At 45.3% G+C, this 144,179-nt stretch overlaps 4 protein-coding genes, 1 long non-coding RNA gene and 1 pseudogene across 9 annotated transcripts; 3 read left to right on the forward strand and 3 right to left on the reverse strand.

The window, feature by feature from the left end:
- Positions 1–4,300: 4,300 nt before the first annotated feature.
- Positions 4,301–45,111, reverse strand: slc36a1 (solute carrier family 36 member 1). 2 transcript variants are annotated; one of them, XM_085471788.1, is made up of 12 exons: positions 44,878–45,111; positions 43,111–43,247; positions 40,889–40,943; positions 40,098–40,188; positions 39,924–40,012; positions 34,669–34,758; positions 34,330–34,414; positions 32,785–33,012; positions 31,799–31,897; positions 30,076–30,242; positions 25,273–25,442; positions 4,301–5,865 (listed from the first exon to the last, which is right to left on the reverse strand). In XM_085471788.1, the coding sequence occupies exons 2-12, from the start codon at positions 43,145–43,147 to the stop codon at positions 5,591–5,593; spliced, it is 1,386 nt and encodes a 461-aa protein (XP_085327914.1). In that variant the 5' UTR covers positions 43,148–43,247; positions 44,878–45,111; the 3' UTR covers positions 4,301–5,590. The 2 variants fall into 2 exon arrangements, with proteins under 2 accessions (XP_085327914.1, XP_085327906.1); XM_085471780.1 differs by having other exon boundaries at positions 40,889–41,000; positions 44,878–45,110.
- A 772-nt stretch (positions 45,112–45,883) lies between these two features.
- atox1 (antioxidant 1 copper chaperone) lies at positions 45,884–52,977 on the forward strand. 2 transcript variants are annotated; one of them, XM_085471832.1, is made up of 4 exons: positions 45,884–45,901; positions 46,585–46,660; positions 51,825–51,963; positions 52,297–52,977. In XM_085471832.1, exons 1-3 carry the CDS (start codon positions 45,899–45,901, stop codon positions 51,947–51,949), a joined length of 204 nt encoding a protein of 67 aa, XP_085327958.1. In that variant the 5' UTR covers positions 45,884–45,898; the 3' UTR covers positions 51,950–51,963; positions 52,297–52,977. The 2 variants fall into 2 exon arrangements, with proteins under 2 accessions (XP_085327958.1, XP_085327950.1); XM_085471824.1 differs by lacking the exon at positions 45,884–45,901 and adding an exon at positions 46,186–46,343.
- Positions 52,978–53,040: 63 nt separating this feature from the next.
- On the forward strand, positions 53,041–59,210 carry LOC146717094 (E3 SUMO-protein ligase ZBED1-like; annotated as a pseudogene). Its single transcript, XR_014922733.1, has 2 exons — positions 53,041–58,023; positions 58,210–59,210. The product of XR_014922733.1 is annotated as an E3 SUMO-protein ligase ZBED1-like (transcript).
- A 7,467-nt stretch (positions 59,211–66,677) lies between these two features.
- sparc (secreted protein, acidic, cysteine-rich (osteonectin)) lies at positions 66,678–81,050 on the forward strand. The gene is made up of 10 exons (XM_085471845.1): positions 66,678–66,768; positions 74,946–75,011; positions 75,305–75,358; positions 76,505–76,592; positions 77,283–77,404; positions 77,819–77,939; positions 79,395–79,528; positions 79,836–79,984; positions 80,077–80,225; positions 80,363–81,050. The coding sequence occupies exons 2-10, from the start codon at positions 74,955–74,957 to the stop codon at positions 80,389–80,391; spliced, it is 903 nt and encodes a 300-aa protein (XP_085327971.1). The 5' UTR covers positions 66,678–66,768; positions 74,946–74,954; the 3' UTR covers positions 80,392–81,050.
- Positions 81,051–84,724: 3,674 nt separating this feature from the next.
- Positions 84,725–91,467, reverse strand: lman2 (lectin, mannose-binding 2). 2 transcript variants are annotated; one of them, XM_085471863.1, is made up of 8 exons: positions 91,084–91,467; positions 89,099–89,217; positions 88,843–88,960; positions 88,159–88,238; positions 86,998–87,159; positions 86,782–86,896; positions 86,575–86,694; positions 84,725–86,408 (listed from the first exon to the last, which is right to left on the reverse strand). In XM_085471863.1, the coding sequence occupies exons 1-8, from the start codon at positions 91,217–91,219 to the stop codon at positions 86,248–86,250; spliced, it is 1,011 nt and encodes a 336-aa protein (XP_085327989.1). In that variant the 5' UTR covers positions 91,220–91,467; the 3' UTR covers positions 84,725–86,247. The 2 variants fall into 2 exon arrangements, with proteins under 2 accessions (XP_085327989.1, XP_085327983.1); XM_085471857.1 differs by lacking the exon at positions 88,159–88,238 and adding an exon at positions 88,304–88,386 and having other exon boundaries at positions 91,084–91,464.
- A 39,747-nt stretch (positions 91,468–131,214) lies between these two features.
- On the reverse strand, positions 131,215–131,763 carry LOC146717097 (uncharacterized). Its single transcript, XR_014921828.1, has 2 exons — positions 131,538–131,763; positions 131,215–131,455 (listed from the first exon to the last, which is right to left on the reverse strand). It is a non-coding gene; the product is annotated as an uncharacterized LOC146717097 (long non-coding RNA).
- Positions 131,764–144,179: the final 12,416 nt, after the last annotated feature.

Below are 144,179 nucleotides of genomic sequence, written 5' to 3' on the forward strand. Positions count from 1 at the left end.
ACAGCAAACTGAGAACCTGAAAACACCTGGAGCACAGCTGGAGCTGATGCAATGTGAGCGAAACTCGAGTTTCCAACAACAGAGATGACGTGTTTCATCAGACCCCTCTCCCCATCCCTGCTTCAGCCGGCTAACGAAGCTCTCATGTTACCTCATAGAGCATTCAAGTTCTCACGATGCCGTCGGCTGTGATCTAAATTTTAATGCACTGACCCCCCGATGCAGAAAGTGCTCCTCAGCTTCACAAGGTTAGATCATTATTGGACTCAGGAGAGGCGCCTGCTGATGAACAGCGAGCAGCTGAAGGATCCTTGCATGCCAGCACACACCCTGAATCAAAACTGACCTCGCTGACAGCCATGTTGCCCAAGTTCAGTTTTACTGGGTTTGAATAAATCAGAAACAGAATGACGGCTGGGTAACGAGGACCTGATTCTCATCAAGGTCTCATGTATGACCGGCGGCTTGAGCTCACACAGAGAACACGTGACCCTGTAAACAACGCATCCTGTACAGGAAATATTTCTTAGATCTATTTATTACAAACACGGCAGTGATTCCTCCATAATTTATCCATCCAGGCATCTCCTTACACTTACACACTTCAGGGTCAAGGTTAGGCTGGAGCCCATGTTAGCTGTCACAGGGCAAGAGGCAGCTATACCTGGACAGGTACCAACCTGTCACAGAGACAGACAGCTATCACACTCACGCCTACAGACAATGAGCATGTTTGTGGACTGTGGGAGGAAGAACTCAGCCAGAGGTGGACGTCAACATGGCACCATTGGGACAGTCACTCAATGTCATCAGACCAGAGTGCTTAATCTGGCTGTCAGTCAGCTGTTCACCTCAGCTGTGGAGCCACTGCCTGTATTTACTCTGTAAAACTCTGTGAAAGGAGTCAAGCACACCAGTGTATGAGTCAGAGCTCTGACCGATCACAGTCATACTCAGGTGAGCTGTTGAGGACATGAAGAACAGTCTAAACACAGTCGTTATCAGGGTGTTTTTGTTCAGCTCCAGCCTTGAGCCCATAGCTGGCGCCGAAGGGATAGCCGCATTATGATGGTGGTTTTCTTTAGTGCGAACAACTCATGAGAATTTCAAACCTGTTCTTAACAGTCCAACACTGGACTCTCAATCTCCCGTTGGAGAGCCGCGAGCTTCTCCATGATGTTATCAAACTTACGCTCCGTGGTCTTGTCATTCTTGTGCTCAAAGAGCAGATTCGGAGAACTCACGACCGCAGTGAACTTCTCCAAGATGTGATCCAATTTGCGCTCAGAGGTCTTATTCTGAGTATTCACAGCAGCCGTAAGCTTCTCCAAGATCTTATCCATGCTGCACTCAATGAACCCATTCTGAGAAGTCACGCCTCGTGCCATTGTTTCAATCCCAGCGGGCAGCCTTGTGGGGGTTTGAACAGCAGGCACACGATTCTCCATTTCTGCCACCCGTCCATCGTGTATCCGGCAGGGAAAGTGCCACCCAGACACTCAGGCTCACCCGAGCCAAGACTTCTTGTTAAGAAAAGGGTGTCAATAGCATTCAGGTACCAGTTGATCAAATCCATAATTCTCTTTTAGGTTTTAGAGAACAGACTGTGAGAGAGTGTTCCAGGGAAAAGTAATACAAAAAACACGAGACTAGACAAGGAAATAAGAGGCTAAGCAGGGAAGATAAGGGAGAGGAGGAGAGGAGAAAAGTGCAACCGCCTTCGCCAAGAGCCAAACGAGAAAAAAAACAACAACCCCCCCCCCCCCCCCCCCCCCCCCAAGCATTCACACCAGGAGAGTTCGGTCAGGTTTAGGAAACCAGTTATGCCCCAGGATGAAGGAAAGATGTGATCTCTCATTTGAGAGATCACATAATATCTGAAAAGGGGGATGAGCCCTTGTCAGATATTAAAACACAAAGATGATCGTTCACATCTTGAGTCTGAAGCTGCAGACATGACTTTAAATGTCCCTCCAGGGCAAATGGCCGCTTGCAGTTATTCTCCTCCACCTTTGGTGTTTCAAGTATGTGGCTGATCTGTGAAAGACCATTAGTGCAAAGGCAGAAGTCCTCACTGACCATCATATTTAAATATGGTGGGGAAACATAGCAGCTTTATGAGTATGCATTAATAAAGATATAATTACACAGTAATAAATGTATATGTACAATATCTTGTTTTTATTTTGAATAATAAACTGTACTTTAAATTGTTTGTCCCCGGTTCTCTAGATGAATCTATGAAAAATACCAAAGCCAACATAATTTGACATGAATAGTATTTTTGCCCAACAAGGTGATTACCAAATGGCTGTTGGCTGAAACTTTGGCACATCTCAGCATGGTGCAATGTGTCCTTAAAAATCTTACAAAACTGGACCAAAGTGTGAGGTCTAAAAACTATCTACACAGAACAGTATCTGAAAGTGAGGGGAAAGAAGACAGACATCTCTACCTCGTGTTAATAACACATGTTGACACAGAGTGGTGGCTCAGACTGCCATCTTACCTGTGATCATTCAAACACTCTGGTTAAACAAGCATATCTTTAGTCTCCAGAGTGTTGAAGAAAAGCTGTGAGTTTTACCAACACTGCATGTTAGTGTCTGCATGCCACTTAGGTGAGGTTCAGCTTTAAGCTTTACTGCTGCACACAAACACAAGACAAGTTCTGCAAATCGAAGTGAAGCAGTGGGAGGTGAAAGTTGCTGTGTCAGCAGTTGTGGCTTTTAATTACCAGCTGTTTGCAAAAGGAAATAAGGAACGTGGTCCCTTTGGGCTGAACTGGTGGCAGAAAGTCACCTAATTGTGTTTTTTCATTCAGTCCGGCTGCTAATTGGCTCCATTGTGGCTCCTTTTCAGGATCAATACAAATCTGCTGACCAGTAAGAACCTTAAAGCCAGACATGTCCAGTTTCTGCTCCATAGAGTGAAGTCTGGTGACAGTGGTTAGCATGGAAATGTTAGTATTTCTATTACATAGTATTTTTATGGATGGTTGCAGTCATTCAGGCACTAATTACTAGAGAAAGTCCTGAAACTTATAAAGTGAGTATTACATTTCCTATATGGGGTTCATGCCTTTAACCAGAGCGCTGATGAAGTGAAATGTCGTCCACCGAAGCTGTGGCGCAGCCCTCGGACGGCCCCAAGAGGAAAACGTGTTTCCAATGATGACATGGTGCATATGAAAAAGGCATTTTCTTCAGGGATTTTAGTAATTAGAGACTTTTCTGTTTGGCCTTTTGTCCAGGTGTAAACCATGTTTTAGGTCACTGAAAATGAAGTTTTTATCTTTTTATCTTGCAGCGTCAAATTGATGTCATGAATATCTGAGCTGAGGTTTGTTGTCGCCATGTTGGTGTGACGAGCAGAGGGTAATTCAAACTGAGATTACACCAGTTCACATGTGATTAACAACTTATTGGCCAATGAAGATACTCCGATAATTCCTAAAATAAAAATGCCTTTTTTCATTTTTATACAACAAGTAGCACAAAAACAAGAACATCGACAGATAGTCTGATTAGCCTTACTTAAAATAATGGATCAGGACCCCCTTTAAGCACAGTCATGTCCATCCATGGTAGCTTTGATGGCAGGAAACATGCCCAACAGAAACCTGTGCCGTGGACTCATTGGAGGAACGTGAGCGCGTTCATGACCACGAACAGTCTACACGCCAAGCTAAATGCAGGGTGAAGCAGCTCATGCTAAATATCCCAGTCCAGTTAATTTAATTCCATCTCTGGCCAAGCTTCACAGGGAAAACGAGCACCAGCGGACCCTCCCCTCTCCCTCTCATTTGTGTCAATTAGGCGGTGGAAGGATTACTCGGACTGCTTCTGTGGCGCATGTTGAAAAGCATTTGCACCTCGGGGAGCGGAGCACATGAACCAGGCAGAAACGCTCACACAGGCAGCTCCAAGGTTGCCATCTGGCCTCAACTTCAATTCTGCTGAGTGGATAGGCAGCAGAGGCTGATAATAATCTGCCCTTTTTGGACAACTACAGTTACAGCTAACTCCAAACACACTCATGCATTGGTAATATTTAGGGGCTGATGTTCAGTCATACCGACTCTGATGCTCTTACTATGGGGTCATCAACAGAGTTTTAATCATGTGTGCTACGAACAACTTCGTTTTCTACCTCATTTGTCAGGATGTGATGCCAAACGTCCAGTAACAAATCCCTCTAAAAATTTCCGAACCCAGTTCTGGATCGGCTCCAAGAGTTGGCGAGTTTTCAGATCCTTATGAGTCGTCCTGCTAATACGAAGAGACTGAAACGCACAAACTTGGACTTTCAACATCTTTATTCTGAGAAAGTAAAGAGTAAAGAAATGAGTGATTTAGCAAATGAAGGTCTCACACATATGAAGGATGCAGGCCGTCAAGCTGGATGAAGTTTGGAATATTTTACATTTCTTGATGTTTTCATGCTGAAATGCACTCATTTGATCAGCTGCAACCTGACACTTACAACAGAAAAGGAAAATTATAGTTTAGATGAGTATTTACATGTGCAAACATTTACGATGGATGGATATATACACACACAGAACGACTTCCAGCCCTGCATGAGGTGACTTCACAGGTGAAGGGAAACCAGAAGTCTGTTATCTAATGCCACACGGACAAAGACACACGGCAGCACAGACGCTTCACTGTGAGGCGTCGACAACACCTACAAGCCCGCAGTTAAAACTTGCTATATTAGATACATGCAGCTCAAACCTGATGGCGTTTTTTTGTAGCAACCTATCATTGGGCACTAATGCAGCTGTAATATTCACAAGAACATCTGGCACATTTTTAGGGGGTTTTAATCCCTGCACACCTGCCACACTCCTCCCAGAGGATCCCGAGACCCTCACAGGTTCTGCCTCTTGCACCTGTGACCTTGTTGTCAAAGCTCACAGTTTGACCCAAAGCTGAGAGCAAGAAAGCAGCTGTACTGTTTAACAGCTGCTGTGTCATCCTGGTGAGTCTGCTGTGATGAGATACGAACGATCTCCTGGCACTTCGAGGCGTTCCCATCAGAACCGCTATGACCCCTCGACCCAAGCAACAGCGGATTTTTAATTTTTTAAAGCGATTTTAAAACTATATTCAAAGTGAATAAGGCAGAAATCAAAGTGCTAAACAAACATGTTTACTTCTAAACTGGGGGCTGCGTGAAGCGAAGGTGTTTTACAAGGCTCCAAATTGGATGTTAAAAACTGAGGTAGTTTGATTTTTTGACTAAAACACCACAAACAATAATCAGTCAAAAGAATAAATTACCTCTAACCCCCGTACCATCTCCTACCTTCTCCATCATCATTAATCTATTAGATTGCACTAAAAGGATGGACTTGATAAGACGTGACTGTCAGGTACAAACAGAACATGACACAGCAGTGAAACATCGAGCACCACAGGTTCTCCATGGTCCTTAATCGTAGACATGTCACAGATTTATCCTGAAACAGCTGTGATGTCCAACAGCAGCAGATAAAATGAGATAAAAGTTCAAATGTGCACTAAAATGGTTTCAAATGGCCCGAGTAGGCCTCCATCCACCCGCCGGGAGTCACGCCACTTCATCACTGAACCAAGAAGGTGGATGGCGTCTCGTCGCGCTTGTGTCCGTTGCGGGCAACGATCTCCACGATGGCAATGTAGGTCCCCGTGACGAAGCCGATCAGCCCCACCAGGCTGATGACGAGGTTCTTGACTTTCACCGGCAGCGACAGGCCCTCGCCGTAGAAAACGATGAGCTGCAGCAGGGGTGGGAAGATGAGCGCCAGGAAGCTGCTGCTGACCGAGCCCACCAACGAGATGACGAGGTCCAGCTCTGGGATCAGGATGGCGAGGGCACCTGGGATACGAGAGGAGGAAAGAAGGACACAGTGAACAATAGGGCTGCATGATTTTTTTTGCTTAGAATTGAGATCACGATTCCCTCACGATTTTCTTTTCCAATATAAATATTTCTTGCACTTATTAACCGCACATCAACTTTGTAACAGTTGAGACAGAACATAAAAACAATAAATGTCTCACATTTTGTTGTTGCCGCAAAACGTTGTACTGCTTGTAATTCCGTCTCCACCGTTGCTCGACACTGCGTGTATAGAGCAGGTAGTGCAACATTTTTAAAATAGTTGCGGAACGGCACTGTGTAGCGTTTGTCTAGGATGTTGATCATTCTCCTAAATCCCTCGTTTTGCACAGTGTTGATGGGAGCCATATCTTTGGTCAGGTGATAAGTGATAGCCTCCGTAATTTCTTTGTGCCTGCGGGAGGTCGACGGGTATGGGGAAGCGCTGTATAACATTCCCGTTATTAATGTTTGGGTGGTTGACGGGGACGGATTTTCTCCTGTCACTTTCTTGGCCTTTACAGCTTCGTTATATTGCACTTTATGGTGACGTTTGAGGTGGTTATACAGATTTGTAGTGTTACCTTGCGGTGCTGCTACTATGGCAAAACACAGCTTGCAAATGATATTTTTTTGACTCTCATCGTCTTCTTTGAAGGCAAAAAACTTCCACACGGAGGAATGAGAACCTTTTCTTGGAAATAATTTTACAGTGGGGTTGTCATTCTCACCACCATCAGGAAACGTTTCTTCTGCGCTCATTGTGTTTTCTCCCCTCGGGCAGTTTCACGTGCTCTCCGTTGTTTTTCCCCTGCCAGATGGCTTCTGTATCACGTGGTATAAGGCTCCGCCCTTGTCATTTGTTGAGCAGGAAGCGTGAGCGCTTGTTTTCATGCAGATTATGTCCCGGATCAAAATGCGGTACAATCGTCATCTTTTTTTTTTTTTTCCCTTTTAAAAATCGTTGTCATTTGGAAATGAGATCGCACATAAATATGAATCGAGATCGGGATTTTCTAACGATTAATCGTGCAGCCCTAGTGAACAACATCATCTTTAAAGTGGAACATGACCTCAAACATTTCTAATGAGCTCAGTGCTTCTACAGGAAACAATCCACGGTTCTCTAAAAGGTAATTTTCCTCTGCACACCAAACCCTCTGTGGGATTTCCAAAACACTTTTATTCATGAACGACTGTGAGGCCAAAGGTCAGACTGCGCAGTGATGATGTCACACAGGAGATGTTCCTAACACACCTGGACCAGCAAACATGTCAGACAAAGGAGGATTATTCTCAACTGTGAATCATGCAAAGCTTATCTAACAGACTGATTATTACCACAGAGCTGGAAATGAGAAGAGAAGGTGTGTTTAATGAGCAGTTTCAAACCTGCTGGGTCATGGTGTGGCTGCTCAGGTGAACATTTGTCATACCTAGTGAGCATTGGATCTCAGTGAACGCTTGACTGCCAGACCTTTTGTTTTCGATGATTAAAGAAGAGTGTCCTCATCTTTCCTGATAGTGAGTCTGTTGCCCATTAATTTTTAAATCATGGGCAACGTAAAGTTGGTGCTGAAAAAGGAGAAGTGACGGCTGAGAGATGAAGTGAGGTCGGAGAGTAGCAATAGCCAGAGGGGAAGACAGCAAACCGAGGAGGCGGCGGGAGAGCCTCCCACCATGTGGAGTTTGTTCTCACGTGTTGGTGGAAGCGCCGACCGTGACACTGAAGTCACCGGGGACCTTAAGTGCCTTCACCTGTTGCCGTGGAGATGGGCATAAAGGGCGATGGCCGACCGCACTCGTACAAAACAAGCGGCCCGCTGACAAGACGTCAAAGCATTTGCCTGAAAATGTTTGCACATGAGCAGGTTCAAGTCACGCTCCTCTCTGTGGCGAGCGCACGGGACAAATCAGCTGATAAAAGATTTTCTCAACCAGAATCGATCGTGCTCAGATCTGTCAGATTAACTTCTGGGGCAATGGCAAAGTTGAGCTTTCACACAACAAGAGCGGAAACCTGTCACCTCTGGGGAACGGCTCCTGAAGCCTGCTCTTCAAACTCCATTTAAAGCTTTGCAGTTTACCGAGTCATCAAATGAGGCAGGAGCTGTGAGGCGAGTGAGGCTTATTAGAGAACATGCTGAGCCTCTCCGGGGAGGAGACGTGGTCCCTGGAGAGGAGGCGTGGATCTTCAAAGTGCCGGAGAGAACACTCTGAGCACGCTAATTTGGTCGTAGCACTTTTAGGGCTTCAGAGACAAAACAAATTTTTTTCTGCCTGGGTTTAAAAAGAGAGAGAGCATGCTACACACTGAAAGATGAAGACTAGGAAGGCTGGGCATCACATCATTGTATACGGATTGTCCATTGTTTAAATGTCCCGGGCAGTCAAAAAGGAGGTAGAGCTGTTGAGAAATGCTAGGAGCTAACTGGGAGCTAACCGTGTCATTCAAAAACATTAACTGTTGCAGTGTTGGCAAAGAGAGGAAGTGACGTAAGATTTGCGCATGCGTGGTACCGATCTGAGTCTACGAATTTGGACAGCCTTTGGCTGTATCCCAATTCAGGGTCTGCAGCCTTAAAGGCCACATTTTAAGGCCGATTACATCACAGCGACGCGACGAAGGCTGTCCCAATTCAAAGGCTGCTCGAAATGCGGCCCTCAAATGAGTCCTTCATTTCCCTGAATTTTAAGTGCGTGGCGGTGTAGACTTCGTGGCCCAACATATCCCAGAATGCATAGCAGCGTGGTGGGTGTGGATAATTTTGCCGGGAAAAAAAAAAAAAAAAAAAAAAAAAAAAAAAAAAAAAAAACTGTGGATGAGGGGTGCCCGAAGAGTAAACCTTAAGTACTGAATATTATGTCACTTATTTATGTGCAAATGTTTAATAACGAAGAACATTACAACATTCCTGTTGGCCACATGTCGGCAAAGTTATGTGACATTGGTGACGTTTGTACTAACTTGGTTTTAAAGCCTTACTCTAAAACAGCGGTCCCTAACCTTTTTTGCGCCACGGACCGGTTTATGCCCGACAATATTTTCATAGACCGGCCTTTAAGGTGTCGCGGATAAATACAACAAAATAAAACTAGTACCGGTACCGAAAAAAAGAATATTTATTCATAACACGGGTGAAAAGACCCAGGAAAACCGAGTAAACGATAAAAACGATAACAAAATAACGCTGAAAAACAATAAAAACCCTGAAAACTATACATTTCACACTTAAGCCTCAACTCTCGCGGCCCGGTACCAAACGACTCACGGACCGGTACTGGTCTGAGGCCCGGGGGTTGGGAACCGCTGCTTTAAAATATACGCCGTTCAATAGCTGACCTTAATCTTACAGAGAATGATCAAAGCTCATGTAGAAACAAACAAATGAACAAAAGATTCTCTCCTTCATTTCTGTCAAACAAAGCTGTATAAAACGTTTCCAGCTGTTAGCATCATGGTTGCTAGGCAACCTGGGCAGCGCAACGAAGGCTAGACCGTCCCATTTCACAAGCCTCGCACTTCCGGCCTTAGCGGTCTTTAAGTATGCGGCCCTTGTGGACCGTTAAGGCTGCGTACTTTAAGGCTGCAGACCCTGAATTGGGATACAGCCTTTGTTGCGTCGCTGTGACGAAATCGGCCTACAAATGCGGCCTCAGGAGGATGCAGCCCATGAATTTGGACACCCCCTATAGCTTACATTTATTCTGTAAATAAACAGGAAGGTGACATAAGGTTTACAGAGTCAAAGTTCAAAGACGAATCAAATACTACATGATGTTTATGAACACTGTGCAGGAAGGAAGCAATCACCTGACTGATTCTTACATAGTACATCAGGAGGAGCGACAATCATGGGCTCAGTTTACAGAGTTTAAAACAAGGAAATTATTAATCATCAATCCAAAACAAACATTCAACCAGAGTGGGCAGCCTACCCGTCTGCTGAGGCTTAAAAACATGCACAGCACAGTGTCATGGCATAGACATTAAAAGAAATTCCAGAAAAAGAAAAACAATACAACTGGACCCAGCACTGAACCCTGCAGGAACCCTCCACAGGTGAGAAAAGCAGAGTCAGTCAGAGAACCGACTCACAGAGAACATCCTTCCACATAAAACCAAAAACGGAGCAGAGTCACAGATACCAACTATTTTCATTTTAAATGACTCAATAACAACAACAGCCGAGAGAGCATGACAAGTCTCTCCCTTCTGTGCTGACCTCGTCATGCCTTTAACCACACCCCCTCAGGTGTAGAGGTAGGGCTGCAGAGCGTACAGCATCAGTGCATCTCAGTGCCATTACCCTCTGTTCAGACGGCGTCAGTTTGGAGTATGTGGATAACTTTCTATTTAAACCCACCAGCATCAACAGACACTGGGAAGGCCGGGCTGGTTTCACAGCCAGAAGAAAAATGGGGGTGCGGTGGTTTTTAGCCCGTCAGCGGGAGCCTGTGAACTGAGCCAAAAGCTTTTAAATGAGAGATGGACCCCCTACCTTCAGCTGCGTCCAGCAGTGGTGATGCTCCGAGGTGGGATCAGACTTTTGGGAGGGCTTTGGTCTACTTTCTCCACAGGGAGTCAGAGGGTACCGGCGCCACTGGCAAACACTTCCCAGAGAGGAAAGCAAGCCCGTGGCGGCGGCAGGCAGGCGGGCTCTCTGATTGTCTGTCGCTCGGTGGACCGCACCTCATTAAAGATGTCGGGGGGGCTCAGTGTGCTCAGTAACTCCCGGGCTGTTTCACTGGGAATAACCGAAGTCTGCATAAGTTAAAGTTGGCTTTTTTGGCAGAAGACTAAACTCCACAGAGAAAACGGCTCAAACTGTGAAAGCAGTCATTAGCTTAAAGAAGTCTGTGCTGCGTTATCAACGAGCCAGAGCCAAAAAGGTCTCCGCCCATGAGTGCCACTCCAGAGACACACGCTCAGATTGATTTGGCCTCTGGGAGGGAAAAACACAGGTTACACTGCATTGTATACATTGCTCTGGTCAGGCATTTATCCGAGCTGTCTACTGTTTATATTTGATTCCTGCACAGTTGGTGTGGAGCACCCATAATTTCATTGTAAATGCACAATGACAATAAAGGGCTATTCTACTCTACTTTTTATGCATCAGTGGGTACTTTAGCAACACTCTTACTGGATCTCATTCTGAGAGAAAAAAAAAAGTTATATACAGGGAGTGCAGAATTATTAGGCAAATGAGTATTTTGTCCACATCATCCTCTTCATGCATGTTGTCTTACTCCAAGCTTTATAGGCTCGAAAGCCTACTACCAATTAAGCATATTAGGTGATGTGCATCTCTGTAATGAGAAGGGGTGTGGTCTAATGACATCAACACCCTATATCAGGTGTGCATAATTATTAGGCAACTTCCTTTCCTTTGGCAAAATGGGTCAAAAGAAGGACTTGACAGGCTCAGAAAAGTCAAAAATAGTGAGATATCTTGCAGAGGGATACAGCAGTCTCAAAATTGCAAAGCTTCTGAAGCGTGATCATCGAACAATCAAGGGTTTCATTCACAATAGTCAACAGGGTCGCAAGAAGCGTGTGGAAAAACCAAGGCACAAAATAACTGCCCATGAACTGAGAAAAGTCAAGCGTGCAGCTGCCAAGATGCCACTTGCCACCAGTTTGGCCATATTTCAGAGCTGCAACATCACTGGAGTGCCCAAAAGCACAAGGTGTGCAATACTCAGAGACATGGCCAAGGTAAGAAAGGCTGAAAGACGACCACCACTGAACAAGACACACAAGCTGAAACGTCAAGACTGGGCCAAGAAATATCTCAAGACTGATTTTTCTAAGGTTTTATGGACTGATGAAATGAGAGAGAGTCTTGATGGGCCAGATGGATGGGCCCGTGGCTGGATTGGTAAAGGGCAGAGAGCTCCAGTCCGACTCAGACGCCAGCAAGGTGGAGGTGGAATACTGGTTTGGGCTGGTATCATCAAAGATGAGCTTGTGGGGCCTTTTCGGGTTGAGGATGGAGTCAAGCTCAACTCCCAGTCCTACTGCCAGTTTCTGGAAGACACCTTCTTCAAGCAGTTGTACAGGAAGAAGTCTGCATCCTTCAAGAAAAACATGATTTTCATGCAGGACAATGCTCCATCACACGCGTCCAAGTACTCCACAGCGTGGCTGGCAAGAAAGGGTATAAAAGAAGAAAAACTAATGACATGGCCTCCTTGTTCACCTGATCTGAACCCCATTGAGAACCTGTGGTCCATCATCAAATGTGAGATTTACAAGGAGGGAAAACAGTACACCTCTCTGAACAGTGTCCGGGAGGCTGTGGTTGCTGCTGCACGCAATGTTGATGGTGAACAGATCAAAACACTGACAGAATCCATGGATGGCAGGCTTTTGAGTGTCCTTGCAAAGAAAGGTGGCTATATTGGTCACTGATTTGTTTTTGTTTTGTTTTTGAATGTCAGAAATGTATATTTGTGAATGTGGAGATGTTATATTGGTTTCACTGGTAAAAATAAATAATTGAAATGGGTATATATTTGTTTTTTTGTTAAGTTGCCTAATAATTATGCACAGTAATAGTCACCTGCACACAGATATCCCCCTAAAATAGCTCAAACTAAAAACAAACTAAAAATTACTTCCAAAAACATTTTTTGGGTTCATTGAGAACATGGTTGTTCAATAATAAAATTATTCCTCAAAAATACAACTTGCCTAATAATTCTGCACTCCCTGTATATTCTGCACGCTACCTTCCTGCAGCAGCTGCACAGTTTGCCTGCTTTGGGTTGAAAACCTTATTTTGGGCTTTTTCCGGAGCCGAGGCCGGCCTTAGTGTGACACCTGGCCCGTGACTGAGCCTCGCTCCTCCTCTTCCTGATTTTCCCAGATGATAACTCTGCCCTGTTTATCCATATTCCATTATCTGCCATTTGAATCCTGGAAAGTCAGGCTGTACATCCTGCTGCTGTTACTTCACCTTTGCCTGTCTCCTTGAAATGACCTTTAGTATCACACGCTGGAAGATGCTCCACAGACGACGGGTTTTCCAACTTTAATATGGGAAAGCTGGCTGCGTGCCTCGAATATGAAAAGGATTGCTTCAGTTCTGCTCGTGGACAACGTCAGAGGAGCTTCTGTACTCCAAAGGAGATGGGTGTTACCAGTGTCACTGCTGTCAGCAAGAACAGGAGGCTACGGTTCACACAGACTCTCAAACCTGGACAACAGAAGCTGGAGAATCGTTTCCTGGTCTGACGAGTTTAAAGCATGGATCCATCCTGTCTGTGTCCGTGTTCAGGCTGCTGCTGGTGTGACTCTCAGTACCAGCTGAGCATCATTTAAACTCCACAGCCTGCCTGAGTGCTGCCGCTTCTTCAGTGTTTTTAGCAGGATAACAAAGCCCCGTGTCTCAAAGCTCAGACTGGTTTCTATAACATGACCATGAGTTCACTGCACCCAGACGGCCTCACAGTCACAGATCTCAGCTGTGTAATGATGTCACAATGACGTCATAAAAACCCGGACCAAAATCCTCGAGGCTGAGCTCAGACACCCTTCAGAGGAAGCTCACTTCAGCCCTGTTATATCTTTCTGATGAGCGTGTGTTGCAAAAGTAGATGATGATTAAAACTTGAAATATTTACACCTGTTACAGTCACAAAGACACATTTGCAAACTCTTTGATGCTTTTTCACAGGAAGAGGCAGCGTACCTTAATTTTTTAGGACATGCCCGAAGCCCATCTGAGTAATTGCGACTCCAGCGAGGAATAAAAAGAGTTTTCACTTCAAGAAACATAAGTCTGCTTGAGGAGGGACTCCATCCAGAGATGAGCAAAAGTCTAAACATCTCCTTGCGATTCAATTACAAACTTTTGTCGGAGGGGGTGGATGTGTCCTCGGTAAACTGCTCTTTTAGATTGTACGGGAAATGGTTAGAATTTCCTCAGAAAATAAATGGATTACTTGAGCCTCTGGGAGTCACTGTGAGAGCAATCAAACTGGTCGGCCAGGTGGAGAAAGGATGCACAACCTCACAGTTACTGGTTCAATTTACCGTGGCTCATGGTCGTTTGAAATTACAAAGGTAGAAGGTAACAGAAGCCATCACTGCAGCTCCTCCTCCCCGTGGGCGAGTGGGGACTCATTTAATCTCGGGGGGGGGGGGGTCTCGGAGCTGCAGGGGCTGTAATCAAGTTGGACTGACATGATTATTTCTTTTTATTCAACCACGAAAGCTTCTTTGAGCCATGACTGAGTTACAGACGGAGAAAGCACGATGTGATAAATGAAGTAAAAGTTGTCCGTCTCTCTGCCGCCATGCTACGTCACTGCCACTTTGCTTCAGTTGCAGGGAAACAATTACTTCCTGTTAATGAGAAGCTTTACAGTGTCTGCATCACAGAGAACTGCAGGAGTCACAGAGAGAGCCCTCTCCGTTTAGAAATCACTGAGATTCAGACAAGCACCGGCAGCGAGACAACGTGCTCTCGAGGTAAACAACACCTTCCCCATGCTCTCCGTCCTCAGGTAGACCATCGCCACGTGAATGTCCGTGACCCTGTCGGACGTTTTAGGAGCACTTTGTCTCCCTCGTGGCTCAGACACAACATGAAGGCAGCGCGACAGCTCTTCCTGCGTCTGACACTCAGGGCTCCCTGAAGTCATCACAAACACTTGTTTACTTCTTTAAATGCTATAATCTCACTGCAAACACTCACTGCCTAATTTATCCTGCCATGATGCTCTCAATATTTTCCATTCTGCTCCTTTTTCTACTGACTTAATGCCGGCAATTGCACCCACACCCGTGGTTAAAATATCGCTGTAACTACAGGAAACGCCAGAAGAAGAAAAGCCCAAACGAGCGTGACACTGGAAGCTGCACGCACATGCTCCTCTTTGTGTTTCTCTCTCGTCTTTCTCTCAAACAGCTGCTGACTTCAGTTATCGGCGTCTGTGACAGTGAACAGGTGAAGAAGAAACGTCCAGCGGTGTGTGCGGTGCTCTGTGCAGCTTTGATGAAGAGCTTGACCCGATTAAAACAGACTTGTTGGAAACATACACCTGAGTGTTTGCTCTAAGCGCAGAGTTGGCCTCGAGCAGCCGCTGGATTTCCTGCCAGAGCAGTTTAATAAGCATCAACCCGGCTGGTTACAGCGAGTGCACGGAGGCGTTCGCCCGCAGCTGCAAACACGACAGTTGTGGGAAACCACTGCTCTGTGGCGTGCAGCTGTGAGGGAGGGGATGATGGATGCGGCTCCATGTATAAATGTGAGCTCTAAGAAGTTCAGTTCAGTTCATTTTTATTTCAAACATATACATTCACCAACATTTTATAATATCATCCCATGCAGTTGTTTGAAAAGGAAAAGTGATAAATCTCAGACAACAGCAGCGGGCAGCAGCGAGAGGAGAGGGAAACGCTCTGATGCGGTCTCACATGATTCCCTCCTGTTCTAAAAGCAGCAGCAGGTTTAACACAAACTCTGATTTTAAACTTAACAATCCAGATATGACACAAGTGCAGACCAGCAGATCAGCAACAGTGCAGTTTATACACAGTGTCCTACAATCTGATCACAGACACTGAGGACCCTCCTCTTCAGCTTCGTCCTTTTCTCCATTAACTCGTCACCTTCTCGAGGTGCTAGCCTCAGGGCGGGACTGAAACTTCAGCTTCAGACATGGAAAAGTCGTGAATTATTATTTTTTTAGCTCGTGTCTCATCCCGCAGCGCACAACTGAAAACAAGCATGACAAACAGGAAAGAAATTCACACACACACACACACACCTACCTCTGTCCTGCCCGGCAAACACAACCTCCGTTAACTGTTATGAGTGAGAGGGCGCCTGACACAGACGCAGAGAGCTGGGGAACCTGCCAAAGCTACCTGTAATCACACTGAAGTGGACTTCCTGTTCACTTGGCTAATCAAAGTGGCCTTTCATGTTCCTTTTTCGTGCAGCACCGGGGTTCTCTCCCAGGCCCACCATGAGTGGCTTTGACACACAGCAGGGGAAAAATCATGGTGTCTAACTCATTTAGATTCACCACAACAAACAGCAAAAATGCCACATTTTGCTCGTATTTCCTGACTGTAGCTCAGGTGGTAGAGCAGGTCAGCTATTAACCGGAAGGTTGGTGGTTCGATCCCAGGCTCCAAGGCCCAAATATCCTTGGGCAAGATACTAACCCCATGTTGCTGTCCGATGCACCCATTGGAGTGTGAATGTGTATAATGTTAGACAGTAAGCACTTCACAGTTTAGAAAAAGTGAATGGGTGTGATTGGGTGAATGAATTAGTTGTATAAAAGCGCTTTGAGTGCTCAGATAGAGTAGAAAAGCGCCATGTAAGTACCAGTGCATTTACTATTCAAGCAAAGACCTTTAAAAAGGCTGAAAAAAATAAAACCAAGTGAAACAGATTCATCACCCCACTCTCTGTAAAACTGACAGACGTGAAAGGAACTTTTACAACATACCTTCCACAGTCAGTAATTTATGCTTTCATCCATCAACTACCGCAGAGATTCTGAGCTGTTCCCAGACCAGCAGAGAGTCTACCACAGGCCTGTTACCAGAAACCAGATGCTGAACCATCAAACATGGCTGTGCACCGCCTGCACGTCAGAGTCCCTCCCCTGCCTCAGATGCTGTAGTGAGCCACCCTAATGAGGAAATTCATTTCAGCCAATTCTAATCCCAGTCTTACTCTTCAGCCTCTACCCAGACCCCTAACCCCAACCCCACAGGTGTGGACTCTGTTGGATCAGGCCTCTGTTCATCTCAGCAGATAGATAAAGTGTCTGCATCATTGCAGACGCCGGGGCAAACCCTCCCATCGCTCATGGATACAATAGGATCCCTCCACCTGCCTCACACACCCGGAACAGAAAAGATTTTTACTGACTAACCCAAGTACTTCATTTGTTTCACTGCAGCCTTCACACTCTGCAAAGCCATGCAATGGGCCCTTTAGCAGGCCTCCGGGCCACATGTATGACACCCCTTATACAGAGTACAACAGGCGATGGGGAGGGAAAACAACCAACACGTGTGGGGTGCCCGAGACGCTGACTGGCTGACCGTCGACGTGCTTATCTGCAGGAAAAACAAATCCACTGCATTTTAATCTAACTCCCTGGACAGAAGCATGAGAAGTGGAGGAGAGGAGGGTGGAAGTGTAGGAGGATGGAGTTGCAGGGCAAGCCTGACCTTCCCCACCCAGCAGGAGGTCTGTGCTAAAGACAGAAATCCTCAGGCTGACCTCTCTACTTGCAGCCCAGCTCTGCTTGCTGTGTCTCTTTTAGCTCAGAGAGCCGATGGTTTGGTTAAAATGTGCGACGTGCAGAATCATTTCTCATGTGTGACCTTTAGGGTCGATTATCAGGTGAAACCTATATTCTCCGATCTCACAGTGGGAGCTCGGTGATGCAGTGATGCAGCTCTATATGGTCAAAAGCATGTGGACGCCTGACCACATGCAGCTTCCATGATTTGGAAAAACAAATGCAAGGAATAGTTTGGGTTAGTGGATAAGTGCTGTGAGCAGGTAGAGTTACACCCCACACTTCCAGAAACAAGCGGAAAGACTCAACGCTTGTGCCGCTCGCTAAAACAAAGTGCTTCCCTTTGGCAGCAACCGGACGCGGTTCACCGTGATATGAAAACCGTTTTACCGTTCATGTCAGCCAACAGGAGGAGGAGAGGGAGGGGTCACCTGATAGCTGGAGTTGAGCGTGACTCAGTCATGCAGTGTGAAGTGGATTTTTCACTGATGTTTAAATATTTATCGGTTTCTCATCTTTGCATAAACTGTATGTGTATTAATGCCGCTTCCTGCATGCTGTGAATAAACAAGCGTGACCTCATTTATAGCCCGGCTTGTCTTTTTCCCTGCGGTGGTCTGAAATGTTTCGGCCCAGCAGCACCAGAGACAGGTTGGGTCCTGTCTCAGAGATCGGTGATGATGTGAGGGTGAACACTCTCTGCAAAGAGACGCTGACTGGACTGCCCAAAGCGCTGACCTCAACCCCTTCCAGCACATTTGGGATAAGCTGGAACCCTCCTGGCCTTATCGTCCCGCATCAGGATCTGAGTAATGCTCTTGAAGCCACGTGGGAACACATGCCTGCAGCCGGGTCCCCAAATCTGCTGCACAGCCCGGAGCCAGACGAGTTTAATGCCAGTGTGGCTCTCAGCCATGGACTGCACCTCATTTCCAATTTATCTGAATTTAATTGAGTTAGCAAATTCTCTTTTCACATGGAAGTAATGAAAAAGGACATTTCCATTTCATTTTAAATTCAGTTAATTAACCTCTGAAGACACTTTCACTGCTTTTCCTCTCCACGTGACTACGTTACTTCCTCTAAAAATACACGCTGCTCCATGTCAGATCTTTGACTCAGTTTGTCAGAGTCACAGGTGAGCCGAAACAGGCGCAGGAAGCAAAGGCCAGAGGAATCCGTAAAAGGTGAACGTGTGCACACATCATGTTTGTGAAAGGGTAAAAATACGACAGCCGGCAACACGCAGCACAAAGTCCCAGCGGCACACCACCTCTGTGCCACAGCGCTGTAAGAAACAACAAAGAGAAGAAGAAGAGAAAGCTCACGCGACGTCCACACGTCCTCTCTCGTTCCCATCAACAGCACATGCTAGCTGCTCAGCTGCAGCCTGTGGCAAAGTGACTCAGACAAAGGAAGCACGCTCAGCGCCACGGCGAGTCTCGGCACACACGGCCACGCGGTGAGGGTTAACGAGGAAGCTGGGACTGTTAATGAAGAGGGAAGGTCTGCTTCTGTCACAGCCACACACACACACAGCTTTTAACACTGATGCTTCAAGTTTAACCATTCATCTGGTCCAGTCTGACATGATTGAGACCCAGGAACTGCTGACTGCTGTCAAACATAAGGCCCGGAGGCCAGAACTGGCAAGGCAAAAGAGTCCAATCTGGCTCACAGCATGGCTTTGGAATACATGACAAAGGGCGTAAACTTTGGACTTTTATTTGCCTCCGAAATAAAAACTACACCGGAGTAACTGAGCACAAAAAAGTTTTTGTTTTTAAAAGGAACGGAGATGAGATGTAAACAAACAAAAATCTTGTGTTTTACTTTTTAAATAAAGTTTTCTGCATACGTATTTCTTACAGTTGTGCAGTTCCTGCAGCCGCGGTTCTTCATCATGTAGAAAGTCATGCTTTTTCTGAGACTCTGACAGAAGGGGCGGTTATAGCGCTCGCTCCTCGAGGCTACAGTCCAAATGAAGTGAGCCGGTCTGGCTTACTGAGGATCAGAGTGGACTCTAATGGCTCATTGTGGGAAACAAGTTCCTGCTCAAGGTTAATAAACTAAGCTTCGGTGCAGTCGTTTAAAGAGCCCGCGACCTCTGAAGCGTTTCTACACTATTTAGAACCTCGTATTATTAAAGAAGATGTTTTGTTGCTTTGCAGACGACACTCACAGCTTCTTCCTCAGACTTCAGACATGTTAGAAACCTGTTTTAAGAATGAAAAGTGGAAGCTGAAGCTTACAGTGGTATGTGACGCAGCAGAGTGCCGATGCACATCTTCATCTCCAGTCCCAAAGCAGAGGCTCTTCTTCTCATGTTTGTGGCTTTTTGGCATTTCTAATGTGATCAAACGGCAACAAACGAGATGTGGCCTTCAGGTAATCAATGTGAGACACAGCAACATAACAGCATCGACTGTAAGGAACACGGCCAAGTCGTGTAGCATTCCCACCGCTGCCACTCAGAGGCTCGCTGATCCCCAGCAGCAGTTGCAGCTACGCTGAGTTCCTGCGCTTTCCCGCCATCGCTCTACTAAATTAGAATAGAGTGCTCACTTCAAAAGAAATCTGCCTGCGCTGAAATGAACTGACCTTTCGTGCAGGAGTGCAAGTCAGAGTGACGCTCAGCAGAGTGAGAGGGAGAGTTTGCTCAAGGCCGTCCACTTTTAACTCTAATCTGCCCGAGAGCTCACACGGAAGCGCGCGAGACTTGGCTGGCCAGCAGCTCTTAGAGCGCCAAACACTTTTGGCACATCAGTCAAAATCACTTCCTGTGACATTTTCCATCTTTGACCGATCACACTGCAGACAGATGGCTGCAAATGTAAAAACAGCAAAGAGCGAGCGTTTTGAAGACTGAGACGCAAGTCTGAAGGGGACTCATCTCTGCTCTCCTCGAGTATCAAAATTTAAGGCCGACTTTCTTTGTTTTCAAACCGTTTAAACCACTTTAGAAGAGCAATGCAGCACCTCTGTATAATCACACACTACACACATCAGTCACTAAAATACAGAATACAGCAGGAGACAGTCTCAGAGGCATCCTCAGAGCATCTACAGACAACAGCGTGCTGCCCCAGTCTCATCTCGTATTTACATTCAAAAGCTAAAGTAATCTCCTGCTCACACATGTGCACGCAGTAGCAGCACCGTCCCTGCTGCAGTCCCTCCTCCTTTATCACAGCATCCAGCAGAGAATCTCACCGGACGCTCGAGTGTTTTGATTTCTCCTCCTGTTGCTGAGCGTGGCCACACTCATAGGACAAACGAGCTGCAGACAGCCGGTGCGCGCGCACGCCTTTATTAGCTTATCGGGATGTGTGTGCAGAAACCGACAGAGCGAGGCAAATTCCATCTGCATAATTCAATCAGAGGCAATGAAGTAAATGAAGATCAACAGTGAGGCGTCATTCATGTGGAGAGCAGCGAGGATGACCTGAGAGCAGGAAACAGTATTCATCTTAAACAATCCGATAAAGCGCCCACGTTACAAAGACCTGAGGATCCTCCCATGACCAGCGTTTCCATCAAATTAACATCTCCACATGTGACGCCTCTACAGACAGTGAAGCCTGCTGGATTTATGAGTTACCTGCTGCACTACAGCAGTGATGTTCGTGGATTCTCCATGTGCCGTTCTTCCAGATGTTTAAGTTTCTCTAACAGCAAGCAGGAAGCTCATCTCAGCTGTCACGCATTTTCATTATTTTTTAAATAATGGAGCCTTTTAATGATTCTCTCCCATCATTACAGGAGATGATCATACAACAGGTCAGAGGTCCATTTTTACCTGATACCAGGATCACCTTCTACCCCGATTCCTCCTGGGTACAGTTCTGCAGTACTTTTAGAGTCACCTTTAGAGTCCGTGTGGAGAGCACACCTGAGCATCACACTTTTTTTAACATAACAGACCCAAGAGGGCTCAGTCTTATTGTTGGATGCAGAAACTGTATTTATTGATTACTTTAATGGCCGTTATAAATATGAAAATGATCAGTCTGTACTTCAGTGAAGATTCATCATCATCCAGTGTCCTGATCCTAACCTTGAAGCCGGCAGATGTTGAGCAGCTGATGGAGGAGACCAACAATAAACAGCTGGTAGTTGACGTTAACTACCAGTTAAGCAGCAGGGAGAGAAAGTCTGTTTCTGTGCTTCCAGTCTGTAAGGTCTGTGAAAGGATAAATACACCCCCACTTTCAAGAACTACTCTGCCTTTAATGTAAATATAATGATCCCTCAATAGGTGGAAGTGTGCCCCCTGCTGACTTCAGCGTGACTCAGCAGCGGTGCACACAATCAGGCACGAGCCTGCAACACAGAGAATGAGCGGTCATGGCCAGATGAGAATCGATTGCAATTGGAGGACTACTGTAGCTATAAATAGCCTGGCGGGGCTATTACGGGGAACTGTTGGCTACTGCTGGAAACCCGGAGGAGGGAGAGGATCAGGCGAGGGAACGCATGTGAGACACGTGGCTTCGTTGTCCCTTCACTCGTCACCTCAGAGGGAGACCAGACAGGATGTGTTTATCAGCTAAAGCTGCACCCACAGTTGGTCAGTGCTAAGAATCATCCAATCATAATCCTAAAACAGGCACTCAGATGTCCTGGGCGGTACCGTAACCTTAGAGCAGCCATATTATTGGTCAGATAATGTCATTAAAAGCACAAACGCGTGTCCCAGATGTCCAGTCCAGGGACTCCAGTTAGCTGAGGTGAAGCCTAGCAGACAGCTAGCAACTACAGCCACCTGTGGTGCCATCCACCTGTCAGTCAAAGAGGCCCTGTACAGCTGTTGTGAGGGTGAAATTATCTACAGAGACCAAAACAGTCTGTACCAGCCTGTAAGCATGTTTCTTTTAACACGGGAGTCTATGGGGAGTGGCTCATTGCTGCCTCTGCTGGACACCAGAGGAACTGCAGCCAAACTTTTCCTTGTGAACATTTTTAGATTTTTATTTAGTCCAGGGGCCCGTTCTTCGTACCTCGCTAAGTAGGTTAGCCGGATTAGATTGTTGACGATTTCGTGTGATCCTGGATCAGTCGGTTCCCCGAAGCTCATCCGGGACTTGCTGTCATAGCAACAGAGCCGTAAGCGTAAACCTGCTCGGGAGCAGGTTTACTTTATGTAAACAGGATTAGATCGCGGCCACGCAGGTATGTCCGCTTCATTTATACGAAAGCAACAGCGATATTTTTCCACTGTTTCACCATAAATAAATATTATCAATGTAACTAAAGATAATGCAGCACTTGATCCTTTTATTGATGTCACACAGATACATACAGGTCATTTCCTAAAAAAGGGAAATGTACTATTAACATTCTATTACATGTATGTGATTATTACAGATGTAATTCATATTTCAGAGTAGTAATTGTAAATTACTTCGTGTAATCAAGATGAGAGACCACGGCTATAAAAGCGAAGGTGGATTTGGGAAGCCTGTCGCAGCCATGTCCTGTCCGTATACGCGACCAACCCATTGCGGAAGGTGCAAGATTGATAAGGAGAGTCCTCAGAATTCAGCGTATATTGCGGGACAGACAGGATCCTTTAGCTCAGCGCGACAGTGTGCTCATAGAGAGATATCGATATTCCCGTGAGGGTATTATTTACTTAACCAACTTGTTGACGAGGGGGTGCAGGACCACCACCTGTCTTTTTTTCCTCTGCCCTTTTCTTGGTTGCTGTTATGAACAAACTAACAGAGTATTACAGGCCAGTATTACCTTGCCAAGAGACGCAAAGCAATCTAAGAGATAAATATTACCATTCTGTAGAATACTCCTGTATTCCACTTTTACTTGTTCCCATGTTCTTGTGGGTCCTGTTGTGGCTCTAATGTGAAAGGGGATATAATATAACATATTATAATATAATATAATGCCATATGATATTGGACAATATAGTGTCATATGATAGATCTACCCTACCGCCTACTGGTGTTGGCCAGAGGGGCCGATGGCGCGATATGGCAGCCTGGCTACAACCGTAGCTGCCTCCACCAGTGTGTGAATGTGGGAGTGAATGAATAGTGGTATCGTAAAGCGCTTTGGGTGCCTTGGAAAGCGCTATATAAACCCAATCCATTATTATTATTATTATTAAATTACCTACGAGTTTGATTTGTCAGCAACTTTCTGCCAGCCCTCTCTCCTTGCTTTTGCAGCCTTTGCAGTGTTCTCTTGCGTTTTAATTAAACTCTGAAACTCCTGAAATCCCTCACTCATGAGTTCTTGCTCTGCTGCCGGAAAATACCGAGCACGCCCCTTGGACATTTTCGCCGACCAATCAGCGGGTTGCCGATCAATGTTTCTACTATCGATGCGTAGCCCCTTTTACGACACCCAGTGATGTCACATTCCTGCGTCCAGCTGTAGTAATCGTCAACAGCAGGTGTGTTCGGGGAACCGGATTAGCGAGCTCACGGTTAGCGCGATGATTTGATCTTGGATGTGTCATTTGATCTTGGATGTAGTAAGCGACGTACGAAGAACGGGCCCCAGGAGTTAAAACAACAACAACAACACAAAAGATCCAGAGCTCACAGTCTCAGTGAGCTCCTTGTGTGCAGGTTCATTCACACAACAAGTACAAATGAGTCTTTTTCATGTATGTCTGCTGTTTTTTTAAATCCTCTCTAATTCATTAGAAACACAAACAGGGATGTTCCAGGTACTGTGGACTCTCTGCATCTGTGGAAGTACCTAGAACTGATTAGCCACATAGGGGCTCGAGTCAATAGTTCCACAGGAACCAGAACCAAGTCCAGGTAATCAGCTGAAACGACTGTTACTGACGGGATTAAAGAGCAAAACTCAGCAGCAGCGACCTTCTAATGGGACGCTTCTGTTACTATGTCTAAGAGTAAATTACTCTGCTGCCCCTTTTAGCTCCGCTTTAGATAAAAGCACAAAGACAAGAGAGGAGCAGATTGTACACGTGCTGTTTGCCTCATTACGGCTTGTTAAAGAGCCTCATTTGTCAGCGGGGCCTTGGCTGTGGTGCAGACTCAGTTTTCTTTGCAGAAATAAGCCTAATAAAAATACAATAAAGGAGGCGCCTCACAGAAGTACACTCAGGAGCAGCCACACCGCTCGCTCTGCTCTCCTGCGTCAGTACACACCACTAACACGGGCCAGATTGCTGATGGCAACTCCAAAAGCAGACCTTTCATCTGCTGTTAAAGATACACGACAATTTCACATCAACCTAAAGCCATGCTGCTCTGTGAAGCTCTGCAGTCTGAAGACTACAGAGAACAGAATCAAAGAGGTTGAACACAGAAACAAGCATTCCCACACCAGACCCAGGATGCTCCTCCTGCCTGGATTGGCTCGCCCAGAGTCATCCTGGTCTGATACCTCCTGGGGGAAGAGCTCAGAGGAAGACCTCGCAACCCCAGATGGGGTTTGGTGACAGTCACGACAGTTAAACGGTGAGAAAGGGAAAGTACCAAACTGCTTATAACAGATCGGGGTCTTTGGTCTGGGTTTGTTCTCTAAAGAACAAACGCAGAAATTAGATTTCTTTAAATTGATTCCCTGCACAAGCAGTAGCTGAGATGATGCTGAAAGTGTTTAAAAACCACGACTCTGCTCAGAGCTCACATTAGAAACGCATGAAGGAAAATCTGAGCAGAGGAGTGGAAATCAGCCCATGCTGTGACTCAATGTGCAGAATAAACATACAGCGGATATAGTGGTGGGTCGTGTGATTAGGTAGAGGAAGGGTCCATAGGGGGTCCATGACCCTCTTGGGGACACCTCAAATCTGGGAGTTTCCACCAATTGTCCAGATGCTTTTCTTTCCAAGCTTCTTGGATGACTATGACCTGGATGAGTGAGAACCTTCACGAACATACAGCAGACACTTTAACCCACATGTCTGAGAATTGATGCATAAATAACAGTAAGAGGACGAGTTTCTTTGTAAATCCCGTGACAGCATAAAGTCGATCGTGCGTGCTGACACGCGTGCCATTTATATTCATACATAAGAAGGCTCGGCTCTCGGTCTGAAACACGTTGCAGTTGAGCCTGACATCGTGTGCAGATTTAACAGCCCGCCGCCCGACACACCGCAGACCCGCTCGTACTTACACGTGAAGATGACCATGACAGCACGCAGCAGTAGGTCGATGGCGGTGTCCCACTGATCTGGCACGCAAGCTACCATGGATGGTATGAGGATTTCTGCTGGGACATAGAACTGCAGGGCGAAGGTGATGAAGATCCCGAAGCAGTACAGGAGCTTCACGACCTGGTACATCCTGGAAAATGGGGAGGAAGGAGTGGAAGGAGTCAAGTAATGTGTGGAAAAATGTGACCTATCCCGCTTATTTTTACTCCTAGATTCTCCTAGAGTAGCTTTGCATGACTCATAGTTCAAAATAATGCTATGTTTTAAACAAGCCATTTCGCCTCCCCACTCTTTGAGTGAAGTTTCTTCTGATTGGCTGCCACTCACCTACAGACAGTTTAAAGAGCAGGTAGGTGGAGCTGGAGAGGATTTCCACTCTCACCAAGGCAGAGAAAAACCCTTTGAGGTTGAGTGTTTATTTCCTCAGTGTCCGGCTGGAGAGAGGGGGTAGCTTGTGTGCCCCTGAGCCAGATAAGAGCCATAAAACTGATTTAAAACCTGATGCAGCTGTCACTCTGATCTCAGCATGCTCTGCACTTTTGGAGACTCAGTCAATCCACCACCGCTAGAGCTTGTGGAGCATGTGAGCACAGAGCCAGGAAACTGAAGGAGAAACCAGTAACAGCAGCTCTCACCTGGACTTACTAAAGTAATGTAAACACATTCAGATCCATGGCTTCCTGATTCATTCATCATGCAGTGTCCGCAGGTTTCCTGATGCAAATACAACAAGCTGTGGATGTGAAGCATCAGCTCTGAGTATCTATCTATTAGGGGTGCAACAATACACAAAATTCACGGTTCAGTTCGGTTCGATACTTTGGTGTCATGGTTCGATATTTTTTCGATACAAAAAAAAAAAAAAAAAAATGTTCATGCCTTTTTAATTTGTCATTTATTAAAATTATAAATATATATTTTAACTCAAATGTACAGTTTTTAAATTTAATGCTGCTGTTACAACAAAGTAATAAAAAAAAATAAATATATCTGATTGAGGAATCACTCATCTTTGGAAAAGAGAGTTTATTACAGAGAAATGTCTCTTTCCAAAATAAAAGCTATACTATACGCTTCTTCTGGGCTATATTCTCAGCAGCATATTAAACATATCAGGCACCCATAAGGAGAATCATGTGCTAACGGCTGTCTAAATGACTCGGGTAAAGTTTGTAGCATGCGTGCCTGTTGTTTTTGTCTGCTTCCACTTGTCTTTGCACTAGGATGATGTCGGAGTAAATGTGCACGGCCAACACGTTAACGAGCTAACTGCGCTAACACACTAGTTCCCACCAATGTAATTGAGCATTGCGTGGCACATCCAACATACGGTTTTACTTTAGTCCATGATGCGCTTACCTTCAGGGTCATACGTCACATGAAAACCAAAATAGTTCCAAACGCCAGATCTGAATGAGGGTGGGGGAGGTTCAATTTGCCATGTTGCAAGGAGAGCTTAACTTCTGTCTCGCTAGCTTGCCCTGCGTTCAGTGAATCTGCGTTCGACTACTCCGCCTAGGCTGCACTGTCGAGCGCAGATCCACTGAGCACTCAACACAGACAGCATCATCAGAAGGAAAGTTGAAAGTTGAACACTCCAGCTGGCTGGAGTGTTCACACACACACACATCTTCAACCTTTCCCTCTCTCTGTCTGTAGTCCCAGCCTGCTTCAAAATGGCCACCATCGTCCCTGTACCCAAATCCTCCACCATCTCCTCATTGAACGACTGGCGACCTGTAGCCCTGACCCCCATCGTAAGCAAATGCTTCGAGAAGCTGGTCAGGGACTTCATCTGCTCTGCACTACCCGACTCACTGGACCCTCTACAGTTTGCATACCGCCACAACAGGTCCACTGATGATGCCATAGCCCTGACACTACATACTGCCCTGTCACACCTGGAGAAGAGAGACACGTATGTGAGAATGCTGTTTGTAGATTACAGCTCAGCATTCAATACCATCGTTCCCTCGAAGCTGGACAGGAAACTGCAGGATCTAGGACTGAGCAGCTCCCTCTGCAGCTGGATCCTTAGCTTCCTGTCTGACAGACGCCAGGTGGTCAGACTGGGCAGCATCACCTCATCCCCCATCACACTGAACACTGGTGCTCCACAGGGGTGTGTACTGAGCCCTCTCCTGTACTCACTCTACACCTACGACTGCACAGCCACTAACAGCTCCAACATCATTGTGAAGTTTGCGGACGACACTACAGTGGTGGGTCTAATCACCAACGGTGATGAGACGGCTTACAGGGAGGAGGTCAGCGCCCTGACCCACTGGTGTCAAGACAACCATCTCACCCTCAACGTCGCAAAGACAAAGGAGTTGATAGTGGACTTCCGGAGGTGCAGAGAAGTACACACCCCCATCACCATCAACGGCGCTGCTGTGGAGAGAGTGAGCAGCTTCCGGTTCCTTGGTGTACATCTGGCTGAAGATCTTACGTGGTCAGTACACATAAACAAAACAGTGAAGAAGGCGCAGCAGCACCTCTTCTTTCTCAGGAGACTGAAAAGATTCGGCATGAGCCCCCGCATCCTCAGGACCTTCTATCACTGTGCCATTGAGAGCATCCTCACTGGATGCATCACCACCTGGTATGGCAACAGCACCGCCTACAACTGCAAAGCTCTCCAGAGAGTAGTGCGGTGCTCTGAACGGATAATTGGAGGTGAGCTTCCCTCCCTCCAAGACATCTACAGGAAGCGGTGCCTGAGGAAAGCGGGGAGGATCATCAAGGACTCCAGTCACCCCAGCCATAAACTGTTCAGACTGCTTCCATCAGGAAGGAGGTTCTGCAGCATCCGGTCCCGTACCAGCAGACTGAGAGACAGCTTTTTCCATCAGGCCATCAGACTGCTGAACACTTCATAGACACCTCAGCTTCACTACTGGAACTTCAACATTATGCACTCCACACTGTATATAAATGCCACTTGTTTTGCACATATTCAACTCTGTATATTTTATTATTATTTTTTTTTTTTTACTATTTAATTTGTAAAAATGTGTGTATACACACACACACACACACACACACACACACACACACACACACACACGAAAATATTTAGTATACACATCCAGAAATGCATACACTATTATATATTGTACATATATTTATTAGTTTCAGGTTGGCCATTCTTGTATTTTGCTCGTTTGTGTTGTTGTGTTTGCACATCTCTGTTGCTTGTGGGGCTCGCACACAAGAATTTCACTCGCATGTGCTGTGCCAGTGTGCCTGCACATGTGATGTGACAATAAAAGTGATTTGATTTGATTTTGATTTGATAAAATAAATTTAAAAAAATTTTATTGTTCGATACATATGCGTACCGAACCGAAAGCACTGTATCGAACGGTTCAATATTGATACGAGTATCGTTGCACCCCTACTATCTATGGGTCTAGTAAAACAGGTTTTAATATTTTAATGAGACACTGGGTCCCAATCCTGCCACCTTTCTTCTAAACAATGAAGATTTAAGTCTCTTTGCTCTTCGGCACATCACATCTGCTGAGTCTGGACGTACCACACTGTGCTTCAGTTTAGTTTAGGAGGTTTGGACTTGTGTATTGAGACGCACCTGCACTACAAACACACACAATAGTTTGTGTTCCTGGAGGTTTGAGGCAGTGACACACAGTGTTGGGAGTAACGGAATACATGTACCGCCGTTACGTATTTAAAATACAAAATACGAGTAACTGTATTCCGTTACAGTTACCATTTAAAAAGGTGGTATTCAGAATACAGTTACTTTGTTGAAATAAATGGATTACACTGCGGTACTTTCCTGTTTCATTTTGTCGCGGGTCAGGACTGTTTGGGTTTTGTTTGACAGCTACGTGCTGTTGTTCCAGGCGGCAGCGTTACGGTTGCCATGGTTACAGGGCGACGCTCTCTCTCTCTCTGCGACTGTGTGTTTCCTGGGTGAGAGAGCGCCTTTTTGTTGTTGTTGTTGTGCTAAGCTAATAGGCAGAATGCTACAAGCATAGCTCTAAAGAATGTAGCATCATGGGCAGTGTCTGTGAGCGCGAGGAGGGAGAAAAAGGGGAGTGGAAAGGTACAAGTTGTCATCGAGGAAAAACGGGAGCTGGAAGCATGTAAATATAATAATAACCACTTCAGCCAAGAAGAGAGCCTGACGAGCCCAGTTGTAAGTAAGCTATTAAGACTCGACTGTACACCGTGTTCATGTTTTCCTCCGAAAACAATAAGTTCCGTTGGAGCAGCCTTTCGACACCTCTCTCTGTGTCTCGCAAGAAAAGGTGACCCACACAACAAAGTAAAGCTATTTTTCGGCTACGAGCTGACACGGACCCCGCCGTATTAGTCAGAGGTCCCTTTACTACAGTTCGGAGTCGCGGACCTTCAGTAATAGTAATAAATCACACAGCAATAGTACATTCACGTTGTTGTAAAAAGCATGATAATATATTAAGTAATCCAAAGTATTCAGAATACGTTACTGTCATTGAGTAACGTAACGGAATACGTTACAGAATACATTTTGGGGCATGTATTCTGTATTCTGTAATGGAATACATTTTAAAAGTAACCTTCCCAACACTGGTGACACAACAGGAGGAGATGTGCTTGGGTGGAGTCATCTGAGTGCACAGCTGACTCCACCCATCCTGTGGTGTCTTATGTGATTCTCTGAGTGCTGTAGGACATTAACCAGCACAAATGTTTTTAAACATGCCGACTCGACTCGATTTCTAATCCTGAGCGTTGTGGCGGTATCTCACCAGCAGTTAGGTAGGTTCAGTGTGATGCTGCCGCCGATGTGCTCTCCAAAGCACATGTATCCTATGGTTCCCAGGCTGATGTAGAGGAAGGTGACGATGCCCATGCCCAAATAGAGAACCTGGGTGAACCTCTGTGGCCTCTGCATCTTGTTCTCCAGGGGCAGAACCTGCAGAGAGAAACGCTGTTAGCGGGACATTTCAGTGACACGTGAAGGCTCAGTGGTGTCTGCTCACACTGATGCCCTGAAAGCTCGCCTTCGCCAGGAAGCTTTGCTTTTTTATAAACCAGATTTAACTGAATTAAATGGAGCTTTTGGAAAATGTAGCTTATCAGCCAGGCTTCATCATTATAAAGACAAGCTTCTCTGCATGGACAGGAAAAAGGCCAACTCTGAAACACACGTGTCTGCAGGGCAGATGTTAGCGAGAGTCATACGATGCTTTGAAAAATGTCAAAATGAGGCAAATGTTCTTAAATAAACATCAATAAAGTGAAATAATAACATATCAATAATGTATCTGTAATGAGTAATTGTGACATTAACACTGGGTTACACACCGTGTGTGCTTCAATGGTCACCGGTGAGCGGCGGTGGACTTTAAACGCTCTGAAATCGGACGACTGATTTTGACTCACGTTGTGCTTCATACTGTGAATACCTTCCAGCTCTGAGCGTACACAAGAGTGGGTGCAAATCTGGCACTTTAAAAAAAAAAAAAAAATTATATATATATATATATATATATATATATATATATATATATATATATATATATATATATATATAATTTTTTTTTTTTTGGCCTTTTTCTGTCTTCGACAGATACAGAGAAGACTGACCGGAAAGCGGAGGGAAACATGCGGCAAAGGGCCGCGGGTTGGACTCGAACCCGAGCCGGCCGCTCTCAGTCATGCGGCATATGGTCGCCTGCTCATCCAAATATGGCACTTTTTAATTCAAATATGACAGTATTAGAAAATGACTGTGAAGGAGTCACAGCATGAAGGTGAGCCTGGCCTATGTAGCTAACAGGAGACCTTTCATATGTTGACACGAGCCCTCAAAGTTTACCCAGAATGCACTTTATTACTCTGACAGGTGACTCACACTGACACTCGCAGCTGCACAGATTCCAGATCTGTGACACGTGATATCTGCTGCACTGATGAAGACACGATTTTAAAAAATGATTAAAAAGCACCGTCTCTTTGTGCTATATGGGCCTGTAAATCTGAAAATATTTATAGTGATGTCAAAGTTTGTATACCTGCATTAATTGCACAGTCAACAGTCTTATCACATCTGAGCTTTTATCTTTTATCTTTTAATGTATCGTTTTAAAAACTTGGAACTGCAGTGAACTGTGTTCGATCATCTTGAAATATTGCTTTGAATTGTTTAGGTGAACACGGGGATTTTGACAGTAAAATCATTCACAGACTTTACATTCCACACTGTGTTATTAAAAATGGTCAGTGGGACGTGCTGGTGTAATCCCCCTCTTTCTGGACCCCTGCTGCTCTCCTATCTCCAGCCCACCCCCACAGCAGCGTGATGCATGATGCCTCATTTGCATAAAGAAATCCAACGGTAATGCAGGGGGAGATAACAGTGCCGTTTATAATCCACGTAATCGAGGCACACAGGTGTTTCACATTGATACAGTCATAAAGTTTTCGGCAGCACATGCGTGCATGTGTTACCATCAGCCACTCACTCACCACTCCAATGCCTTCGAAGGCAAAGATGGCCGTTCCGAAGAAGAGAGGGTAGTCTTTAGCTCTGCCAACTTTTGGGAGGTCAGTGGGGTTTGAGATGTTCTGTAGAGAAACAAAACAAAATAGATCCACAGCCAGTTAGAGCTGTTCTTCAACTAATCGCATCCTCGCTACTCTTAACATGATTAGCCGAGAAAAAGCTGCACAATGAAAATGAACTGCTGCAGACTTAAAAATTACAGATGGAGTGAGGTGTTAAATGTTATCTGCACGACAGCCCTGTTCTTCACAACAATACAAATAAGAGAGCATCCGCTCAAAGAGCTCCACGCAAGCAGCTCGGCCAGCTGTGTCAGACACATGCCATTATCTTTTGGCTCTTATTTTGAAAATTCAAACTCTGGTCTGGGACATGAATGATTCTTTCTCTACTGCGAGATGGAGGGTCACCTAAGCACTAAATGTACTACCTGTGCATGATTTATTATAAAGCATGTGTCTGTGTGCAGGTATCTGCAGAGGAGCACCGAGTTAACCTTCTGTCTGCAAACTTTGACTGGATGATGCATTTCATTAAAAAAGGTCAGCAGGATGAGCCCGAACCCTGAAAACTATCTGAAGTGATTAAAAAAAGTACATTATTATTATTATCATCATCATCATCATCCTGGTGTTCAAATCAGAGCTCATGCCGAGAGGAAAAAGTCCCACCGAGCAGCAGAAGATCCAGATTGTTTTCAAAGCTGCTAGTGGCCTTTATGCTCTGCTTATCCCCAAATGTGCTGCTCAGATGATCCATCAGCCACAGTCATCTCACAGGCTGCACGCACAACCTTCTCCACCACGCGCTGCTGCAGGGAGCTCTTACTTATCCAGGTAACAAACAAGCTTCTGCTCAATGTCACAACTTAATGAGACCACAGAGGGTGAAAAACGAGGCTACAACCTTGACTGAAGGCAATCGAATCAGAGAGAAACCTGCGGCTCACCGTGAGTGAGTAGTAGTAGATCAGGAACAAACTAGCCGTCATGGCCACATTGGCCCCCAGAGAGAACGGGGCCAGGCACTTCAGGTTGCGGATAAAGACCAGCAGGATGATGGCAGGCAGGAAGCAGAGCATGTATAGGCGGGAGTCAAAGCTCGGGACCAGGACCTGGGTCTGGTTGGTGTAGTTCGTCTGGCAGCTGATGGTGGTGGCGTTGGCAGCTTCTACCACCTGGTGAAGGCAGGTCAGATAAAGAGAGGATGATGCTCATTCTGCTGAAAAGGTCTTAAACACCAAAGGAGTGATTACAACCCAGGACTGGATAGAGATCGTCTGCAGGCTCAAACCAATCAGAGCTAGAGCTCGGGCAGTGTGTGCAGGTTTTCTGAGACATAAAAATCATACGAAATTCTCTCTGTGGAAATAAATAACAGAGCAAATATCATGTGTCTTTCAAAGTAAGAGCATGGGGCTTGTCCACCTGGAAATGGAATGTGTTGTGTTCTCCGAAGGTTGAAAACTGTGGATATTTCAGATCTGTGTTTGTGTTTGTGTCATGTTTCTGCTCAGCTCTTCAACACACGGCTCTGTATTTACTGAGCCGAGTCAGTCTGAATCTCTGAGTAAAATCACCGCCCACCAGATGTTTGACTGCTGCTTCAGCAAAAATGAGCGGACACAAAATACATGCAGGCAGGCGGCACCCCCTAGTGGCTAAAAACTGAACTACACAAACTGAGCCTGTCTTGATCGCCATCATTTCCATCACCTCACACACTCCCTGCTGAAATAAGTGATCGTCTGATTTTCCTCCATATCAGTGTGTTTCATGGTATTCTATTCTCTCAGTAAAGACAAAACCACAGGAGTATGAACCGAACATAATTAAATATTTACTCATGCAAACATCCATAAAATTATTAGATCATGTGTTTACTCTACAGTCAGTCTGTCTGCACTTTCTTTAAACTGAGGCAGGTGGCTGAAGCTCAGCGTGCCTCCTCACGCTTGGCCTGATAGGACAGATTACTTCTGGAGAACATTTTCAGGTTTTCCATGAGTGCAAAACTTTGCAAAAATTTGTTGTAACATGGCACAGCCTTCTGGGTGGCTGACCTGCATGCAGGGGTTTGATCTGGAGTTATTACAGCTTTCCATTTTTTTATTTGAATGTATCTTTAAATCTTTCATTTTCACTTTAGTTTAGCTTCTAGGATACTTTTAAAGTTTCACTTTTAGTTTTTATAACTTTCAGAGTCAGTCTTGTTTTTTTTTTATGAAGAAATGATCCGTACTGATTTATGAAGTTCAGATCAGTTAAACAAAACGAAAACATCTGTGAGGTCACTGAGGTCACACTGGCTGCAGCTCTGTGGTTATCAGCCCAATAAACACCACAGGTGAAAATCACATGGTACAAAAACACCTCACTCTGTAACGCTGACAGGGACAATTAAACTGTGTCTGTGAGTGCATCTGTGAGTTTGTGAATGTCGGTGTGTCTGTCGGTGAGTCTGTGAGTGCATCTGATTATGTGAGTGTGTTGACCTGCTTGACGTTGTCACTGAGGAAGACGAAGTAGACACAGCAGAAGCCCAGCTGTGTGATGATGAGGAACAGGTTGACGGTCCGCCTGGGCGAGACGATGAAACAGTTAAAACACAGAACAGGACGACGTCTCTCTGATCACATCTTTAATTCTTTGAGGTTCACAGGTCTGAAAGAATTTCCTTTCCTTTAAAAAATTTACGTTTTTTGTTATTTGTTTTTTTCTTATGCCTGTGGGACTAAATCTGACATCTTTACATGTTTTACATATTAAAATTAATTTGTTTTCTTGACGTGTCTAAAGAAACACCGAGCAGAACAGGTGAGCGTGTTTCTTACTTTCCCCACTGTGAATGTCGCCTCAGCCACGGCACGTTTTCCATCCCGTACTGCACAGCCTCGCCGTAGGTCAGAGATGGTCGGTTCATCCTGCGGGGGGGGGGGGGGGGGGGGGGGGGGTGTCGTCAGTCAGTTTCAGCTGACATGAAGCCAAATAACCAAACTGAAAATAACCAGCACAGAAAAGTCGCCCTCTGCTGGACATAAAGGTATCCAGGTTTAAAGTACTGGCTTCAAGCCTGGACAAGCCATGTCCATCTTTAATATACAGTTTATAAGTTCACTGCAGTAAACACCGCCTGAACACAAGCTTAAGCTCCAAAGCTTGTGTGAACAAAGCAGTTCATCTGGTGTCCAGCAGAGGCAGCAGTGAGCCAGCTCCCACATGTTTACAGACCGACACAGACACTGGTTTAGTCTCTATAGATGATTTATAACTCAGCTGCTTAAATCGCATTGAGGCTTAAAGCTTGCACGATCAGGAGCGTGGCCTCTCTGACTGACAGGTGGATGGTGACACAGGCAGCTGTAGCTGCTAGCTGTCTGCTAGTGTCACCAGAACTGGACTTCTGGACGTGTTTGTGCTGTTGGAGGCTTTTGGAGCATTTTAATGACATCATTTGACCCATAACATGGCTTCTGCGAGGTTACTGTAGTAACAGAGCAGCTCACAGATACCCTGACTTTGGGACATTTCAGGAGCCCAGAAGCACACGAAATGAGCTAAAAAATGATAAAGCCTGCAGAAACCCTCTGAAGTAAAAACAGATAAACGTTATATATGAAGAGTTAAAAACAATAAAATCCTTAGTAAGGCTTGAACACAGGTGCACATGCCCAACGAGTTGACAAAGAAATAAGAAAATGAAGTTTAGTTTTAACCCTTATTGGGTAACTGCGGTTCTTCCATATCTATGACAGAATCAGAGAAGTGACGACTGACTCGGCAAAAATTAAACCTCTAAAAACAGGAAGGGCCGCAACCACTTCTGTGTCTCCTCAGCTGATGCGTGACGGTGCAGAGGTGTCCGTTCACACTCGCGATCTCCTTGATCCTTTTAATCCCAGCTAATGGATCGCCGTGTGAACTGGGCAAAGGGCGGGCGAGGGGTGGATGGGCAGGTTCACAGTCACAGGTAGTACACTAATTAAAGTCTAATAGTGACTGCACTAATCTGCTGAGCTGCCACGTGTCACCAGCTGTAAAACAGATAAGCCCCGGTACTCTGGGTTTTCGGCCACATGGCTTCACTTATGTAATCCCACTAAAACTGAACCGATGTGGCGATCGCCACGGAGAGGTGGGGCTGATCACAGGTCACGGTGACAGTGTTTGGTAATGTCTGTGACAGCTGATGAGCCTCAAGCAGGAACAACAGCAAACACAACGAAGCCGCTGCAGAGCAAACATGCAAGGACGAGTGTGGTTTTAGTGCAAAGGAGATTAAAATGAGCTGCTGCAAAGGCATGAAGGACTCAGTTCAAACAGAAAGACTCAAAGCAACGAGGACTCGAGCACAGCTTACAGAAACCCAGCCTGACCTCTACAGTTAGTTAAAAATAATAAAATAAAACGTGCAGCTCAGAGACATCGTAAAACAGACAGGATTCATCATCAGCACTGGATTCACTGGATCTGTGCATCAACATACAGCTGATTTCTCAGCAGAGCCACAGACTCAGACCATTTTGTTCTCATGATACAAGCGTCACATGACACCGGCCCACAAACCCAGTTTAATTTGCTCTTGTGCCTCATGCTACCTCATCTATAAATGAGGTATCTCCAAAAAAAACCTTTCAAAATAAAAGCTGAAATGTGTGTTTTACTGCATTATTGTGGAAAGTAGAAATCAGTGATTTAGTGATCATTAAAATCTGTTCAGAATCAATTAGGATTCATCTCTTAAGTCTTGACACACTGCCGGTCACACATTAGCTGCTGCAAACATCAGGTGAGTGCGTCAATCGGGCTGGTAGTTATTTTACAGTCTGCTGCTTCCAGGCGTGTGTGCAGTGAAAGAAAAACAGCATTTTCCTGACATTTTACATCTCATTTGAACAAAGAGCAAAGAGCCGCTCTGCTCCAACGTAAAGTTATACCGAAGTGACGCACTTATCCTCTCAGCCACGTCCAAACACCGGGACCTTACAGTCTTCCTGCTGAGCCTCCAGCTACTTGCGACCGTGGCTCAGGGGGTTGGGAATCGCATCTGTCACCGGTAGAGCAGGGCGATATGGCCAAAAATATTTATCACGATATATATTTGAAAATTTGCGATAACGATATAACCGACGATATAATTGATGCGAGACAAAATACAACTCCACTACATTACTAGCGCAAAAAGACAACCTTCCATTTATTTTCACTTAAACAAGAAGCTGGTTTTTATGTACATTAAAGCTTTATAAAAATGTAACAGTGCAAATGCAAATTCCTTGCTGAAAGTTTAACCAAAAGGCATTTCCAGTAGAAATGGGCTGACATATCCTGAGCATAACCATGTATAATATCCACTGAAGTTAAAAAGAGGTGCTTTGCAACATTAAACTGCAGTGTGCAGTATGTATTTTTCGGACCATAAGGTGCACAGGATTATAAGGCACATTAAGCGAAACAAAGCAGTCAGATAAATCAAACTTTATTAAACTCATTCTTCTTGCTTCCTCCACTTCTGTACCATTGATTCATTAATGTTGAATTCTCTGGCAGCTGCTCTATTCCCATGTTGTTGCAGTATATTAATGACTAACCTCGTATTGTGGATGGATTATCTCAGTTGTTCTCCTGACTGAAGTTTGGTCCGTTTACAGCATCCTGCCATGCGATTGCATTTGTCTCTAACCATCAGGAACCTTAACGTTAACTTTTATAAGTGGAAAAGTGTTAGTGTTCGTCCTCCAGCTTCACTGTTTATGTTATGCTAACATAGCTGTGTCGCTAGCGATCACGTAGCACATCATTATATAGCAGCTAGCCCAACTTCAGTAACCCTACAAACGTCACTGCTGTTTAGTTTCCTGTCTTCGTTTATGTTGGAAGTGATAGCAGAGCTGTACGTTTGATTTTTTTCAGAAATCTCTCAGTCAGAACATGCAATATCATGCTTAGGTAACTAGCGAGCTAACTTCCGCTAGCTTCCTGCTAACTTCTAACTCCGTTAAATGTAATAACTTTTGTTTTCATGGATGCCTGGAAGTTAAACTTTATAGTTACACCTGGTAAAGCTGCAATGCTGATCGTTTTATTAAAGATGAAAGAATTTAGACAGTTTTTAACTCTAAGTGATGCTGCAGTGTTGTTTGACCTGAATATACGGAGTTTAGGACCCAGATTACTCCCAGATTTAAGAGCATCTTAGTCCGACAAATACGACAATAACAACGGCCGCTTGCATGTTCTGCAAAAAAATGTGCTTTGTTGTGTATCTGATGGACAAACACCAAACCAGTTCCACATCACGGAAGTTGCACCATTTTTACAAACCAATTCTGGTTCATCAGGGCTTTGGAGCGTGATGTCACGGGGGTGGGCGTGGAAAGGATTTTGGCCCGATCCGCCATTTTGGGGGTCTAAGTAAGAAGCGAAAGCATAGCCATGGTTCGTACTTGCTGTGCGGTCGGCTGCAATGTTCGATCTTACGACCGGCACGGGAATAAGTTTGGATTGTCTTTTTATGCTTTCCCAACCTGGAAGCAACATGAAGGAGCTCATGTATCGGATATTACCAAACGAAGGCGTCTAGCCTGGATAGCAGCCGTGAGACGAGCTGATATCAAGTTCTGTTACGTCTCCAGATATCAGTTGGTGTGCTCAAGACATTTTCATTCCGGTAAGTTCTAAATATGCTCACATCACACTTTATAGCTGAATAATATCATCGTTGGTGGTCTCAGAAGTTATAGAAATTGCGATCAAACATAGAATGGAGTGACTTGATTGGTTGATGTAAAGACAATAAATGAAATGAGACAGGAAGGACACAAATTGGCGTTAATAATTTACCCGATTATCAATGTGTTAACTTGCATGTACTTTACAATTATGGGCATATAATATGATAACGATATTTTAGCAGTTAAATGATAAATGTGTAACATTAATTATGGTGGGGGGTGAAAAATGGCTATTTCACTCGGTGCACTCCAGCTGACTTACTTTGACGACGTACTCAGAGTTTGGCGGCTTGAAAATAGCCAAATCTTGCACCCAGCCATTTGTAAATTGGATGTGCGCCTCCAGTGACTTGTAATTACGAAACTGGTTCGCTGTGTAAGCGCTTACTCCACAAACAAGATACGTGAAGATATCGGGGTAGGACAGTGGCGGTAAGTCGTCTGGGTCTTTACTCCACTGCCGTATTTCAAATGGGTCCAGATTTGCGATGCACTCTATTTTTTTTCAAGTACCGCTGCTTCGCCTCTGGACGCAATCGGTCTCTATACCGTCCGTTTGCTTTTGAGCTGCTTTTAAGCATGTTTCTTGTCGTCGTTCCAACACAGTGTGTTTTGATTCGTAGACCCCGAAAATGGAGCTGCGCTCCCACAATGCATTGCGGCGTGACGTCAACTCCAAAGCCCTTCTGTTTCACTCAACAATCGGCCATGTGCGTATGAAAACAAAGGCACTGCGCGTTTTACTCCCATTCTATCGCGATATTTCATTTTCCTATCGTTGCCTAACATTATACCGGTATTACCGTGAACGGTATAATATGGCCCAGCCCTAGTCACCGGTTCGATCCCTGGGCTCTCTGTCCTGGTCGTTGTGTCCTTGGGCAAGACACTTTACCCTACTTGCCTACTGGTGTTGGCCAGAGGGGCCGATGGCGCGATATGGCAGCCTCGCTTCTGTCAGTCTGCCCCAGGGCAGCTGTGGCTACAACTGTAGCTGCCTCCACCAGTGTGTGAATGTGAGAGTGAATGAATAGTGGTATTGTAAAGCGCTTTGGGTGCCTTAAAAAGCGCTATATAAATCCAATCCATTATTATTATTATTATTATTATTATTATTATTATTACTTTGAGAAACATTTAAAAAAAAAAAAAAAAGAAGCTTTTATTCTGTGTATTATGTGTTCCCATCCGATCCCTGTATCGAGTGTTTGCGTTAGATGAAGAACAGGAGTGAGCTTTTATCTGAATGTGTGTGGGCTGAGGCTGTGTGGATTACGGAGGACGACGGGATGTGAGGAAATCAAACCAGATGATTGTGTTTTTGAGGGCTGAAGAGCGAGAATCGAGATACTCACTTTGCACTGAGGTGGTGGGAACACATCACCAGCAGCTTCATGCAGTGAACCGCGATGATGCCCATGACCAGAAGACTGATGGGTCCGAGCTGCACACAAACACAGACCGAGTTTGTGTGGCGTTTAAAGGCTCAGACTAATTCTGTGTCATGTGACCTTTGCAGGTATGCTTACCACCAGCCCTGCATTCTTGACAGCCAGAGGCAGACCCAGCAGGCCTGTACCAATATTCCCTTTGAGCAGGTGGATCAGAGTCTGGAAAAAACTGCAGCATGAAAAATGAAGTTAGAATCAGACCAGCCAGATCTGCACGTCCTGCATTGGTGTTACGTTCTAAGTCTAGGTGTGTCCTGAACGCAACAAAAATTTGCCCACCACACTCCACCCAAAACAAGAACCCAAACAATAGTATCTTTTAAAATGCTAAGCAGCCATTTATTTGCTTCAGCAGTGAGCAGTGCCAAAAATAACAAACAAAACTCCCTAATGGTCCCTACGCTTTCCTACACAAAATGAAAAACCAAACAAAAGACAATTCACTTACCTAACTCGCTACATGAAAAACAGGAGAAAACTTAATCAACAAAAATGGCGTCTCACGCCTACTAGGCTGCTGCAGTGAACAATATATACAAGGTGGAAAAAAAAAATACTCAATTGCTACTTTACAAATCTATTTACAGCTATATACAAAACTAAGATACCAACACCACAGTGATCACAACCCATGACAAACTGAAACACAGGGCTTAAATACATAGAGGGAGCAATCAGGGAATGGACAACAGGAGGGAAACACAGCTGGGGCAAATCAGAACTGACGAGACAAGGAAGCGTAAACTGAACACACTGAGATAAGACAGACCTTCAAAGTACCACAGGAAACACATAACAGTCACGCCTAACACAAAACACTGACAACATTGGATCGTAACAATTGGACAGTCCGAAGGCATTTTACTCACGAGGTCCCCGCCTGTCCTCCTATCCTCTCGTAGTTGCGTTGGGGTCTGGACGGTCCTGGAGGAGACGGACACAGAGCGTCCAGCTCAGACGGATTTTGGTCGGACAACAAAGCTGAGACGAGAGGCAAAGAGACAAAGACGAAAACCATGTGTTTGACATCACGTGACCCTCTGATGTGTTTACCGCCCTGTCTTATGTCAGTCAGCAGTGTGTAAGCAAGCTTTCCTGCACCGTCACCTTTCACAGTGATGTGACTCCGGTTATATACACACACAGGTGTCATCCACCTCGTCATGTGACCTGACACCTACACTCTCAGTGACAAACTACAGGACCTGAAAGACTTGAAGTTGGAGAAGAAACCCTTCAGATCTGGCCGTGCATGAGGCTCGCTGCACATGACTATAAACACGGTGATAACTGAAGATCACCTGACTGCAATAAGCAGGAAGTCCTGAAGGCACACATTAGGCTCAGTGCTGTGTTTAATAATGTGGCGCTTTAGTACTTGTTCATGACTCTTATTATCCCTTCATGATAAAAACTGGAAGTACTTCCACGTGAGAGCAGAACAGCAGGAAGCTGTGAACTGAGCTGAGACACAGCGCTATAAAACTAACAGTTATAAAAGCGTCTTTAAAGATCTGAGAGCATCGTAACTACGTTCAGAGGAACCCGAGCCTTGCACTCATGAACCTGTCACCAAACACTTCTTATCTTTGCTCTTTATTTGATCTCAGACTAGCAGGTAAACTAAAAATAGCCTCAAAGGGAGGTTTTCAATTATAAATGAAAGTGGACATTATATCACCCCACCCCCACTGTATCTGCAGTCCACACATACATGCTTATTAATGCTAAGCGCACACACATAAAACTCTATTACTCACACAACACACACACAAGCCCGTTCAGCTATCTTAGTGAGGACCTTCATTAACATAATGCTTTCCCTAGCCCCTTACCCTAACCATCAAAAATGAATGCCTAACCTAATTGTAACCCTGACACTAAAACCACATTTTGAGCCTCAAACAGGCCTTCAAACTTGTGAGGACCGGTGAGTGTGTCCTCACAAGTGACTGTTGGTTCTCACAATTATAGCAGAATGAAGATTTCGGTCCTCACAAAGATAGCTAGACAGGAACACAAACGCACACACGCTGCAGCAGCTGCATGTGTTTAAAGTCTTTAGAAAGTAAAACCCACTTTGTGCTGCTACACTGAGGAACCATCTCTGACTTGTCTAAGAGCTCAGAACGACTGACGGCAGCACATCAGCGATCAACAGACACCAAACAGACAGGCGGTCACTGCCATCACACTCAAGGATTAAAACAAACTGTAGAGCAACCCACTTTCTTCAGCCTTAAACACAACCTTTAATCTGAAAATACTGATGGGAAGAAAAAAAGCTTGATTCTTTGAATTAACTAATAACTGATGACCAATCAAAATTAACATTGAAGAACATGAAGAACTACTCAGCAATGCAGAGACTGAATCAGACTCTGACGCGTTCCTTTACTGATGATGATAAAGTGACCCTCTCCGACCTCAGCTGACCTTTCAGCTTTTTAAAGGAGGCAAGTTTGATTTTTGGAGGTAAACATTGTACATGTCGTCGCAGCGCATCATCTGCCTCCATCTCCTCCTATCCTTCCTTCCTCCTCTGTCACACCACCCCTCTGCATGTCTTCTTGTTCTCCTCCTGCTTGGCAACTCCATCTTCATCCTCCACCCTCACTCCTCTGCACATGCTCAGACCATCTCACCCTCTCTGACTCTGAGCTGCCTCTCTGATGGACTCGTTTCCGCTGTGTTGCTTTAATCTTTGTACCAGAGGCACAGTTACACTCGTGCCTTCCCGTGCTCCCTCCCTACATGCTAAATAACATGAACGAGTGTAACAATGAAACCACGACATAAGCAACATCAAACTTCAGCCAACAATCTTGTACTCCACATCTACAAACTGAACATGCTCGCTCACAGATCTATGTCGTGACCGCTCATAACGAGCACGTCGTGTCTGGCCATGACCTCCCACCAAACCAGACGCGAGCCGGCCAACAGACGGATTCTGTAGATGAAGTGAAAGCTGCTTTGATGATTCACCGTCTACCTGCCAGCTGGGATTACACATAATCCCTGTGTGACTGTGGCCCCGGCTCACGTTCGTGCGCCGTATCATTTTTAACCATCGTCCTGACTTTACTACCTTCGCCTCGGCCGTCTACGTCGCTGGACGCCATCATGCTAGGTGGGAAGGTTTGGCAGACAGCCGGGCGTCGTCTCTCCCAGCCTCACGGATCCTAATGCAGTGAGATCAGGGAGTCCAGCGTGGACGCCTGTCCACTGCAAACAGATAAGAGATAAGAAGAGAATGAGATCTGGCAGCAGCAAAACAAAAACAGAGTCAGAAACTGAGCATGCTCACAGGCTGCTGCACGAGTCCCTGAACTGGACCTCTGCACCGTGTTTGCGCTGCTGGAGCCTTCTTAATGACATTATATGACCAATAACACAGCTGCTGTGAGGTTAATCATGCTTACATTAAACAGACTTCATGACCTCCTTCGTACTCGCACAAGGTTTCAAACACACGCTTCGTTGTTTGTGTCTGATGGCTTTCGGAAGAAAAGCCGAAAGAGGTTTTTAGGGGACAATTCTGAGGCTTGACTTCTCCTGGCACTTCCTCTTCAGAGGAGCGTGTTTCCCAGCAGCGGTTCACCAAGCGTGGCCAAAGTGTCGTCATCAGGAGCGACTCAGCATTTTTTTGTTAGTTTTTTTTTTTTTTTTTTTTTTTACAGCGAGTCATGACACGAGAGGCCTGAACAGCACAGCGCATAGTTTCTGCACTTAAAACAGCATCAGCAGCTCAATGTGGGCTTTTATTTCACTATGTAACAGAAAGGTTCAGTCCTGCAGCATTGCTTCTCGCCTTTGTGCTCCCACACAGCTGCTTTATATTCCAGGCTTCACCCGCAGAACAAAGCAATCAGTTATTAAATATCCCATTTCGAAGGTGCTCATCTTCAAGTACCTTCATAACTGAACTCTCTGGCCTAAAAGCAGTCAGCGTGACATTCAGCTGTTGTTGGGTGATATTTGTAACACTGTGCATACAGCTGATTCAAAGCCTCCTCGGCCGGCTGAGCTGACAAATGAGCGTGTTTTTATTTCACACCAATAATCAAGTTGGAAAGTATATAAATTAAAATGTCGCCCAGGTGAGCAGGAAGTGATTTACCTGAGCAGGAAACACTGCTGAGTTATAAAGATTCATTCAGCCATTCTCAGAAACTACGATTAGACGTTACTGATCGAGCTCGTCCTGATGCTTAGGTGTGTCCCGATGCTCTCTCTCTTACACTCTGGTTTAATCTAATGGCCAATGATCATCATCAGCGTGTGTTTGTCAGGTAAATGTGACACGGAGCCTGCTGCTGTGGAACACTGTGTACATTGATGGCTGAGCAACATGAAAATGAGCTCGTTATCTCACGTGTTTATCTCATCTGCAGAGAAGAAGCCTTTATATATTTACCTACAAACAAGAGGAGGTTTAAAGTGCACCTGTGCAGATGTTGACCCCAGCTGCTCTTCAGAAACCGCGCCAGCCGAGTTGGCGTATTTGTCATGTTTATTTACTTTCTGGTATTTTCTTTTTCTTCTGTTTTCGTCCTCTGGGCCTCGCGTTAAAACAGATATGAGCTGCTGTGTGTTTTACTGTGCAGGTAAACCGTGACAGCCCCAGCCCGAGCCCCCCGGTGCTTTAACGGCAGTCAGCGCGATAATCGCATCATTTTAAACTGTCAACGGACACAGACCCGGCGGGCATTCCCGCCATAAACACAATAAACGAGCCCACGGTCCCGCAAAACCGGCTGTGGACGGAGGGTTAGCTGTTAGCCATAGTTAGCTGTGTGCTGCGGTGCCATTTTCGGAGTAAACAACGAGCCGCGGCAGCAGCGGCCAGCCTTACCTCGCAGACACCGCGCGGACTCGGTCCTCCTGGCCTCGTTATCAGCTCTCAGTCCGCCGCAGGCCGCTTTATTTTCGTATCGTGCTCATGGTGGCGAAGCAGCACAGATTGAAGGCAAAGCGGGACTGTGCTCTGTCGGGCTCGACTCTCCAACAGACAGCCAGCGGTGTGGTCACATGACATTGTCGAGAGGGACGGTCGTGGCATTCGACGTGATCCCGTTGCCATAGATACGGATTATAATGTCGTGGCGGTTGGTAAACCATTTTATTTTATTTTATTTTATTATTTATTGGTTTAATCTTTTTTCTCAGTTTTCTGTTACCATTTGCGCAGTCCTGTATGTTCACTTCTACACAATAAAATAAATAAATAAGCCACCCAGCACATCAGCTGTTCTCCTTGTTACCATCTGGCAGACGTTACAGGAGTCTGTCTGCTCGGACTACAAGACTTAAAAACAGTTTGACCACCAAGCCATACGACACCTCAACCACAACACTTAAACACACACAACACAGTCCACGGGACGCACTCAGAAGCTACCCTGCAGCTTCACAAGTACTCTGTTTAATCTGCACTGGTCACTCCACTTTATTGTTGATATTCATATTTAAAAAGTCTATTTATTATTTTATTATTTTATTTTATTATATTTTCTTCTACTGTACCGTGCTGCTGAGTGACTGCTGCTCGTCAAACACATTTCATTGCAATGTTGACCCTGTGCTAACGTGCATATGACAAATAAAACTGAAACTGAACTGAAATGAATAAAATCACGAGTTTTACGTGAGCTTATCGAAAGGAATACGATTACGTAGACTAAAACGCTCTGTTCTCATATTCTCAAATCTGCTTTCGGATTCATTGGGCTTTTATTTTGGAAACTCGTTTAAGGATTTAGGTTCGCTTGCTGTGTGCACCGGGGTAGCTAGGACAAGGTAAAGACTATCTCTGAATCGAGGAGCTTTCACAGTCTTACTACGTTATGATTGCAGACTTCTCCAACTCTCTGTAAATGGTACTCATGGCCTCTGATCAATCAGTGGTTGTTAGTCATTGGTCACGACAGTTTGCATATTAATCATCAACTTTTTGGGATTACAATAATGCAGTTTGTTTTTAATTTTTTTTTAATTATTATTAAACTTGTTCAGCTTACTCAACCAACCTATTTAGCCAAGTGAAACTAAAAGTGTACCGTTCATGTTAAAATAAAAATATTTTTGATTAAAGGGTTATTTTATGTATATTAGATATAAACATTGTGAAAACGGTCTTGAAAATCTTGAAAATCTGGTATTCTTAACCCGGATATCCGGTATTTGTTGTGCTAACTGCAGCTAGCTTGCGGCTAAACAGCGGTCCCATCCTGGGAGTATTTGGAGCCGTGTAGTTACGTGGAGGCAAAAGTCTACATCGGTCTGTTCGCCGGGTTAGGACACGTCACTTCAGACATGACTGTAAGGTTTTAGGGGAGATTTATGCAGTTTTGTCGGCGTGAAGTTTAACGTTAGTCCGTAGCTGCTTTCTAAATGTCCGTGCACAGGGTACAGGAGTGTTCTTGTTCTGAAGTAGCTTTAAACCATAACCGGGGGCTCTTGCAGCTGCTCTGCTCGGCTTACTTTGTTGTGAATGTGGTACATGTTTTAGGAAATGAGGTGTGGGGTTCACTTTAACCGGACTTTGATGTGTGTCTGGCAGAAGCACGAGTTTGAGGTGGCCATGACGTGTGAGGGATGCTCAGGAGCTGTTACCAGGATCCTGAACAAGATGGGAGGTGAGGCTGATCGTTCAGTTTTATTTATACAGAGTCCTCTCATAGCAGCAGTTAGTTTATACTGGAGTGGAGAGACTCCAGTATAAACGGAGCAATCATACACTTGGCATGTGAGGCTCATGCAGACGGTTATGGTTTTCACCTGACTCTCTGCAATTATTATTGGATTGGGTAATTATCTACATTTTTCCTGGAGCTTTGTAGAAAGTTAAAGCATTTGGAGGATCACCGCCTCACAGTGTTAGCTCTGCTGTCACAGGAGCGATGAGGAGATTAAAGTATTGAGCAGAGTTAGGGCTGCTCGATTATGGCAAAAATGATAATCACGATTATTTTCACTGAAATTGAGATCTTGATTATTTGACGATATTTATTTAACCCTTTAAGACCTACTATAGAACCAAGTCCGCCAGAGCTTATATTATATTTTTACATGCTGTAGTGCCATTTGTGGGAGCATTTCAAGTTGCTATACATCAATACAACTGTTATAGCCCATATTTTAATAATATGTATGCATTAAGTCAGTAATTAATTACATTAATTACATTAGTAATTACATTAATTGCAAAAAAGTGCAATAAACTACAAAAAAATTGAAAATGGTTTTTTTTTACATATATTGGGGAAATTTAAGAGGCTTATTCCTCAAAACGTTAAATACAAAAAAGTTGCAAAAAATAGTTTACAACAACAGGAAATTTATTTTGAGTGTCTTCATAGTTTTATTTTGGAGATACAGCAATTTTTATATACTGCAGGAAAAACAAAAAACAATCCTATGATGCAAATTTGCAAAGAAAACAGCAGGTGCATCAAAATAAACTATTTCCAGCAGTGCAATTCGAGTTCTAAGCATCCCAGAAACTATTCAGAAAAGTCAAACATGACTTATAAAAACACCAGTATAGGCTTTTAAGGCCTACAAGTAAAAAACTACATTTTCCGCGAAAAATGACGTCACTTCCGGTGTCTGTCAGGAAATGGCGGACATGCGATAGTTCGTGTTGACGTCTTTTTCAGTGTGGGAAGTGTTACGAACAGCTGATCGGATCGGCAAAGCCTGTTTCTGGAATATTATGATTTTGTTCTTGCAAGCGCTTTTTATGCAATTTTTGCAAAGCTTTATGTGGAAGGAAACCGTGACCGAGGACAAGCTGATGGCACAAGATGTAAGTACAACTCCTCTGGTTTCATATGCAAAACAAATTATTGCGCTAGCTTACGCGGTTCCAGTTCTACGGGGATTTAAAGGGTTAACAATAACAATGTATTGAATAATGACTTTAAAAAATAATATAAAATAGTGTGCAAATACTGATAACAGTGCAAATGTTTGCAATATAAAAAATAAATGAAAAATGTAAACCTCTATGTTTAGTGAACTTTGCAGTGTTGCTCTGTGGTGCAGCTATGACACCGTAGCAAAGTTTACACACTATGTCTACTTGATCCACGTCTGACTCCGCGAACCCATAATGTTTCCACAGCACTGAAGTTTTTTTTTTTTTTTTACCTCTCTTTTCAACCAACTGCAGTCACTCTCCTCTCCAAATAACTTCTGCTGAGCTTTCCGAGCTTTCCTCGGGTCCTCTTAACTCATTCACGGCTGGCAGTGAAACACAACAAGACTTGCACCACATTTTTGTCTCACTGCGCAATCCCTTACGTGCGCAAACCCTGCACCTCCTTGCAGGTCTACTTTTACTGCTGGTGGGCTTCAGTTCAACTTACGTTGAATGAGTTAATTAGGGGTGGGTTTTTATAATCGATTTATCGATTAAAATCGATTCTGGCTTGGATAACGTAAAATCGATTCATTAAAATCCTGAATCAATTTTTTAATATAAATTTATTTTGCCCGAAATGCCAGAATCTCAGGTGAGAGATCACAAAATTTCAACAACCACCAAACAGCTAAGACAGTAAATGAGAGCAGGAACACGGATTCTGCACAAAGACGTAAACACACAGCGCGGACCCGCGGATCAGAATCAGTGAGATGTTGCCTTTCTCAGCTGACGGTTGGGGCTGAAAGCCGACAGCTCGCTGATTCTGATCCGCGGGTCCGCGCTGTGTGTTTATGCCCTTTTTGCGCTTATCATAAAGCTGTTAGTTTTATAGTTTATACTGACCGAACCAGCAGCAAAAGAAGATCCAAACTACGCTTCACATAAACATCGTCATGAATTCCCTCTTACTTTTGCTGTTTTGCTTCCACCACCCCATATGGAAAAGATATATATATATATATATATAAATCTTATAAAGTTTTTATCTGTCTTTTATGAAACTTGTATGAAAAGCATACAAGAGTGAAAACACATATAAGATCCCTTTAAAAAATTATATAATGAAACTTGTATGTTTTGTATACTTACTAAAAAAATATATGAAAGTAATGAGAAAGTGGCGACTTTCATGAGTAAATCATGTAAGCCTTATATGATTTATATATGATTTACGCATGAAAGTGGCCACTTTCTGCCGTTGTTTACAGCGCTGTCGGCCAACGGTTTTTTTTTTTTTTTTTCGTTTTAAATACTTCTGAAAAGAAAACCTAATTTCTGCTGTTCAATACTGAACAAATTTAAACTTTTTAAAATTATGCAAAATGCAAAACGCTTAGCCGTGTCTGTAATAAAACCGCTGTAACTTCAGAGGTAATGTTCATATGTTGATTAATGGTTTTCTTTCGTTTTTGATGTACTGCAGAATATTTGTATAAAATCCCAGGCCAGGAAAACCTTCATGTTTTTCTGTGTTTTATCTTCAGCTACTTTGACACAAAGGCATCTGCTGTGATGCTCACACCTTTGGTAAAGTCTTGGAGTGTCAGCTTCCTTTATATAGGTACAAAAATATGTAAATGTACTGATCTGAATTATAATATTTCTGACTGTCAACATTTCACAGATTCAAATCGAATTGAATTGAATTGAATCGATTCTAGAAATCAGTGATGATACCCAGCCCTACTCTTAATTGTTGTGATAGGTGTTCGAAATGCAGAGAGGTGCGCTCGATTTGCCACACGGGGCAGCGCGAGAGTAAAGCACGAGGGAGGGGCTAATAATCGGCTCAGTCTTTTTTTTTTTTTTTTTTTTTTCTAAATGACATCAGAAACAGCAGTATGCGACATTACGTGATGGCAGAGCTTCAGTTCATCCTTTGTCTTTTTTTTTTTTTTTTTAAATAAATAGGACAGGGGGAATGAATGAGAGAAAGAGGGGGAGAGAAAGAAAGAAAACCAAAGGGGAGAAGAGACGGTGAGAGGGGGGGGAAGAGAGAGAGAAAAAAAAAGAACTCCTGGGTCACCTGTATGGAGAAAAAAAAAAACAAACAAAAAAACAAACAGAGGAGACAGCAAACAACAAAGAGCAACATAATAATAGAGAAAACAAAGCACCATCACAATAAACTAGCTAGTCATAGATATCAATATTTACTAAATAATAAACGATATTGTGCAGCACGCAAGATAGACAGCGCACAGTGTGCTTTGAGGCAGCAGCCAAGAAAGCTTTAGTCCGCGTCTGTGAATACCCATGTGTGCATACCTGTGTGGATCAGCATGCTTGCATTCCAAAGGTTTCTCCATGTAATGATCTGCTAGGGAGTGTGGGGGGGCCACAGCCCCGTCCTCCAGGGTGTGAAGCGGGTATGGAGGAGATCAAAACTCCAGACATCCAGAGGCCCCCAGAACACAAGAGACCATGGAAGACCAACAGAGGGGCAGCCGCGCCACTGTTCCAGTAAGAGCTGAGGAGAGTCCCAGATGAGGGCTCGCCCAGCAGCCGCGGAGCAGAAGTCAGGGGGAGTTGCAGTGACGCGCCCGTGAGCTCCGCCGGCCCCCAGCTGCGCCTGAGTGACCGAGCCCCAGGCCGAGAGGCCGGGGGCACCCCACCTCCAAAGGGGCCCGAGCGAGCCCCAGGCCCCGACAAGCGGCCGCCAAGGAGTGAGCCGGTGTGCACCCGGACGCCCACCCCCAGACACAAAGAACCACCAACACACCGACACCTGAGGGAGTCCGCCACCGGCAGGGGAAGTGGTGGTGGGTGGAGATGGGCCTCCAAACCTTGGAGGGCCTGAGATGTCCCCAGAGAGGTGGCGTCTGATACCCAACCTGACATATAGACACAGACATACAGGCACACACAGACACAAACATCCATTCCCACCCTCATGCTCTCATATGCACTCACTCCACACTCAACCAACGTGGAGACAGACATAAAGAGACGCTGTACACACAATCACACTCCCCAAGCGTACTCTACAAACCGGGTCTAGGTACCCTTGCCCCTGGAGGGGGGAATTGCACCCAGACCCAGGTGGTGTTACCCTTTTCCCTGCGGTGGGGAGAGGCAGACCACCCCGACTCCGCAGCAGCAGGGAGGCCCCACACCCCAGACCGCAGTCGGACGGCCAACTCCTCCTACTAGCCCTCCCGCTCCAGCAGGCCGCAGAGAATGGGGGTGGGAGAAGACTCCAAACCTCCCTCCACCCGCTCATTGTAGTGTTGATGCATATGTGTTCTAAGGTGCAATTAAAACCCAGGAGGGCATGGAGCATGGAGCCAGAATCGATTTTTAATGATCATTGAAAGCCCAGATCGTAATCGTGATTAAAATTCGATTAATTGAGCAGCCCTAAGCAGAGTCAGGGATATGCTGGGGGGGGTAGATGTGAAGGGAACGTTCAGGGTCACCTGGTCCAGCCCTAACTATATGCTATGAAAGTTTGAAGCCTAATCTTAAAGGTAGAGAGTTTGTGTGTCTCCTGAATCCAAACTGGGAGCAGCTCAGCTACGTGCAGTGATGACATTTAACTCTTTTCCCCAAAAGCAGCCCTTTTTGTGCTGACCCGAGCAGTTTTCCTTACTGCATGTGCCCATCAGAAGTTAGTGAAGGTGGTCTCAGCCTGTGCAGCAACCATTGCAAAAACCAGAAGCATGTTTTGTCCTGTCTGTTACAGAGGATCCAGTTCCTCACGTTCGGCCCACAGGTCCCCTGATGCTGCTGTTTTCCTTTTAGCCTCGTGTGACTCAATGATCCAAGTATCACTTCTGTTTTTACAGCACGTCCTCCCATCAGTGGAAATGCTGACTGTTTTAGGGAGGCAGAGACATCATGTGATTTTGTTTTTATGTTCCTGTTCCCAGATGTGAAGTTTGAAATTGACCTGCCGAAGAAGCTGGTTTGGATCGAGTCTGACAAAGACGTGGATGTTCTGATGACGGCGCTGCAAAAGTCCGGAAAGGAGGTCAAATACAACGGCACGAAGTGAAGGACCTGCACCAGGTGACCCGGAGCGTTTATAGTCCTCGTGTTTTCTGTAGATTGATGTTTATGACGGCCATAAAGTTCCTGTAAATCTGCAGCTTCGTGCTGAGTTTACTGCATGCAGGAACATATCAGGGACACTATCTTCTTCCAGCAGCTCACAGAAACGTTAACAGGAGAGCGCGCTCCATCGGCTGACTTTAACCTTTGTGCACATTTAGAGGATGTTTATCTTCTGCTTGTCTCAGATCCCCCAACACTTCATTCAGAGTCACATCACAATTAATAGAGTTACACTTTTATTTTTTCATATTTTTTTTAATGCAAATGTCTTTTTTTGTCTTGCTTTAGGAAATAATTCTTGCTGCTGCAAACTGAAGATTTAAGATGAAATTCAAGTTAAAGTCTGAGACCCTCAGTGAGTCTGCACCCCCTCCCATCCAGCTGTCACGCACAAACACCCCCCCCCCACACACACACACACACACACACACCCCCACACACACACACGCACACACTTGATGCAGACAGGAAGTGTGCCTCCTCTGACCTCCTGAGTTACAACATCGTCCTCACACAAACCTGCCGAGCGTAATCATCTCCAAACCTTTACCTTCAGGCTGTAAATGAAAAAAGGAAAAAGCAGCATCTTAGATTTAGTTTCAGCTATGTGATGATGACGATGATGATGACAATAATGATGACGATGATGATGATGACTCCATTTCCTGGGGTGTAAATGATGAAACCTGTTGGCTGTGTTTGCTGAACCTGTTTTATTAAATTTGTTGATTTTATTCATAAAAAGACCATTTGAAGCTTTGCTGTGTGAGGATATTTGGAGCTCTGCACCATGTGGGGGTGAGGGTGGGACCACCTGCTGCACCTCCCCTCTGCTCTTCGACACTACAGTCTATTCTCTGCTGTTTTCATGGTTTTTAGGAATGTAAGGAGCTCTCCTCCTCGCCCGCTGTCTCCATAATGCTCAAATGTCTCAATGCTGGAGAAAATAAATCATTTCTGTCTTCAGTACGTCAGACTTTATTTCCACTTGAGTCTTTTTAGAAAAACACTGTCTACAAAATATTGTCTCTGTTCAGCATACAAATGCAAATATCCTAAAATTATCTTTTTTTAAACTGTAGGTTGTGTAATAGTCTGTACTAACCTTTGACCTCAGATATGCTCTGTCCCACTGCAAGGAAATCTTAAAGGAACAGTGTAAAATTTCACCACCTGCTTGCAGTCAGCTGAATTCTGTTTTCTTCCCCCTCCCTCTCCATTGCATGATCCTAGCTAGAGTGGCCGCTGTAGGACAAACGTGTTAGTGACCAAATAGCTCAAAATTATTAAATTTAGTCTGTGCCCATAAAGCAGGGGTGGGGAACTCCAGGCCTCAAAGGGCCTGTGTCGGCTGATTTAAATGGCTGAATAACCTCCTTAACATGTCTTGAAGTTCTCCAGAGGCCTGGTAATGAACCAATCACTTGATTCTGGTGTGTTTTCACCCAGGGTGAGATCTAAAACCTGCAGGACAGCATCCCTTGAGGCCTGGAGTTCCCCTACCCCTGCTGTAAAGTAAAAGTATTTTTATACAAGTTTTATTTTAACATAGCTGAACAATAAAGCACTAAAAAATGACAGATATGGTCAGTTAAACATACTGCAGTATTTTATGGCTTGGTATGGTCACTCTGGCCGCTGTTCATCATTAGTGAGTGTACTCGGATACAGTGAGTCGGGGGTTTCTGTGGAAGGCTGTCAGTCTGCTTGGACCTTACTGACAGATGCCATCAAACACCTTTAGGATGAACTAGAACACAGATTGTGACTCGGTGCTCTCATCCAGCATCAGTGTCTGAGCTCACAAAGGCTCCTCTTGCTGGGCAAAAATAACAGACACCGAAATCTTATAGAAAGCCTTCACATAGTGGAAGCTGGTACAGGTTAAGGCTCCTGTCAGTGCCCTGGTCTGTAATCACACACTCACATTTAACTGAAGCACCAAATAAATGATTTGTTCTTCCACAAATCCTGTAATGTCGACAAAAAGTGGACCGGCCAGTGAGCAGACCTCTGTCTGCTGAGACTGATTAACTTCAGCTTGTTCTCTCATGTGGGTAAAACCATTGTATTGCAAACGGTTATTGGGGAGGGAGCAACAACAATAATTCTGTTGTTTCTGCAGTAATTGTCTCTGAGCAGGGAACTGAGGAGTGAGCAATCTCCTCTTCCATGACTTTGATGTTCTCTGCAGCATCACAGAAGGACTTTCATCTTGTTTTTAACGCTGCTCAGAGACCTCCACCTTTATCAGAACTTTAATCTGGACCCTCTTATGATTCACGATTGTTTAAGAGGAAAGGAAACGAGAGCCACGGCCTAAGGCGTCACATAAAAACAACAGACAGACAGAATTTGACATGTGTGAAAGCAGACAGTTTGTTGGTTTGCTGACACGTCACCACAGAAGTCACGGTTATATTTGCACTCGCTGTAAACTGAAGGTGGGAAGCCGTTCTTACAACTCAGCCCTTCAGCCAGCAGGGGGAGCGGTGTGGCCACGCTCTTCCGCCTGAGGAGCTCCCGGCCGTGTCAGGGACAGAAGACGAAAAGTGCCTCAGACCACAGAGCAGGTCAAAGAAAGTGCTGAATGAGAAAAGCTGATGGTTAACTCTGGATTCTGTGTGGCCTCGGTGTCTATCACAGACAGATTCTCTCCTGTGCTCAGTCAGGTCAGTCGTATTTATTCAGCCCAACAAGACAAAGATCCAGAAAACAGAAGACAAGCATTAAAACAGACACAGAGGCAGATACGACTGTACACTGATACCACGAACACTCCCTGAGTGTTTGATGTTATTTTTATTTTTTTTATAAAAACCAAGCAGAAGATTTAATTTGAGTCTTTTCTCACTGAAGCATGACGTCTGTGGATCATAATGTCCACAAACATGGACGATGACATCATCGTTAATGGGAGGAGCTCAGAGGAGCCCAGCCCTGCCGGATATCTGTGTGTTAGAGAGATTAGTCCAGTAAGATGAAGAGTGTTCTTACCCGGGCAGCACCCAGGTGAGCAGTGAGGCCTTTACCAGTTCTCTCCAGGACAGCTGGAGCAATTCAAAGGAGACAGCTAAGAATCTCTGACCAGGTAAGACTGGGAGCTGTTCAGAAGCCAGGAAAACAAAATGTCAGCAAACTTGGCCACAGACGACAGTCCGGCTGTGTGTTGCTGGTCCTAAAGTATAGGTGAGGGATGACCTGGATGAAGACAGGTGAGTCTGCTGAAGAGCGGGACCTGGGAGGCCCCACCAGCAGGCGGAGCCCAGAGCAAACCCAGCTCACCTTTACCTGCGGAGCAGTATGAGAACACAGGAAGGCCTCGTACCTCGTCCAGTTTTATTTAATGAATGGGGATGTTAAACATGGATCCTTTTTTATTATCTTCTTCTTCTTAAACTCTGTTGACTGCTTGGTTTCAGGCCTCTTGACTGAACTTTGCCAGTTGTAAGGGAGTTCTTCCCACCATCACCAGGTGATGCTCACAGCGAATCAATCTGATGGAGCTTTGAGGTTGATGTTAATTAGTGCTATGCAAATAAAACTGAACTGAAATGTGAAATATACTTGAAAATGATTGGATGTAGCCTCACAATAATGCTGTCAGCTTTAGCTCAGCGTATGCCATAAACACACACACATACACACACACCTGTCCGCAGGTAAACAGTAACAGGTAATTTATGTGTGTGTGTGTGTCCTATGGTTTGGGCTGAGGTGGGGTTGGGTGTAGTTATTGCTGTCACGTCCTGTCCCGGGCGCCAAAGCAAACAGAAGCATCAGCAGGAGGTTACAGACAGTCGGGGAAATGTGCAGTTTGACAGACGAGAGCAAACAAGCAGTCTGGCCTGTGGCTTCGCATCTCTCTGGGAGTCCCTGCCGTATATTTCCTCCACGTTTGGTGGAAATTCATGTGGACCGTTGCCCAGAATTCATACGCCGGGAAACGTAAAGTACATGGATGTGAGCTAACACCATCCTCCCACAGCACAGCGGAACAGAAACAGGTGGAGGTAGCGACAGCGAGTTATCTGCAGAGGTTTGTGTGTGATGAAGTGAGACAGAGCCAGTATTTTAAAGTGTCAGAAATTGACAATCAGAAATTGACACGAAAAGCTCTTTAATATTTTCACTTAGGAACATCACCTGCATATTTAAGCTTTGAAAAAAAATGAAAAAAAGAAGAAAGAGTCTGTTTTGCAGCTGTTGCTACAAAATTGTCATTTCATGTCAAACTGTTATTTTTGGATTTTTCATAGATTCAACAAAAGAAATGTGAACAAATGATGAAAACACCGGTTAATAGGGATGTAAGAAAATATCGATACAACGAAATATCGCGATATTTCGCGCAATGATACTGAATTGATATTTAAAATCAGTGTTATCATTTTTTTTAATTGAAAAATGACATGCATTTACTGTTTATTTCTTTTGTATGTTGGAATTCAAACTCCGGCCACTGGTTTGCAGTTTTCACCGCCTTTACTATAACGTAAAAACGAGGTCTCACGATAACTGTAGAAGCGTCTAGTTTGCCAAAAGAACAAAGTAGAACAGTCAGTGGACGTGTGTGATGCTAGCTAACTGATGACTGAAGAGGAGAGGATACAGCCGGCCCCCGCAGCTTTCAAAGCTGATGTGTGGACTTATTTTGGATTTAGGACAAAAGAAGGCAGTAAAGACTATGACAAGAGCTATGCAGTCTGTAAAATCTGCACCGCCAGAGTCAAATATTCTGGTAACACAACAAATTTACGAACACACGTGTCTAGACACCATAGCGACGTAGCGTCAAATGCTAATTTTAAAACGAAACGAGGTGATCCCTCTCAACGGACAATTGAAGAAGTTAACTTTTCGAAACTACCAGCAACTTCAACTGCAACAAAAATAATGCAGTCAGTACTTGTTTTTATTTGCAAAGACATGCGCCCTTTGAGTGTTGTGGAGAATAAAGGATTTCGTAATATGATTAAAACGCTGGAGCCCCGTTACACCGTTCCTTCTCGACAACACATCACGGACATCGCTCTGCCAAAAGTTGTACCAAGAAGTCGAAGCGACAGTGCTGGACTCTCTCAGCTCGGCTGAGACAGTTGCTCTGACATGCGACGCTTGGACTTCGAGAGCCACTGAATCGTACGTAACTGTTACAGCACATCACATAACGGACCAGTGGAACCTTCAGTCTCATGTACTACAAACCCGAGCCATGCATGACAGTCACACAGGTGAGCACATTGCAGCGTTACTAACTGACGCTGAATGGGGATTGAACGCAAAGGACCTTGTTGTTGTTACCGATAATGCACCAAACATGGCTCTCGCGGCTAGACTTGCAGGCATGACGCACATACAATGTTTTGCACACAGTCTGAATCTCGCCTCACAGAAAGCACTGAAAATACAATCCGTGGTGCGACTTCTCGGGAGGATCCGACGTGTAACAGCCTTTTTCAGGCGCAGCACCACAGCCAGCAACCAGTTGAAGCAGAAACAGTGCCTCCTTCAGCTACCAGCTCACAGATTGATCACGGACATAATTACAAGATGGAACAGCTCCTATGATATGATAGAACGATTTTTAGAACAGCAACCAGCCATCTGTGCAGCTCTGCTTTCTGCAGAAGTTGGGAAGAGTGAAAAAGAAATTTTCACATTAAGTGAGTCTGACATCACATGTGCAGAAGAAGTTGTCAGGGCACTCAAGCCTATGAAGGACGCCACCCTGGTGATGTCAGAGGAGAGTATGCCAACCCTGCTCCTCTTCATGCCAAGCTTGTGATGGATGCACAAGAAAGTGTTGATGATACACCGATAGTAAGGGACATTAAGACTGCCATAGCAGAAGATCTGGGAAAGAGATATGTAAATGAGAGGGAGACACTATGGATGGCATCAACTGTTGATCCTCGGTTTAAGGACCTGCCCTTCCTGTCTGAAGCAGAGACCAGTGAGACCTATTCCAGACTGTTGGACACTGTGGTGACTGTGATAAAGAAGGAAGAAAATGTAAGTAAATAAATTAATTTATTTGGAAAAATTCAACTGAAGTTATAAGCAAGTGAATAAAGTAAAAAGAAAAAAAAATGCATATTGATGACATTTGTCATCAAATATTAGTGAAAAACAGGGTGAATTTTGGATTTGAATTTTGACTTTCTGACATTAATACTATTTGAATTTAATGTTTTTCAGCAGCAAAAGAATGAGGAGACTGACAAACAGGTGGAGGAAGAGAATGCCACAGAGGAGGCTCATCACCCACATATCAAAGACAACTTTGACTCCATCCCTCGGCCACCCCTAAAGAGACAGAGGACCTCATGTGCATTGGTGGACTTGCTCGGAGCTACGTTTGCCTCTACTAGTGACAATACTGCACCAAAATCAGAACATGATGTTGCTGCAGCTGAGATCAAGAGGTATAGAGATGAGACCCCTTTGCCTCTCACAGGAAATCCTCTCAGTTGGTGAAAGGACCATGAACAGGAATACCCTCAGCTATCCAAAGTAGCAAGAAGTTTCCTATGCATTCCTGGAACAAGTGTCTCTGCAGAGAGAGTTTTCTCCTCTGCAGGAGACATAGTAAATGCACAGAGAAGTGTCCTGAGAGCTGACCATGTCGATCAGCTTGTATTCCTGCACAAAAATCTGGAAATTGAAAAATAAACACTGAGAAAACACTACACATGTAAAATCTCTGATATGAGAATGTTTGACATTTTGGTTGAGTCTCATAAGCACTTTTATTTAGATGAGTAAATTCCTTTTTTCAGGTTGTACTAAAAGTGTTCCATTGATGGACACTGCAGAGCTGTACTTTATTTTATTAAGACTTAATTGTAATAGCACTTTACATTTTTTGTTAATGTTTACTTGGATGGATTCTTCAAGCAATTTCATTTTTGATTTATATTTGTTTATGTTAAGGTCACATAAAAAGTACTTTGTTTTGATGCTCCATAGAGCAGTTTTTGGATAAGTATTTTACAATCATAGTACTTAGAAAGACTTCAGTGTTACATGTTTACTTTTTTCATGTTAAAAAATACTTGATATTTCAGTAAAGTAGTTTTTGTTTGTTTATTTGACATGACTTCTAATGAGGCAGATGTGAATTTCTCCATTCATTTTGAACTTAGAGAGTGTTTTTGTTTCAGATGTTTCATGTCAAGCATTAAACAGTTTGGACTGTTTACTGTGAGTTTTCCTAATTAAATTTAGTCCTACTAAACACAAATATCGTCTGGCTTTTAGTATTGCAATATATCGTATCGTCTACCCTGTATTATGATACATATTGTATCGCCAGATTCTTGCCAATACACACACCCCTACCCGTTAAACAACAAAACTAACAAACCAGTGAGCGATGCCACTCAAACCAGGCTCACCCTGGCCGGGTAAGACCCATCAAACAAAACACAGCGTGGAGGAGCACGGAGGAGCACGTGCTGCCTCATCCGTCTCCAAGAAAATCCGCCAATACAACGTCGTGCGATATTTGCGTCTGCCGTGTTTTGGATCGCAGATAAGACAAAGATGAGGGTCCTAGTCTCCTATCTGCATTCCAAAATTAACATAGTCCCCAAATCTGGATCAGGGACCTTGATCAGAATGTGGATTATCTAGAATTCCCGTCATCATCCCAATAAGCTCACGCAAACACAAACACAGTCAGAGAGTGGCAGATTACAGCTGGAAGACAGATAAAAGCAGGAGAAACAGACATGTGTGCATGAAGTGTGTGAGCTTTGATCTGATAGCAGAGAGCAGCCACCACAGACGACGTCTTCAGAGGAGGATTTGCCCATGGCTGCTGATTGTAGCCACAAAATGACGAACACAAGCCTGAGCACGCTCAGTGGCGTAAATGTGAATAACTTGGACAGACATTCAGCAGCAGCTCTTTGTGGCCTCATGCTTCTGCGGAAACATTCTGCAGTTATTATATAAGCTCAGATAGCTCAAACACTCAAACGCATCCACCTTCATGTGTTTTATTTTGAAAAAGAGGACTGTGATTTTACCTGCCAACCACTCAGTTTGGCTGCTTCAGCCCAACCAAACACATCTCATAAAAGCTGCTTTACTTTAGTAGAATTTGATCTGAAGCATCTCAGGATTCATCACATAAAGTCAGAACACTTTATAAAATATGCTACAACCATCATCCAGTGTCCATGGTAGCCTCCTGCCACAGTTACACTGTTAATCTGCATAAAAATGGCTCAAAGACGTTATAATGGTTTACAAACAGAACCAGGTCTGTGCTTGCTAAAAGACTGATTCTAAATCCTCCTGTAGTCTGTAGTCAGTAATTTAACCTGTGATCGCAGAGGAGTTAGGAAAGGTGGCCTCTAAGCCCACTTGTTCTTTTTACTGACGCTCATGCCTGTGTCTGAGTGTCAGGTGTGCTGGTGCCTTCACTCTGAGGAGATACAGATGTGCACAAGTGACCACCCACGAAGTCGACAGGACACCAAACTGAGCCCAGGCGAGAATTCTGCTGCACTCATCTGAGCGTTCTGTCCCTCTGAGCTTCCAGGACATATTGAAACTAAAGTAAAGTAATGAACACAGTCTTAGTTATTTAATTATCTTAATTATGCAATAAAATCTCTCTATCTGAACCATGAATTAAAGCAGCAAAAGCATATAGCAGGAAGAGTATGAGGTAGCAGACTGCTGTGTGCTTACACTTGAAAGCCTTTAAACTTTTACTGCACGCCTCAAATCCAAGCCTCTGATGTGTGTGTGTGTGTGTGTGTGTGTGTGTGTGTCCGAGGTTTACACGTCACCAAACCGTCTGCTGCAGCCTCAGCTCTGGCTCAGCTGTGCAGGGAGAAATCACCTCATTCCTCACTGACTGTGTCGTTCACATCGTCTGTGATGGATTCAAACCCAGAAGTCTTCTTTTGGGATCTTCACAAGAATTTAAAATGAGTTTAATACAGATTAAAATGGATGGTGCACCATCATACCTGCAGAGGATTTCCTAAACCTGAGCTTAAACTACGCTCTGAGACTTGATCAGCGGGTTTTAGCTGGTTTAAATCCTCGGTTTATATTAAATGTGCAGTAGTAGTATAGTTTGATGTTCTGGATGGATGCTTGAAATGCGACAGAGCATCACGATTTCCTCAAAAACCAAATCAGTCCCACTGCGTCACCAAGCCAAACCAAAACCATGATGGAGGGCTGCAGGCTGTAATTACAGGACAGCCGATGAGCTCAGTGCCTCAGCGCCGGGACTACAGCCCGGGCCTCTACAGGATACGCTGTCGCCCACTGAAGGTGTCCACAACCATCCCCACCCGGCACAAACCAAATAACCTGAAGGGGGAAACGCGAATGCTGGTCCAGGCACACATGCTCAGTCCACACATGCATTTAGATGAAGAAAGGAGTGAAAATATCTGCTTCAACTGGCTTTTCACAGCTGAACTCGGGACGGCAGACTGATCGATTTTACAACATAATGAGACATGAATTTATTGGTGATTTAGACTAAAGAGCAATGCAGGAAGACTGCAGCAAAAACAAACATAACACTGTGAAAGAGTGATGGGTGTAGTTCAAACTTCACTTTAAAGAGCTGTGATTAGCTCGTCTGACAGTTAGCGATCTTCTCATGAGCCATGCTACTGTTAGCAGCTCTTGTTAGCATCTTTCCATGTCTGATTTCCTGATGAAACCGCAGGAGTCACGTCTCCTCCAGGGTCAGAGCGGGGAGCTTGGGTTAACTACTCTACTCTGAGCAGCACGGTTGATCTGATATCCTCGTGTTGGTGTTGTTCCCAGATCATCATACTAAATGTTGTTCCAGGATCAACATTGCAAGTGACCAATCAGAATGTTGTGACGTCATACTTTTTCGACTTCGGGAAAAACCGGCGTAAAACAAAAAACTGTACTTAAGCTGCGTGAAACCACCTCTGTCCGCCGATCAACGGACCCTGACCCTAACCCTAACCGTAACCCTTTAATAAACAGTAAGCAGAATTGATATTGTCCTTGCAACATTGGAATTTCATAAATGCACGAATGGCTTGGCGCGCAAAAGAATAACGTCACAACAATGTGATTGGTCACTTGCAATGTTGAACCTGGAACAACATTTTCATGATGGTCTGGGAACAACACCAACACGAGGATATCAGATCATCCGAGCAGCACAGTGTGTGCAGATGGGCCCACCCCTCCCTGAGGCAGGTTCTGCTGGAGGTTTCTTCCTGTTAAAAGGGAGTTTTTCATTCCCACTGTTGCCAGAGAAAGTGAGAAATGGACCGGAGGACCAAGACAGAAACACTTAAATAGCTCAGTGTAGCATCATTATCAACATTATTATCACTTCGACCTTCAGATCAGTTTATTGACCTTGAAGGAGAGGTCAGAGGTCAAATGTGACACAATATTTTAAATCTTTATTTGGTGCTTTCTATATGCTGATGACACAGCACATGTGTAAGAAGCACAGTTTCTAAGTTATAAGACTTTTTCATCAGTTTCATGAAGCTGACCTTGATGGCCTCGGTGGATGGAAGACAAATTTTCATGACTGTTACAGTCATCGTTACCATGACAACATGACTGTTTCCCTAACCCTACAGATGTTTCATCATCTCAGAGTTTACAGGACAGCGAGGCGGACGCATCACTGCCACAGCGGGCATCGTAAACAATCATTTCATCTTGTGACCGTCAGCATGCTCAGTCTGGAGCAAACATCCAGCCGGCTCACTGTTGTTTTCTTTCAAGGGCACATTTATGAAAATCAAACAGCGTCTCAGGAATCAGGCAGCCTGTAAAAATCTATTTGGGTTTTATTGTGTTTCTCCACATTTCTTCCATTGATCATGGCGCTGTCACGTTTTCTATTTCAAGCTGAGTTTCTGTTTTTTAGCTCAGGGCGCGGCAGCGAGCAGTAAGCGTGTCATTTACACCTCAGAGTTTGTTCATATGAGTAAAAAAAAAAAAAAATCTAAAATGACCCATAATTTATTCTGAGTGTGGGTTTATACTCAATGTTTCTGTTGGTATGGAACAGCAGCAAGAGGAGGAGGAGGAGGCTTGAACCTCCATCAAAGTGAAGAAGCCTCCTGAAGGCCGGCATAGAGCAGCAATCATTTTAAGAGCCTGTGATTTCACAGGAAGAGGTCAAAGAAGAAGCTTTAATGTTTGTTTCTGGGTTTAAAATGTTCTTTTTTAGTTTAAAAACGGACCCCCGACCCCCCAACCCCTCATCAGACTCGAAGAAACACCAGGACCTGCTGCAGCTCTGGTGTTTACAGTCAGGAAAAATCATACATATCATACATTTCATACATTTTGCACTGAACAAAGCTGTAACCAATAAGAGATGCAGCCTGCAGCAGGTACACTGCAGTCTAACGACTTCACAGGTGGAGTCCGGACCTGAAGACTGCCTCAGTTACAGCGGAAGATCCAGGTGGAGGCTGAAGACAGAGCAAGGTTTACTGATGAAAAATCCAAAAAGGAACAGAGTGGTTTCTGTCCTGGTGGTGGACCTTTAACTGGCGCTTTATCCTCTGGAGGATGTTCGACGGTGTGTGTTTTGTGGATGTGGAAAAGCCTAAACCTGTCAGGCCCTCTGTTCTGGTCCCAGTAGAACCACAGTGGGAGGCCGCATCACTTTGACTGTTGTAGGTCGGACCGAGGCTTGCTGGCTGTTGGATTCTGTTGTTCCAAGTGTAGCTGCACAGGGCGGGGTGTCACTGCAGGTCGTTTGCTGGGTCAAATGTGAAGAGGCTGGAATGAAAATGAACACTTCAAAGTCTCAAGCTGTGCTCTCGGCAGGAGAAGGGTGGAGGAGATCAAGTATCTGATGTAGCATCTGTAAATTACATGTTGCAAATTTTGGTAAATCAGGTTGTGCGGTTTAGAGATTCTGCTCCCTGTTGCTCCTTGAGAGGAAATGCAAATGCAGCAGGATCTCTTACCCGTAACTGTCACTGTGCTGTTGCCCTAAACACAGACAGCTGTTGCCCCCCCCCCCCCCCCCCCCCCCCGAAAAGCTGCTGTGTGACTCAATTCAATTTTATTTATATAGCGCCAAATCACAACAACAGTCGCCTAAAGGTACTTTCTGTTGTACAGTAGATCGTACAATAATAGAATCAGAGAAAACCCAACAATCACATGACCCCCTATGAGCAAGAACTTTGGCGACAGTGGGAAGGAAAAACTCCCTTTTAACAGGAAGAAACCTCCAGCAGAACCAGGCCCAGGGAGGGGCGGCCATCTGCTGCGACCAGTTGGGGTGAGAGAAGGAAGACAGGATAAAGACATGCTGTGGAAGAGAGACAGAGATTAATAGCAGGTATGATTCAATGCAGAGAGTCTATGAACACATAGTGAGTGAGGAAGGTGACTGGAAAGGAAAAACTCAATGCATCATGGGAATCCCCCGGCAGCCTACGTCTATTGCAGCATAACTAAGGGAGGATTCAGGGTCACCTGGTCCTGGTCCACCTGGACTCGGACCTGAATGACAGCAGAACTTTGACCCGAAGGAAGACGAGGCACAAATCCAAAAACAAAGCAGAAGAGGAACACAAAGAAAAGCCTTCAGCTCATCAAGACAGGAAGCAAAAACATGAGAACCGAAAACTACCAACAAGAATCTAGAGCTCAGAAAACCCCAGGACCACCACACCGTGTGACCTTCAGGTCAAATGTGGCGGACACGCTGCTCACAGGCCACCAATCAGGTAACTCTGTCATAAAATGTGAGAAATGTGTGCGCATGTAAATGCCAGTATGCTTTTGCAGTTACGTCCCTGCAAAGACTTTACTCAGACAAAATAAATTATCCTGCAGTGTGATGAACACATCGCACAGCAAAAGAGCAGAGCTCGTTCTGCCATCCCCAAAACATCACCGATATTAAATCACAGGGATTATATAAAAAAATAACACAGCTTTCAGCCAATCACAGACCTCAGATATTTCTGTGTTTCTTTGTTTCACTACGTGGCACACAGATGGGTGTGTTTCCATAATCCTGTTTAATAATGCTGCCACATTACAGGGGCGTTTAAATCCTCACATCTTCAGACCTGCAGAGCTGCCCGTGGATGATTTAGCAGCAGAGGAAAAAATAATGACATGTTTCATCAGACACAGAGAGACGACTGCCACGTTTGCAGAGAGAAGGGAGGGAAGAAAAGAAGAAAAGGTGGGCAGACTGAAGAGTAACAACACCTCCTCCCCTCTTTTCTCTCCATCTGCAGCTGGACTGTGGCTTCCTCGCAGAATGGAAAACGCCACGTTGCATTGCAGGGATTTTCCCTCTCTCCCTCTGATCCAGCTGTTCTTCACATCAGCTCTGGTCTGCATGCTGGGAACAGACAGTAGCAGTCCATCAAACAATGAGACAGAGAAAATGAAGGGCGAGCCGAAGAGCATGAGGCATGCACATGGTTCTTGATTGCTTCTGTCTGTCAGAGGACAGCAGGTGCTGGAAAAGCAGTCCATGAGTCTGAGCTGTGGTGATGCAGATGTTCTACAAATGCCCCAAAGCACTGAAGTCACTGAGTTACAGTTTTATGGGAACAAGACTGAAGCTTTAGTGTAGAGCGAGATCGTGACTATTTAACTCAGGCATAGATGCACATTTACGGAAAAATAAGATTTACTTGCACAGAACTTGGACCCGAGGTTCAAGACCAGACGGAGAAGAACTCAGATAGCTGCAGTCTGTCCAGCAGAGGCAGCAGTGAGTCAGTCCCCATAGACAAACTTTAGAACAATGTTTTTATACTCACCTAGTTTTCAGTTTGCATTATTATGGGCGTGGCCTCTCAGGACTGACAGGTGAACAGTGACACAGGTGGCTGTAGCTGCTAGCTGCCTGCTAGGCTTCACCTCAGCTACCTGGAGTCCCTGAACTGGACCTCTGGAGCGTCTTTATGCTGTTGCTCCATTCTGCTTTGGCTTAAACAACCCGGGACACAGAGAGGCTTCCGGTGCAGGTGTACGCCAGCAGCCATCAGTGACCATCACTAACCAGACACGCACTTATAATAATAATAAATACCATATACCCAAATACTGGACAGCTATGGTTAGCACTGTTGCCTGAGTTCTATGTCACATGCATGTTCTCTCCATGTTTGTGTTTCCTCCCACAGCCAAAAGGACTGAATGCATGTACCAGTGGCTGTCTGTGCCAATGGCTGTCTCTCTGTGTTAGCCCTGATTGGTCAAATTGTGTACGTTGCCTCTCGCCCTATGGTAACAGGGATAGGCTCCATCATGAATCAGCTGCTGGGACTGGGAGGGTTATCCTGATCTTATTGCTGCACAAAGTGCAAATGCTCAGCTAATCAATGTGTGCCCATCTTCCATATACAGTCTGTAGGTGGACTACGTCAATCCAGATGTTTAAAGTATTTTGTATTTGATGATTTTCTTCAGAGTTACCAAAATGTTTTTTATGTCTTTGATCTTTCTAACAGTAATAAGTAACGACACAGGTCACGTGTTTCTTCTCGTGTCATCGCTGCTCTCCAGTCTTCATTTATCCTCCAGCCACTGCGTAAGGGTTAACATCACAGACCCGCCCACAGGCGGTGGGGGAGGCTGTGATGGACCAAAGGGGGGGGGGCTGTATCCAGGCTGGGACGTCCCATTGGAAATGAGCTGTGCGTAAAGCAGTACTGGAGTTAGATCGTCGGGGTCCCGCACACAGCTGACTTCTCTTCTGGTGTTCTTCTCTGAAAGCTGAAGGTAAGCGCTCTGCCTCCGACTCGTACAGACACATTTACACTTTTAGATGCAGTGAAACGTTTCTGCTGTTAGAGCTCTGTCAGTTGGAGTGACGGCTTTACGCAGAAGGGCTCTGCTTTGACACTTTTCCTCACACACTTATCACAAACACAGATGTCCGTTTTAACTTCAGCACATTCAACAGCTGGTACTTTTTTTCTGTTCCACTTTGTTGAATTTTGCTTTTAAAGGCAGGACTGTGGTCTGAGAGCAGCCACGGCTCCTTTGCCATTACTGCTCAATCACAGCCTGCAGGTGAACGAACTGAGAGCATTCAGACTGTGGAGCTATTGTGTGCCACATCGGCAATAAGAGGAGGGGGGCTGAGGGGGAGGAGGGATTCAGACCCTTTTTAATTGGACACTTTTGTTATTCTGATTCTCGATTTTCTGCTTTCCTCTCTTTGGTGAATTATTGTTTCTGTAAAAAACAATTATGTGGAAAAATGTGTGAAAATACAAAAACAAAGAGAGAAAGAAAATCGGACGAGGAGGAGGTGAAGCTGTGACAGATTCTAGTTTCTCCACAGTTTCCTCCTGACCCCCTCTGTGACCCCCTCCCTGATTACTCTCATGTAAAGGAATGCAGGTTGCCATGGTGATCGGTTACCAGCTGTTTCTTTGAGTTAGTGCTGATCCATGGTGCAGCAGCTGGATTGTCATGGAGCTCCATAAAGATTTTCACAGTTTGGTTAGAACAGCCTGACTGGGCCCATAGAGCCGTGACCCCCACCCCAGATCCACCCAGCAGCCTGAGGATAAACTAGAGAGCTGCACAGCACATATGACCATCATGACTTCAAGAATCCAAAACTTATACTGTGATTTTACGTAAAAGTACAAATCAGTAGTTTAACATTAGTGGCACGTGAGCTCTCATAATGATGATGGCTCTGCCTTTGGTCCCTTTTTGTGGATGGCAACATTTCCTGGGAAGAAAAAAAGGTCAACAGAAGAGACGTTTATGTAATTTTGCACCCAGCAGTTTGTTTTTTGTTGCATGAGGAAAACTGAAAAAATAACTGAAGATCTACAGGAACTCTTTAACCACAGGAACCTTCGTGTAGTCACACCTGAGCTTTACTGGACGATACTTTTCAGATATGCACAGATTAAATGAAACTTTAACTCAAACTGAGTTGAGTTTTTATATCTTTAGAAAATCTTGGGTTATTTCATTGCTCGCTGCTGTCTAAGGAAATGTGCTCAGTCCTTTCTTCTTGTGTCACACTCGGTTACATGTGTCTCAGTAAAATGTCTCCAGTCTCGTTTTGTGTGTTCGTCACACCTGTTGAGGATTTGTCCGAGATTTCTGTGGAAAGGCTGAAGCACAATGTGCCAGCATTAGTATGAGAGAAGTGCAGACACAGCGTCTCTGGCTGCTTAATTGTTGAGGTGGCAGGTCTGGACCGGAGTGGAAGGTGGAGGAGGAGGTGGTGGAGGAGGGGCTGGAGCTGAGGATGCTGTGAAAAGCCAGCTTGGCAATCTCTAGAAAAACACTAATCCCCAGAAAGGAAGGAGGGATTGTGCTACTGTCTGTGCTCAGCGCGGAGAAGAAAAATCTGGAGTTCAATGTGAGGAAGAAGGACGCGAGGAAGGAGACAGAGAAGGAGACATAAAAGTAAAAGAATAAAGAAATATGAGAACACACCAACAGACTAACAAGTCCTGCTGCTTAGAGGGAAAAGTCTCTTCAGAGTTCAGTCTGAGGTGTGACTGATTCATCGGTTTAAAGAAGCACTTCAGTCGAGGCGTGCTGACTTCTCAGTTGAATTTATACAACTTAAATCACCACAGCAGTCACCTCAAGGCGCTCAATATGGTGAGGTAAAGGCCAGACAATAATACAGGGAAAACCCCGGCAATCACACGACCTCCAATGAGGAAACGCTTGGCGAGCGTGGGAAGGAAAAACTCCCTTTAAACAGGAAGAAACCTCTAGCAGAAACAGGCTCAGGGAGGGGCTGCGACTGCCTTGGGATGAGGGAAGGAAGAGCGGAAGTGTGAGAGGGGCTGCTCTGACTGACAGGCTGAGGGACGCTGCCATCAGTGAGCGGTACACTCCCGGTCTCTTGGAATTGTTTTGGTTAGCAGAGCAGTCGCCCTCTGGTGGACATTAGAGAAACTGCAAATCAAATCAAATCACTTTTATTGTCACATCACATGTGCAGGTACACTGGTACAGTACATGTGAGTGAAATTCTTGTGTGCGAGCTTCAAAAGCAACAGAGTTGTGCAAAATACAATAATGTAAACAAGCAAAATACAAGAATGGCTACATCTGAAACTAATACATATATGTACAATATATAATAGTATATGCATTTCTGGATGTGTATACTAAATATTTTTCTACGTGTGTGTGTGTGTACACATATTTTACAAATTAAATAGAGTAAACAATAAATAAAATACCGGTATATAAAAATATACAGAGTTGAGCAGGTGATACAGAGCAGGTGTCAGACCTGAACGCTACCACCATCTTTTATGCTGTCTGAGGTTTTAGCTCAGATTTAGCTTTATAGCCAGGGTAAGCCAGCCAGAAAGACACCTCACCGGAGTTAATGTTAGCTTACTTCCACGGTTATCTAAGGCTAATGTAGATAGCTAACTGATATGAGTGGATCAGGTATTTCAATGTCTGACTTCAGGTCAAGCTACGAGCAACTTTCTGTTGTCTGGTGTTTTATCCAATCAGAGTAAAGCTGTAAGAGTGAACATTAAATCATTAAAAGTTTATTAAAAGTTACATTTGTGTGTGATTACATCTGCTTTATTCTTATCATCTTCCAAAACCTGAAAAAGAATATAAATAATATTGAAGTAAAGGGTCTGTGACCACCATACCGAGCACATAAAGTCAGGATCTCCTGGTTTCCTGCTGTGTGTGTTGGATGAAGTGAAAGCGGCAGCAAATGTAGTTCAGTGTTACAAAAGTGGCCGAGATGAAAGCGAAGAGCGCTTAAAGCCGGCCTGCCCAGTGACGGAGCAGCGTGTTCCCTCTGATCTGTAGATATGAAGATTGGTGATATTATTTTACCTCAAATTACAGCAATCAAAGAGAAGAATATCAAAGATAAAATTATGAAGGGAAGGAGAGAAGGATGAAATAGAGTCAAACAGGTCATGTGGCGAGGGACTCGGGTTACAAACATCCGGACTTTTTCCACTCGAGTTCTCCTTCATTCTTCTCTTTGTGCTCAGCGGTGCAGGTGAATGGGACGCTGTGAAAACTGCTCTTTGTTCAGGCAGGTCGCTGGGAGGTCCCTGTACTCCCTGGAAACCAGATTCATCAGGTGTGAGCTCGGACTGAAGAAAGAAACCGCTGCAGCAGGCTGTGAAGATTAAACCTGAAGTAATGCAAGAATCTGTAATGAAGCAATCCACAAAGAGTTAATGTCAGCAGCTTATATTCAATAAGTGAAGATTTGGTTAATTTAGAGAGATTCTGGTAAGGAAACAGTCCTACTGGTCCAGGTTGCAGTGAGATTTGATGCATATTCAGGAAAAACTACTTACCTCATCCATCCAAAGACATGCAGCCCATCTCACATTAGGTGTGTGATGAATTAAAAAATCAACGCTTTTTTATGGGATTCTGAAGGTCCTAATGGAAAAGTAACATCTGCTATGGGCCAGGGGTCACGTGGTGGATGTTAAGAGGTCAGAAAAGTGGATGCTCTCCATGTCACCTCATATATCCCTCTAGGACATGTTCTGCTCATTTCCACTGACGAAAACTGGAAACCATCAGTGACTCAGTGACTGCTGCTGCAGATTCTGTTGGGTTTGCAGCATCAGCCACGTCTTCTGTCCTCAGTTAAATCTGTAGTGTTGTTGTTTTCATTTCAGCTACTTAGAAAGCAGATTGTTTAAAGTCGTTAAAGTTCGAATCATAATCTTTCTTCTCTGAACCAAACACGAAGGAGGAGTACGGGCTCAGACTGTGGTCATAAATATTTTGTATTTGTAAATAAGACTGCATCGTTGTGAACTGAGCTTTGTGACCTTGTAAACCCAAATATCTGAAAACTTTATAGAGTTGAATGAATTTTATGAAGATGGAGGACAGCGAACACATGTTCGATAAAAGATGAAAGGGTATAGTTGTGGTATACCAATGGTCAGAAATACCATTATTACTTTAGTATTACTTTAACACAAAGTCGCACTGCGCTACAGAAGCGCCGTCGCCATCCTCCATCTTCAAAATGTTTTACCTTTCTGGGACCTGAAGCTCAGTGAAGCGCCCCTCCTACAGTTAAACCCATCTGCTCTCTGATTGGATTATTACATTTGTGATTGACATGACATTGATCAATCAGCTGACAGGAAGAAAAATTCATACTTGCAACTCGAGTTTTATGTGTAGGTTTTTGTAGACAAACTTTAACAAAAAAATTTGTAACTCATCAGTGTGATTTACAAGAAAAAAATCTGAGCCCATAGAGGAGACCCTCCAGTTTTCCTCTAACAGCCTGACTCAGGGTCTGCACTGATCTTTTACTTCCTGTCAGTCCTGTTCACTCGTCACAGACGGCTCAGCAAGGCTTTGCGGCACACTCGGATTTCTGCCACCTGTTTGATGGACGGGTCTTTTGGAGCGGGGGTGGGAGACAGTGGTGCCAAAGGTCAAAGGGCAAACGCTGGAAGCCATCACAGAGGAATCTTTCCTTGAGGCGTCCGTCTCGATGGAAGAGAGGTTCTTCTTGTAGAGTTGAAGAAGTTATTGAGAAGCCAGCAGATTGAAGGAAACCGCTGTAGCTCACACTGAGCGAAGACCTTAGAAGCGAGATGATCTGAGGGCCATGCCGAGGCAGGAGAGTCAAAGTTAGGATGCGTCTGTGTTTTGCGTGCATCATGAATGCTGACCTTCCTCGTTCTGAACAGCGTGTGTGTCTGCAGAGCACATCACACACAGAGGAAACCGCTGTTCATTCTCAGTGTTTGCTTTGCACAGCTGTTTGTCTGCAGACGCACTGCGACAGGTTGTTTATCCAGGCCCGCCAACCTGCCCATTATGACACCAAGGAGAAGAAGAAAGAACCTGTGTGAATCTGCTCTCTTTGAAGGCCTGCTGGGAGAGGAGCAGCTGCAGAGGGAAATGTCTGCATCACTGGAAGATCCAGCTTGGGCTGTTTACGCTCGCTTACCCAGCTGAAATCCACTGGTGGGGAGGGAGAAAGGCCCCTTTATGAGCCTCAAGTTTCCCTTTTAGCCTCACCGTGTTTGATTATGTGAGCGGCTTTCCAAATAAAATAATTTGTTTTGCTGTTACATCAGCATGTCCGGCCTCCCCTTTCCCGCCGAGCCAAGCCCAGTGGCTCTCTGGCCAAACGAGAATAAGTAAAAGCGATGGGAACACCACGTCCCTCCAAATCAAACACTCGCTTTCCTGCTTATTTTCTCTTCTTGCTGCGATGACACTCAGCCCAGACACTCTGCTTACGATGTGTCAGAGGCCCTTACTTATGTCCCGTCTGCAGAACATCTTTTTTTCTTTCTTTTCAAAAGGTGCAGAGAAGTGCCTTTGTGCAGGTCATTCTCCGACTGCTGCCAGCTCTTCTGTAATTTTCCACATCTGAGCTGCTTATGACTTCTTAGCCTTCTGAAACAGAGGACACCTCTGTGCCGGTCCTGCCTGGACTCTGAGCTTAGAGCAAACGATCTTTTATAGCTGCAGAAGCAACGAGCAACTCTACACATCAGAATTATTCTCCTTTTCCTAATACGACCCAATCCATGTCAGGATTTGACCCTAAGGGATGCAGTGCTTAACCCCCGTTAGACTTCAGGCCAAAGGAAACAGATTTCATCTTCTGAAACAGAAACAGGAAGTGATATCTGTTAACTCACCCACCAACTTAAAGGTTTTTCAGGCCTCCATCAACAGCAGTGATAATCAGAGCAAGCTCAGGTTCTTAAATAAATCCAGAGGACAGCATCAATTTGAACCACATGGAAACGTTTAAAGAACAAAAGAAAGTTGTTGCTATGATTCCAGACAAGTAGGAAAGCAAAACGATAAGAATTAGAACCATTTTTTCTTTGTGATTTATTTATTTATTAAATATATTTCTTCTGCATGACCAACATGTAATAATAAAAAACTAAACTAAATAAAGAAAGCCCTGCTAAAAGTCCATTTCCCTCTTGGCCAGCTTCAGGAAGCCTACAGACGGGCAGCAGCAGGACTTTGTGACTTTACATGAATGTGTGCACTTATATGCTGATACATTACCACCCTGTATCAGCTGATAGAAACCGGTGGGAGTAGAAGGAAATCTGGTTCCTTAAAGCTGCAAATTTAACCAAAAATCAACGTCTGTCCTTCCTAACGAGCACTGCTGTGAGCATTTGGAGCCGATCGCAGACAAACGCCAATCCCCGGACTCGTGTTTAACCTGAAGGTTCTTCAAACAGATTTACTCTTTTCTGCATGTGTCGCAAAACGTCGCTCGACTCAGCCTCTTCGTGTCTACAGGCCTCGTGCTTTTCATCAGCCGGGCACGGTGTCAGCTTCAGTGTTTTCACAGTCACGCCATTCAGCTGCAGCTATCTTTGACATGCTGGGAGGTTTAAAGCTGCAGAGGAAGGAGGGATCATTCGTTTTTATTGAACTGTTGTTGGTTTCAAGCTGCTGCACTCTTATCCGAGGCGCAGGAATTCCAAGTATGCACAGCTCTGTTTGCTAAGTCTTATTATCCTTGCTGATCTCACGCAGCCTTTAAACTGTGTCCGCTCAAAACTGCAGATACTGCCTTGTGTTTTGGGGCGAATTCCATTTCTTTTCAAAATCCAGACACAATAACAGAGGGAGGAACTTTGATCTGTATGGTCTGCTCCTTCTCATATGTTTGATCTCACAGATTCTTCCCCTGATGTCTGGGAGAAGCTTGATGGAGGTGCAGGATGAGATAACTAGTAGACTGAGCAGCGCTGCGCTCTGTTGCAAACAAAGGAGGCTTTATTCAGTCCTGGAGACATGACACAAAGAGGAGACAGAAGCCGGGATGAGTTTCCAACAGTGGTTCCTTAGAGGAGACACAGAGAGTCTCTTTTCACAGGAAATATGCACTGTCTGTTATCTTTGACACACTCGGGGTGACAGAGCTTACTGCAGCATGTGCAGCACTAACACGCCAGCGTATCAAGCATTTTTTGGTAACTGCACAATGACCTCTCTTCGTGAAGGTGGCAGAAGGTGGTGGCACCGTCACCAGCACCTAATAAAGCTCCCAGCTGGTGTTGTGTTTGGTTCCACCTCTAAATACACACTTTGTCCTTACCAAAGGCGTTGCCACCGCAAACGCACAGACGCCAGCGTGTCGCTCCATAATCGAGCCTCTCTGTCGCTCGGGTGTGAGGACACGAGCAGCAGACACACCTTTAGGTTTCAGCACAGATCCTTCAAAATAAGTTGGTCAACTGATATTTGAATGAGTCCTCCTAAAACTCCAGCGAATCTGTTTCTGCAGGCCTCTCTCACATCCACGTCACCTCATGTCACTCTCAAGTGTTTCACAGGCGGGTGCCAAGTCCTGTCTCACCCTTTAAAAGACCCCAAGTCACATATCAGGGCCCTGTTATCACATATCTGTCATTAGGGTGTAAATGTGTGTTTAGCTGAGCTTAATTGAGGCTGGTCGATCCAAACACTGGCTGGTGCAAACGTTGCCTCAGGCTGCTGTGAGAGAGAGCGCACAAAGACCGGAGCCATTTCCACCCGAAGAGCATGACAACAGGCCGACCCGGCCTCGTACGGGGACCCCGGTTAGCATTCGGTCAGACTCCTGCAGCAGAGCAAACGCCTCTCAGAGGGAGAGATGGTTCTCAGAGCGTCACAGACCATCTGAACCCAGCGTGTCGGGAAACAAAGCAGACAGTGAGCGCTTCTGTTTGGGAATCTGGAGCGCTTCCATCAGCGTCAGAATCGTCCCACAGGCTTCTGTGGTCGTGAGAAGAACTGCAGGGCTCTCTGCCAGAGGCGCCATAGTTTACACTGATTCTAACAAGCGAAAGAAGAAGCAACAAAAACTCTGCTTTACTTTGAGTGAGCACTCACACAAAGCTGCGTACTTAATCAAGTGTCTGTGTGCGTTTTTGTCAGCTCATCATCTCTGTTTGTCTCCACAGACTTTGAAGATGAGGGTGTGGATCGTCTTCCTCCTTTGCCTGGCTGGCCACGCCAGGGCTGCTCCTGTAAGTCACACATGCCTGTAAGAGTGTGTGTGCGTGTGTAGATGTTTACGTCTCGATAGCATCTTCCTTTCTTTGTGTGACCTCTTTTCTTCTTTCCTCTGCTGTGACTTATCGTGTGTGCGTTTCTCTTCGACGTGTGTGTGTGTGTGTGTCTGTGTGTGTGTGTGTTTTCCTGATGGCCAGTTCCTCCCCTGTGAATGTTTCTCTACTGTGTGTTTGTGTGGACGCACTCACATGACTTCTATGAGCAGCCACAAGCATTTAATAATGTTTAAAGTGTGTGTGTGTGTCAGGCTGATGAGGAGCCCATCGTGGAAGAGCCTGGGACTGAGGAGCCAGTTGTTGAGGTGAGTCCAGATGTTGATGTTCTTGCCGTCTGTGATCATCGTCTGTCACACAAACAGGAAGCTTCAGTTTCCATGAAACACTCCATAAGGATTCCTCTGTAGCCTTCGTGGATCTGTGAGAAACCCTGGGTGAAAGTCTGCAGAGGAATCCTCTGGCAGCGAGTGTAAGTGTGACCGTGATGTCTGTGGGAAACATTTGCTCTCCCGTATGTCTGATTTGGCCTCTGCGACGTATTTTCTGAGCCACGCAGCTGCTCGGAGATGATGCGATCTGCAGCGGAGCTTTAGGGTTCATCCGCAGCGTAGCCGAAGTTCGAGGCGTTTTTCCACTTGTGACTGCAGGAGAGACTGCTTCTGTGAAGAAATCAGTCCAGCAATAAAATCATCAACAAAAACTTGTTGTTTTTTGGTTGCTTTCTAAAAACATGAGCCCAAAGGACACAACGAAGTGTTTTTACAAAGAGCTGACACATGTTTGAGACATGTCAGAAAATAACCAAGATCAGCTTAATGAATCAGTCATCTGTGCTTCTGCTTTTGTTTCTGGGTCGTGACCTTCTTGCCTCGTCAAAGCTTTTCAAAAAAAGCCTGGGAGCTTCTGTTTCGTCCTTGAAGGCGTCTCAGGTTTTAAAGCAAATTCCACCCAAAACCGACACGCAGCGACTGAAGACGTGAAACGTCCGTGCTTTTGCCTTTTCAGGAAAGCGCCATGTCACACACGGCAGCGCCTATTCTTTCAGTTCCATCCGCTCAGGTTTCTTTCCGTGATATTCCAGAAACATTCCTGCAGCAGAGCATAGAGTCTTCATGAGAACGTTTTATGGTTTCCTGCTTCAGAGGTCCAGTGGGACCAAAGATCCCACAGCTGTTAATTTTAGCTGCTCAGGAAGCCATTACTCCACATGTGGCCCCAGCTGCGTGTTATTGTTGAATATTATGGTCTGGCTGCTCCCAGACTCTGTTTGGCCTTCAGGGAGGAACCTTCTTTAGCGGTGATGCTTCAGCTTGTTTTTCCCGTCTTCAGGAAACCAGACGTATTTAGGCGGTTTGGTTTAAGTGGACGTCAGGCAGAAATAGACCCGAACACAGCTCAGACCTCAATCTGAGCGCTTTATGATCTGATCTCTGACCTCTCGTGTCCTTCAGGAGACCGAAGTGGGGGCCAATCCAGTGCAGGTTGAGATCGGAGAGTTTGACGAGGCCATCGACATTATTGAGGATGTTGTCACTGAGAGTAAGTTCACAAACACACTCACTTCCAATCAAAACTTTAATGTCACAGTTAATGTCCTTCTGTCCCCTGATGGGTGGTAACGTGGACATGAAAGATGTTGAGATGCTGAAGTCAAAGCAGATGTTCCTGCAAACCTGCTGTAAACATTAGAATGAAGGATTTGATTTCACAGCATTTGTGGCTGTCTGAGTTTAGCAAAGCCTCAAACTGGCAACTCAAATGGCCGTAATGACAGACTCCCTCGCTCTGTAATTACACATTCCACCCACTTTAAGAGGCAGCTCAGCCTATGAGCTGCACACCCTCACTTAATAATGCACAGCAGGTCAGCTACGAGCCGCTGTGTTCTCACTGCAACAGCTGACAGCAATTTGGTGATTATTTGATGATTTGTATATATTGTGCTGCTCCTTATATCTTAACATATTGTATTGCTAATAGTCTAGTCTGTTTTTGTTTTTGTTTCTATTAATGTTACTGTACTGGAGCAACCGTAACTCTCATACTTTCCCTTAATAAAGTATTCTGATTCTGATTCTGACAACCAAAAAGGACAGAAGAGACGTAAAGAAGGAAAGATGGAAATGCAAAAATGATGCAGATCTGCCTTCTTTATGTCCACTTTAAATAAAAACTACATTTTGTCCCTTGAAGCTAAAACCTACTGTTTCACTTCTGTTTTCTCCACAGATGCCTGTCTGAACTACCACTGCAAGAAGGGCAAAGTGTGTGAGGTGGATGAGAGCAACACTCCCATGTGTGTGTGCCAGGACCCCTCTACCTGCCCACCGGTGGAAGGAGACTTTGAGCATGTGAGTTTAAAATCAGCCCGAGTGTTCCTGACCTGAGTGGTGTGACTGGCATCTGCGGCAGGAGCTGAAGCTGTGCAGCTCTGCGTGTTTCTGCATGAAGAGATTTTGTCCTCTCTGCAAGCAGAAAGAAGAATTTTAGCATTAGGCCAACTGTAATCTGATTGGCCTGCAAGCAAAGCAGAGGAGCCACCGGTGGGCGGAGCTTCTCTATTAGGGCTATCTGGTGTCTGTGACATCGCGCAAAGCAAAGAGTAGAAAAAAAAAAAAGAATTCCGAGCTTTTAGTTCAGTTTGTTTCAGGAAAATCATATTTTCAAACTAAAGGGCTGTTTTGGTCAGAAGCACACGTGTGAGGACTCGTCTGTCCCTGCAATGTCACTGCGTTGCAGACTGAGCTCTGCTTTCTCTCCTGCAGATTTGCGGCACTGACAACAAGACCTACGAGTCCTCCTGCCACTTCTTTGCCACCAAGTGCACCCTGGAGGGAACCAAGAAGGGCCACAAGCTGCACCTCGACTACATCGGCTCCTGCAAACGTGAGCTCTCACACTCTGCATGGAACCGTTCAGGCAATGATCCATTATGGCAGGGTATAAAAACACATGATCTGCAGACCATGCAGAGATTTTCCTCTATTCATGAGGACTCAGATTAACAGACTAACACGTTGTGTTCTCTGGATGCAGGTCTTTAGCACAGTCTGAACTTGGCTTCACAGATTTGTCCAGTTAAACAAAGTTTTAAATCAGAAATGGAAACAAACTGTTTGTTTCCATTTCTGATTTAAACGGTCCTGAATCAGCATGCAAGTATTTTAGATGGTATCAGTGAGCATTAAGTAAGCTCACAGCGCGGCTAAGTGGAGTGCCAGAGGTTTCTTCCTGTTAAAAGGGAGTTTTTCCTTCCCACTGTTGCCAAAGTGCTTGCTCATAGGGGGTCATATGATTGTTGGGTTTTTCTCTGTATGTATTAATGTAGGGTCTATCTTACAATATAAAGCACCTTGAGGCGACTGTTGTTGTAATTTGGCGCTATATAAATAAAACTGAATCGAGGAGGACGCTATCTCCTTTAATCTGAGTGGATACAGCAGGAATTGAAGCGCTGAGCCTTCGGGTGGTCTCGAGTGAGTCTGAGTCACTGAGTAAAGGACGGGATGGAGGGCGTGCTGCCTCCACCCTGGTCACACCCAAACGTTAATGTTGGCTTCGGGGAAAAAGCCTCTTTAATCACGTGTAAAGCACTTAATTATTTGAACCTGTTTGCAGCATTTAAACTAATTCTAGAAGATCTGAAGGATGAGCTGCAAACCTCCAATAACGCACAGAAACAAAGATGAAACTGAGATAGGAATTATATCTGTGGATGCATGAGGACAAAAAGGAGTTTGAAGTGGCTCTGCAGTAAAAGGAGTGCAGCTTTTCTGAGATTTCAGGGAGAACCTCTCCTAAACAACTCGACTGGAATTTTATCTCATCTGGATTTCCAGCTCATGAATTTGGATATTCTTGTATCGCTGCTCCCATCTTTTGTTTCGACATAGTGCGTTTTGGTTTCTTCCTGTTTCTGTTTTTTGGTTCGGTGTTGATGGTTCAGACATATCTGAAGTTTAGTTCCCAGTCAGTTCCCCTGCCTCCTCCCCGGCGTGCCAATAGGCTGAGCTCAGGTGTGTCAGAGCACGCTAGTGATTGATGGGTGGGTCTGACTGTGGCTGTGGCTCGGCGGCGTTCAGACGTGTCCCAACACGCGAGCTATAGAACACGATACACAAGCTCAGCGCGAGGAGAAGTGTTTGGGCTCCAGGGTTTAAATGGAGATCACGGCACTGTTCAGTACACCAAAGTACACCTGGGTGTAGCCGTCACTTCTAACCCTGCATCATCAATGTTTGAAACACTCATGCTTTGATTTCCAGCATCACAGACGTTTGTGCAGGTGTAGAGCCCAGCAGTCAGTATGAGTCTGTGTCTGATGGTGCTTTTGTCTTGCAGTCATCGAGCCCTGTCTGGACAGCGAGCTGACAGAGTTCCCGCTGCGTATGAGGGACTGGCTGAAGAACGTTCTGGTGACGCTGTACGAGCGCGACGAGGACAACAACCTGCTGACCGAGAAGCAGAAGCTCAGGGTGAGAACAGACCGGCTTGTTGATCTGTCCTTTATTCTGTTCACAATAAACTGTCATCATTTTAGACGGCAGTCACAGACACAAATGTTTCAGGTTTCATGATGAAACGTAAGTTTAAAGAAGTGTCTTTAAGCACATTTGTGCTTCGAGTGCTTTGAAATGCGGTCGAACAGTTTGAGGATTTAACCTCAGCCTGAGGAAATAAGTAGTAAACCTACAAACATGATAAAACAGAAAAAAGCTTTCAGGCTCTTTATTGTTGCACGTCTGCCACTTCCAACGTGAACTCCTCCGTCCGACGTTTCAGGTGAAGAAGATCTACGAGAACGAGAAGAGGCTTCAGGCCGGTGATCACTCCCTGGACCTGCTCGCCCACGACTTCGAGAAGAACTACAACATGTACATCTTCCCCGTCCACTGGCAGTTCGGCCAGCTTGACCAGCACCCCGTCGACGGGTATGTAGGGGTCATGGGGAGGGGGAGATGATGCTGCGTCTCACCAACTAAAGGCCAAACTTATCCTTGCTGTCCTGTTTGTTTGCTTCCAGATATCTGACCCACACAGAGCTCGCCCCTCTGCGCGCGCCTCTCATTCCCATGGAGCATTGCACCACCCGCTTCTTTGAGCAGTGCGATGCTGACGCTGACAAATACATCGCCCTGGAGGAGTGGGCCACCTGCTTTGGCCTCAAGGACCGTGAGTACCGAACACCTGACAAATCTAATACGATCCCTCGGACTGTGGGACAGAGTTTTTGGGTGGGTAGGGCGTGACCCGACGAGCTCACTGTTCTGACCGTGTCCTCTCTGTGTTTCTCGTCTTTGTGTTTGCAGAGGATGTGGACAAAGATCTCATCATCTGAGTCGCTCTGACCCGCAGCAGCAGTATGATGTCTCTTATTCGCTACTAACGGGAAAAGGTGCTGATCCCTAAGTTAAACAAACAAATGACAGTAACGGTGCTAATTGCATTTCTATTTTTTATTTCTCAAATAACGGTCTTTCCTACCTATACCACTAAAATCAATTAGAAGAGAGAAATGTGCACAGCCTGTACTAACCCGATGTGTTCACGGATCTTTGGATCGTCCACGTGTGGAACAAAAAGCTCCTGTAAAAAACAAAAGACCTCTGATGTAAATCTACGTGCTGCCAGTGTTGTATTCATGCTGCCATGTGTTCGGGGCTTTAATTGGAGATGGCTTTGAAGTGTTGTGAGCGGACAAAGCTGTAAATTGACAATAAAGTTTGGAAATAAATGCTCCCTCTGCTTGCTTCCTACTAAAATGAGCTGTTTAGTTTTTGCACTCTTTCGGTGGTGGACTCTCTTTTTTTTTTGTCATTTGATGTATTTTGGTTTTTGATCTTATGACTACTGCTACACCAGTACATTGAAAGCAATAAAGAGGATATATTGTTATGACGAGGGGAAAATCTCGCAGGCTGAGAGTTTTTCTCATGTTTCTACTGACGCTGAGAGCCGGAGCGATCTCTTATCCATGAATAAAAAACTATGAAAAGATCTGAACATCTCTGCATGCGTTCGTATCTGCATTTCTTTCTCCCGTTCTCTGGAGCTTTTACTAAAGCCATCTGTTTATGGGCACGTTTTTGGGAGAAGGACGTCCTCTGTGGTGTCTCCTAACTCCACCTTTATCAGCTTTAAATACTCTGATTCCCAATTACACCCCCCTCTTTTTAAAAAAAATTATTTTTTTACAGTCTTCCCTTTGCAGTAAATGCAGTAAATAGTTTAAACTTTTTCACCACCACTATGAGTAGTGTGGAGGATTAGTAGAGTGGAGCAGATCCCAGTCCCTCTGGCGATGAACAACTTTTAGCCAAAACGTTGCAGCGCATGATGCAAATGACCTGAAGCCCTAAGAATCAGAGCTGCCAGCTGTGAAGTGGAAGAAGAAGAAAAACAGACGGTCCAGGATTAGGCACATGCAAAGTCTGTATAAAAAAGATGGCTATAGCAGCTATAGTGGGAGCATTACCGCTTTGACCATACCGCCGTTTCCACCGTCTCCACCATCTCCATCTTGGCGGCAGAAAGACCTGGATGTGATGACATCGTGCATCGTGCTCATTGGCTACTCACCTGTGACTGACAAGTCGTGAGTGAGCGGTTTGATGTCACAGTTAATAAAGTCTGATTAGGATTTTCAAAACAGGCTACATTTTTTTATTCAGTGGGACCCAAAACAGTCTACAGGGGTCACAAAGCTGAAACCACAGCTATCGCTCCCTGGTGGCTTTCATCATGCATCAAAGGTTGGTGCCGAGTATCAGGTAGATATTTTTGGAGAACCACAGAAACAGCTGGATTTTACAATATTTATTCAGTATCTCCAATTTAATCCAGCTGTGGGTTACGTGTGCACCGAAGGCCTTTTTACTGTGATTTCACTCAAAAGTTGTCTTATTTTCTCAAAAACAAACAAAACTTTTTTGAAAGTGTGACTTCTTCAGCTGTAAATATTATTGTTAGACAAGGTGAACGTCTGAAATGATCCAATGATATTGAATCTCCAGACGGAAACCTTCTGATTTAACATTTGCAGGGTTTGTGTTGTATTTTTCCTACAGCTGGTATCATATCAAAGCCACATGAGGACCACAACTTTATTAACAATTATTTGACATAAAAGCTGAAAATGAGACTAAAATTGAGAAATCACTGTGAAAATGCAGACGATTACAGGCCTCTCTTTAGACTGCAATCATTAAAACACAGGAGTGAGCTCGGAGCGTGAGTGCACGAGTTGCAGCTGCGTGCCTGCTGACTGTCTGCAAAGCTGCTCGTGGTCCCCCGGGAGACCGGAGAGGGAGAGGTGGTGCACCCGGTTACCGTCTCCACCCGTTCATCCAGACTCCAGCGTCAAGTATGTGAAACAACAGCCTCGCCTCGTCCACAAAGATTCCAGCCCCGCCTCCGAGCCGCAGGGGGAAAAAAGCTGTGAGTACAGCAGCGATTTCATCCAACAGACGAAGGTTTACTGGAAGTTTGAGTCACTGCAGCTGAGGTTAGGCTGGGAGGGGGGAGAGGTAGGTTTGTCCCGTTTTAAACAAGCAGAGAATATGAAGCTCAGTCCTGCAGAGGAAACAATCCTCATTTACACAGAATAAAAGCCCTCTGTGCTGCTGTGAGGCCCTGTGTGCAGTTTAAGGGCACTTTTAACATGAAAAGGACCATAAAACTGACTAAAACAAACTCTGTGCAGCAGCCCATGGTCGTTTGTATTTTTGATATAAATGTCCTGTGTTTGGCTGATGTCACCGCGGGGCTCTGACGTTTGTGCAGCTGTGCAAAAGTCAGTGTGGGTTCGTGGTCAGATGGTGTTTGGAGGCTGCATGGACGAGCACAGAGCCTCGCAGCTTTAGGCGTTGCTGCTCTGAGCACATCCCAGAGCCCCAAACAGAGGAAAGACGTCCTCTGCTGGTGCTTCCTGATCCTGAGGCCGTGACTGAACAGCTTTCGTTACTCATTTATTCCCAGTAAGTCCTGCTCGCCCCTGGCGTGTGCTGCCACCTGCTGTTAATGCGACAGTTTAGTCTTCCACTTGGGGGGGGCGTCTATCCCTGCCATATTTATCAAAAAGATTTTATTCATATAAAAATAATTTGGAAAGATGTTTCACTGCATTTTTGACTTCAACATCATGAAGACAGATAATAGAAACAATTCAATTTCACTTCAGTTACAATTTTGGTTTCCAGTATTTATTAAAACTAAACGAGATAAAGCGGCGCTCTTCATTGGACCCGTTGATGGTGTTCATATGACCTCGTGTAAGATTCACGTAAAGGACGAGGAGAGCAGAGCTAACAGGAGGAACAACCTCGTTCACCGTCATGTCAGGGAAGGGGCAAACACATTAAGCCACGTCTCCTGTGGTTATCATGAACACAGCCTGAAGTGCTGACCTAAAACAATTTCCCGAATCCTCAGATTTCCAGCACAAAGCTGGCGATCTTTGAAGAAAGCACGGAGAGAAGCCGGTGCTGCAAATAAAAGACGTTTAATTTAAACTTCTTTGAAGGTTAAACTGAGCCCATCCCGAGGTTTGTCTAAACACAAGAAAGTTTTCCTGTGCAGGAAACCAAAGCTTCTGGATTTATATGAAAAACTTTTTAGTAACGAACTTGCTTTTATTCTGAAAATAACTAATCACGGACAAAAATGTTTGAACTTTTGATTTCTTTAAATTCAATCTGAATAAACAAAACAACCCAAAACTGAACCGCTGTGAGAGCAGGGGCGCAGGTGGAGGTAGTGACGGTGGGTGGAGTTTAAATACCCGGGGTCAACACATCCACAGAGAGGCGGAGAAAGTGCAGGAGATGAGTGTCAGGTGTGATTTATGACAGAAAGAGAAGTGTTAAATGTGGAGGTGAGACCTGCTGTGAGGGTTGGAGATGGCGGAGGCTGAGATGTTCAGTGAGCAGTAGACTTGTAGTCAAGACCGCCTAAACCAAGACCAGAGGGTATCGAGACCAAGACAAGACAGACCGAGTCAAGACCAAGACAAAGTCGAGACGAGACCGAGACAAGTCTTTAAACTGCAGCCAGATGCTGCTTCATTTACAGGTGTCAGGCATATTTATATGTTTTTGAGATGCACTCGCACAGCCCTCCTCACCGCTGTCTACTGTCTCACTCACTTACTGAGAGGACAGACGCACGCTCGACTGTCGCGTCTCTCACCCTCTGTTTTTCACATAATGATATTATCCTATATCCTCGCATGTGATTGGCCACGATATGGAGGGATTGGAGCATAGCTGAGCCACTGTGTGAGAGCTGAGCAGCGAAAGGAAATCAAGTGAGGAGCCGGCTCTCGCTCAATGGGAGTCGACTCTTCCGATTCACTACAAGCACTCTCTAAGCACGGCTCAGAGCTGATGCTTATGCGCATGACACATTATCGGACGTTACGTTGTGTGTCATGGATACTGTTGACTCCAAATCTCCACGATGTCGATCTGAGACAGCAAGACAGAGACAAGACCGAGGGATCCGAGACCAAGACCACGTAAAAGTGGTCTGGAGACATCCAACTCTAGTGAGCAGGATCAGAGGGTCTGAGCATGTGCGGAGGAGAGAGGGTGGAGCTGCAGGCAGGGGGATGCTTTACTATCAGCAGAGTGTAAAGTAATGATGTCATAGACGTGGAATAATCACAAACAGTCTCACGGTTAATTTTTTTTATTTCAGTATATTATTTGTGACGAGAGGAGAGTTTACTGTCTCTGCAGAAAAACCAAATCAATAAAAACGCTTTGAATGAAAGATGACAGAAAAACGTGAGCAAAGCAAAAACCCAAACGAACAAAAAGGAGAAAATAAGAAATGATCAGTTATTATTCACACTTGTTCTCCGAGCATGATTCAAACACCCCGTCACATAAACTGAAGACAGAAGGCCGTACTCTATGTGAACTCTGACAATGGCTGCTCTCCACAAACACATAAACAGCTTTAATGTTTCTAATGTTTCAACTCGCTGTGAACTTTACCGTCTGTTTCCAGGACGATGTCTACTTCAGTTAAAACAGGAAGTGACCGCACTATCCCTCCGAGCTGCTCGCCGTCCCCTTAAAGTTTGTACAGCCTGACGTGTTTATGTCATGAGCGATGAGCAGAGTCCAGTAAATATTTTATTCTTAGGCAAGCTTATCAGTTTCCTCTGACGTTAAACTAAACCGTCAGCTAACCATCAGAACGAAGCTTCACAGACGCCATCGAGTAAACCAGGGGGCGTCGACAGGCTGGAGACTGATCAGAGCAGAGCAGAGACAGACAGACACACACAAAGTTGTTCTCTGAAATAAAAAAAAAAAAAACACTTTCAGGAAATCCTGGATTGAACTGAATGATTCTGATTGGATGGATAAAACAACGACGAATCAAATCGATCAGGCCGCGGCCAAAGAGTCCCTTCTATTCCCTCATGAGTCTCTAACTTCCTGAAGGCTGCAGGCACAACCAGAGCCGCTGAATCCCACCAGCACTAAGGAAAGGAGCTTCTAAGCGTCCTTTATCACCTCCTTCGGCAGAGGAGACCTAGGAGACGACTACAAGGCTGATACGTGTCTGCGGCAGAACATAACACGAGAAACTGACCCTAACATAACGGACGTGATGTGGATGTGTGTAAGATGATCCTCTCGTCTCCACGGCAGACCCACGTTAACACCATCCACCATCGCTGTGAAGCAGGCTGAGTGGGAGCGGTCAGACTCGTCACGTTTAACGTCCAGCAAAACCAAACAAATGAGGGATGTCTGAACTGTTGGACCGCAGCCCGAGGCTCCGACTATAATCTGAAGCCTTCCCGTTGGCTGTGATGACTTCTTTACACGAGTTTGTTCCTCACATGTCGGCACTAAACCAGCACCAGCTCTCCTCTGTAATAAGAAACCATCTTCATGGATCAAAGCCACGTTCACGTTCTCTGCAGCAGAACACACCTGATCAACAAAAAGCAGGCGTAACACTCTCTTTAAGAAAACCCCCCCAAAAGTTTGTCAATGAAAGGAAATCGAACCCTGCAATCATCACCTCCCCCCCGCAGTGCTTCACAGATACAAACATTCAGACCATCTGTAGAAAACAAATTCACATTAAGTGCTCAATCCATGATCAGGAAACAGTTTATTCCTCTCCAGTAAGAACACCAGTCTCGTCCTCCTCTGCTGCCTCCTCCTCCTCCTCAGTAAAACCTTTTGTTCCTCTCCTGTCTCCTCTGAAAAACCACAGCTCCCACCACGGCGCACACCACGATCCCCAGCAGGGCACAGAGCAGCAGCAGGAACACCTTCCAGCCGGTGAGAGGCGTGCCGCGGAAGTTTCCGGTGGGATCATCGATGTTGTCTGAGAAGCAGGAAGAACATCCACCATCAGTTTACTCCATCTGGTTTTAACTGTGCTTTTAACTGGAATATTTTAAAAGTCTGAGAAACATCCCTCCCACTTGTAGCCCTGCTGAAACACTCTGAAGCACTTTATTCTAAATAAAGTTTTGGGTATTTGAATCTACCTTTAGGGGATTTGAGGAGGCTGACGCTGGGCTCGATCTTCGTCCAGTCCAGGTTCTCCTCTTCAGCCGTGTGTTCCACCATCAGCTGGTAGAGCTTCATGGAGATGATGTCATGGTTATCTGTGAAGAGTCGGTGAAAACACTTCGAGGTTTAAGAATGCGATTTTAACAATCAGTATTCCTCCTTCGCCGGCAGCTCAGACCTACCCGACAGGTCGCCCGTAGCTGCCGAAGCCCCAAAGAAATATCCCGTGGGAAGACGAACTCCGCCGATGTCGATGCACTCCTTCCACTCGTTCTTGTCGTCCACGTCTACCATCACCTGCCGGGTTACAGAGGGGAGGCAGGACCAAAGGTAAAAACACTGCAAACGCTCCACCTCAAACTGCAGTCGCAGCAGAAACCGAAGGTGCGGCCACTTACCGTCAGTCGCCCTTTGGAGTAGCGGATGGCGAGGTACGTGTCGTGATCACGGTTCCTGATCTCGGCAGAGCAGCCTCCCAGCTCAGACGAGCGGCCGTCTTTCCCGTGGTCGTAACTCACAGAGCCGTTGTTCACCATGGCTGAAATGTACGGGAAAGAGCGCTGGCGGCGGACAGGAAATGATCAGTACACGAGTCCTACACAGGCGTTACACGCTTCGACAAGACCAACAAATACATCACATAAAAACAAAACATGTCCACATGACACATTTGAGGTAATCGGCACAAATCGCGATGGCGGTTGGTTGCGGTTACAGTGATGTTCACTTCCTGCTGAGCGTTTGAGCTCTGACGAGGGTAAAGGTCTCATTAAACACTCGAGTGCTTTTTCTCTCCTTGCCTCGAGGCCCGAGTTGCCCACTAAGGGCATTCCCAACATTAGCTCTGAAAGCTGTTCAGATTAGGGTTGCGTTCTGTGTCGTCTTCCTGCTTCTTCTGCGTTCATTTTGACCCCACACAAGCAGTTTCTTTTTTATTGCTCCCTCTGTGAAGCATTTCATGACTGTTTTTTAAAAATCAGAGAAAGATTTCAAACACTGACCGGGCTGCAAAGCTCAGATTGTTATCGATTTGGTCTGATCAATACACACACACACACACTGTCTAAAACATCAGTATTAGCATCGTAATCCAGTCCAATTTAAGATATATCAAAGACATTTAGTTCTAAAAATGTAATTTACTGTATTTCAGACATTTGCAGACTCTCTATGGCTGTTAACTGTATTTCTATTTAAACCGGGGCCTTTTCTATGTGAGGGACACAGAACAGCGATAAGGTGACACAACAACAAACAAATATTCTGTCACTGACGCTGAAGTGGACCTTTTCTGCTTCTCCTTATGTCCTGTCATATCTTCTTTTCAATATTAAAACATGAACAGAGTTCCTAACGATAAGGTCGGTGTATGCACAAGTAATCCCGTGTGATGTCATAGAGGGGAGATGTCATTATAGCCCCACCCCACCCCGGCCAATCAGACTTGAAAAGGAGGACGGCAAATAGGTCTACTTCAACAGGCCTGCAGCGTTTCACAACGAGGAGACAGACTGTGCACTGAGACAGCATGCTGACGGGGAAAACCTGCAGCCACTCACATCTGTCGCATCATCGTTAGAGTAAGTATCTATAAAGACGGCAAGCCCGTGGAAGACGGCGCTGTTGGAAAACACGGGCCCTGCAAAGAAACAAGCTGGTCAGTCACTTCGGCACACATGCACGCACACACACACACACACTTACATCCATCCCATGGAGGTCATTGCGGAAGGTATCCAAAAAAATAGCCAGGCCAAGAAACTGATCCTGGTTTCCAAACACAGGGCCTAGGATGGAGGCAGAGATGAGGCGAGACGTGAGCGAGACACTATGTGAGGTCAGCAGTGATGAGATGACAGACACGTATGGAGTGACACACACACACAGGTTTGGATTTACAGCTGTCCTTCTGAGCTGCAACACTTTACATGCTTTTTCCTCCTGACCATGAAGCGGTTAACCGGCGAGAAGGGGCCCGCAGTACCTCAGCCTCACAGAGCTGCATGTAGGGATACGTTTACTCACCGCGAACACGCCGCAAAGCCCGACTCGAACGACTATGCTGGGTTATGTCGTATACAAAGAGAAAGAGCTCCACTTTCAGGGAGGTTAGGCTGCTCAGTATCTACACTTTGCCTTCTTAGGCCTCAGTTTGGTTGCAGCAGAGAATTCTGGGTAAATCCAAACTCTATATGAAGCTCCTTCACACCAGCCGGACCTTCGCAGCGAAGACCCGGTGTTACCTGAGTGCAGCCTGTCCTTCGTGTACCAGAGAGCGATGCCGTCACCGTGGAGATTCTTCTTCCCCGAGCCGTGGATTTTAAACTGCACGTGCATCTCCCAGTCCTTCAGGTAACAAGGCTAACACAGAGACGAGCCGAGGGTTAGACGCTACTGAGTCGAAGCCTATACACTCCTCGTCTCAGCGAGGAGGCTTCAGCCACAGAGAGGGGACATTTTTAACTTTAAATGATTCTCTGTGATCGCGCCTCGCCTCACCACGGTGTTCCAGATGGATCCCTGCTTGCTCCTCTCATCTGGAGTCAGGCGGACGTACGAGCTCGTCACCAAAGTGCTTCCGGAGAAATCCCACTGGCTGGATGGGCTGCTGCCGACACCTGCGGGAAAAACAGGCAAACGCTCAGACACACATGAGCAGGTTAAGCACACAGACTCGCTGCTGTGTCAATACCGTCACACCCGTTTCACACTCAGCAAACATTCACACCTTCTAAAGCTCACTAATAATGTGGCTACACTACACATACCAGCGTGGCTACACTCTTGGATTAAGATGTAATCATAATGTTGTTAAACTTGCATAATGACATTAAAGAGTGTTCAATCTAATCTGGAGGACTCACACCGAGGCACTTTTAAAGCTTCTTTTGAACTCTGTGAGCCACTTACACCATGTGTGAATTTTTTACTCCCATGGTTTGACTCCTGGTTGAACTCTGTAATCAGACATCCTTACACGCTCAACAGGGAGGGTGGAGCTGATTTTGTAGAAGAACTAACTAACATGCGCCTGGTAAACTTGGAAAGGAAAATCAACTGTTTGCTGATGATATGCAGAATTATTTATTTATTTAATCAATCGGTTGCAGCATCACTGCCTGCAGGAGGCGCTGTAGGGGTCAGCTGTAACATGTCTGACTCATGTTAGAGCACTTCATGGGCTCTGGAATCTGTCACCTGAAGGGCAGCTGTGCGCTGAAGCAGTATGATCAGGAGGAACAGCCCGATCTGTCACTGGACCGGTTTGCTAAAATGGTGTGTCTGTGCTGAACACCATGTTTAAACATGTCCGTAAGTGCATGTGGCACCAGGGCGCCCTACGTTGCAGGTCTGTGATTGATTCTGTAATCGTATCACCAGATCTGGGGCGTATGTTCTGGACACTTGGCTGAAGGAAGGAGCTGACCTGTCACCTGATCACTGCCTGGTGCTGAGTTGGATCAGGTGGTGGGGGAGGATGCTCATACCCATATACATAGTCAGGGTGTGCTGTGAGCATCTGGCAGAGGTCCTGGTCCTCAGGATGTACAATTCCCAGCGCCAGCAGAACCTCAACAGCATTCTGAAGGACAGCGAGTCTGAGTGGACCATGTTCCTCTCGTACATTGCTGAGGCAGCTGACAGATACTGGCAGGCCAAATGAAGCGTGGCTGCAGGAAAGCCGCTGAAGCAAAAACTCAGATGTGGAGGGAGATCAGCATGAAGCAGCTCTGACAAGCAGTTCGGTGTCTCCTGCTTCTTATAAAGGACACTGCTACTCTGAGCACTCAAAGCACCTGTCATCTTACACCTGCCCACCAGAAGATCGATCCTGCCTGAGAATAAATCTGCACATGAACCTGAGTGACCACAGACTGGTGTGTGTGTGTGAGTGTGTGTGAGAGAGAGATACTGTACACACGTGAACATGCTCAGATCCAGTAAATATCAGCAGACTTTCTTCAGTGAAGTCCGAATTATTCGATTAAAAGCAGCCTCAGACATGCAGAACGATTTTAGTATTCACCGAGACGATCTTCGATTTATTCCCGTTTCTGTGAATATTAATATTTTCATGCGATGAAGCAGACATGCTAGGATATGTCTCGCAGTGCGCCATTACACAAATATGTAGGACTGATTTTCTTCACTTGCGCAAATCTCTAACCTTAGCGATGCGAAGAAACTAGTTCATGCTGACTGCAGCCTATCACTTAATAATCTGTGTGTAGCTTCCTGATACAAGTGAGTCATATTTGGTGTGTTTTCCTGTCAGGAACTATCGATCTTCCAGCTCCCCACCAGCGAATGTTTTGGGGCTTTTAACCCCGCAGGAGGACACTCTGCCACACGGTCTTTAAAAGCCCGTAAACATTCAGTGTAAGATGAGTGTACATGCAGGCGGCTCGGAGCCTCCGCTGGGCCCGAGAAGCCGCGGAGACGTCCCCGAGTCTGCGGGTTAGCTCCCGGGCTAACGCCCCTACCTTGGTACGGCTTCGTTAACGAGTGCTCCCGCTTCAGGTGCTCCGCGTTTCCGTCCGTGATGTCACAGCAGACCAGAGAGAGCTCCAGCAGCACGAAGAGCAACGCTGAGCCCCGAAACGCTCTGCAGCCTCCCATTTTACCCGAACAGCACCGAGAGAAACTCTCACCGCCAAGCTTCTTCCTCTAAACGCCATAAACTGGTCCGTCCGCTGTTCTCATCCGGACTGAAACAACAAAATGCCACATTTATAATCACCCCGACGATTGTTCGGCGTCATTCTCCATCCTTTGAAATTTGCACTCATTAAATATAAAACCAAACAGGTACAAAGGCTTTGATTGGTGAGATACAATAAAATATAATGACGAAGATGAAACGTTAAGCTGTCCGCGTTCCCATACGGAAGGCTTTTGTAGACGGTAAAGATTTTGCTAGCCAATCAGAAACGAGCACATCGCAATTTAAGCCAATCAGCGATGACGTTGTTTTTCTATTACTCGTACACTAGATGGAGACAGACTGCCGGAATTTAATTACAGACTACGGTCATGTGAAGGTTTGTATTCTTCAGTCAGGCTGAAAACAATGACGATTTTAGCTTTACAGAGAAGAACAGAGTTGTAGTTTTAGTGCGTTTCCATTACACTCTGTCAAACCACTGGTTGTAATTAACAATATCAGTCAATCTGGAATAAGTTTCCCCCTGTGCCCCTCATGGAAACTTTACTCTATAAGATAAGATAAGATAAGATAAGATAAGATAAGATAAGATAAGATAAGATAAGATAACCTTTATTAGTCCCACACGTGGGAAATTTGTTTTGTCACAGCAGGAGTGGACAGTGCAAAAGTTATGAGGCAAAAATTAGAATACAATAAGAATAAATACAGTACACAACTGTACAGAATAGAATAAAATAATATACTATATACAGTAGAATAAAATAAAATAAATATACAATAAGATAAAAATAGAATACAAATACAAATACTATATACAACTGAGTAAAAATACAACGATGACAGAAAGGATTATTGCACTTAGTATTATTGCATATGTATGGATGTGTGTGCTTGATCAGTTAAAGTCTTTATTATGGAGTCTGACAGCAGTGGGGAGGAAAGACCTGCGAAATCTCTCCATCCCACACCGTGGGTGCCGCAGTCTCTCTAAGTATAATGTATTTAATGAAACCATGCAAATGTTACATTCATACTGTGAATATTTACACGCACTCCAACTACATACAGATGATAGGTACGTGAAATTTTCAGTTCTGAAGAACACATTTAAGATAAGATAAGAACTTTATTTATCCTGAGGGAAATTCTTTTGTCATGAACATGCTCACTGCGGCAGGAGGAAAGAAAAGAAAAAAATGAGTGCACATGAATAGAATAGAATAAAATACTATACAATAAACTAAAATACAATAAAATAAAATAAAAATAACATACCTATCAATACAAGTGACATACGTCGCGCAATGAATAAAATAGTGTAGCAGCATATAATGGGAGAATGAGACAAACATTCAATCAATAACAAACAGATGAATAATAGTAAAAGACACATTACATTAATATTAATCCTAATTCATCTACAGATGACTCTGACTTACCTACACTTTTAAAAAACTACAACCAAATGATTTTTACTGCAAGAGTCCCAGTCTGAAGACTAAAGCTGGTTTGTGTTCTCTGAGCAGCTGTGATCATCAGTGTGATGGATCCATCAGGGTCTGAATACACTGCAGCAGCTTCATGTCTGTGATGTAGTGGAGCAGAAGCCAGCGTTATGTTTAATCTGTTTCAGATAATTCACTGCAGGAACCTTCACAAAGTGGATTCTGGGTAAACCTTCAGGGCTCACATCAGCAGGTGGGATAGGTGAGAAAAGGTGAGAGCAGAAGAAAGTTCTCAAAGATCAGGAGCATCTTTTAGCAGTGACTCCTTCTGGATCATAATCATATACCAGTGCAGGAATTTATTTCCACCGAGGAAAAAAAAATTAAACAAACAAGCTCAAAAACATGATAATTCATTTGTTTGAAAAGTAATCAGAATGTAGGTGCACCAGTATTTAGCTTTTTGACAAAGTAACTAGTAATCTGTAGCCTATTACATTTGAAAGTAACAATCCCCATGCAGCAACATGCACCATTTAAGGAGAGGAATCCAGCAGCTCTCTAACAGTTAGAGAGCTGCTGTACAGCTTACTACTCTGTGAAAACTTACCTGTGTGTTTGCAGACCTGAGTCCTGTGCTTACCTGCTCGTCTCCTCCTTCCTCTCAGGACACCTGTTGGTGATTGTTCATTGTGACCTGCCTTACCCCGTCTCACCCCGCCTGCCTTCACTTGCTCACCTGCTTGGAAACTTGGAACTCTTTCCTGGAGAAAATGAGGAGAAACTCACCTGCTGCGAGGAGACTCGACCTGAGTATGAAAGCTTTAAATCTCTTGACTGTGTCCTGCGTTTGAATCTTTTTGTGTTTGAATAGAAACCTCGGCTATATTTGACATGAACATGTACCAGAGTAACAGCACATATATGACCAGAAATTAGGAGGAGAATAAGATCACAGCATATACAGACAACTGAAGAAAACAGAAAAGGGCAACACCATCAAATCAAAAACGCCCGTCATCTGAGTGCACGTCTGCCTGAGTCACCCATAAGCAGAGCATCTCATAATGTGAGACCAAACTCGATTAAACGAGGAGTCCAGCTTCAGAGTTTTCTGTCTGGCTCTCTCTCCACCTCCATCAGACCATAAATGCCACGGCAGCTCCTCTGCTGCTTGGTGACTCACCGGTTTGTCAAAAAACATTGAAGCTGGTGTTTAACAGCACTCTGCCCCCGTTTATATTGGACTGAAACAATGTGGGGAGCAGGCATACCCCGTGGAGGAATAGGATTTCAACAGGTCACGTCTGAGCATTCCAGCTCAACTGTAAGCCAAAAAAACACAGTTTCCCATCAGCGTTTAGAGGTTCCACACCATCAGCCAAAACGTTTTGGGCTGTTGCTGAGTGTGTGGAGCTTTTCTGCACATCAGTATTGCACAAGCAACACACCTGCACACAACAAAAGTCAGCAATTCCCCATCAGTCAGACACAACCAGCACCTCACTGACTGTTTAAAGAAATGTGGCTGCCAGAGAGGGCGCAGACCAGGGGTCCCCAATCCCAGTCCACGAGGGCCGGTGTCCTGCAGGTTTTAGATGTGTCCTTGATCCATCACAGCTGATTTAAATGGATAAATTACCTTCTTAACATGTCTTGAAGTTCTCCAGAGGCCTAGTAAAGAACTAATCCTGTGATTCAGGTGTGTTGACCCAGGGTGAGATCTAAAACCTGCAGGACACCGGGATTGGGGGCCCCTGGCGTAGACTGTACCCGCTGTCAGCACAGACACTGACAGACATTTGGAAAGGAACGATCTTGGTTTTCACCCTGAATTCAGGACTTTGGTAATTTATTTATTTTTTTCTGAATGATCTCAGGTGTAAAAATCTACATGAAGGTTTTCTGTGTATGAATGTCACATGACCTCAGAGGTTAAATCTCTGAGGAATGCAAGCATCAGTCTGGAGGTATCACTTCTCCAGACAGCAGCGGGGATGCTGATTATTACTTCACCTTCATTTCTCATCATACTCCCATCGCTGTGGAAGACGCGGTGACCTGGAAATCCTCTGGCATGCTGCCAGAAACAGAACGGAGTCTGCTCAGTCTCGTTCTGTACTCGTCTCTCCTCTGTGTCAGTCTTTTCTGTTTGCACACACGCTTGCTGCCAGTCAAACAGTTGAGTCGAAGCGTTCCTCTTTTTTCCTCTGACTTTAATCCGAGTGCTAATTTCTGCACTGCAGCATCCTCTGGGACTGGACGCTCCCCTTTCCCATCTTGTGCAGATTGGGGGATTTCATTGGCGACCTTCTGGTCACAAGCTGGCATCTGAGCCCCGAGGCCACGGCTGCTCGCTGTGTTTCTCTGTGAAATGACCCTCTCATGTTGTTTGGCTTCCTCGTCTGATTTGGACCATTCTACATCTGTCTAAACTGCATCAGATCGGCCTGTTCTGAAGTAGATTACACGGAGCCAGATGGCTTTGTGGTTCAGTGGCGTGCCCTTGTGAAGTGAACGAGCGAGGAGCAGCGGCGGGGAGGAAGAGGAGGGCGCTGAATCAAAACAGGAAAACAGCTCAAATATTTATGGAAAACACATTTTTACATGCCGCTGATTTCCATGTTTCACTCTCCGTGTTAAACTTTAGCACACTGCTCCCTTCATTCAAGATCTCACACATCCGTTTCCACAGATCGGTGATGAAATAGAGGGCAGTGTAAAAACTGGTAATATATTCCTGTCACCCCGAGATCAAACACAATTACTCTGATTCATTTTAAAAATCCTGCAGTTCCAAGTTAACGAGCAAACGGGTGCATTGCTGAGTGATTTGGGTGGACTGACCCTTTAGATTACCCGGGGGCAGAAAGAAAAACATGAAAAATATGATTTCCCACAACAGATTATTAAAACAATCATTTGAACAATAATCTAGTTTATTTCTGGTCTGTGGATTCAGCCTCTCCTACAAACCAGGATCAAAGTGAAGATCTTGTGTCCAACATTATAACATGAAAAGTAATGAATGGACTTTAAAACTCATATGTTAGTGCACAGACACACAGCAAGCAGGTGAAACAGATCAAACGAATCACCCTCTAAGTTTCCTGTTTCCAGCTCTGAGCAGCTTCACCTTCTGCAGACGAGGACGAGCCTGAAGCAGAGGCAGAGCGGACACGACTGTGTTAAAGTGTCTGAGGAGCAAAGTGATCATAAGTTTCCTGCACACATGAATTCAGTTTTGCTCTTTGGTTATCTCTGGACTCCTGATGTCTCAGACCACAGCTGTACACATCTGTAGCTCACGTGTAAACCGTGTAAGTAATGGGAGCAGAGCTGTCGCAGCAGTCCTCTGAAGGCCAAAGGCAAGTCTCTGCAGCCCGTGTCAGTACGCTGACTTACGAAAAGCATCGTTCGGAGCCAGAGGCTGAGAGGATGGTGTGGACGTGACAGGACCACAGAGCGGCAGGGCGGGGTCACTCTGGAATTTATACGTCCACGCTTTATCTACGTGATGAAACTGTTCACCTTCAGACATCGTCAGGCTGGGTCTGGAGGATCCAGTCTGTCATTTAAAATCACAGACATGTCTTTTTTTAGAGTAAACCTCAGTGGTTGGTAAGTGTTACCTGTGGCCACCGTGCAGGTCAGCTGATCCAGGAGATGCTTGCAGGGATTGCACCGCTAAAAATGGTTCACAGCTCAGCAAGTAAACTCAAACCTCAGTGTGTTTATGTGACGGAGGCCATGGGCCCACTGTTTTTACAACTATTTGCTTTTTTCTGGTTTTTTGGTTTGAACTGTGCTTCGTCTCTCGACTGTATCTGCCATCCTACAGTACATGCTACCGGGGTGTTTCTGCTTACATCTCAGGTTACTCCAAACTATTTAAGATCCAGATAAGAGATAAGAGTCTACATACAGCTCAGGGTCCTGCGGTCCAGGTGGAGCTGCTACAGGTCTGTCCAGGCTGTAAACCACCCGCAAAGGTCAGCCGAACGGCTCAGAGCTCCATCGTTTCTTTCTTACTTTCACGAAGAAATACAATAGACATGTGGATTAAACCTGGTTTAGCTGGTTAACAAAGATTTCACACGCACGTTTCAGTTAACAGTGTGGTGAAGGTAAAGTTTTTAGTTTGACCAAAAATGCATAAAGTTATCAGAACTTTTTCCTTGATTGGAAAACATGCAGGTATGATGTGATGCTAAATTTTCAAAATAAAAGCATGCACATAAAATATACACAATAAAAAGCTATTAAAATAGTGCCTGCAGTGAAGACAAAGAGACATAGAGTGTCATTTGTGTTTTGTATTGTGTGTGTGTTGTGTTTGTTTGTTTTTTGTCTCTCTGTATGGACAGACTGCAAATCAATTTTCCACTGGGGACATGAAAGTTACCATTGACATTGAAATCTATTGAAAAAAAAAAAAGACACAGACACTATAGAAAAGTTAAATTAGCTTTCCTTAAAGAAATACTGACTGCTGTTTTTAGCTCAAACTCTAGAGGTGCAGCTGCTGTAGATTTGACTACATTCCAGCTGTTTTTCTCAGTTTGGTCAGTATCTGCAGGTCAGCTGCAAACTGACTTTTCCTTATGAGTGAACATTTTCACACAAAAATGTGTTTCATAGGTTACTACGTTATTATCTAATAGTTCACATCAAATGTGGTCCACGAATGTAAAGTGAGAGCAAGCAGTCTTCGCGTCCTTCATGCTACAACAAACCTGAAGAGTGTGGCAGACTCTTCTAGATTTCTAGACGATCACCAATGCTCCACTTGGAGAGCTGATGTTAGAGCACGCTGAAGCTGTTCTGGACACTTGTGCAGGCTTTGCCTTTGACGGTCACCTGCCTGCCCGTCTCCGTCTCTCAATGCATCAAATCTAAAGTGCAAATACATCAAAACCATCTGAACTCAGCAATGGAGCGAGAAATAAAATATGGTTTACATATCTAGGCCTCCTGAGAGGACAGTAACTTGGAAAAAAAGCTGACACTGAGCTCTGAACATGTCTCCAGTCAAATCTCATAATTATATAATTACAAATCAAATTTAGCTTTAAATGCCAGCAGCTTCCTCCAAACGCACCACAGACTCATTCACTAAACTTTATAATCGACTCATATTCATTATGCATTAAAAAACCCACACTGGCTCTTTAATGTCATCCCCATTTCCCTTTAAAATCATCTGAGACCGAGAATTGGAAATCATTAGTGCATGGCCTGATTGCAGCATAATCTCTAATCATGACTGAGGTGACGGTCTAATTTTACCCACCGACACGCAGTCCCCAGATTTGGAGCTAAAAACCACATCTAAGTCAGATTTGGGATGAAAGTGTGAGGAATGAGACATACAGAGGTGATTCCTTCAAAGACCGCGTGCAAAAATAAAACTCATTGTTGCACATTTCTATTTACTTCTATTGTTTTTATCTCTTCAGCACCTTCCATGTCTGCAGCGCTCCACTGTTCATCTGTGCAGCTTAGATAACGCTTTTGCTTGGACCGAATGAAATGATCGAAATCCCTGCGACCAGCGATCCCTGACACACAGACATACGCACAAACACACACACTCTGAACCTAAGGCCAGCATTGTCCAGTGATGCCCTCTGCTGCACTGAGATAGCGTTCACTGTTTAACTGTCAGCGTCTGATGGATGACTGCACACGTATAAACTGGAGCATTACACCAGAAAAGGTCAAATGCCAAACACTGTAAACAGCGGTTACATAAAGTTTAGTGTCAGTTATTCCAAACGAGAGCTCTCATAAAGCTGGCTGTCACCAAACTCTCCAAATTTAATGTGTGTGGTGATGGTTCTGGAGGTTAAAAGAAAGCATCGCTGTTAACAAACAGCTCGATGACATTAATTGGGACAGTTAATACTTTTATTCTTACTTCTTCATGTACCTGGTTACGTTAAAGTCACTGTTTCAGTGCTGAGTACCTCATTTTAAATTAACATACAGGGAGACAGATGATCTGACAAGCCTAGGCTGTGCAATTGAGAGACACACCAAGGTAACAGGAAACAGCTGAAGCTAATCAAGCTTACAAAAACAGGGGAAGTAAACCTAAGACTACCAAAATAAAAAAGGAAGTCACTAGCTAAACATAGAGATGGGCTGTATCCCAATTCACTGTCTGCACGCTTGAAGTACGCATTTTAAGTGTGTATATAATTTTGCCGCAAAATACGGCAGAAGAAGAGTGAACTGTCAAAAGTAAGTACTGAATATGACGTCACTCATTTATGTGCAAATGTTTAATAATGAAGAGCAGTTGTCAGCCACCTCCTGTACATAGATGACATCAAGCTGTATGCCAAGAGTGAACGAGACATCGATTCACTGATCCACACTACCAGGCTATACAGCAATGACATTGGAATGTCGTTCGGACTGGAGAAGTGTAGTTGGATGGTAACAAAGAGAGGGAAGGTAGTCAGAACTGAGGGGATTGAACTACCAGAAGGCAACATTGCAGACATAGAGGACAGTTACAAGTACCTGGGGATCCCGCAGGCGAATGGGAACCATGAAGAGGCCGCTAGAAAAGCTGCAACCACCAAGTACCTGCAGAGGGTCAGGCAAGTCCTGAGGAGTCAGCTGAACAGTAAGAACAAGATCCGGGCCATCAACACGTACGCCCTGCCCGTGATCAGGTATCCTGCTGGGGTAATAGGCTGGCCAAAGGAGGAGATAGAAGCCACTGACATAAAGACAAGAAAGCTCCTTACCATGCATGGAGGGTTTCACCCCAAGTCCAGCACCCTGAGGCTGTACGCTAAGCGGAAGGAAGGGGGCCGGGGACTGGTGAGTGTCAGCACCACAGTCCAGGATGAGACAATGAACATCCAAGAATACATTGGGAAGATGGCCCCAACTGACCGAGTGCTCAGTGAATACCTCAGGCAGCAGAAACCCAAGAAAGAGGAGGGAGACGAGGAACCATCATGGAAGGACAGGCCTCTGCACGGTATGTACCACCGGCAGATAGAGGAGGTGGCTGATATCCAGAAATCCTACCAGTGGCTGGACAAAGCTGGACTGAAAGACAGCACAGAGGCACTAATCATGGCAGCACAGGAACAAGCTCTGAGCAAAAGATCCATAGAGGCTGGGGTTTATCACACCAGGCAAGACCCAAGGTGCAGGCTGTGTAAAGATGCCCCAGAGACAATCCAGCACATAACAGCAGGGTGCAAGATGCTAGCAGGCAAGGCATACATGGAACGCCATAACCAAGTGGCTGGCATAGTGTACAGGAACATCTGTGCCGAGTATAACCTGGAAGTCCCGAGGTCAAAATGGGAGATGCCCCCAAGGGTGGTGGAGAATGACCGAGCTAAGATCCTGTGGGACTTCCAGATACAGACGGACAAAATGGTGGTGGCTAACCAACCAGACATAGTGGTGGTAGACAAACAGAAGAAGACGGCCGTAGTGATCGATGTAGGGGTTCCGAATGACAGCAATATCAGGAAGAAGGAACACGAGAAGCTGGAGAAATACCAAGGGCTCAGAGAAGAGATCGAGAGGATGTGGAGGGTGAAGGTAACAGTGGTCCCCGTGGTAATCGGAGCACTAGGTGCGGTGACTCCCAAGCTAGGCGAGTGGCTCCAGCAGATCCCGGGAATAACATCGGAGATCTCTGTCCAGAAGAGCGCAGTCCTGGGAACAGCTAAGATACTGCGCAGGAACCTCAAGCTCCCAGGCCTCTGGTAGAGGACCCGAGCTTGAAGGACAAACCGCCCGCAGGGGTGTGCTGGGTGTGCTGGGTGTTTGTTTTTAATATAAAAAAAACAAAACACCCAGCATATATAATGGATACTTTATTGATCCCCATGGGGAAATATATATATATGTGACATACTTCAGATATATATATATATATATATATATATATATATATATATATATATATATATATATGAGTTTATCTGAAGTATGTCACATTTCTCTGTTTGTTGTGCACTAAATGCCCAGATCGGTCTGCATATAATCAAGTGTTTACATGCAGTGATGAGAGGATGCCTCTAACAACACATTACCATCAAAGAACAGGACAGGTGAACCAGTTTCTCAGCATGACTAAATGACATCACAATGAAGAGTTTTATCTGAGTCCTCAGAGCAGAGCTGATTGATCTGCAGCTTCTGACAGACAGACAGCAGCTGCTCTCTCTGATACTGCCTCTGGTGTCTCGCCCTTTTCTTTTTTAACCTGCGGCTCTGTGTGTCAATAAAGAATGACTCACCTGGGCTCCCAGAAGACACGATAAACCCTCTAATCTTTCAGCGTGCTCTCTCACTTGTTTTTATGAAGATTCAGTGCAATTAAAATCAGCCTATGCAGATCCAATTTAAAGTCCGGTGTCTGTAGTCATGGTGACGGGATCAAATGTACACTGTATGCTGCCTTTATCAATAAAATCTAACTTTGAAGCACCTTTCATCCATCCATCCATCCATCCATCCATCCATCCAGTCATCCATCATCCATCCATCCATCATCCATCCATCCATCCATCCATTCATCCATCATCCATCCATCAGTCATCCATCCATCATCCATCCATCCATCCATCCATCCATCCATCCATCCATCCATCCATCCATCCATCCATCCATCCATCCATCAGTCAATGCATCCATCCATCCATCCATCCATCCATCCATCCATCCATCCATCCATCTATTCATCCGTCTGTCTGTCCATCCGCCCAACCATCCATCCATCCATTCGTCCATCATCTATCCATCCATCCATTCATCCATCCATCCATCCATCCATCCATCCATGCATCCATCATCCATCCATCCGTCCGTATGTCCATTCGTCCATCCATCCATTTGTCCATCATCTATCCGTCCGTCCATCCGTCCATCCATCCAGTGGATAAAATCATGCATTGCTGGATTACAGTTTTTCTCCATTGGTTTGGCTCATTTCTTGAAACAGAACATGGACAAACCTCCAAACCTCTTGGCAAATGTTCACAACAGAATGGCATTTCTCATTCATTTTATCAAATGGCAAATGCCTTAGTACATGTCTCAATTGTCTCAGTGCATCTTTGCAAATGATTAAGTACAAGTAGCCTACAGTTATACAGTTAGCCCACATTTAGCACATTTTCCAAATGAATAGATCTTGTAGATCTAAACTGATTAGTTGATTCTCAGTCTAATGATCATTCTCTCCAAAACATGTCAGCATGATTTCATTGTATAAGTACTCGCATGCACAACTGTCTGTTCAATTGTCAAAATTGGTCAAGAACATAATACCATGAATACCATATATGAATTTCTTTGAATATTTGATAAATTGATGACAGTCATTGACAGTCAGGTGAAACTAGACTAACGAAGGGGGAGTGTCACACACAGGTGTGTTCCATGATTGTGTGCTGCCAAACACAGATATATAGAGCTTGACCAGAGCCAGTCCGATCTCTGAACATGGATAGACAAGGCCAAGCAAACGGACAAGGGGACGTTCTTCCTTGAGGAGGAGGAGGAGAAGACTGAGAAGACTGAGAATGCGTGGTGGAGGAATAGGGGGAAGAGGCCGAGGTGCGCGAAGACACTGTGCTGTCCCGAATGAAATTCGGGCCACAATTATAGACCACGTCATAAACCATGGCCTCACAATGGCAGAGGCAGGTCGTCGAGTGCAGCCTAATGTGCCTCGATCTACAGTCTCCTCCGTCATCCACACCTTTCGCAGTGAAGTTACTGTGAGTAAAACAATAATACAATTACACTGGTAACTTACTGTATTCCACGACAACCTCGCGTGGGTGGCAGAGGAAAACTGCTCATTGAACAACAGGAAAGAGAGATTTGTAACATGGTGATGGCAAATAATGCCATCACATTGAGACAGATCCGTGATTCCATCCTTCAGGACAATCATATATTCCAGAATATAAACACAATAAGCATCTCCGGGTTTGACATCACAGGTTTTGAAGAAGCATCAGATGACAATGAAACAAATCTACAGGGTACCATTTGAGAGGAACTCTGACAGAGTGAAGGAGCTGCACTACCAGTATGCAAATGTAAGTCAGTTACTGGTTGTCTCTCATTATAACCTTACCTGTAATCACAGTAAGCAGTAGTTCACTTATTTGGTTTCAATACCTCCTTTACCTGCTTTCAGAATCAGTATTTGCTTCATCTGACTTCAACAATTTCAACAGAAAACTGCAGTTTACTGTATGATACAATTCTCATTATAATCCTTATCAAATCTATCTAATACTGTAGGTTTTACTGTAACATCTCAGTAAGTCATCAGTATTTCCCACTCCCCTTTCTATCAAATACCCCTGCAGTACTTCCTCATAGGCCTATCAGTGGCCTGTAGTATTTTGAACCTGTGGGGGAGAACATGTAATTGTCTAACTGTAGTATATGACTCTTCTGTATGACTGATTTTATGTTCTTTACTCTATTTTAGAGAATAATGGCATTGGAAGGACATGAGACCCCTCACATCCTGGTGTTCGTGGATGAAGCTGGCTTCAACCTGGCCAAGGGCCGAAGACCGTAATATTATTGGCCACTGGGCCACAGTGGATGTCCCAGGTCAGCGAGGGGGCAATATAACTATGTGTGCTGCCATTTCTGAAAATGGTGTGGCCACTCACATCCCCAGTCTTGGCCCATACAACACAAACAAGCTCCTCATCTTCTTGGATCGCCTTTATACCGATTTTATCCCTGAAAATGAGAGAGGTCTCATAGGACCTCACCTACCCATTTATGTAATTGTGTGGGACAATGTCAATTTCCACCATAGCCCACTCATTAGGGGCTGGTTTGCAACGCATCCAAGGATGGTCATGGGGTTCCTACCACCTTACTCTCCTTTCCTCAATCCGATAGAGGAGTTTTTTTTTCTGCTTGGAGGTGGAGAGCATCATGCTCAGGATCAGCCGTCCCAGGGGCGTGCATGCCGCAACCATCAATGCAGGGGATGGTTGCAGCATGCACGCCGTTTCTTCCCTCGTTGCATCGCAAGAGAAAGTATCCGCTGTGATGTGGACGAGAATCTGTGGCCAGACGGACAACAGTGTGTAAATAATCAGGAGGGTGAAGACAGTGGACAAGAGCGGGAGAATGAGTACAGCGACCACTGAATAAGTCCTTGTTTTTTGATTTTGTGTTCATACAATTTGCTACTGTAATGTACTTTTTCTTTTTACATATGTATGAAACTTTCTTTGCGTGTGAATAAAAAATGGTTATAATTTCCTTGGTAGTGTGAGTGCAATCTGTGATGTCAAACCTTGGAGGCTACTCTTTTCTGTTGTATATTGTTGCCATAGTGACAAAACATCTAAACATTTTGTATGGCAGTACTCACACAATACCAAAGGGATGATGCATTTTGGGGGCACTGACTATTCAGATTAGAAAGAAATGTAGTTTTGACACATGAGGGAACTGTTTTAGGGGAAATATGAGCTTTTGCAGGTGGACCATGTTGTTGTGATCAACCATCCAGGTTTATTTTGACAAAAGCACCAAGAATGATGAGGATGTCCGATCTGTGTCGAGAAATGAGCCAAAGCTATTGAGAAGTCGACTGGGGCTGGGCGCTCATGTATGTACCGGCTCACTCCTGGTTGCCGATTGGCGGGGCCTGGCTCCTGTGGCCCAGCTGGGCCCCTTCCGGGGGGTGGGGTGCCCTCAGGCCTCTGGCCTCTGGGCCTGAAACTCGGTCCTCTCTGGCACAGCTGGCTGCTGGCAGAGCCCGCGGGCACGCCACTGCAACCCCCTCTGGCCTCTGCTCCGTAGCTGCTGGGTGACCTCTCGTTTGGGGCTCTACTCAGCTCTTCCCAGGAGGGTGGCATGGTTCCCCCCCTTTTGGTGGTCCTCCTCGGGTCCTCGTACTCTGGGGCCTCGGGATGTCTGGGGCCTGGATCTCCTCCATACCTGCTTCATGCCCTGGGGGACGGGGCTATGGCTCCCCACACTCCCTAGCAGATCATTACATGGAGAAATCTTTGGAAAACAAGCATGCTGATCCACACAGGTATGCACACAGGTGTACACACAGGTGTTCACAGACGCGGACTACAGCTTTCTTGGCTGCTGCCTCAAAGCACATTGTGCGCTGTCTATCTTGCGTGCTGCACAATATCGTTGTCATGGATCGCTGTGTGGCAAGCAGGAGGAGGACCCAAATGCATAACTCACAGACACGGGGATGAACTCGAGAAACACAGCTTTAATGCTGGCACGGCAGAACACAGGAAATACAAAACTAAACTGGGGAAAAGTAAACTAACACTCGCAGGTAGACACAGGAAGATCCACACAACATGAGGGAGAACGCGACGCCGAACAGAGGGAGACGCAGACAGAAATACACAGAGGGTTAACGAGGAAAGTGGGAACACACGGGGAACACAGCTGACACAGATAACCATAACGAGACAGGGCGGGGTGAACATAACACTGACGGGAGACAGGCAGAGTCAAACAGGAAGTACAGAGGTTCAAACAGGAGGAGAGAGAGCACGGGGAAAAACACAGACATAACGGGCTGAGGAAGACATGGAATAAAACACGAGGGCTCACAGTTACACAGGGGCACACAGGAGGTAACCAAATAAGGAACATCTTAACAGAAGAACCTAGGAACCAAGGCATGACTAGGGGATGAAATACAAAACATACAAAAACCGAGAATACCGGGCCCACATGGCCCGGGTCCATGACATCACCCCCCCCCCCTTAAAGGCTGGCACCCGACAGCCCAAACCCAGGAACCAAAACACAAGCAAAACAGAAAACACCCCACCCAGGGCGGGAGGCGGGGGACCAGGACGGAGGGACCAGAACAGGAAACAAAAACGAACAACAGAAAACACAGGAGCACAAGACCATAGTTCAAATAAAGTTCAGGGGGCCGACCCAGAGCCCACCGGCACAAAAGTTCAGGGGGTCACACGGTCGGGGGGCCGACCAGGCGGGTGGCACAGGTGACAGAGCTGGTCCGGAGGCCGGCCGTGCGCAAGGCAATGGCGGCGACGAAGGAGCAGACTGAGCAGTTCAGGGGGCCGACCGCGCGGAAGGCAGCGGCGGCGGCGAAGGATACTGAGCAGTTCAGGGGGCCGACCGCGCGGAAGGCAGCGGCGGCGGCGAAGGAGGCGGAGCAGTTCAGGGGGCCGGCCGCGCGGAAGGCAGCGGTGGCTCTCCAGTGTCAGGCGTACTGGCCGAGGCCCGGTGGGCACAGGACCAGACGAGGCAGGACCAGACGAGGCAGGACCAGACGAGGCATAGGCTGAAGCTGGACCAGGAGGAGCAGAAGCCGAAGACTCTGAGGCTGGGCCAGGCGAGGACGAAGACTCTGAGGCTGGGCCAGGCGGAGCTGCAGAGGCTGATGGAGGCTGAACGGGCCCCTCGGACCCTCCAGCGGAGACAGGAGACTGAACGGGCCCCTCGGACCCTCCAGCGGAGACAGGAGGCTGAACGGGCCCCTCGGACCCTCCAGCGGAGACGAGGAGGTGCTGGCCGGGCTGAGCAGAGCCGCCAGCGGAGACGAGGAGCGGGAGGGGTCCTCCTGAACCCCCAGCGGAGACGGATGCAGAGCCAGCGGGTGCGGGGACCTCTGGCACCGCGGGCGCTGACTGTAGCGGCACAGGGCACACAGCCGGCTTAGGATGCAACGGCTGGGGCTGTGTAGGGCAAACAGTCAGTTTAAAGTGTGTCAGCACCGCGTAATCCTCAGCTGGCGAAGAAGGCTCACAAAGGCTTCCAGCTGAGGTGGGCAGTGACTGAACGGGTTGCTGGACTAAGCACTGAGCTGGTGACAGAGACAATAACTGAGCTGACAAACTAACAGGCAATGAGGCAAAGGACTGAGGCGGTAACGGAGCGGATGACTGAGCAGACTGTGGAGCTGATGGCTGCGCTAAAGACAGGGGTGCATGTCGCAGTGATGGCGAAACAGCAGGTAGTGGAACTGAACAGGAGATGGAGCTGCTAACTGTGCTAAAGCCTGGACTGGTGACAAAACAAGAAACTGTGTAAACAACTGAGCTACAGACTGTGTTATGGATAGTAAAGCCAGTTGAAGTGGTAGTTGCGTTTGTGGTTGAGCAGGTGTCTGACTCTGGGTTGCTCTCCTTCTGGGAACAGGAACAGGTGCTAGGCCTGGCCGAACACCAGCCATCCCCACCCGAGAAACAGATACGGGTGCAGGGACGAGCTGGGCTCTGGCTGCCTTTACCCTGGGGGCCGGTGTAGGAGCAGGAGCTAGCTGGACCTCTGTCGCTCCCACCCGAGGAACTGAGACGGGTGCAGGAGTCGGCAGGGTCACGGCTGACCTCACCCGGGGAACCGGAACAGGCACAGGCAATGGCTGGGTGTCCATCAACCCCACCCGAGGAGCAGGTACGGGAGTCGGGATGAACGGAGCCTCTGCCAGGCTGGGGACAGAAGCAGGGACCAGCTGGACCTCAGCCACCCTCACCCGAGGAGCTGATACGGGTGCAAGGGAGAGCTGGGCCCGCGCTGCCCTGGTTACAGGAACTGGAGGCGGAGAGCGGAGTTCGGGAGCAGTAACAGACACTGGGAAAATCAAGTTAGTGGAGCCAAACACAGTTTTAGCAAACAGAGATTCATGGCGAGTCACTCCTGGCAACTCTGTAGGCCTTAAGCTGTCCATGTTAGGAGTAGCAGTCTCTAAAACAGTCATAGCACAGGAAGATCCAGGTTTAGCAGAGTCAGAGTCAGTAATACCGAGCACAAAGGGATCCGTTGCGGACACAGGAGCATTCACACAGACCGTTTCTAAATATACAGGTTGGAGAGCAGCATAGTCTAGGAGTGGAGACACACCATTCACAGTCTCACACTCAGCAGGTACAGAGACCGCAGAACTGTTAACTTCACAGTGCTGTTCATAAGTATGCGGCTCAAAAACGGTCCTTTGCTTCTCTACGGTCTGTGAGTTAAATGCAGCTGACCTGGGAGGAGCACAGGAAACATAGTCGCTCTCAAACACGGGACTTGAAAAGAGCTGTGTGATGGTGAGACGATTTCTGGACACATGCTGATGCTGTTTGCATTTGCATTCGCGGTACAGCCACAACGCATCTTTAAAAAACAGAAATATCCGTCAGATTAATGTAACAAACAAAACATCTGCAAGTGCTTTGGTCAATAAAGGTCTGTGAGCAACCAGCTGTGTGCGTCCTCTCTACGAACACAGAGCAGCTTATTTCATGTGAGCACATGATTATGGACGGACTGTCACAATAATCAGATCATTATCATAAAGCTGTGATCACTCCGCTCAGTGAGGGAACAAACTTCAGACGAACAGAGTCCCCACTGAGTCAAAATATCCTTTTTATGTGTTTTAATTATGTTCTAAATGTTAAAAGAAGATTATGAATCAATTCTTGTACACCGGGTTTAAGGAGGACATCTTTGATTTTCCATTCAGGACTGAAAGAAACAGCCTGATGGTTCTTTAATGTCAGTGTGTTGGCTGGGATCAAAGCAGCGAAGAGAGTTAACATGTTTAACGAAGCAGATGGAAAGCAGCTCTTCTGATTAACTGTGTTGCTTTGTGTGTGAGACCGTTGATTGTGTGTCACGCTGGAACGTCATTGGCATCGTGTTCTTGTTCTTCTCTTTTGTGAGGTCTTGCCGCAGCCTCAGCCGGATGCAAGAACACAGAGATCCGAGAAAAGCTTTACTGAAATAACGTTATTTAAAATGCCTGTAAATGTTTCTGCAGCAGCTCAAACGGAGACGGCAGCAGGAGTAAGGTTCAAGGTTCAAGACTGTGGCCCTCGAAAAAAATACTAGAAGTCAGAGAAAATGATTTATGCTTAATGTGTTTATGTTTTACTCAGAGAGGAAAGGACTGAATGATGGGCTCTGTCTTCGTGGATTTATGGGAGCTCGAGTGGAGAAACGCTTCCTCTGCTTTCCCAAAAACAGATGTTGGCACAGGCGTCTTATCATGGAGGCCAGCTCGGCTCTGATTTACTGATGATAAATATCTGATTCTTTAATGATTCGAAAACATTTCAGTGGACAACATAAAGCCATGGCACATCTTACAAACATGACTTTCATTTGAACTTCCACAGTCTGCACATCCAAGGCTATGATAGATTTAACCGATTTAACAGGTGAAACGCGTTCATTTATTTTCTACTACCAAACAAAACCATAAATAAGCTGTTTAGGGTCCTAAACACAGATTTGAAGGAGACTGAAGCAGGGAGTCATTAGACCTGGTACTAAACATGGTGGACACCTGAGAAAACACCATGTGGCGACAGTTGTTACTATTACAGATTACTCCTTACTTTTATAAGTAATACGCAGTATGTTACTTTATTACTCACCTCAATAAGTAATTAGTTACCCTCTTTGCCACATTATTTTGTCATTACTCCATAAAATGAAACTGTTCATAATTATCAGTTAACAGTATAAACCTGAGGCTACAGTTTGTTTTTGTTTTTACCTATGAACTCAAAGCAAAGATGATGAAACCATCTTAAACAGACTTTTGAGCGGTCGTCACGGTGATTCTACTGTAGAAACCTGCACAGGTAGAAATGAGACTGACTACTCACCTCTGCCTCTGTTACCTCTAAAAAACTGTTGTGCTATGAAACCCCGGGCTGAGTGATTTCCTATCATTGTCTAGGTGTTTAGAAGGTGAGTGGTGGAGCTGTATGACAAACTGGATACTGCTTTCTGATTCTTTGGTTGTTAGCCAGTGAACATAAAGTGGACAATGCTCCTCTGTCACTCCTTTAATGACAGTTTTTACAAAAAGGAGCCTTCTCCTTGCAACCTGAAGTCTTTTTACAACCAGCAGAGTCGCCCCCTGCTGGACATGAGGGGAGCATGCAGGTTTAGGCACTTCTGCCTCAGCTTTGCTTTTCACTCCATTGGTCTTTGATACCGTCTGTCTCAGACACCTCCACCTCCATCCTGCACACGTGTTGTTGAAGCATGAAGGGCTCTAAAGCCCCTCAACATGCTGCACCACTGACAGATGCTCACTTTTAATTATTCAACAGCATCGCTGCAATAAACTAAATTAAATGGCTTCTGTGGAAATGTTTACCCGACTTGGAAGGTGTTTCATCATTTCATTCTTTTTTTTGTTGTCATAAATTTTAATGAAGAGCAAGAAAGAAGAAAATATCAATGCAGCCGGAGAATTTTGTCTGAAAGAAATTGAAACTGGACAGGGACACAATCCGAGTGGCAGCAGATGCTGAAGTTCCTGTTTCTGTCAGAAAAAAGGCGCCGGCGTCCTGAAGCAGCCATATTTCTACATAATCACTTAATTAAGAATCTTGAGCGGCTGTAGGTGGGTGTAGGTGACAGAAGAGACACCACGACACACAGTCCTAGAAATTATTTCAGTAAGTCCTTTTTTAGGATGAACAATAAAGCAGATATTATGAAAACATTTGAACTTCTTTAGTTCTGACACAGATACACCAAATATCTGTTTAACATGGGAACCAATGAAAGCAAGTCAAACACATGTTTATGCCTGTTTGTTTATTCTGGCGCCTCAATGCTGGAAAAAACAGGTTTAGCTCCGAGTGCACTCACCTCTATGAACACAAACTGTACAAGTGAAGGTTCCCCAGAGAAACAGAGAAGCGACCCAAACACGAAGAAGAAAGTTCCTCCTCTAACATAATATCTGTCAGAGCATTTGTCCCAGAAGACCCAGACATCTATTCCTGCTAGGTGTGTCTATCACATATTCAAATTTCAGAAGGCTCCCCGTGTGCTGCTGACACCCTCTACCCCTCTGCCTCTCGTTCGACTAGGCCAAACCTCAGCAGGGAGACGGTGTAGTAATGAGGTGCCACAGAGTTCACAGAGTTTTTGAGACAAATAAGCAGCATGAAACCTCGACTCTTTCAGCCTTTTTAAGAAGTCGCTGACAGAGGGAAGAAAGTGAGGCTCCAGCAGCCCAACCGCACTCCTATTTTACACCAACCTGTGAACGTGTTTAGATGTTTCACATGTTTGTGACATGTGAAACATGTCACAAACATGGGCGACCGTGGCTCAGGGGATTGGGAAGCGTATCTGTAACCGGAAGGTCGCCGGTTCGATCCCCGGTCTCTCTGTCCTGGTCGTTGTGTCCTTGGGCAAGACACTTTACCCTACCGCCTACTGGTGTTGGCCAGAGGGGCCGATGGCGTGATATGGCAGCCTCGCTTCTGTCAGTCTGCCCCAGGGCAGCTGTGGCTACAACCGTAGCTTGCCTCCACAAGTGTGTGAATGAATAGTGGCATTGTCATGCGCTTTGGGTGCCTTGAAAAGCGCTATATAAATCCAATCCATTATTATTATCAGATCAGTAATCAATAATCCAAAACGACACAGTGAAAAGTGACAAGCATCCATGTCCGTACCTGGTCCGGGGCTTAAACCATCGACGTATCAGGATGCCCCTCGCTCCTGTCTCTATCACCGCAGGCGTTTATGCTCTCACAGTTGTGCGGGCCACTTCACGCTCGTGATCGTGATATCATCAGAGATGTTGTCTGGCTGCGTCTCTGATGAGACGACATGACCAAAGTGATCAGAACTGAGTGCAAAAGAAGAAGAAAATGAAGCCTGGTTGACCCAGATGATCCTTTAATCAGCAGGTGGTTCTGAATGAACCAGTAATGATGGGAATGAGCTCTTCTCCTGTGGAATCAGTTCTCAGTTTGCATCCAGAAGACATAAATAAGACTGCACTGAGCTGATGCTCACAGAGCTGTTAGGTGTTTTAGAAGCCTGTGACATGGTGGAAATGCTTTGTGTCAGTCTTCACACATGACTCATTTTAGCTGTTTCAGCAGAGGTTTCCTACTTTCCACTTTAAATATCTTGAAGGTGTTCAGGGCTCTCTCTCTGTCGGGACCTGTTTTCACATCTGTTTGTTGCTTTCGTGCTGTCCTGCCACCCTTAGCATTCACACAGAGAGCTGTTTGGTGTTGGAGGTCTGCAGAGGCCAGAGCATCGCAGCAGATTCACTCATGTCTGTTTCTCAGAGCGAGGTGAATTTGATTGGTTTGCCTTTCCTGCTGGAGTCTGTTGATCCTCGACTACAATCTTCTGTGTAATAGTATAAAACATTTCCTGGTACCGCTCCATGGTGCTATGACACCTCCCCACAGCCTTTGGAGCGTGGGTGGAGGCTGGAGAAAGGAACCAGTGTGTTTGACTACTGTGACACCACAGTGCTACCCACCACAACACTGTGCTGATTGAATATAAAGTCAAATAGAATACATCTGCAGGAGTTCATTCAGTATGACGCTCAGAAATGTGCAGAGATGCCATTAAACTCAAAATGTTGACTTCCTGTTGGCGCCAAGAGGACTTTTTGTTCTTCTTCAGGTGTTCTATGCATGCACCAAACCTCATAAATGTTGTGTCTCCTTTTGGTGTTGTATGATGTAAGATCGCTGCACTTAAGCTTCAGGTTATGAAAGTTTAAACAGGGAAGAACCGCTAATCCACCTCTTCAGAATACTACTCACATATAATATCACAATATAATACTAGTCGCAGTTTAATTCAGCGAGGTATTCTCTGATCTGCAGCAGCGTGCAGTTTGTCACAGTGTGCCTTCAGCCGGCGTAACCCATCTCCAAATAGCCTTACTGATGCGTGTCACTTGCGAGCTGCTGCTGCTTTTGGGGTGACTTACTGGAGCTGAAAGTGCATTCATTTGAAATAATCGTGTGTCAGAATCGATACCAAAGCCTGTCTGTTCTTTGTTGCTGCGAGAATAGAGATTGACAGGTAGAGCTGGATTAAGTGTTTGTGCAGCGCTGAGGTGACGTGAGAGGTAATTGGCATATTAGTGCCCCGAAGATAAAAAGAGCCTGACGTGTCTGAGTGTTTGGATGTGTCATTCAGTAACGCTGTTGGTTTCTCTCACTCAGAGCCTCTTTCATCTGTCTTAGCTGTGTTTTGTCTGAATTCACATTTGTCCTCAATGGTCTTAAATTTAAAAAGCTTCTCCAGAGGCTGAGATCCTCATCTAACACTCTGTTACTTCACTGGTATTCAAAGGATTTCTGTGTGTTACCAGTGAGGAACGACAAAACACAGTTAAGACAGATGAAAGAGGCTCTGAGTGAGAGAAATGAAGAGCTTGTAGAAACGCCATCGCTGAGTGACACATGCAAACTCTCGCCTCTTTGACTGACAGGTGGACGGGGGCAGTCTAACTGCAGCTTGCTCACAAAGCAAGCTGCAGTTAGACTGCCCACACAAACTACAGCTCACCGCTGTTGTGATTGGTGTGGGGGTAGGGACAGGCTTGGGGCGTTGGGGGATTCCCCAGGAGCATCTTCCTTGGAGGGCTCAACCCGGGGTAGCGGGCTCTGTTGGCTCTTAGGTGACGGTTTCCTCGTGGCTGCGTGCAGCAGGGCTAGGGGAGGGTCTGTGCTGACGGACGTGGGTTACTGATCTGGTAGCCTGGCTGCCCCTGGGTGGGTCTGGGACTGGCGTGGGGTTCTGGGGGTGCTCCGTCTCTGGGCTGGGGCCCTGGCTGGGCCTTGGAGGCTTGGGTCCTGGTTGGTGTGTTGCCGGGGTTGTGGGGTGGGTGGGTGTATGGGTGCCCAGACCTGGCGCAGGGTGCCACCAGTGCATTGAGCCACCTTGGGGGCTCTTCAACTGGTGGGGGAGGCTGTTACATCTTGCAGGAGGTCTCCTCTCTTCAGGAACTCACTCTGTAGGAGGGGGAGATACAGGAGAGGTGGAGGAAGATCTCAGCCTGGGCGTCTATTGTCTTGTGTAGTCTGGAAGATGAGTGGATGACGGGGTGGGTGCAGTTTTCTCTGTGGTGGGGTCAGGTGGGCTGTCCTGGGCTCTGTGGGGCCAGGCGGCGCAGCTGAACTGGGCCCCAGTCCGGATGGGCCTGGGCCTCCTTTCCCTGGTGGGTTGCAGAGTATGGGGGTGCCTACTGGGGTCAGTGGGGGAGCTGGCCCCAGGGAGGGGTCACTTGCCCCTCCCTTCCTTCCCTCCCCATCTCTAGCTGCCTCCCTCTTCCCGCTCCACCACAATCACCCACACATGGGCCTTGGGGTATCCCCCCCCCCCCCCCCCCCCCCGTCCCCTTCTGGCTGCCTCTGCCTCAATTTTATCCCACAACTTAGACATTCACATTACTCACACTCTCATAACACATTCATATGGGATCTTGGGGATGGGCACGCTACACGGATTCCAAAAGAACCTCACCCCTGACGTCGTTGCCCACCTCTCAATTTTAAATACACGTATACATTGAGGGCTATCGGGAGGGGCTATGCGCTTTTACCTGCTGCTCTCTGGCAGGTAGCTCCATGCCCTCCTGGGTTTTAAATGCACCTTAGAACACACATGCATCAACACTACATATGAGCAGGCGGAGGGAGGTTTGGAGTCTTCACACACCCCCGTTCTCTGCGGCCTGCTGGAGCAGGGGGGGCTGGGAGGAGGAGTTGGCTGTCCGACTGGGGTCTGGAATGTCGGGCCTCCCTGCTGCTGTGGAGTCGGGGCGGTCTGCCTCTCCCCACCGCAGGGAAAAGGGTAACACCACCTGGGTCTGGGTGCAGTTTCCCCCTCCAGGGGCAAGGGTACCTAGACCTGGGGCTTAGAGTACGCTTGGGGAATGTGATTGTGTGTACAGCGTCTCTTTATGTCTGTCTCCACGTTGGGTGAGTGTTGAGTAATTGCATATGAGAGCATGAGGGTGGGAATGGATGTTTGTATCTGTGTGTGCCTGTATGTCTGTGTCTATATGTCAGGTTGGGTATCAGACGCCACCTCTCTGGGGACATCTCAGGTCCTCCAAGGTATGGAGGCCTATCTCCCCCCCAAATAAATGTGGTCCAAGCACGAGGCTATCTGCTCCACCCAGCCTCGGTCCATGAAATATTAACGGCTTTTAATTTATTGATTAACATGACAAGGTGTAGGGACGGACTCCACAAACGCTGTGGAGGAAAAGTGGACGGAATAATCCGCCTACACACGCAGCAGCTCCTGATCAACTTTTAGATTACAGCTTGGCTTTAACTGCATGCTGTTACCTGTAAACTTCTCTGCTTCTCCTGCTTTATGTCTGTTATTGTTTGTCTTTACTCAGACATACTAAGCATGCAATTACCCAGAAAGCCTCTCTCCTCATTCCACTAATAAACTAGCCAAGCCGCAGGACCTCAGTGGCAGTGCAGGCCTAAACCTGCATGTGCAGGTGGAGTCTGCTCTGCCGTGGCTGTGATGTTCAGTACGGCTGAACATGAGAACCAAACAGTCGAATAAAGTGGTGCGTCTGGAGGAAAAGAAACTCTTTCCGTCTAAAACCACGAGCGTTGGTCGCGGCTCTGCTTCACCTGAGGAAAAATGCTGCTGTCATAGCTTTTACAAGCTTCAGCTGCAGACGCTGCTCTGTTTATGTGGACACGATGACATTACTATGAATAGATGGCGTTCTTTATTACCGCAGACAGAAGTGTTTGCCATTTGAATTTAACAACCCAATTAACAAGCTCAAGTGGGAGCCTGATCATAGAAATAAATGCCACTTGTCCTACTTATGATTATGACTAGGAGGCCGACGTGAATTGTTTTTCACAGCTGGGGGGTAGGGTGGTATTTATAGTAAATTAAACAGGGAGGGGGGCGAGGCTAATCAGTGAACATGCTGCTGTGTTTAGTTTGGTTGGAACCTCGTAAAACAGCCTCATTACATCTCATACAGCATCATTTTTATGTCTATCATCTCCCACTGCTACCTTCATCTATGGCGGAGATTTTAAAATCTTCACAGATTTTGCTTTTGTCAATCCTTTATTATTTATCTTCATTATTGTTCTCATCTGGTTTTGTCAGGTAAGGATGGATGAGTCACCAGATCAAATCTCCCTGCAGGTAAAAATAAAATCATTGATGACATCATCTTACTCTTTTTAATGCGACAGGAGTAAAAACAGCAAACTGTGCTAACAAAACCAATGATCTTTGTCTGTTGGGTCATTTTTTACTTCCTGTTTACTTCCCAGGCTCAAGGAGACAGCCAGGGGTGAGGGGAGGAAGACAGGACGAGGAGAGAGCCAGAGATTAATAGTAACTTACACAGTGAGTTAGTGAGTGAAATTCAGGGTCACATGGTCCATCCTAACGATATGCTTTAGCAAAAGGGAAAGTTTGAAGCCTAATCTTAAAAGTAGAGATAGTGTCTGTCTCCCGAATCCAAACTGGAAGCTGGTTCCACAGAAGAGGGGTCTGAAAACTGAAGGCTCGGCCTCCCATTCTACTTTCAAATAGGAACAACAAGCCAGCAGTGTGAGAGAGTGATACATCTGTGTTTTCAGTTCCAAACGAAATCAGCACAAAGCTTGGGTTTGGAGATGTGGGAGATTTGAAATGAAGCAGGTCTGGCAGCCATGCATCACCGCACCCTCGTTAAAAGTGGAAAATTACAATCAACTGAGAGACTTTATGTCAAACACAGATTTCCATTATCAATAAAGTGCCGTGGTCCCACGATCGCTGGTCCCGTCCCCTCTCCACTTTTGGGGAGGCGGGTGTGTGCCTGAAGACATGTCTGTAAAGACCTGACCTCAGATCTGCCTGACCGTTGTTCAGAAGAAACAAAAGCAGTGTTAGTGATGAATACATGAGTTCAGCACTCCATAACCACACTGACAGGAGATCTGTTTGCACAAAGAACATCAAGGTAAGAAAAAGGATGCTTTTGAGTTTATTGTTCACATGCTGTGTGGATTATATACTTCTGCATGTCAAACAAAACATACAGCAGTAATGGAACAGTGGCTTCAGAATCTTCTGTTTTGTTTCAGTGCGAACGTAAACCTAGAGAGACCAACTTCATCTTCAGCAAAGACTCAGGTTTGTACTGCGACTGTTTCACCTGAAAGGGGAGAAATCGATAACGATGCTTCTCTTTCAGCAGCTTCATTGTGAATGATTTAGAAATATAAACATCCATACAAAAGTATGAAACATCTCAACAACACGTTCTCTGTTAGTTCTAAGACAACATTTAAGGAACGTTTCTTTGACTTTCACACTGGAGTAAAGAATATCCAGAAACACAACCACGGGGCAAAAGGGCAGGTGGGGGTAGCTAACATAAAGACTCAAAGGGATGCTAACTACTACACAGAGCAGAAAGAGGAGACACTAAAGGAAACAAACTAAATACAACACAGAGTGTGCTGAAGGGAGGAAATGACATCAAGGAAAGAAGAAACAATAAAAAGCTACAAAAAGGAAAACGTCAAAGACAAACGACCCACAAAGAAGCTTCTCAAACCTTCTTCTCATCTTCACCCCTTCCTCCCGTTTTCCTCTGAATTTCTGATTCAGCAGCAACAATAAAGGAAAACTGCCAAAGAAAGCCTTTCGTGCCCTTCTACACTTTTCTCATAGCAACTCACAAAACATGGCCTTTGGTGCAAATACAAAAAGGAATGAGTGTCATCCATTTTCTGCAAAGGCTGTAATGAAACGGAGAAACCAATTGGCCCTTGTTACTTTTCTTCCACTGCAGCCTGGCTGAAGTTGGTCGCACGTAGACTTCCTCCCAGAGAAATGTGGAAAAGTCTGGTTAAAGCTTCTTCAGCCAGGTGGAGACAAAGAAAGGCTTGTTACCTGACCTGTTTCTGGTCATTTAATTTAATTATGTGATTAAGAAGAACGTGGTAATGGATGAACCACAGTCAGGTCTGTGAGTGTTGTACGTTTCACTCTGTGCGGTTCTGGATCGGTGAATTAAACTAATTTATGATAAACGCCGGCGGATAATTTCACTGTTAGTTATTCCTGTAACTCTAGAAATTAAGTCATAATAGGCTTAATGCAAAATAACGATATTCAAGAAGATTTAGAGTCGAATCAGCTCTGTGCAGGTTCGTCTCCAGTTCATGTGGATCCCACACAGACATCAGCCTTGCGTCTGCTCCACCTCACTGTCCAAACTGGTCCCAGTGGAAGAGTGAAAGCTCCAATGTAATCCCACAGATATTCACAATGTCTCCATGTTAGCTTTACGTGTCTCCATGTGGGTATGACATCATCATACTGTTAATCTCCACATCCTAATGGCGCTCTGCAGGACTGAGTTCTGTAGAGTCTGTGGAGGTCGTCGGAGTGTAGTTCTAAATTGGAAGATTATTGTGATATTGAAATATAGAAATAAAATTATAATTTATTATATTTTCATCGCTCAAAATAAGTGTCACACTCGTGGAAGCCGGTGTACCCGCCAAAACGCCGTGCATTTATCGAGACTTTCAACCCCAGGTAGGCCAATTATGGCTCTTCGGATCCACATCATGTCAGCAGCTATTCTCCACCGTGAACTATGTTAAAAACAAACACCGCTCACGCCTCATAGATGACAGCTTACAGTCCTGCGTAAAGATGAAAGTGACTTCGTACAGCCCCGATTTGCAGACGCTGTGCGCAGAGGTTCAGGAGCAGAAGTCCCATATGTAAATATAATATATTAAGTAATCCAAAGTATTCAGAATACGTTACTCTCATTGAGTAACGTAACAGAATATGTTACAAAACATATTCTGTAATCTGTAGTGGAATACATTTTAAAAGTAACCTTCCCAACACTGTACATGCCTAAATGCTCGGAGTCACTGCCATGTGTTGGCTCATAGGCATTTGCATGAATAAGCAGGTGAACAGCTGTACCCAACAAAGTGCTCATGCATTTGCTTAAAAAGCAAAGAAACATCAGTATGAATATTTGAATAAAGCAAATGTCTTTATTCTGTTCTGAATTCTTGGTTAAGATATTTTCAGTTTCTGGTTCGGTTGTCTCGCTCATTCAGATTTGTGTGTTTGTTCTATTTTCTAGATTCCTGCTTTGGATTCTTGATAATTCTAGTTTTTTGTTGTCTTTCACTCGTATTGAGCCTCTTCCTGTTTTCCAATGTTATGTTTTAGAATTCTTCTATTTTGCTTCACCATTACACTCTCTGGCTCAGCTCAGGGTTGGGCAGCACCCGAGCTCCGTGTAAACTAAAGTGCTAGGATTCAGCACAGGGCCGTTTTATGCAGGAGGACGGTCTTACTGGACCAACAAATAGAGAGGAACAGATTGTACTTTGCACAGCATTTCCAGTCAGAGTTGAAAGCAGCAGCCCTCCGTGAAGAAAAGCAGCGATCTCCACGCTTCAGAGGACCGGGCTGGACAAATGAAACAAACAATCCAGGGTTCAGTGTGTCTTAAAGCTCAGTTCACGATGTAACAGGGCGATCGAGGACTCTGAGCATGTCCTTTACGTACACAAGTTTGTTTGAGAGTTTGGAATTGACGGTGGGTGAATTGATGCATGGCTGCAGCTCAAACTAAACTTAAAGAAGAGCTTCATCTGCACAAACGCTGCTTTTGCAAACGTCTGTGTATACAGCAGTCGCAACACTCTGTCACGGTGCCTGGCGTCCTTCAAACAGATCCAATCAGGATCTTTAACTGCAGTTTAGGTCATGGAGTGATAGCACTTACTGGAAAACACAGACGTAATGTGATGCGTAGCCCCACATGGACTGCGCCAGACTTGGTTAATTAACTGCAAAAGACGTAACGAAGCAGCGTTCGCAAGTCTGACTGGGCTCAGCCTCCTGTGTAAAAAAAATAAAATAAAAAAAAATAAAATAAAAATGGGGGAATAAAAGCATGTAGCGATCTCTGCAGAGGGAGCACTGCCAATGATTCAAACGCTGCCATCATCAAACTAAACAGTGACTTCATTCAACCTCCTTTCAGCTGAAATTGCTGAGGAAAACTTCTGGCAGGGATTCAGCTCGAGTACGACAGGAAGGCAGAGCAATTTAAAGAAGCTCTGATGCTGCATGTTAAAAAGCTCAAAATGAAGAGGCTAGTTACTCATATTTAAATACATTTATGGCTCCTGTCAATGTCTTTATGCTTCTGCGCTCGATGCTACAGTGAAACATGCACATGTATACAGATGTAATTGATTACATCCTATTAGTGCAGTCACCCTCTGATTATGAAAAACAAAAATCACAGCACCTGACGCCTTCAGTGAGGGGACCTGCAGGTTCTGTTCTATTGGAGCTTTAGATACCACCTCATCAAAGCTGCTGGTACTCTGTGGCATCAGTATAACATGTCAGACCGCCACTATTTAACGGCTACTGTGTGACAACATCTCCATCACACTGATGTGCGTCTTGCTGCCACGGTTAGGTCCACTGTCCTGGTTCATGCCCACCCACAGCACCCATTCACCCCCGTGTTCCTCAGAATAGCCAACAGACTCTGTTCCTCGACTTTCAATGCTATCAGTGACTTGCCCCCCTTCATCCTCATCGTATCCCTGGTCTCCTGACTTCAGACTGAACACCACGCATGGATGCCCGAGCCTGTGTCTAGTCTCTGGAACTTATCACTAGGGCTGGGTATCGTCCCTGATTTCTAGAATCAATTAAATTCTGATTCACAAGGTTCCGATTCGATTCGAAATTTTGCCTCAGACAGTCTAATTCTGATCACTTATCAGTACATATCCATATTTTCTATCTATAAAAAGAAAGCTGACACTTGCGAGACTTTATCAAAGGTGTAAGCTTCACAGCAGATGCCTTTGTGTCAAAGTAACTGAGGATAAAACAGAAAAACATGAAGCAGATTCTCCTGGCCTGGTTTTTTATTTTATTTTATAGCAGATAACCCTAAAAATATTCTGCAGTAGATCAAAAACGAAAGAAAACCACGACTCAATATCTGAACGTTACCTGATGCTGCTGAAGTGAAGCAGAGCAAAGTTTTATTAGAGAAACAGCTAAGCATTTGGCAATTTTGCATAATTTTAAAAAGTTTTAATTTGTTCAGTGTTGAACAGCAGAAATGAGTCTTTCTTGTCAGAAGTAAAAAACAAAACAAAAAAACAAACAAAAAACCAGCTGCTGACAGCGCTGTAATGGTAGACTGGTGGGTAATAAGCAAGCGAATAATGCAGAAAACAGAGATTTTTAGATGGGAAACTGTTCCTGAGAGAGAGAGCTGTGCATGAAGTGTGCTTTTATTGTGGTGGAAGCAAAACAGCAAATGACGATGTTTATGTGAAGCGAAATGTGAAGCGTATTTTGGATCTTCTTTTGCTGCTGGTTCAGTCAATATTGTTTGGAGAGATACACCTGCAGCTTCAGAATCTAGCGCAAAAAAGATGTGAACACAAAGAGCGGACCCGCCGACGCATCAAAATCACGCGTGTCCGTGTACTTGGCGTCGGGTGAGAAAGCTGACAGCTCACTGATTCTGATGCGTCTGCAGGTCCGTGCTCTGTGTTTATGTCTTTGTGCAGAATCCGTGTTCCTGCTCTCATTTACTGTTTTAGCTGTTTGGTGGTTGTTGAAATTTTGTGAGATTAAACCTCAGATTCTGCCGTTTCGGGCAAAATAAATCTCCATTTAAAAATCGATTCAGGATTTTAATGAATCTATATCACGTTATCCAAGCTAGAATCTATTTTAATCGATAAATCGATAATCAAACCCCACCCCTACTTATCACCACTACGCCTTCATCAACTGGACCCAAATCATCTGCTCTCTTCTGTATATCACCTATAACCATCATGTTTTATGTGTTTTACAATCTGGGATTTGAAAACTTTTCTAATACTCTTCTTGTATTTAAAAGTAGAATGGGAGGGAGAGCCTTCAGTTTTCAGGCCCCTCTTCTGTGGAACCAGCTTCCAGTTTGGATTCAGGAGACAGACACTATCTCTACTTTTAAGATTAGACTTCAAACTTTCCTTTTTGCTAAAGCATATAGTTAGGGCTGGACCATGTGACCCTGAATCCTCTCTTAGTTATGCTGCAATAGGTGTAGACTGCTGGGGGATTCCCATGATGCACTGGGTGTTTCTTCTTCACTCACTATGTGTTAATAGACCTGATCTGCATTGACTCACACTTGTTATTAACCTCTGTCTCTCTTCCACAGCATGTCTTTATCCTGTCTTCCTTCTCTCACCCCAACCGGTCATGGCAGATGGCCGTCCCTCCCTGAGCCTGGTTCTGCTGGAGGTTTCTTCCTGTTAAAAGGGAGTCAAGGGAGCTTGCAAAGTCTACCTTGCAACATAAAGTGCCTTGAGGTGACTGTTGTTATTTGGCGCTGTAAATAAAATTGAATTGCTGTTATGTGTTGTAAGGTGGCCTTGAGCCTCGAGTGTTTTGAAAGGCGTCTGATGGGAGGGATTTATTATTAATATTGCAGGTGAAAAACAGGCTGCTAATAACTGTGAGTGAGATTCATTTTTATTCCCTAACAAGTGAAGTAATAAGAAGTGCGCCCCACCTCCTCTGAAAACCCCACAAAGTCCCAACCGCTGGATTTATCTGTGCATTCCTGTTGGCTCCAAGCTCTAATTTATCATTTTCACTGTCTGTTATCCCCCTGACCCAACCTCTGTCCGACTCTTTAGTGCTGCTCAGCCTTCATTCCCCCGCTGTGTAAGGCTCACAGAAGCCAAGTGCATTCCTCCAGAACAACAACAGAGCTTTCCAGTTAAAGCGTCAGCATGATTGTGGGGTTCTGCAGTGAATTTTAATGGTAGTATATATCACGTCTGTTGAAAGCACATTGGAAATCATTGCATGTTAACACTCATGTGCTGGAAGTCTTCATAATCAGAAATATCTTTCTTCTACCAAACGACAAGCTTCACGTGTTTCTTGCTGTTTCTGCCCCTCCAGCCTCCTCTCTGGTTCTGTGGGCTGGGGCTGAGCTTCGGGAATGCTGTGATGATGATGATGATTGTGTGTTTGCTGTTATAGTGATAACCAGCTCTCATTATTCCTGGGATTGACACCAGGAAAGAAGCGCTGACGTGCCGGCCTGTGTGGTAAGGCAGTTCTGCTGAGAGCAGCATTACAGAGACAGGCTTTCTACTCAGACCGCATCCAAAACTCCATCACTCACAACCCAAAGCTCTGGAGGGCTTCCAAAAACCATCCAGTGTCTGCACTGAATTATTTGTTGTTTGTGATCAAAGATAACAGACGAGGGTTAAACCACTGAAGATAACAGGATGTTACCCAAACTGAGGGAAAGCAGAAAAGTATCCCAAAAAGAAAAGAAAAGGAATGTTCGTTGAGGGGAAATAAACCAGAATACAGGAGCATGAAATCCCAGAGACTCGACAGGAATAACCTGGAGTGACACCTTCTCCTCTGGGAAGCGTGCTGAGGATGGAGAGCTGGGCATATGGAGTGAAGACATGGACATGTTGGGAGAAAGAAAGATGATGATGTGACTGAAAAATTCATGCTTTTTAAGCCAAACCTGCATTTTTGACCAGCTTTTTTTATATGTTGTGTTTTGTTATTTTATGTATTTGGGATGCACAAACACAAAAAAGAAAAACAAACTCAAACAGAAGTTTTGATCCAATAAACCCTCAGGGCTGAAAAATGAAGCCAAAGTGGAGCCAACCACAGCTGTACTCCTCCTAAAAAGTCCACCTGAGGCTGGTGCCAGATGTTTGCAGGCTGTTCTAGTCTCTGGAGCTTCCCCCTCTTCATAACAGCTTTACCAGGGGAAATGCTTTATGCCCACAGGAGCAGTTTTGGATTAATTAGTAATTAACGGATGTCTGTGTGAAGCACCTGTACACCTGTCTATGGATGGAGTTGGTTAAACACTAAGAACTCCATCTGTGGCAACCATCTCCCCTCTGTGTATGTGTTTGGATGTGGGAGGTTGTGTGTAGCTTCCTGGAGCAGTATGAACTTCAGCTGCTCTGCCTGTTCTTGCACTTCAGTCTGTGTTTGCCTTCTGGTTGTAGCTGCTTGTCTGTCACCTGACAGCGTGCCATGCTGGCAGTAAGTGCTGCTGTTTTAGCTGAAAACATGACAAATCTGCTTGCCTGCTTTTCCTCGGTGTGCATTTCAAACCCTCTGTGAGGGTAACTTTGGATAAGAATCATGAACTGTGACAGCGTGATCTATCTTCAAATATACTCTCAGTGTTTCTCCTGCCTCCTGGACTTGCTGAGCACATTGGTTACAAATTTTGATTTATTTCAGCAGACTACAAGTAAAAACTCGTAGTCTGCTGGTACAAAATTTGGTACAAAATGAAGTCCTTGATCATTTTGAAAGGATCGAGGATCCATGCTACGCATATCTATAAGTGCAAACAGCCCAAAGCCCCTGCTGTTAATTTATGGCAACCAGTGCAGGAGAATATCAGCCCAGCTATGACCCAATCCAGCAGACGCAGTTCAGCTCGGGAACAAAAACAGGAACCGTGCACAATGTGTCAGTAATGTGTGTGTCACTAACCTGTGATCATGCTTTCTGATTAGTTTGGTGTATTTTGTGTAATTGGTTAACGGAGAGCCTCAGAGGTTATTTTATATCAGGTGAAGGTGAATTCCATCCTATATGTGGTCAGGATGTTCATTTTTAACTCCAGCACCACTGTAGCCGGACTGGCCTTAAACTCTTATTGCCGTTAGTTCTCTGCGTTGTGTTGTGCGAATGACCAGAGGAGTCAGCTCTCACTTTGCCAGCTGGGTGGATTTATTCTCCCAGAACCGTTTAAAATAAAAACAAAACAGTACAGCAGCTTCACTTTACTGGACTTCTGCATGAACACCTCTCCTCAGCGGGGCCTCTACGCGACTAAGATGCCAAGTGTCCTATTAAACCTCTCAGTCCCTCCATTGCCCATGGGATGGTATGCCGTAGTATGGGATTTGGAGACCCCTGAGAACTTGAGCAGTTCTGCCAAGAGCTCACTTTCAAAATTTGCCCCCTGATCGGAGTGAATCCGCTCAGGAAACCCATACACACAGAAAACATGGTCCCATAGTTTCTTAGCCACCTGCTTTGCAGTCTGGTTTGTGCAAGGGAAGGCATGGGCTAGCTTAGTGAAATGATCTGTAAGGACAAGAACATCTACTGAACGTTGCTTACTATCCTCCGCACTCCAAAAATCCAAACACACCAGCTCCAAAAGGGCGGAGGTTCTGATGCTCTCAAGTGGGGCTCGAGCAGAAGGTTCTGGTGTTTTGGCCAGGATGCATCTTTGACAGCATTTGACATACTCTTTTATATCAGACTCCATCTTCGGCCAAAATAACCGTTGTCTTGCCAGATATAAAGTCTTCACTTGCCCCTGATGTCCTGCAATATCATGGACACCATTCAATGCCTTTGCTCTGAGACTGACAGGCAAAACAAACTGATGTCTCCTTTGTTTACTCAGGGGGTCCTTTGTGATCCGATAGAGAACTCCATTTTGGATCCTAAGCCTTTCCCACTGTTTAAATAACACCATGGCTTTTGCATCAAATCCTGCCCTTTCACGCCTGGAAGGTCGCCTTCTCCTTATGACAAATGGTAATATCTTTGAAATACTGGGATCAAGTTCCTGGCTATGCTGGAGTTCCTCTAGTGTGGACTAGAGATGGCACGATACCACTTTTTTATGTCCGATACCGATTCCGATATCATAAATTTGGATATCTGACGATACCGATATGAATCCGATATAGTGTTTTTTAATCAACAAAACTGTTTTTTAAATATCTTGCTGCATTTTGTATAAGTTCATACTCAAGTTTAAAACAACAACTACACTAAAGCTATTCTGTTATACCTGTATACAAAAAAAATATTTCATAGTTCAGCAATACTGATCAATCTAATAAACATAAACCTACACCATCCTCCCTATTCTGGTATTTTAAAGAGTACTTAGCGTAAATATTAAGCAACCTAACTAATAGGGTTCCAACTCCCAGCAACAACAAAAATAAATAAATAAAAAATAGGGAACCACCCCTCACGCTCCACCTCATGATGCTTAATCGACGTAATCAACCTTAATTTGATGCAGTGTGAAAAAAAATGCACAGAAATCAATTATTTTTCAAGAAATATTAAATAGATTCAACATCTTTCTTCAACAAAATTGCAGACTGCACAGATGGTACCTTCCCAAAGGAAAAAGTACTATAGCTTTCTAGGGTATATATATTAGACTTAATAGTTACTATATACAGTAATTGACTTCTATTCATTTTACATCAGATTAAAACTTTGGGTGTCAGATAATTATTTATTAAACGCTAGACATTTTAAATGAGAATAAGAAAGAAAAGTATGTCTTTGTGCCCCCTTTTCCCTGTTAATGCCCTATCGGCCCCCCTGGCTAAACTTTGCTAGATGCGCCCCTGCACAGTTACCAGCCGTCAGCTACGTAGAAAAAGATCCTCGAGTAGAAAGTAATATTAAATAAATTCTAACAACAGCTGATCAAGCTTAAACGTGCTGCTGTTGTTCAGCCGCTGGTTTCCTCTTTCTGGTGCAAAGTGGGCCAAAAGCAAAGAAGAGAGACGGACTCGAGACAGAAAAGCCGATCAGCTGATCATTAAGCAGTTTCATGATTGAAGTAGCAGCAAGAAGAGGCAGTCGCTCCATATATGGCTTGTTAAGCTTAACGCAGGAATGCTTTACAAACATTCAGAGATGGACTTACACACTTGCTTTACTTCTCTCGGGGATAACTTTGTCGGAGATGAAATGCCGGGTTGCTAGCGAAGCTCCAAATGCTATCCAGACCACTGACAGGTCCCGCATGCCACAGCCGCTCTATCACGTGATGCATACTGCTCCGACGTGCTAACGTTCTGAGATGAGTTACGGCATGTTGCAAGTTTTGTGAGGTGCTTTCGTGATATTTAATGGATCGGATTACATTTTTTATTTTTCTCCGATATCCGATCCAGTAATTTAGGTCAGTATCGGACCGATACCGATACGTAATATCGGATCGGTCCATCTCTAGTGTGGACACAGGAAATGACTCCTGTCCTGGCAACACTAAGTCCTGAACAGACTGGAACAGTTCCACAGCCCTTGTTTCAGCAGCCAGATCCATCAAGCTTTGGTTTTGTCATGATGTAGGTGAGAGGGTTGTTATCTGTCCACACTGTAAAGGGATGACCTCTTAGCCAGTGACTGAACTTCTCACACACACTCCATTTCAATGCCAAAAACTCTAGTCTGTGGGCTGGGTACTTTTTCTGTGAATTGCTCAGGGTCTTACTTGCAAAAGCAATTGGACGAGCTTTCTGCTGTCCAGCTGGTATTTGTGACAATACAGCACCGAGCCCATCTAATGAAGCATCAATGGACAATATCAAAGGCAAAGAAAAGTCTGGATGTGTAAGGACTACACAATTCAACAGCTTCTCTTTCAGATTAGACAGAGCTGCGTCACATTCATCTGTCCAGTCAGAGGGCTTCAGTTTTCTGTATACACCAGCATTGGTGCCTGTTTTAACTCTCCCTCTCCTCTTCTGTCCAGCAGTGAGGGCAAACAAAGGCTTGGCCATAGAGGAGCAGCTAGGGATGAAATGCTGATAGTAGAATATCATCCCCAGGAATGACTTAACCCTCTTAACTGACGGGGTGCAGCCATCATCCTCCATCAATTCAGCCTTTGTCATCTTTGCTATGACCTCAACCTTTGCTGGGTCCACAGCCACTCCATTGCCATCCATAATGTGGCCTAAAAACTTGACTGATGACCTCATTAAGTTGCATTTCTTAGGACTTAGTTTGAGGTTGTGGATGCGCAAGCGCTGAAACACAGTCTCTAGCCGCTCCAAGGCCTCCTCTTCTGTCCGAGCAAATACAAGCAGATCGTCGAGATAGCACAGCAGACTACTGAAGTTCAGATCCCCAAAAATACTGAGCATCATTCGCATGAATGAGGCGGGGCTGTTACAGAGTCCTTGGGGCATTCTGTTGTACTCGAACAATCCCATTGGGGTTGTAAATGCTGTGTATTTCTTGTCTTCCTTTGCCATAGGGATGTTATAAAATCCCGAGGTCAGATCCATGGTGCTGAAATAGGTATTTCCACCCAATGCAGCAAGGCAGTCAGACTGGTGTGGCAGTGGGTGTGCATCTTTGAGGGTCCTTGCATTCAGCCATCTGAAATCAGTGCAGATTCTGAAACTACCATCCTTTTTCCACACTAACACCAGTGGAGAGGCATACTCGCTCATGGACCTTCTGATGATTTCCTGTTCTTCCATTTCAGACAAAACTTGTCGCAGCTTTTGATAATGTGCTGGAGGGACTCGGCGGTAAGGAAGGCGGAATGGCCTCTCATCAGCGAGCCTTATGCGGTGTACAAAGCCTTCGGCCTTGCCACAGTCATGTGCATGCTTGGAGAAAATGTCATTGTACTTCTCAAGCATTTTAACCAATTTCTCCTTCCCCCCTTGACCAACATGGCACAGGTCAATATCAATTTCGCTGAGCCCAACCTGTTTTAGTCTCTGTTTAAGATCAGTGAGGTGGGCATCATCCTTCTCTTCCTCCTGCACAGATTTCTAGGGTCGACAGGTGCCCTGGAAAACTTCAAAATCCTCAAGAGCAACAGCCAACTTACTGTTTCTTTTCAGGGTGACTGGTTTATCCAACAGGTTAGTGACCTTCATGGGAACCCACCTATCACCCCACAATGGCGTTATGATGCGGCCAACCATGATGTTACGTGGCATGGACTTTGATGAAGTGGCTTCAACAATCACTGTGCTCCCTGGTGACATAGAAACATTACTCGGCAGCTTGCCCCAGACTAGATGCTCTTGTCTTGCTAACAAGGTGACTGACTGCTGAAGCTTGACTGTGCCGATCTTGTCTGGGAGATCTTCACCTCTCCATCGGGATGAATTAGCCATGAGGTCAAGAAACTGCTCACACTCTGGGGGACAACCGCCACCTGACACGAGGCGCCAATAGTCATTGGTTATTTTCAACTGGTGCATGAGAAACCGGATGACATTTGTGCCAATGATTATATCATCACGTTGACCTGGCACTACAAGGATGGGAACAATACAGGTCTCTACATACAGTTTCATTTCAACTTCATACATGCATTTGGGCTTGGTAAGTGTGCCACCACAGCCTACTAGCACTATTTCTTGAGGCAAGGGAGTGGGTTCTGGCAGTGTATTCTCACTCAGCATACTCTAATGAACCGGCGATAAAAGTTGGCAAAGCCGAGGAACTGCTGAAGCTGACGGCGATCAGTTGGTTCCGGCCATTCCACAACAGCTTTGATCTTGGCCGGATCCGGTTTGAGGTTACCCTGGTCAATTATGTAACCCAGGAACGCCACTGTTTGAACGTGGAATTCACATTTCTCCCCCTTTACAAAGAGTCTGTTCTCCAGCAGCCGCTGCAGGACCTGTTTTACATGGGTTACATGTTCGGTTTCAGTCTTAGAGAAAATCAGGATGTCGTCCAGATAGACGAAAACGAACCTATCTAGGAAATCACGGAGCACGTCGTTAACCAACGCTTGGAAGATGGCTGGGGCGTTGGTTAGCCCGAAAGGCATCACCAGGTACTCGAAATGACCGAGGTGTGTGTTAAAAGCGGTTTTCCACTCATCGCCGTCTCGGAGTCTGACCAGGTGATATGCATTTCGGAGGTCCAGTTTGCTGAACATGGTGGCCCCGTGAAGGAGTTCGAATGCAGATGAGAGAAGCGGGAGAGGATATTTATTCCTGACTGTAATTTTGTTCAGCCCCCGGTAATCAATGCAAGGACGTAGCGATTTGTCCTTCTTCTCAACAAAGAAAAAACCAGCCCCTACCGGGGACGAGGAAGGGCGTATTATGCCAGCAGCCAAGGATTCTGAGATGTAAGTCTCCATTGCTTCCCGCTCAGGCCGCGAGATGCTGTACAAGCGGCTCGTAGGTAACGGAGCCCCAGGAAGCAATTCAATGGCGCAGTCGTACGGCCGGTGGGGGGGTAACGACCTCGCCCTGTCTTTGCAAAACACCTCGGCCAAGTCGTGATAAACTGGCGGCACAGAGGAGAGGTCCGGTGGTTCCAAAGCCGGGGGCGGTTCGACAGTAGAGGCGAGGGGAGGGGCTGATCTAAGACAGTTCATATGACACTCCTCCCCCCACCCAGACACGCACCCCCTCTTCCAATTTATGCGCGGATTGTGTTGCTGCAACCAGGGGTGGCCCAAAACCAGGGGGGCGTGCGGAGCCTGAAACACAAAAAGGCTGATTGTCTCAGAATGATTGCCAGATAACGTGAGGGTAACCGGCTCCGTGACATGAGTGATGTCTGGTAGGCGCTGCCCCGACAAAGCAGAAACACGAAGGGGGTGTGGCAACGGGTCGGAGACCAAGTTTAAGCGTTTGGCGAGGTGTGAGTCAATGAAGTTTCGTTCGGCGCCAGAGTCTATTAAAGCGGAGAGAGAGTGTGTCATGGTTTGCTTAGTTATCTTGGCTGGCAGCAGAAGACGTGGAGGAGAATCTTGAGAGAGCCCGCCCACCAGTATTCCTGCCTTTACTGGCGGGCGCGCCCTTTTGATCGCAACGGGCAGGTTGCCACGAAATGGCCTGTCTTGCCACAAAACAAGCACTCACCCGAAACCAAACGGCGATGGCGCTCAGTGGCGCAAGTGCCCCAACTGCATGGGTTCCTCCTGGTCCAACTCCTCCCTTCGCTCACGGAGCTCTGCCTGGGCTCCTCCGGGCACCGTCTTGGGCCGCCCCGAAGGCTCATGAAAGGGGTGGAGCCGGGAACTCCGTCGTGCACGCAGGCGGCCGTCTACTTTCACACACAAACTCATTAAAGCATCTAGCGAGGAGGGCAATTCCCGCATGGCTAATTCATCTTTTAACTCCTCACAAAGGTTATTTAGCAGGGTACAACATAATGCATCCTCACCCCAGCCGGTCTCCTCAGCCAGAATCTGGAAGTCAATGGAGTAGTCTGCCATACTCCGCTTCCCCTGCTTCAGGTTCAGCAACCGATGAGCTGCTGCTTCGGCGCCGGATCCCTTCTCAAAAACATTTTTAAATTTCGAGAGAAAAACAGCATAGGTTATGTCTGGATTGGCTTTAAGCGCTGCCTGTGCCCACAGCAGCGCGCGGTCACGTAACAGCTGTACAAAGAATGCAATTCTTGCTCCATCATCTTCAAACAAACGTCTCTGTTGGCGGAAAACCAAAGAGCACTGCGTCAAAAATCCTGCACACTTTGACAGCTCACCAGAGAAGGGCTCAGGGGCAGGTAGACGGAGTCCTGCGGTGCCTGGCTCCAGAGCAGAGGGGGCTGTTACTTCAGCTGCTGCCGGCTCCACAGCTTGGGCTTCGGCGCCTTGCGGGGCGGGGTGAGCCGCCGAGGGCGTTCCTTCCAGCGGTGTAAGCCGAGCCACTGCCTGGGTGAGGGACGCAATCTGGCCAAGCAGGTGTGAGAACATCGCCTCGTGGCGGACCAGCACCGTCTCCTGTGACGCAAGGGCTCGCTGGACTGGGTCAAGGTCTGCTGGGTCCATATTCTGGCTGGAACGTTCTGAACGGACCCACGCGCAGACAGTTCTTTCAAGGAAACAAAAAGGGGATTTATTTACAATAGGGATCACCTTAGTGCAAAATATATGTACAGTGAGTTGGGAGGGGGTCCAGGGCTCCAGGGAGAGAAGGGGGGGGGGAATCCACACACACGCTTCCTCTTCCACTCAGTCACCGCCACCGCTCCTCCGCACACACGCACTCCTCTTCAGCCGCACTCGCTCCAACACTCCACACACTGCCCCACTTGGACAGGTCCGGTGATTCGGTCCAGAATCTACAGACAGAAGGTCAAGGTTAGTTCCACAACATAAAACACGTGTAAGCGATTCTTCTTTGAATATGCCGCGAGCATGAACTCAGGTGGTTCGACGTTCCAGCGGTGAGCTGCTCTGTGCCACTGCCTTAAATAGCAGCTGGGGAAATCAGCCAGATCAGCCGCAGGTGGACACCATCCACAGGGGTGCGTGGGCCAAGAGTGAGAGCCCGTAATGAGCTCCACCCAGGCAGAGAGGAGGAGGAGAGACAAAAAAACTAAAACTAACAACAACAAAACCTGTAGCCAGCGTGGGCCAACCAGAGAGACACGGGGACCGTGACACAAGTGTTTCCTAGAACGCTTGGGATTTGTGTTCAAAGCTTACATTACATTGTCCATTAAAGCAACCTCTGGTGACCAAACTGATGTTGATCGTGTCTCCGCGAACCACGATGAGCAAGTCTGAAGTCGTGTGGATCCGGGTCATGGCACCACTGTAGCCGGACTGGCCTTAAACTCTTATTGCCGTTAGTTCTCTGCGTTGTGTTGTGCGAATGACCAGAGGAGTCAGCTCTCACTTTGCCAGCTGGGTGGATTTATTCTCCCAGAACCGTTTAAAATAAAAACAAAACAGTACAGCAACTTCACTTTACTGGACTTCTGCATGAACACCTCTCCTCAGCGGGGCCTCTACACGACTGAGGAAAATAGCGCGCAGCTACAGGAAGTGACTTCGTGGGAAGTCAAAGGTCACACAAACAAAATAAAAGCTCCCAAAATATAAATACAGAAAATAAACATATATAAATAAACACATATACATAACCAATACTGACAAAGCAAGATAACACTGCAGGATGGATCCTTGGTGAAATATAAATTATTTTTTAATACACCCGTTACACACACACCGTGTGGTGTGACACAGTTTAACGTCTCATGTTTGTTGTGTGTCAATTTAAGTGTCAATCTCATCTCCTCCTGCACATATGAAGCTTACACACATACACACATTATATCATGTGACTTGATAGTGATTCTGGAACGAGAGATGTGAAGTCTGAGATCCTTTTTAATTTAAAACACGTGAATGTTGGTCACGCTGCCCGGCCTCATCCTCTTCCTCCACAGGACAGCTTCCATCCACAGCTCTTCTGTTTCTATCTGTTTCTGTCTGTATGTGGAGTGTAAATGAAGACCGACACTACCTGCTGCCTCTGATCAGGTCAGGATAAAATTGAATCTGCTGTCACACCAGGGCCTCAAACAGTGTGACAGTGATCATCTAATGCAGTGGTCCCCAACCCCCGGGTCCGTGAGTCGTTTGGTACCGGGCCGCGAGAGTTGAGGCTCAGGTGTGAAATGTATGGTTTTCAGGGTTTTTATCGGTTTTCAGCGTTATTTTGTTATTGTTTTTATCGTTAACTCGGTTTTCCTGGGTCTTTTCACGTGTGTGATGAATAGATCTTCTTTTTTCCGGTACTGGTACTAGTTTTATTTTGTTGTATTTATCCGCGACACCTTAAAGGCCGGTCCGTGAAAATATTGTCGGGTCCAAAAAAGGTTGGGGACCGCTGATCTAATGTGACACAGTCACCACACTACACAAAATATTGCTTAGCCCAAGACCGGCGCTAATTTAACCATGTTTAATGACTACCGACATCTAGTTAGGATGCCTCCCTTTTGCTTAGCTTGCTGCCACGGCAACCTGGCTTCAGATAAATCACTCACTGGACGGACAGACGGACGGATGGATAAGACAGGTGATATCTTGCCCTCCTCTGAAAGAAAACAAATAAAAAGTCTCTCAGACCTGTTTTGGAAGATGCGGAAGTGGAAGATGCAGACACGGATCAGTGTGTAACTTTTATGATTCAGTCCTTCCTTAATAATGAGGAAGAACCTCATTATCTTTGAGGTTCTTCCTTACTCGTGTTATGCTGGTATTGATCTTTTTGCCTTCGTTACCTCCTGGTCATTCTGCCTCTATCTCCATCTCTTTGATCCAACATCATAAATCCCTTTAGTGTCAGAATACCAGAGACTTCAGGTTAATCGCTGACATTTAGAAACCGCACTAACACTCCGTGTTAACACGCTCTGTGCTGTGTGACCCACGAGGTTCAGAAGTCCTCTTTCTTAAAGGACAGCAATCAAAGTGACATCTACTAGATGACAGCAGCAAGTGACGTCTGTCACCCTCCTCAGAGACATCCACGCCCCTCAGACTGCTTCTGTCCTCTCGAATAAAGGTCTCTGAGGGAGTGTGCATGCCTGTAATCAAGTTATACTGTGAGTCACTTCTGTTAAATGTCAGAGCTGATGGACGTGCAGTCGCGTCTCATTTTACTCCCTGCTGAGGAAACTAGGCTTCATTATCAGAGCGATAACAGAGATAATTACTTATGTGACGTCTCATGCAACAGATTCATAATTACTCTTTTCTCCATACATGCCGCAGAGCCACAGCGTTGCTCCTCTGCTTCAGTCCAGACTTAATATCTCAACCGTGCATCCTCATGAACTTTGAGTCCTTTATAAGTAATCCTTATGATGGGGTTGTCCTCCGGCTCTATTTTCTGTCACTGTGAAACAAATCCAGTTTGGGTAATCTGCTCCTTTTTCCTGATGCAAAACGAATGACATCGCCATCATCCTCAGCAGCACGTGATGCTGTCATTCTGCTGAGATCCTCCAGAGAAACAAATCTGGTACTGACCAGTTAGGTGGCATCATTTCAGAACTGTGAGTGTCATGCTTAGCCAAAGATTCGGCTCAGTGTCACAGGTTTTACTGGTGAAGCTGTCAGTGGATCTCCAACTTCCTAACTGGCAGACCACAGGCAGTAAGGATGGGCGGACATGTCTCAGCCTCCACCACTCTCAGCACTGGAGCCCCCCAGGGGTGTGTTCTGAGCCCCCTGCTGTACTCTTTGTACACATATGACTGTGTGGCCACTACCAGCTCCACCACCATCATCAAGTTTGCTGACGACACCGTCGTGGTGGGCCTGATCTCTGATAACAACGAGACGGCCTACCTGAAGGAGATTAGGAATCTGGAGAACTGGCAGAGGAACAACCTCCTTCTAAACGTCAGTAAGACAAAGGAGCTGATAGTGGACTTCAGCACTAAGCAGGAGAGGAACTACCAGACCCCTGTCATCAACGAGTGCCCAGTGGAGAGAGTGGACAGCTTCAAATACCTCGGAGTTCACATCACGCAGGACCTGTCATGGTCCTGTCACATCAACACCGTGGTGAAAAAGGCCCGACAGCGTCTCTACCACCTCAGACGCTTGAGAGACTTCCAACTGCCCTCCAAGGTGCTCAGGAACTTCTACTCGTGCACCATAGAGAGCATCCTGGCGGGAAACATCTTAACCTGGTTCGGGAACAGCACCATGCAGGACAGACGAGCTCTACAGAGGGTTGTGCGGTCAGCTGAGCGCACCATCCGCTCCGAGCTCCCTGACCTGCACTCAATCTACAGCAGGCGGTGCTGGACCAAGGCCAGGAAGATCGTGAAGGACCTCAGCCATCCCAACAACAGACTGTTCTCTCTGTTGAGGTCAGGAAAGCGATTCCGCTCCCTGAAGACCAACACAGAGAGACTGAGGAGGAGCTTCTTCCCGCAGGCGATACGGTCTCTCAATCACACCACCACACAGTACTGACCCACACATATGGTTCTTACACACACACTGGACTTTCTGGACTTTGGTTTTGCACAACACTGGTCACTATATTCTTCATTTCCGGTTAATACTTGTACAGCTGCTGTTATTGTGTATATATTTATTTATATTTAGATTTCTTCATACATTCTTATATAGTTCTATATTGTGTATTGTGTATTGTGTATTTTGTTGTACAGTTATTTTATTTTCAACTTTAATTTATATATTTATCTTTATCTTATTCTTCCCAGTTAAATTTACCCTTCATTCTAATTTGTGTTGTACAGTTATTTCATTTTTAACCTTAATTTATATTTTATTCCTTCCTAGTTAAATTTACCCTTTTTAATTTTTCATATTTATTTCCTATCTTATTCATAGCCTTTTCCTTTTTTGTTTTCTTTAGGTCACGAGCAGTTGTCCAAGCATTTCACTACATATCGTACTGTGTATGACTGTGTACGTGACAAATAAAATTTGAATTTGAATTTGAATTTGAAGCTAAAGTGTCATTCATGAGCAGGTAACTGCAGATGTGATTCAAGACAGGTGAAGAGCAGGCAGGTAAAAGGTACAGAGGAGCCCAGCAGCAGTTACCAGAGAACAACCGTGAGAGCGGGATTAAAGAGCACAAAACTCAAAGACGAGGGAAAAGACTCCTTAAATACGTGAGGTGATGGTGGATGCAGAACAGGTGCGAAGGCTAGCGTCTGGGAACTGGTTAGCTCCACCCACAGGTGTGCCGGTTAGCAGAACCAGCCCACAACTCCACCTGAGAGTAGAAAGTAGAGAGAGTGAGAGGATGAGAAAGAAAGAAGGGGGAAAGAGGAGAAACCTCAGGCCTGCCATCACTGTGATGGTGATGAAAATTTGATGCACTTTATCCATCAAATACCCCAAAATAACAAGAAACACAACAAACTTCTGTTGACCTAATGTTAGAGTCTGTGGGTACATGCAGCCCTGTTCTGTGCCAGGAAACGGCCTGAACTCCCCTCCATGTCACACACATGCCTCCACTACCAGCTGGTTCGGGCTCAGTGGGCGAACATCCTCTGGAACCAACGCAGGATTTGTGGGAGGCATAAAGACCGTAAACTCATTAGGGCAAATGAGGATCATGAATGCTGCAATTCATTCTGTTTGTCATGATTATGGTCAGTTTGTGAGTGCTTCAGCAGCCAGGCTGGTGGGTTAAACTGGCCAATCAGAGCGCAGTCTGACACGGTTCAACACTGAGTGTCACCTGAGGGAACATGTTCGGGAATAAATACGGACAAATGCACACTGATGGGCTGTTTTTGCAGATTGACCTCACCTTCATTTGTAGCCCTGCCCAAAGCACACCTGCTCGCTCTAAATCGTGACTTTTACTGTTTTATGGGAAACGTATTTGATGAATATTTGCAGTCTGCAGCCTTCTTCTAATAATTAATCATTTCACTGAAACAATGGAGGAGTTTTTTGCACTTGGTTCTTTTTTTATTAGTACAAAACTGCCTTCGTGCAGTCCTTTAGTAGAATCACTTATAAAGATCTAATAACCTGAATGTATAAGGACTGCTAACTGTGAGTGGGTTTCTGAGCTGATTGCATGAGTGGAATCAGGGGTGCCTTTGTGTTCTTCATGACACCAGGTTGTTGACTCAGCTGCTCTGTCACATTTTTTTGAAACTTTCTCACTGTGTTCAGTCTCCTCCAGCCGCTGATCCAGTCCCGGCCCGCTGGGACTGTTTCTGTGGCCGGGCTGCTCGTTAATCCACCAGCTGCCTGCTCCAAACGTCCCCACTGGCGCTCTGCCTCAGCTCTCATCTGGACTCGAGACTTAATTCTTCCTAAACCCTAATTAAGTTCTCCATGATTTTATTTTTTCTGAGCTCTGGCCTTGAGGTGAATTATTTCTTCAATTAAAAAAAGACTAAACAAACCATTATGTAAATATCTAAATAAGTCATTCTTGTGACCAGAAGGTTTTCTTCTCATCCAGCTGCGAGGTAACGCTTACGCTCTGTGGTCAAATCAATCTTCTGTCTTAATTATGTTGTTTTTCAATGGTTCCAATTCAAACCTCAGTGCTGTCCTTCAGGTGCCATTTAATTAAATCTGGATGATCTCCATAATTGTAAATGCTCAGATAAGCAACAGACAGCTGTACGTGAAATTTCCACCAGCAAATGATTGACAGATACAGATAAGCTGGGTGAGAAATGGCACAGCGAGCAGCTAAAGAGAGAAAAGTAAATATGTGCTGAGCACATTTAAAGGATTTGTCCTCAAGTATTTTCTGTCCATCAAACAATGAATCAAGAAAATAATCAGCAAACATATCAAAAATCACCGGAGCTCCATGTCACACCTCAAAAACAAGCTCAGGTTTTACCTGAACACATAAAAATGAAGAAGACTCACTCAGACTCAGAGTTGTGTTTTCCTGATTACATTTGAACAGTTTTTTCCTTGAGTTCCCTGCAGGTGGTTTCCAGTTGGTAGAATATAAAATGAGGTGCAGGAAACAGCAAAATCATTACCAGCTGCAGAACAACAACACACAGAATCATTCTCCAACCCTGCTTCTTTAAGTCTCAGGAAAGTCTGACGACCACCGTGTGGTAGAAACTCCTCACAGAACCACTGTGTGTGAATGTTACTGCTGTCGTCACACTGAAGGGTTTCATTGTGTTCAGAAGGTTCTGCAACATCTCCTGGTTTATGTCAACCTTTCAGATTTCAGGAACCAAGGTTATTCCTGCAGAGACTGTGGTGGCCTTGGGTCATCTCACCCACACACTCGGGAAGAAATGAATCTATTTTAAATGGGAAAGAAGACAAAAGATGTTTCTACAGAGATATAGAGACAAAATAAAAGATGGGAGGAAAAGTGTGAGAAGCAGATGAGAGCAGGGAGGACATGAAGCCATCAGCTGTTACCCACACACTGAGCAGTTATGGGAGGGACCGGGGGAGACCGGAGAAGACTGGACACTCCTCCCAGCGTTTAGCAGCATTAGTGAGTCGTATTAAACATCCATTCACACCACAGTCTTACTGTCAGTAAGTTACTGCGGTTCATTTTTACACGGCATTTGAAGGATGACATGTTTCATGCTTGGTGAGGATCACAGAATCGATTACAGCTGGGAATAGATCCGTTTCTTTCAGCCTGGTGTGCACAGCAGTCCTTTAACATGGCTCCATGAGTCAGGCCCACTTTATACCTCCACCTCTCATGTCTCTGACTGCATTCAGGAGATATGATTACATTTACCCTTCCTGTTTGAGGTGCATAACCCAGAGGCTCCATTCAGTTTGGTGGTCAGCTACATTCAGACTTTTAATTTTAGTCTCATTAAACCTCCTCACATGAAGTGTGCAGTTTACAGTGGCTTTGCACATGTCAAGGATAAATGTAGAAATATATTTCTGCCTGACAGAAAGCTCCCAACACTGCGACCTGCCATCTTTACCCAGTTAAACACACTTTTCCAGTCTTTGTGACAGCATGTTTCCTGAAATCTGATGTCTAATGATGGTGACTTAAATGTTCCCTTTGGGTGGAGCGTGGGTGCAGCAGAGGCACTTACTAACCCCTGACCCTAAGCTCTGAGTCATCGTCAGCACTGACCCCAACCACAGCCTTAATCATAATCCTGGTCGCTAAATGAATATAACAAGGAGACGTTTCAGATCCTCTCACTTGTTCTTAACACACACCTATCCTACCTGCTGGTATGAGTTTACCCAGAATGCACTTCTTAAGTTTCCTGTAGTAAATGAGTAGCTTCTGCTGCTCTGCATCACAGACATGAAGCTGCTGCAGTTATTCACACTGATACTCACAGAAAAACACCCCGCTGAGCTGAAACCCATCAGGTCTGTGTCAGCACCAAATCTGGATGCGACCTGTGTACTCCGCACCTGTACCTGAAAACATTCAAAGTGTGAAGGCAAATCTGCACTTGCCCTCACCATTTAGCTGTGATGTGGAAAACAAAGAGTAAGAACATATGTAAGAACATTCCTCACAACATAAAGCCTCTGAATTTTATTTGGTGAGTTTGCACTTACAGCTGCAGCTGGGGCAGGTTTCTGATCACATCCCTGCAAAAGTACACTGTCATTATCTGGCCATGATTGATCTGAGATCAATGAGCTTGTAGTATTAATGCTGAGTCAGAGCACAGCATGCAGCTCAGAGAGCTCCAGCAGGACCATTTGCTCTTGTTGAATGATGCCTTTATTGGTTAAAGGCCAGCCTGTGTTTTCCTAATTTATTAAGCAGCATTAATGCAGTCTGCAACAATAACTAGCTCAGAGGTCAGCGCACAGAAACCAAAGAGCCGAGTGGATAAAGTAAAGAGCAGCAGCTGGATCAGAAACCATCCTCTCATGTCTGATTAGTGGCTAACATCGTATACCTGCGCTGCCACAGTACAAACACTAATGCATTATGGGTCGTGTCTGCTTGACCTAGTGACTCCTGCCAAACATTGCTGCTCACGAGTCAGTCGTCACTCGTCGACCAGCGGAGGGCCGATCTTCCTGCCGCGCACTCTGGAAGGATGGATAAGCAGTTCTCATGGGGCCAACGCAGAGAGACACGAAACCATTTCATCGTTTTGGGAATGATTCGTTGTACAGTTTTTATCAGTTTCACAAAAACCTAGCCATTTCTACCCCATTTACTTTAATGGTGCACAGACCCAGGCCACTGCGGAGCCATCTCTCTGAACCGAACTTTATCATAGAGACATAATTTCAAACTTTGGACTTTTCTTGACTGAATCTGTGATTTCAGATTTATTGTATTTTCATAGGAGCACTTTAAATTTCATGTCTGTTTTGTGTTTCCTGTTTTACTTTGATAGACTCGCGTCCTGTGTTCAGTGTTTTGAGTTTTTCTTCCCCCTCGTCTCGTTAAGCCAGATTAGTCCCAGCTGCGTTTGCCTCCTGTCGCCCATTCCCTTCTGTATTTACGCCCCATGTTTTCCTGTGTCCCTTTGTTGTGTCGTACCCTCACAGTGTGTTTCCTTTGTGCTCCTGGTATTACCCAGTTTAGTTCCCTGGTTTCTTAATTTTTTGGTTTGAGTTTCTTGTTTCTGGTTTTTGGTTTAGTTTTCTGTATTAGAGTTTTTTTCCAGCAATAAAATTGCCATTTTGAGTCTGTCTACGAGTTCTGCGTTTGGGGCCTTCATCATGTCCTGCCTCACATGACAGAAACTGCAAAATCCTCTAAAAAAATGTCTTTTTTCTTCTACATGCATGATACATACATACCCCACACTCAGAAATGATAAAATCTTTGAGCTGAATCTCTGAACAGGAAGTGAAAGAGTATATGACTTTACTCAGTTCTGCCAATGTCATTATAAATCTATAAACATACATATCTATAATAAGACATGTGCTAGACTTTCAAAATAAAAGCTTCAAAGTAAAAGCTTCTCGTGTAAATGATGTGAATGAAGCTGAGTTTGAAGTCTACCTTGCGCTGTCCCTCAGTAGGTACAGTTATGACAATTATTGTGAAAACACAATGTCTTCAACTATATTTATTTATCTTGTTCAAGCAAGCACTTTGGTGACAGTAGGAAGGAAAAAGTCCCTTTTAACAGGAAGAAACCTCCCAGCTCAGAGACGGGCGGCCATTAGGAGTGGGGAGGGGAAGGCATGCTGTGAAAGAGAGCCAGAGATTAATAATCACTAATGATTAAATGCAGAGAGACGTATAGACTGTTGGAATTGATATTTTTTATATTGTCATTTGTGCTAAAATATATAGATATATAATCATTGCCTTTATGTGTCCTAATATGGCTCTGAAGAAAAAGCCAGACAGTCAGAGGATTTATTTTCAACCTTCTAACATTTCCTTTATCTGTGTCTGTGCTGACAAAATGTGATTTCTTTATTTAGAGTGCAGCTTAGTCCAGAGATGAGCTATGTTATACATTTGGAAAGCACCGTGTTCTGTTTCTTTTAAAGTGCAGGACTTCACACCTTTAAATATGCATTTGAGACCTATTGAGACCTTGCAAGTTCCTGTTTTTATAGTTTAGCAAGACGCTTATTTCTGCTTTTCTGCATACCTCATACACACAGTTTAAGTTCATTGAAAGGTCGTATCTATGTATAGTATGGCTAGAAACAGGCACACATTAAAACTTGTTTTATTAGTTTTAATCTTTTAACTTTATGCATCAAGCAAAAATTAAATTATCTGCAACATTCTCTGACTGGAAGAAATTTGTTTAATATTTAAACCTATTTTCTGCACATTCCAGCACATAAAATATATATATTTTTGTGTTTACACTCAGTCTTTCAAATAGATGCAAGTAAAACACAGCAGAAAATAAATAAAGTCAAAGACTAGCGGTCCTGTTGCTCTATTTTCACCTGTAAAACAGGAGTAGGGTAGGCGGAGGTTTACCCTGGTGCAGGTGTGCCGCAGCGGTCAGTGGAAGAATCCGCGAGTTTCTCTGTGAGTTTCCCATTACGTCGGAGCGCACTCGGTGCTTGCTTGGAAGTTTAGGGCTTTTTTTTGCTGTAAAAAGAAGTTTTCTTCCCACGCACAACAGACACTAATGTTTTTGTCACTTTTTATGGAATCAAACTCAAAGTAAGGTCAGTGCTTCCACGCTTTAAACGCTGCACGCTCATACTATCTGCCGCACTCGATATGTTATCCATTGTTGATCTGCACACAGCTGTTGTCACGAACGTCGCACTTGCTTACGTCACTGTCGTGAGACATTCTCGCAAAAAAATCACGGTTTTAGTAACACAGTAACGCAGCGTTCCTACGGGAAAGTAACGGTAATCTAATTACCGTTTTTGCAATAGTAATCCCTTACTTTACTCGTTACTTGAAAAAAGTAATCGGATTACTGCCCATCTCTGGTGTCTATGTGGTTGCTTTCAGTAACAGGTTCTGTTTACCAGCAGAGTTGACTTAAACCCAACATAAACACATTGAAGAAGAAACACCCAGTGCATCATGGGAATCTCATATTTAAGGGAGGATTCAGGGTCACCTGACCCAGCTCTAACTATATGCTTATCTGAAGTATAGCACGTTGTTCATATGTGGCTCAAATTTCCACCTATCACACGCTTTACTTCATAAACCTCTAAAGAAAGGTTGGGCCTCCGTGGAGGCTGAGTCAGGGAACAGTGTCTCCGTCTTATTTCATGGTTTTAAATGACATCCAGTACATCTGGTTTGGAAAAGCCAAGACTTCCAAAGTGTGCGTTTAAAGAGAGTGGACCCGGCAGACAGAGACAGCATGGACAGAGATTTTCATCTGTCTATGAAAAAAACAGGAACGTGGCTTTTCTGTCTTGGCTTTGAAAATAAACGAATCTCAAATTCAACTCCTTTGTGATTTAGCAGCAGTCTGTGGGAATATAAAAGGTATTAAATGGTTTAAACCTTACAAAGTACTTCGTGTCATTTTTAATCTGTATCCTGTGTTTTTTGTAGAATACCGATACACCATCTGAGCTATATGAATCATGTAAGAAAATATGCAGAATTCATCACAGAGCAGAAAATAAAGCTGTCAGGAAATGCTTGTCTACAGCTGAATTACTCCATACAGCCGCAGCCCGGCTAAGACAGAGTCAGAAGAGGAAATGAGGGTGACAGTCGATTGGAAATCTTATTGATTTCAGCTCACGCTTCTTTCACCAACAGGCACTTTATTACTGTTTGTTTGCAGGTGTGACGTGGGAGGAAGAATGAAGCTCGTCGGCACATAAATTAGATGTATGTGTCATCATCCAGCAGCTCAGACACACAAACACAGCTTTGGCACCATCAGAGAGGACGCGGGGAGCCTGATTTATGAGTGCACAGCACGGAGTCGATGTCACTTTGAGTTTAATTGTGGGATTTTACACGCGTATTAGAGCTGAATTAAATTCCTTTCCTCTGACTGACTTCTTTAAATCAACCACTGCTACTATGCTGCTGGTGGAAAGTTTATCTAGCAGCTACAGTCCACTCTGCACTCATAAATATTTTACCAAACAGCCTTCGTGGCTTTCGGTAAAGAGGAGCTCGTGGATGGGGTCATATTCAAGGTCTGTGAGGAAGAGCCTGTGCTTAATGTTTAATCTGAGCGTGCAACATTTAAGGATCGGTGACACCAACCTGAGACCCCCTGAAGGTCTGTTTGCAGTTCATCTTGGTTGGTCGCATGCTGTGTCTCCCTCCATGCAGTCACCAACCTTCCCAATATCCTAGATCTTTCCCTCTTACAGTCTGCCTTGCTCAGGTTCCTCAGATTACTGTTTCCCAGTTCAGTGCCTCTGCTCTCCTCCCTCATGGTGGAACTACTTTACCTCCAGACCACAGTTCAGACAGTCCACTCTGCTCCAGCCGACAAACCCTGCCCGGTCTGCTCTTTAAAGCGGTTTTGTCTACACTCCTCCATCCTGCCATGGCCCTCAACATTTTATTGTGGATGATAAGATCGTAGGCAGAAGTAGTGCACCGTGCCCACTCCAAGCCCCCAGGCTCTTAATGTTTCCATGCAGTAACTGTCCTTCATCACTTTTTGTCTTCCTGATGTTTCAGCAGGCTCAGTCTGGCTCTCTGGTCCACTTCAGCCTTTAATGAGCACTTCTCGGATTTGGGCTAAAAGTTGTTCCCTGTTAGAGTCACAGCTGGTCCACTCTGTGTGTAAAGGGGAGGGACACGTCGCCGCTGTCAGAGCTGGAGTCAGCTCTGACAGCGGCGGCCTACAGAGTCAGATCAGGTCACTTAATCAGAGCAGAGGGAGAAGAATTCAACAAGAACAGCGAGCAGCATTCAAACACATTCACAATGACACCTTCAGGTGCTAACAGAGATCTAGAGTACAGGTCTGAGCAACACAAAGAGAATGTGGCACATGAATGAAGCCTGCTGATAAATTGACAGTTCCTGAGCCTGGTGGACACTGACGCAGTTTTTACAGCTGTCATTTTATTTGATTTTGTTTTCATGCTGAGCTCATCTTACTTTTACAACAAATGCAGCAACTTTTCTTCTTAAATGTCTTTAATCTTCGCTCC

The sequence above is a fragment of the Copadichromis virginalis genome, linkage group LG2 (genome assembly GCF_057382275.1).
Source record: "Copadichromis virginalis isolate Kocher_CV1m ecotype Utaka linkage group LG2, C_Virginalis_male_GT1.1, whole genome shotgun sequence".
NCBI lineage: Eukaryota > Metazoa > Chordata > Actinopteri > Cichliformes > Cichlidae > Copadichromis > Copadichromis virginalis.

What these genes read in the sequence shown, in the direction of transcription:
- slc36a1 (XM_085471780.1), bottom strand. Translation starts at nt 43,147, where the DNA reads ATGATGGCGTCCAGCGACGTAGACGGCCGAGGCGAAG. An exon ending in TCAAGAATGCAGGGCTGGTG is followed by an intron (nt 40,013 to 40,097) that starts GTAAGCATACCT and finishes GTTTGTGTGCAG; the next exon opens with CTCGGACCCATCAGTCTTCT. An exon ending in CTGAACCTACCTAACTGCTG is followed by an intron (nt 25,443 to 30,075) that starts GTGAGATACCGC and finishes CCCATTTTCCAG; the next exon opens with GATGTACCAGGTCGTGAAGC.
- atox1 (XM_085471824.1), top strand. An exon ending in GATCCTGAACAAGATGGGAG is followed by an intron (nt 46,661 to 51,824) that starts GTGAGGCTGATC and finishes TCCTGTTCCCAG; the next exon opens with ATGTGAAGTTTGAAATTGAC.
- sparc (XM_085471845.1), top strand. Translation starts at nt 74,955, where the DNA reads ATGAGGGTGTGGATCGTCTTCCTCCTTTGCCTGGCTGGCCACGCCAGG. An exon ending in TGGAAGGAGACTTTGAGCAT is followed by an intron (nt 77,405 to 77,818) that starts GTGAGTTTAAAA and finishes TCTCTCCTGCAG; the next exon opens with ATTTGCGGCACTGACAACAA. An exon ending in GACCAGCACCCCGTCGACGG is followed by an intron (nt 79,985 to 80,076) that starts GTATGTAGGGGT and finishes GTTTGCTTCCAG; the next exon opens with ATATCTGACCCACACAGAGC.
- lman2 (XM_085471857.1), bottom strand. Translation starts at nt 91,219, where the DNA reads ATGGGAGGCTGCAGAGCGTTTCGGGGCTCAGCGTTGCTCTTCGTGCTG. An exon ending in GTTAACGAAGCCGTACCAAG is followed by an intron (nt 89,218 to 91,083) that starts GTAGGGGCGTTA and finishes TTTTTCCCGCAG; the next exon opens with GTGTCGGCAGCAGCCCATCC. An exon ending in GATCCATCTGGAACACCGTG is followed by an intron (nt 88,961 to 89,098) that starts GTGAGGCGAGGC and finishes TCTCTGTGTTAG; the next exon opens with CCTTGTTACCTGAAGGACTG.